The sequence below is a fragment of the Myxocyprinus asiaticus genome, chromosome 29 (genome assembly GCF_019703515.2).
Source record: "Myxocyprinus asiaticus isolate MX2 ecotype Aquarium Trade chromosome 29, UBuf_Myxa_2, whole genome shotgun sequence".
In the NCBI taxonomy this organism is placed as follows: Eukaryota; Metazoa; Chordata; class Actinopteri; order Cypriniformes; family Catostomidae; genus Myxocyprinus; species Myxocyprinus asiaticus.
The window spans coordinates 28,063,333-28,207,511 of record NC_059372.1 but is presented as its reverse complement, the minus strand read 5'-3'; the positions used below and the strand labels follow the sequence as shown (position 1 = coordinate 28,207,511).

Below are 144,179 nucleotides of genomic sequence, written 5' to 3'. Positions count from 1 at the left end.
ATCCAATATTACTCCAGTTGTTAAATCCATGTCTTCAGAAGCGATATGATATCCAAGTCTTATTCAAGATCAATTTTCAAGTCTTTTTATTTATTTATTTATTTTTTTTACTATAAATGTCCACTTTCACTTCCAGATTCTTTTGTTTTTTAGTGATTCACATTCTTCATGCATATTGCCATCTGGGCAGGACTGAACATTTATAGTAAAAAAGGAGTATCTCTAGTATCTCACCCATACCTATCATATCGCTTCTGAAGACATTGATTTAACTACTGGAGTCATATGGATTACTTTTATGGTGCCTTTATGTGCTTTTTGGAGCTTCAAAGTTCTGGCCACCATTCACTTGCATTGAATGGACCTCCAGAGCTGAAGTAGTCTTCTAAAAATCTTTGTTTGTGTACAGCAGAGTAAAGGAAGTCATAGAAATCTGGGATGGCATAAATGATGAGATCATTTTCATTTTTGGACGAATTATACCTTTAACCTTAAATTACGTTGGTGCTATATCGTCGGGTAGATCGTAAATCGCGGGCAGCCAATATTTACTTACAATATTTACTTTTTTTTTATTTCTTTTTTTTAAGGTAAAGGATGTGTGGAATTTAAAACTGAATGACCAGAGTTTATATTCAATCAAGTTTCCAATCAATCATTTCATCTCCACTTTTACATTCTCATATGCATGGGAGTTCTTTAAGTTTACACATTCAATTTACAACCTGTCAAATGCATGCCATAAGTTAAACGACCGGATCAAGACAGATTTTACACTTTGATGTGAAGTAACATCTGTGCAATGAAAAGCTGTGAATATCCTGAAAAATGTTCTGATGTAAACTACATGCTTTCTTAGCTGTCTTCTTGTGATGTCCCTAGGGAGTAGTATATCATACAGGTTAGCTCAAAAGAAACAATTAAAGAGTCAATAACTGTCAATTAAGCTGATCATTAATGACTAAATCTACAGTATGCTGGGTGTGGCAGGGTTGCTTATTGTGACGTGTATTTACAGCATTTATTAATCTTGGTTAAAGTATTGTTCATTTGTTAGTTCTTGTTAACTAATGTTGTTAAGTGATGTTAACAAATGGAACCTTATTGTAAAGTGTCACGGCTCTGGTGAGTTTGCCGGTTTGTTTTGTATGTTTTATTATTTTCTCTCCCTCATGTCTCGCAGGAGTGGCCGGCATGCATGATCGGCGTTTCTATGGGAACGCTGATCATGCCACTGATTAACGTGCTGAGCAACACCTGTTCTCCTCTAATTCACTCCCTTCTTAAGCCCTTCATGTTCTCAGTATCTTTGCTAGATTGTTGTTTGGTGTGAAGTAACTAACCTCACTTTCTCTGCCTAGTTGGTCTTGTCTCGTCTATCTGTTGGTTGCCCGCGTGTCGGGTGTGTGGTTGCCTTCCAGTTCACTGCGTGTCAGCTGGGATTCCACGGAGGATAATTCGTCTTTGCCCAAGTGTCGGGAGCTAGATTGCCCTACCCTGCTGGCCGTCATTCTGCACCTCACTAAGCTTCATCGGAGGATTCCATGAATCTATTCCTGACTTCCACACTCATTCTACAAAGAAGCCGGTGCCGGGATCCTTGACATCCACAGTGACTGCTCATATTTATTGTAAATAAATCCTTTGAACTGTTCATCTGCATTTGGGTCTGTTTGTCTTGCTATCATGTATTACAGAATAATCTAGCCAAGTATGGACCCAACGGAGGAATCCATTCTTTGCTCTGCCCTGTCTCAGCAGGGAACCTTGCTGGGACATCAGCAGGATTAAATCTCCATGTCTAACCGGGCTCTGGAGATGATGGCTTCGCAGCTCACTGAGCTCACCTCTGTCATGCAGCAGCTCCGCCTACCTCCCGATGCTGGCCCCTCTCAGGAAGCATCCTTACCGGCGGTCCCCCTGGTTTCTGGACGCTTTGAAGCCCGCATTCTCCCTCCAGCCCTGTATTCAGGTGAGGCTGAATCCTGTAGCGCATTCTTTTCGCAATGTTCCCTGTTCTTCATGTTACCTCTACTTTCGCATTGGATACGGTGAAGGTGGCTTGTGTAATCACTATGCAATCCACATGGCTGGCGAATGGGGCAATGGCATGTGGGACAACAGACATCCTGTTGCGCTTCCTATCATGCCTTTTCCACGGAGCTCTGTTGAGTGTTTGATAACTCGGCTCAAGGTTGGAAGGCAGCGAGGGTCTTATCTGAACTGTCTCAAGGAGATCGACGTGTCTCAGATTATGTGATTGAATTTCGCACCCTGGCTGCTGCTTGTGAGTGGAATGATGACGCCATGTAGGATCGATTTCTGCATGGGCTTTCCAACGAGATTTACTCTTTGGATTTGCCTCTGTGCTTCGATGACTTGGTGGATCTGGCTATCCAAGTCGATCAATGCCTAACCCTACACCGTCGCCACCATCGATGCCACTTTCCACCTACCCAGACACCTGATCCTCCTACTCTGTCTGCTTCTTCAGCCAACTCACCAGTATCACGGCCTGATACTGAGCTGATGCAAGTTGGAAAAACCCAAATCTCATGTAGGGAGAAATAGCAACATCTCGTTAATGGACTATGTTTTCATTGTGCTAGTTCTGATCATCTCTCTGCTTCCTCTCTGGTAAAATACACTGCTCATCAGTAGGAAAGGGGTTACTGGTGAGCGCAACACCATCGGACAAAACCCCTGGACTTCTGACACTTTTCCCGGCCCGGCTGCAGTATGGATTTGCCTGTCACATGGTTTCTGCCTTGGTTGATTCCGGAACTGAAGGAAACTTTATGGATTTTGACTTGGCTTCTAAATGCCTGTTTCCTATGGTCCAGTTTGTTAAACCCATCACCGCCCACACCCTCAGTGGCACCTTCCTCTCTGGTAATCTTACGGAATAGTTGTCCTTCTATCTGATCCAGACTGGTCAACCAACTCTGTTCTTGCTTGGAGTCCTTATTGTTTGTCACACTGTCTTAACTCTGCTGTTTCCCCTGTCCAGTCTTGTTTTGTTGCAGGATGAACCAGCGGACTTTTCTGGAGTACCGTTGACATACCATGACTTGGGGGCGTTGTTCAGCCGGTCTTGTGCCGTAACCCTTCCTCCTCATCGCCCGTATGACTGTGCGATTGAACTGCTTCCTGGCACCTCGCTGACTCTGGGATGGCTGTATTCGCTCTCGGCTCCTGAGAGGGTATATCAATGATTCTCTGGCAGCCGGTCTCATCCGCCCTTCCTCGTCGCCAGCAAGTGCGGGGTTCTTCTTTGTGGAGAAGGAGGATGGCTTGCTTAGACCCTGTATAGATTATCGTGGGCTGAATGACATCATGGTGAAGAATCTCTATCCTTTGCTGTTGATGTCCTCAGCCTTCGAACTGTTGCAGGGAGAGTCCATGTTTATGAAGCTGGACTTACGCAACGCTTATCACCTTGTCCGGATTAGGAAGGGGGATGAGTGGAAGATGGCTTTTAACACCCATAGGGGGCACTTTGAATATTTTGTTATGCCTTTCGGATTGGTCAATGCCCCCACCATCTTCCAGGGGCTCGTATATGACATGCTTAGAGACATGGTCGATCATTTTGCGTTTATCTGTCTTGATGATATTCTGATTTTCTCCGAGAATATCCAGGACCATGTTAGGCACGTCAGGCAGGTGCTTCAGCGACTTCTAGAGAATCGGCTGTTTGTCAGGGTGGAGAAGGGCACTTTTCATGCACAGTCGGTTCCGTTCCTGGGGTTCATAGTTTTGTCAAAGGGAGTTTGTAAGGTTAAGAGCTGTCTCCGATTGGCCAACCTCAGATTCTTGCAAGGCATTGCAGAGGTTTCTGGGGTTCGCAAATTTTTATCAGAGGTTTATTAGGAACTACAGCCAACTTGCAGCACCTCTGACAGACCTCGCCTCCACACGCACTGACTTTAGTTGGTCCCCGCAAGCTGAGCAGTGTTATTTATTTATTTTTTTTTATCCCCTTTTCTCCCCAATTTGGAATGCCCAATTCCCACTACTTAGTAGGTCCTCGTGGTGGTGTGGTTACTCACCTCAATCCGGGTGGTGGAGGACAAGTTTCAGTTGCCTCTGCTTCTAAGACAGCCAATCCGTGCATCTTATCACGTGGCTCGTTGTGCATGACACCGCAGAGACTCCCAGCATGTGGAGGCTCAGGCTACCCTCCGTGATCCATGCACAACTTACCACGCGCCCCATTGAGAGCGAGAACCACTAATTGCGACCACAAGGAGGTTACCCCATGTGACTCTACCCTCCCTGGCAACCGGGCCAATTTGGTTACTTAGGAGACCTGGCTTGAGTCACTCAGCACACCCTGGATTCGAACTCACGACTCCAGGGGTGGTAGTCAGCATCAGTACTCACTGAGCTACCCAGGCCCCCCAAGGCCATGTTTTCTAAATTTAAGGAGTGGTTTTCTATCACACCATCCTTGTAACTCCCGACCCTGAAAGTCACTTCGTGGTTGAGGTGGATGCGTCTGAGGTTGGTGTCGGAGCGGTCCTGTTGCAGCGCTCTTCCTCGGACGGAAAGATGCATCCGTGTGCCTTTTTTTTCACACCGCTTAACAGCTGAACGGAATTATGATGTTGGCAAACTTGGGTGAGTGGCGTCATTGGTTAGGGGTTTCGGAGGTACCTTTCGTGGTCTGGACAGATCATGAGAACCTAGAGTATATTCGTAGTGCCATACGCCTCAACTCAAGACAGGCTTGCTGGGCACTATTTTTACGCAATTTAATTTCATCCTGTCTTATTGCCCGGGCTCTAAAAACGTCAAGCCTGACTCCCTATTGTGATGTTTTGAGGTCGAGACCTCCACCACCCCTCCGGATACCATTCTACCCGCCACTTGCGTGGTGGGCATGGTATCCTGGGAGGTGGAGGCTAAAGTTCGTGCTGCGCTATGAAACACCACGCCTCCCGCTATGTGCCTAGTGGGATGGTTATTTGTTCCGCGATCTGTTCGGACACACGTCCTACAGTGGGGTCACTCATCCAACGTCGCTTGCCATCCAGGGGCAACTCTCACCCAGACGCTCATTAGACAACAATTCTGGTGGCCATCACAAGTGCAGGACGTCAATTCGTAGCCGCTTGCCCTGTTTGTGCGACTAATAAGATGTCCTGTGAACTCCCAGCCGGGCTCCTCCAACCACTGCCTGTCCCTTCAAGACCCTGGTCGCACATAGCTATGGATTTCGTAACTGGTCTACCCCCCCCCCCCCCATGGTAACACAGTCATTTGACTGTAGTGGACTGGTTCTTGAAGGTGGCTCATTTAATTCCCCTCCTCAAATTGCCTTCAGCAAGGGAGACAGTGGAAGCAGTCAATAACCACGTCTTCCGCGTTCATTGCCTCCCGGTCGATGTGGTTTCTGACAGAGGCCCCCAATTTGTGACACATTTTTGGGCAGAATTCTGTCGACAGCTGGGGGCTACGGTGAGTTTGTCCTCTGGGTTTCATCCCCAGACAAACGGGCAAGCGGAGCGGGCGAATCAGGAGCTGGAAAAGGCCCTGCGCTGTGTGGCCTCCCGTGATCCATCTTCTTGGAGCTATCATTTGAGTAGAGTATGCCCACAACTCCTTGCAGTCGTCGTCTATGGGGTTATCACCCTTCCAGTGCAGCCTCGTTTATCAGCCCTCTCTGTTCCCCGCACAAGAACCCAACTTATAGGTTCCGTCCGCCCATGCCTTTAGCCAGAGGTGGCGATACACCTGGAAAGCCACCAGAGAAGCCCTCATATGGACTGGCGCTCACGTTAAGAGGTCGTGGAACGGCACCAGTCTAAGGCCCAAGCTTACATGTGTAGGCAGAAAGTTTGGCTGTCCTCTAAGAACATCATGCTCCAACTCTCCTTTTAATGTATTCACCCCGTTTTCCACGTCTCCAAAATCAAACCTGTTTTACGTTCTGAGTTACAACCCGCCACACCCGTCCCACCTCCTCTGCATCTCCGGCGTACATGGCCAGGAGACTGATTGAAGTCAGGTAGAGGGGCAGAGGATTCCAGTACTTGGTTGACTGGGAAGGTTATGGACCTGAGGAGAGATGTTGGGTCCCGGCTCGGGACATCCTGGACTGTGCCCTCATAGATCAGTTTCACGGATTGTTCCTGGGGGAACATTGATCATGCCACTGATTAGCATGCCAACCAACACCTGTTCTCCTCTAATTCACTCCCTTCTTAAGCCTTTTGTGTTCTCAGTATCTTTGCTAGATTGTTGTTTGGTGTGAAGTAACTAACCTCACTCTCTCTGCCTAGTTGGTCCTGTCTCGTGTATCTGTTCATTGCCATTGTGTCAGTTGTTTGGTTGCCTTCCAGTTCGCTGTGTGTCAGCTGGGTTTCCACGGAGGATACTTCATTTTTGCCCGCTTGTCGGGAGCTAGATTGCCCTATGCTGCTGGCCGTCATTCTGCACCTCACTAAGCTTCAATGGAGGGTTCCACAAATCTATTTCTGACTTCCACAATGCTTCTCTGTCATCTCTCCCCGCTGCTGCAGCTGGTGCTGGGATCCTTGACATCCACAGTGACTGCTCACATTTATTGTAAATAAATCCTTTGAACTGTTCCTCTGCATTTTGGTCTGTTTGTCTCTCTACCGCGTATTACAGTAAAGTGTTACAGTATTTGTTTTACTTTCCATAATTAAAAATACTTCTGTCAAATGTAATGGACACCATGCATTAAAGGGAATATTTGGTCATTGTGTATTTCAGTGGTAATTTTCATTCAGCTGCACTATGACTGTTTATAATAATAATGATGCAGCTTTAAATATGTGTAAATACTGAATTAAAAATTATGCATAATTATATTATTTACATATTGTCAATTTTAAATGTGCATAGCAGTTTGCAAATTAATGGTTTGGGGGGAAAAAGGGCACATTCTTTGCTTACTGCCATTGCAACCACTAATGTGTGGTGTCCACTGCACACAGATGCTGAATGCTTCTACTGTATATAGTGTAATTCATTGTCACAAATGCTCCATATAAAAAGGTTCAAGGACACTAGGTGATTAATGTTTTTTAAAACAGTGTTTTGAATAAATGATCTCACACATTGTGGGTTTTAGCACATTTATGGAAGATTTTTTTGCTGTGAACCCAGATCATCATCTGGGTTCACAGCAAATGGCCATTATATTTTAATATGTATTTATTTATATTCTATTATGTATTCTTGTCTTGCTTCTATTTGCAAAGTCATTTGATCATTCAAAGCTTAAAATCTCAAATTAATTGTAGTGTTGTGTACATCCATGCGATGGCGCCAGAATATTAGAAAATTTATGGTGTCTATTCCTCTATACTCACAAATCCCTCACTTCTCTCACTGTCTTTCTGTCAATCTAAAAGGTCGATCTGAAGCTCATCCGGGTACATGTGAAGTGGTGGCAGCTCATCGTTGCTGTAATAAGAATAAAATAGAGGAGAGATCTCAGATGGTCAAGTGCTCCTGTCTGCCTAGATAGGTTGCTGGGACGACCCACACCCAATCCTGGTGTGTGGACGGTATGTCCGGTTCCTTCTTAACCAAAAAATGAGGTTTAGGTGAGATTAATTTTAGACCATCAGTGATCAGTCAGTGGATTTAAAGGTGCAATAGTATATACACTACCGGTCAAAAAACACACTTTATTTTTTTTTATTTTTTTTTTTTTCACATTTTAGAATAATAGTAAAGTCATCAAAACTATGGAATAACATAAATGGAACTATAGGAATTATGTTGTGACTAAACAAAATCCAAAATAAATCAAAACTGTTATATTTTAGCATCTTCTAAGTAGTCACCATTTGCCTAGAATTTGCAGACATGTACTCTTGATATTTTCTCAACCAACTTCTGGAGGTATCACCCTGGGATGCTTTTTAAACAGTATTGAAGGAATTCCCATCTATGTTTGGAACTTATTGGCTGCTTTTCTTTATTATTTGGTCCAAGTCATCAATTTCAAAAACTTTTTTTTAATTACATTTTAGTTTTTTAATTAAATTAATTAATATGGTTGCACAAATATATTTTTGTCTACAAAACTAATTTCAAACATTCAAGCATACGCCTTCAGATCAAAAGATTTTTAAGATTATGAGAATCATTTCAGTCAAGTGTTTCAAAACTTTTGACGTGTGTGTGTGTGTGTGTGTGTGTGTGTGTGTGTGTATATATATAATATATACATACACACACACAGTAGTGGCCAAAAATATTGGCACACTTGGTAAATATGATCAAAGAAGGCTGTGAAAAAACAAATCTGCATTGTTTATCCTTTTCATCATTCATTCAAAAAATTCACAAAAATCTAACCTTTTCTTGAAAGTGGGAAATATCTCATTTCATATTTTTCTCCAAAACACGTTGGCCACAATTATTGGCACCCCTAGAATTTCTTATGAGTAAAATATATATGAAGTATATTCCCATTTATATTTTAATTTTTTTTGTACGTCTGGGTGACTAGGAACATGAAATTTTTCAGCCATGACTTCTTGTTTCACAGGGGTATAAATATGAGGTAACACACAGGCCAAATTTCCTTAATCATCAATCACAGTGGGTTAGACTAAAGAATATAGTTCTGATGTTCTGTAAAAGGTTGTTGAGGTTCACAAAATGGGAAGTGGCTATAAGAAAATAGCCAAAGCATTGAAAATGCCCATTTCCACCATCAGGGCAATAATTAACAAGTTCCAATCAACTGGAGATCTTAAGAATCGGCTTGGAAAAGGCACAGTGAGGAGGATGGTTCAAGTGGCCAAAGAATCTCCAAGGATCACAGCTGGAGAATTGCAGAAATTAGTTGGGTCTTGGGGTCAGAACTTCTAAAAAAAAAATATATCAGACTTCACCTACATCACCACAAGTTGTTTGGGAGGCTTTCAAGAAAAAAAGCCTCTGCTCTCATCCAACAACAAACTCAAGTTTCTTCAGTTTGCCAGACACTACTGGAACTTCAAATGCAACCGGGTTTTATGGTCAGATGAAACAAAAAAAGAGCTTTTTGACAGCAAACACCAGAGATGAGTTTGGCGTACACAGAGATGAAGTACCACCCAATGCCCACAGTTAAATGTGGTGCTGGATCTTGAATGTTGTGGGGCTGTTTTTCTGCCAGAGGTCCTGATATCTTGTTTGGATACATGGCATCATGGACTCTATCCAATACCAACAGGTAAAAAATCAAAACCTGACTGCCTCTGCCAGAAAGCTTATAATGGGCCCTGGTTGGATCTTCCAGCAGGACAAAGATCCAAAACAAACATCAAAATCAACACAAAAATGGTTCACTGACCACAAAATCAAGGTTCTGCCATGACAATCCCAGTCCCCTGACTTGAACCCCATAGAAAATTTGTGGGGTGAACTGACTTCTATAATCCACACAGAACCATACAGACCCATCGCCCTTAGGCACCAGAACAACCGGGCTGGACCAGTCACTGTGGGATTCCTCTATTACTCCCATATCGAGCATTGCATCCAATTCTTCCCGAGCTATTTTTTTTTATGTTCGGGCAATCGGTAGGGACGGGTACGTACCACCACCCCCAGCTCGGTCTCGATGTGGTCTTGGATGAGGTTTGTGCGACCCGGTAGAGGGGAAAACACATCTGCGAATTCTTGTTGTAGTTTGGCAACCTCTGCGAGTTGGTATGGTGAGAGGTGGTCTCCGCAAGTGTGTAACGTGATTGTGTTTTGTGTTTACCTCCGGCTCGAGCTCCTTCCTCTCCGGAACTACCATAGCCAACATCCCTCCACAATTTCAGGAGGTTAAGGTGATAAATTTGACGTGTGCCCCCTCTATCAGTTCACTTTACCTCATAATCGAGATCCTCCACTCGTCGTGTAACCTCAAAGGTCCTTGCCACTTGGCGAGTAATTTGGAGCTCGATGTGGGGAGTAATATGAGTACCTTATCTCCCGGTGCAAATTCCCTTAGCCGAGTTCCCCTGTTGTACAGTCGGCTCTGTCGTTCTTGAGCTTGGAGGAAATTGTCCTGTGTTAGTTGCCGAAAGGTGTAGAGTTTTGCTCTAAAATCAAGAACATATTGAATTTCATTCTTACCGGCTGAAGGTCCTTCCTCCCAAGTTTCGTGTATGACATCAAGCACGCTGTGCGGGCACCGCCCATACAGCAGTTCGAATGGGGAAAACCTAGTGGAGGCTTGCGGGACCTCTTGTACTGCAAATAACAGGGGATCGAGACATTTGTCCCAATTTATATCATCCTCATGCACGAATTAACGAAACATGTTTTTCAAATCATCTGTTCGTGGATGGTAAACGCTGGTGCGAATTGACTTAATGCCCAATAATTCATAAAGCTTGCGTAGTGTCCGTGACATAAAGGTTGTGCCCTGATCGGTGAGGATCGATCACTCTCACTTGCCGTCGATCACTCTCACTTGGTCGAAGGCGTGCTTGAGGGTTTCGTCTCGTGACTGCTCCAAAGGGAAATCCCCTTCGGGAAATCCCCCGAGGATGGGAGGGGCTGCAGCCTCTCCCCCTCACGTCATCCTGACGTGGAGCTGACGAAGATGGCCCCGGCTCCGCCTCCCCTGCCAGAGCATCGCACATTTCACATCTTGTCGCTTTTGTACAGGACCCATCCGCGCATATTGCCTTTAATACGTTTCTGAATTCAAGCCAGTTAGTCACCAGAATCAGAGGTTGGGTGAGGCGGGAACTAACCGCGGCCTCCACTCTATGCTTTGTTCCCCGAAATTTAATAACGAGGGTCACCACAGGGTAATTGTGAATATCCCCATGTACATATTTCACCCTCACACTTTTAGTTGTGCCCAAAGCCTCGTGTTGATCCAAGCATTGGTGGATAGTGGTCTGGTTACAACCCGTGTCCACCAAGGCTTGGTGTGTACTCCCCTTGATTCTTACCGGTATCCTTTACCCTACAGCTTGATCGGGGGCAGCCTGTGGTGCGTCGGGGATCCGGACTACAGTTCCCAGCTCCATCACAGGACACTGATCCCGGAAGTGTTCCAGATCCCCGCAGTGCCAGCAGGCCAGCCCAGGCTCTACACTTGCACTTGTGGGGGCGGGTACATCCGCCTGAGGGGGAGAGTGGGTAGACCCTGAAGTCGCCGGGAAAGGGATTAACCAGCGCATGCGAGGAGCTGGCTTCGGCGGCGGGTTTCCATGCCTCCGGGGTGCAGGAACAGGGCCTGGAGAGAGGACAGAGTGAGAGGGGAGTGGAAAGAGATGAGGGAAAACAAGGGGAGGGGAGAGAGTTAGGGCTCCTCTGTGCTTGGGCGTGCCGCCATATGGTCCTCCGCCAGCTGGACCGCTTCCTCCGTCGACGCCGGGCGATGGCACTGGACCCACTCCACTGTCCCTTCTGGAAGCCGGCGGATCAGCTGTTCCAGCACCACTTGGTCGACCACTCCCTCGACGTCGCAGTCCCCCGCCCGCAGCCATTTCCGGCAGGCATCCTGGAGCCGCTGAGAAAAGGCAAACGGGTGACTGGCCCCTTCAAACTTCGTGCAGTCTTCAAATCAGATCCTGGGTTTCGGCACCAGTGTAACAAGGACGGACACCGGGAACTGGATTCTTCAAACACAGGTAGGGAAGTTTTAATTGACCACTTCTCTGGTTTACAGCTTTGCAATAATTCATCAGCTTCACAGTAAAGTTCTCGACCCAGTCTCTCTCTCTCTCTCTCTCGATCTGGCGCTGGCATGGTACTTTTATGCTGCCTGCCCCAATCTCACTACAATTAGAGACAGGTGTTAGTCATAATTTGGCTCGGGTGTATGCACCCTTACTGCTCTCGCTCTCGACGGATGCTCGACCACGCCCCTGCTGCCACAACAATGATTGACTGACGAGTTTCTAGAGAAAGCTGTTTCTTTTTTGCCATTTGACCTAATATTGATCTTAAGACATGCCAGTCTATTGCATACTGTGGCAACTCAAAAGCAAACACAAAGACAATGTTAAGCTTCATTTAACGAACCAAATAGCTTTCAACTATGTTTGATATAATGGCAAGTGATTTTCTAGTACAAATTAGCAATTTAGCATGATTATTCAAGGATAAGGTGTTGGAGTGATGGCTGCTGGAAATGGGGCCTGTCTAGATTTGATCAAAAATGGCTTTTTCCAAATAGTGATGGTGGTGTTTTTTACATCAGTAATGTCTATACTTTGTGATCAGTTGAATGCCACGTTGGTGAATTAAAGTACCAATTTCCTTCTGAAACAGCAAAATCTGTACATTATTCCAAACGTTTGGCTGCCTGTGTGTGTGTGTGTGTGTGTGTGTGTGTGTGTGTGTGTGTGTGTGTGTATATATATATATATATATATATATATATATATAGTATAACAGTTTTACAAATCTGTTTAAGATTTATGAGATTCCAGTAATATCAGTGTGGCCTTGAAAATACTATAATAATTTATTAAGGGTGGTCCCCCATGGTTGACACCATGCTGCGATAACATTGCCAGTCGAAAATTGCTCACTTTATTTTGGTAATCCCCTACATTTCGTTGTGGAACAAATTAATCATTGGTGACAGCATCGGTCATCAAAAACTTTAACTTTTGTCTGAAATTCTGTCAAGGCCAGTAAGTGTAAATACAAGGTCCACAAAGTCATTACAGGACCACTGTCATATTGGCCAGCAAAACAAACAAACAAACAAATAAATAAATAAAATACTCAATGCACCTAAAGGAGCTTTGAACTGAGAAAATGGCCAGTGAACGGTCGGTGATTATTCTTTACTACTTGGTTTAGGATCCAGAACAAATCCTCTAAATTATAAGAAACCATGCAAATTTTCAGTCAGAATTCATTCTTAGAGATAAAATGGCAAGAAATTTGTTTTGAATAGAATATTCATATGCAATAATACACTTTCACATATTTATTCTCATATATTCAATAGCATTATTACATATTGCCCCTAATACACATCTATTGTGCTATGCAGAATATTATCTTTACACTAGTTCAAAAGAAGCTGCTGAGTGTGAAGGAATGTTACATCAGTTTAAAAAAACAAAACAATACCTAGTCAAAAAGACCTGCATAGACCAGCATACCTTTCCATGATTGCTTAGGCTGGTTAATGCTGTTTTGTTACTGGTCTAGCCTGTGGTCCAGCATAGTTTTCTGGTAAAGCTGGTTGAGTGATGAAATTTTGCTGGTTAAAGTAGTTAAAGGTGAAGTGTGTAATTTCTGTGCCATTAGCTTCACCTGACAACTATGCTTGTCTTCCATTGGACCAGTAACAAACAGATATTCCCGCCCCATAATCAGGCCATTGGTTGTGCCAATGTTGCTAAATTGGGCTTGTCAGGATGCGCAAACTAACAGAGCAATGTTTTGATAGTGCCACAGAGCCACACTGTGTACATTTTCCTGGGGGAATGAACCTATAAAAAGGATCACTTACTGTATATTTATCTCATATTTAGCTGGGATAAGAGTAAGTATTTTGACATTGGAAAAAAATTACACATTTAAAAAGCCTAATGGGGAAACTAGCACACCAGCATAACATGCTGGGGACCAGCATCCAAACACATACAGTGTCCAACCATGCTGTTTTTTTCAACAGGTTAGTTTTGTCAGGAGCTTTTCAGTCCAAATAAAAAAGGAGCAATCAGCCATAGCTCATGTCTTTTACTGAATGTAGTTATGGCTTTCTACTTCCTCTGTCTGTTTTTGAGTATGGTTTTATGTACATCTAAGCAAAGCAGGGAGCAGGTTTATGCCTTCACACAGCAGCAGAGTACAGTTGCCAGTCCTGTTGGGTGTGTAAAATATAGTTCCGTTCGTACACAGTTTCGTTTATAAGATTTTGACAATGGCATTCTATAACCAAAGTGTATCCCTTAAATTTTCAGGACACGCAACCCAATTTTGCGAGTGCGTTCAGTTCATAGGTGCGAAATGAAACACAGTTGACAACTAGTTGTCTGTCATGTCATTGACAAACATGCATACAGGCGCGTGCTTTGTGGGTTATTATTTTCTGTCAATCACTAATGTTAGACCTGTCAATGTCTCAGCATAGAAAAACTGATAGAAAATATGGAAAAAATGAAAATTCTGTTATTTACTCACCCTCCTGTCGTTCCAAACCCATATGACTTGCTTTCTTCCGTGGAACACAAAAGGAGAGGTTAGGTAGAATGTTAGCTTCAGTCACCATTCATTTTCATTGCATCTTTTTTCCATACAATGAAAGTGAATGACGACTAAAAACCGTTGTTCTGTAACATTCTGCCAAACAACTCCTTTTGTATTGCCCAGAAGAGAGAAAGTCAGATGGGTTTGGAATGGTTTGAGGTGACAATATAATTTTTTTTGGGTGAACTACCCTTTTAATTGTTTGGATAGAAGAGAAAGAAATAAGTTAACTGGACAGAAGCATAGAGTTTTAGCAGTATTAGAGGATGAAAGCAGCAGGAGCTGCCCAAAATAGCTTAGAACGTATAAAATCCTTAAAGACTTAATACAAATCCTTATATTTATTATTGTTAACTATCACTATAGTTAGGGATTACTCAAGACCATTGCTAGTTAGAGACGAGACTGACTGGTTACCTGTTCATACAGATATTATCCACTCCTGTCTGCTGTTGTATGTACAAGACAATTTTGCAGTCACAACTGAAACTAAATATGGTTGTCAATCCCAAACACTGTGTGAATGTAGTCAATGTGGTTGTTAGAGAGTTTTTTTCAAAGGGTCTGGGTTAGAAACTTAAAGGGTTATTTCACCCAAAAATGAAAATTCTGACATTGATTACTTAGCCTCATGTCATTGTAAACCAGTTAGATTATTATTTTTTTTTTCTTCTGTAGAATGCAAAAGGCACAATGTTTGGGACTGTCGACACCCTCAGTAACCATTCACTTCAATTGTGTGGAAAAAAAGAGGCAAATATAAGTGAAAGAGAATTTAAATTTTTGGGTGAACCATCCCTTTAAGAAGACCTTAAAGAGAGAGTTCACCCAAAAATGATAATTATCTCACTATTTACTCACCCTAATGCCATCCCAGATGTGTATGATTTTCTTTCTTCTGCTAAACACGAAGAAAGATTTTTAGATGAATATCTCAACTCTGTAGGTCATTTGCAAGTACATTTTGAAGCTCCAAAAAGCACATAAAGGCAGCATAAATGTAACACATAAGACTACATTGGTTAAATATATATCTTCAGAAGCAATACGGTAGGTGTGGGTGAGATTTTTTTACTATAATTTCTCATCCCTGCCCAGTAGGTGGCGATATGCAAAAAGAATGTGAATTGCAAAAAAAACAAAAGAAGAATGTGAAAATTAGATTTATTGTAAAAAAAGGACTTAAATATTGACCTATTTCTCATCCGCTCCTTTCAAATAGCTTCTGAAGACATGGATTTAACCACTGGAGTCATATGGATTACTTTTATGCTGCCTATATGTGCTTTTGGAACTTCAAAATTTTGGTACCCATTTACTTGAATTGTGAGGACCTACAGAGCTGAGATATTCTTTTAAAAATCTTCATTTGTGTTCTGCAGAAGAAAGTAAGTCATACACATCTGGGATGGCACGAGGGTGAGTAAATGAGTTTTCTCTCTGTTCAATCCTTTTCAGTTACTGATGATTTACACATCCATATATCTCTACTGAGCCTTCTGAAAAAACAGGATTCATTCATTTCTTGACTGTGTTATAGTGGAAATATAAATGTGCTCTGTTCCTCAGTCACTCACTCTCTCACTCTTTCTCTCACTCCCCGTTTTCATTTCATCCCCTCTCAGCTTTTATCATACGAATGAAATGGTGGTGTCAAATGGAGCCATGCCTGAATGGTGAAGAGTGTAAGGTGTTGCCTGACCTCACTGGCTGGTCCTGCAGTTCTGGGAACAAAATCAAAACCACCAAGGTGAGTTTTAAGACCCAGTCTATGGAGGGAGTCCTCTGTTAACCTAAAATCTAGTAGCAGTTTGACTGTTTCTGTAGAGTACACACTGTAGAGTCAGAGTTGATGCAACAGATTCACTGCCAGATGTTCTGGGCTGAATGTCCCAGCAGTAATGTTTGTTTCGCTGTCCGTACTGTTAATGCATGTTTTTTTTGTTTGGTTTTTTTTACTATTTAATGAATGCTAATTATATCTGTCACATGCAATATCATCTAAGGGTGCTTTCACATTGGCAGTTTAGTTAGAAACAGAGCACGGTTCACATGAAAAATTGGTAAAGTGAAAGCTGTCATGCGGACCGGGGAGTGCACCACGGTACCGAACCCGAGACTACCTGTAGGAGGTGGTCTGAATTCGGTTGCAATGGAACTGTAGCGCGATTCGCGAGAATGTGAAAGCAACTCGGACTCGTGTGCGCACTCGTTCAGGAAGTAAAGTAACCTGCGCATGCGTTTTAGCTGATGACAACATCATTAGTTTCGACAACACACGAGGATCCACACATTCCTGAAAGTCCCAAAAAAAGAATGACACCACAATGACATACAAGTACAATCAACACTATAAATACTGTCTGTCTGTCTATCTACCTATACACCTTATAAATACTATATACAAATACTATTATAGGTTATAAATATAGGGTATAATAGGAGATGACAGTGGTGATAACTTCACCTTGGACACGAGCGTAAGCGTACAGTGTAAACAAAGATGCAAATGAATTCCTTGCAATCAGCTGTCTCCTCAAAAAATGCTGTTTGCGAGTAGCAGCAAGCCACCTTCCCATGGACATCTGATGAGTTACGCCATGAAGCGTACATATACGCAGTTGTTGCTCACTCTGCTGTGCATAATGGCACCAAAATAAAAATTTAAATAAAAAAGTATGAGTCGCGTTGTGTTCTCCATGCATGTTTGTGATGACCGGGGTTCGATAGAATCAAGTGAGTGTGAAACCAGACCAACGCTGCGGGGGGCACCGGGAACAATCGCACTTGGAATCGATCCGCAGCAAACGTGCCCAGTGTAAGCCCCCTAAGATGCATTGGCTCTTTTTCTCTGCTTAGGTTACAAGGTAGATAAACACTTCACACTGCAGAGGTTGTGGACATGAGATGACAGCTTACAATTTTACAGGAGCATATGTTAAAATCAGACTGCAACTGTCAACAAAAAGGCACACACAAGCAGAAACATGCAAACTGAGAACTAACAATGTGAGAAGAGTCCAAATGATGCAAGGCATTGGATTCACAAATAAAAAATAAATAAATAAAAAAAAGCCAGTTAGTTTAGTATCCGAGAGTCAGTTATGGCTGGTTCTGAATTTACTTTGATTTTATTTCAGATAAATTTATTTGCTTAAAGGTGAGGTGTGTAAACTTTCTCCTATTCCAGTTTAATATGCAGAGTAGACTGTAAGTATAAGCCATTTGTAGGTTTAATTAGAAACACTGTGACTGTGTGGCACTATCAGAACATTGCTCTGTTTGTTTGAGCATCCCAACCAGGCCAATACAGCAACATAGACTCAACCAATGGCGTACGATTGGTGCGGGACTATTAGTTTGAACGACCAGTGGAAGCCGGTGGAGTCATTATATTTGCAATTCTGTTTGGTTCCACTAGTGGCACAGAAGTTACACATCACTTTTAAATATCAAATCAAATGTATGTTTTTTTTTTTTGCTCTCACCCTCTTGATTAAAACATGTTGTAAAATACTGTGAAGCACCTCTGTTGTTCCCTGGGTTGTGAACAAGTTAACTCTGATGCTAGAGATGTTGTGGTTTTGCACAGCAAAACTTGTGTTGCCTGTCTGATTTAGACAAATATTAAAATAATGCCTCTACGGCTCTGCCAACACACTGACATTCTCTCACACACACATACACAAACGAACACACTCCTTGCCTCTTCATTTACATCTGACTGACTTGACACAGCACCTGCAAGTGGAGGCAAGTAAACATGGAAATTCGGAGCAAAACAATGTTTGATATGGAAATAGAACAGAGGAGTGTGAGTGTGTGTGTGTTTGTCTGTACATGTGAGAAAGAAAGATAGATGGGAGAAACAGACTGAATCCCTTGTTGTAGGTCGCAGGTCTCATACATGAAATCATATCTTAGTTCCCTAAAAACATGCATGTGGATTAAGGTTCATTGTGTTCCAGCCCAGTTCCCATTGGTTTGTTATTAATTCACACCAGAGTAACCACTGACTGTTTTGAATGATTTATCATGAGTCTTATTAATCTTAAAACACTTTCCTGAATTAATTCGGTGGTTCCAAATGTAAAAATTTTCACTGTTAATGCATAAACATTCATTTTTAAGATGCCTCCCTCATTTTTTAACCATGAGGAACATTGTCTTAAATTCAAAATGATTTTTTATTTTTTTTTCACCATTTCACCCTGTGATACCCACAAAATGATACCTGACGATTTAAGTGGCAAGTGAAGATGAATTTGAATATATTTGAAATAAACACATTTCAATTTTTTTGACATAGAACTCTCTTGGAAAGAGTAATTGTTCTGTGTGGAGATTCAGAAAACAGTTTATTACTTATGCATGCCGTGCATGGTATCAGTCCCCGGGGGAAGGCCAGCACACTCCCGTAGAGTTTTCAAAAGAGCTGAGGACAGTGGCTTTGAGTATTCCTGCTTAAATTTAAATGATGTTGACATCATCTTCATTCTCATTGTTCAAGTTTGCATTTTATTATTAACAATATGGACAGGAAAATAAGAAACGCTTGCCTTTGCCATGCCAGCTTGCTATGCCAATACGATACATCTAACAGTGAGAAGCAGAGGAAATTGTTTGGCACAGTAGGAAATAAGAAATTACAATTATGAACTATGTTACACTGGCAATCTAGCATTACCAGGCAGTTCATTCTTTTTGTGGGAGCAAATTGGCAAAAATAGATCTGTGTGCAGGCCCCTCAAATTCTATTTCTTCTCCAAAATGTGTTCATGGTCAGTTAATAGTCCCTTACTTAAATAATACTCAATATAGTTGGGTATAGAGAAAGGAGAAGAGAACACATCACAAGATGTCAATGTGCTATGTTTTTTTTTTTTTTTTTTTTTTTGAGAATTGTGCAATTAATGAATACACATGGTTACTTGTAAAGATATTTGGCAGAAGTAGGTGACCAATGATGTGTTCCATTTGTTCTGGGGTTTGTATGTGAGGATGAAATTGTCCCCAAACCTACCATTGGGGATATTTAGGGATGCAAAAACAATTTAAAAATGTAAAAATGCGAAATAATTTAATATATTTTTTTTCACTAGGGTTAAAGTGTGGGTTACAGTCAGGGTTGGGGAGTAACGGAATACAGGTAACGGGAATACATATTTAAAATACAAAATATAAGTAACTGTATTCCACTACAGTTACAGTTTAAATAATTGGTAATTAGAATACAGTTACATTCAAAAAGTATTTTGATTACTGAAGAGATTACTTTGCATTTTATTGTCATTTGTTTAATTGAATATTTAGTCCTTTTAGATGGAAAACATGCATGTTCCCAGGCACGATCATATTTTTTATCAAGAAAATTCACGTTGGATCATAATTTCTTTTTTTCTCTAGTAAGTCCTTTGATATTAGGGCAAAAATCTTATTCTTGATAATAATTTTTGTATTGTTTTCCTGTAAAAATATCTAAAAATCCTTAAAACAAGATCAATTAGATTTATCTTGTTTGAGAAACAACACTGCATAAGATATTTAGGTTTTTCAGAGAATGAATTTTTAACATGTGTATTTTGTCTTACTGTACTGGCAGAGTTTTTATAGTCAAAACAAGTGAAAAAATCTACCAGTTCTGAAGAAGTAATCCAAAGTATTTAGAATATGTTACTGTCCTTGAGTAATCTAATGGAGTACGTTACAAATTACATTTTACAGCATGTATTCTGTAATCTGTAGTGGAATACATTTCAAAAGTAACTCTCCCAACCCTGGTTACAGTAAGTCTTTATTTATTATAATTAGCTTTTTATATATAAAAAACAAAAAAAATAGTATGTCCCCATTTAGAAATAACTCAGCCACAGTTATAAATAACTGTATATACATATAAGATATATAGATAGAAGTAAATCCAGAGTCCAGAATACATGCCATGGGCAATAACAGTCTGGTGGTGGATCATTTTGTGCACATTGTGTTTTATCTAATTTCTTGTACTTGATTGGTTTTAAAATGGATTTGTATGTATCTTGTATTTTCTTTATCATTTTTATGTAAAGCACTTTGAATAAACTTGTTTTATAATATGGGAAGATTAAGTTGTTGTGTTCTGATGTGGCTTGACCAAATAAATAGGCTTAAGTAGATTTACATAGGATTTGAGAATGCTTCTTATATTACAGTGTGTATTTATTTTAGACCTATAATAGACCTATAAATCATGAAAAGTCATTTGTAATGCTAGATGTCACTGTACTCTGATGAAATTTAAGTTGATTTTTATTGGCTATACTTGGTAGTTTAGTAACCTATTGTACTAAATTGGCAGTTCCAACCACAAGTGAATTTAGTGTCTCATCACCCAGTTGTTTTTAGTTGATTCAACCAATTTGATCACAAGGGAAATCCACATCTTTTTCCACCCAAAGTGCTGAATTCCAGACAAGCGGCAATAGGTGGTGAATGTTCATGCCACGAAAATCGCCCGTGCTTTGCCTTTGACATCAAATCCCTTCAAATCCAGCTAGCGAGATTCTACATTTGCATAGAAGTAAGTGAAAGAACGTTTAGGTCTCAGTACTGTTTTGGTTTAGAGTATATTCATAAAAATGACTACTCAAATGTTTCTGAATCTGAAAATTGGGCTCTGTGCCTTTCCCATCACATCCATTCAAATAAGTGAAAGAATGCTGTTTTTGTCTCAGTACTGTTTTGAATGCACACAACTGTACTTCAAGCTTCGGTCAGTGCATAGAGGCGTTATGACCAGAATTGAACAAGTGCTTTAAAATTTGCAGACAAATCAGAAATGTTCCGTTTTGATCATTTATGAAAAATTTTGCACTGGACATTTTATTGTAATCAGTAAAAACATCAAACTAATCAATTAGCCATGTGTCATATTTTGTTTGGAAGCTCTCCAAGAGTATAATATAACCAGCCTATTTGTTTTACTCACAGACAAAAATATAGCACGTAATAGCTAAGTACATGTCTTTGAATAAAAATGAACAGAACATAAAATATCATACCATTACTTAGAGGAGGCGATTATCTTTCAAGTGAGCCCACACACAAGGTAATCGGATGCATAGATCATTAGATAATTCACACGAAGCACAATGTGCACAGTGCACACAGCATCTGACTGAAAACATGTTAGCTTTCCTGGATCAGATGACATTATTGGGATGTTGTAGCATCATGGAATGTTAAACCAATTGGATTTGGTTCAGATCGGTTCAAAAAGTCATCCATATTTGGGCAGAGAGACATGTGATTGGTGACTGCTACATATGGCCACCAGGAGATGATGCCAAGTACATGACAGACTCGATGGCCCCGTTTCCACCTTGTATTAAGATGTGTTTCGGTCATCCAATCACATGTGGTCAGCCTTAAATACAGGTCTAAATGGGGTCTGAAAGGCTTTGTGATCAGACCACAAAAACCACATAGGAATGTGTTCAAAAAAGCATGTGACCAGATCACATTTGAGGTGTAAACGCTAATCCGTCCTGTATGTGTCCCGGCAGCAGCGAAGCACCGCTCCTCACCTGTCAATCAACTGCTGCGCTAAAACAACATTTAAACTTTGCCATTACGAGCGGCTTTAAAAGGAAATAACCCTCCAATTGGAAAAATTTAAAAAGTGGATACATACAAAATCACGAGAGCTTCACGGATCTTCTTCAGTGTGTCTGATATCAATACAAATGACAAGCACAAACACCTGAAGTCAGGGCCGGTCAACCCATTAGACGACATAGGCGAGCGCTTAGGGTGGCATCGCTTCGGGGGCGCCGATCTACCGAGCCAATAATTAGTGTTCAATCTGTGTCAGACAAAATGCGCCCTGTGTTCCGATGACGCATTGTGCCGCCCCCATGGAACAAATTGACCGTGTACTAAAAGCCTTACTAACATACTACTCCTACTATTTCTGTTATATCTGTGTTTGGCAAAAACAGTGAGTGTAATATAGATAGTATGCCATTGTGAACACGGCCATAGACTCATGAGCCGTGAATCAAAGTGATACCCAATGCGTGAATTAATCAGTCTTTTGAGTCGATTCTTCTCAAGTAATTTGTCTAACGGGCCGGCTGAATCATTTGAACCTCTTTGTCACGCAGTAAAATAGTAACGGGATGCTTTAGAAGACAGAGAACAAAAAACAACACTGAATGAAGTGAATATTTACTTACAATTCATTGAAACAAAACCTGCAGCTTGTATTCAATCGTTTGCCAGAGATGAAGATCATGTGCGTGTGCAGCCTGTGAATGATTGTCTACTGCAGGTAAAGATACTTTCTAAATAAAAGTGTATCAAAACACATTACATGAAAGCGCTTAAAAGTACCAAAACCAAACCAATACTATGTTTTTTGGACATGTTCTTTGGAGTAGCCTTCCATATAAATACCATGATATAGGCCTATTGTATTATAAAAATACCAAGGTTTTAACATACTGTACCATGATTCTGCCACAGCAGGCTTTTGAGTAAGGTAACTTTGATAAACCATCTTGTGCTGTATAATGTGAAATTAATGCTACACAATATACTGTGTATAGATAGGCTACTAAAGATAATGATGCTCCTAAAATCACCAGAAATGAATGCTTTGGTGCTGTTTTTGCAAAATGAATAAATAAAATAAATAATTTGAAACCCCCCTACAACATCATAGTACAATAGATTGTGTACTTGATGGGCCCCAGACTCCCCAGTAATAATAAAAGCCTATAAATGTGCCTGCTGTGAAATATACTGTACAATGTGAATAGATCTTTAGGGCAGTGTGCCTTTTTTTTTGTTTTTTTGTTTTTTTTTACATCTTAGACCACTTGACTTGGTTTACGTGCACTTATTCACTTATATAGTTAAGTTATTCCTATATACAGTGATACTCATTTATGATGCCTACTTAAGAAGCCATAACATGCACTTGCATACTTCTTTCCAACATTGTTATAATTAATGTTTTGCTAGTTTGGGTTTACACACATTAGGATGTATTATGTGTTAATTTGTACTTTTTGTGTAAAAAGTAATACATAGCTCTATAATAATTTTAGTGGGGGGAGGGTCTCACCTAGGGTGCCTGAAGTTCCTTTAACACAGGTAATCCACTAAAATAACGGATAATTCTGCTTGACACGTTTCGTTTGTACTTAGATTACATTTCAGCCGCATCTGGGAGAAACAGCGCGCCATTTTTCCATGCTTGCTTTGTCTTCTGAATTTGCTGTGCTTTAATATCATGTACACTGCAATATATATATATATATATATATATATATATATATATATATATATATAAAATATTTTTCAAGACAAGTTTTTTTTGTCTTGTTTTCCTGTAAAATTATCTAAACATTCTTAAAACATGATTTATTTACTTGTCAAGCAAAATGGGATAAGATATTAAGACTTGTTTTAAGATAAATCTGACAAAATTTTGTGAACTTTAGACTCAAAACAAGAAAAGAAATCTACCAATGGGGTAAGCAAAATAAACTTGTTTTCTCTTTGAATTAAGTTTATTTTTCTTACTCCATTTGCAAACAGTTTTTTCTTGTTTTAATCATAAATCTCACTAAATTTGATTCGATTTCTCTTTGGACACTAGGAAAAATTTATTTTGTAATGCTTTAACTTTTGATTTTGATTCAACTTGTTGAATCAACACACAATTTTACTCACAGTTGACATGATTGGGAACAAAACAAAAGCAGTTTTTCAGAGCCACCTTTTTAACACCCAGAGATATATAATGTCAAATCACAAAAATAATTTAAAAAAAATAAATAAATGTTTTTTTGTGATTGTTCAGCAGTTTCTTAAGCTGAGAGTATGAGAATTTATCATAATCTATATAATTAAAAAACTGGAAAAGTTTTCTTTAAAATTATACCAAACACTTGACCCTACTTTGCCACTAAAATAGGAAATCTTTAAAAACACCCTCAGAGCCAAAAGCCATCAAGATTGCTTTTGGGTGACTTTTTTGACGTTCTCTTTTGCAGTGTTTTTGGCAGCTTCTTCACCTTATCATGTGTTTGTTCGAGATCTCTGTCTTGTTTGTGTAACAGGATGTGAGAGGAAGCTGAGAATTGAGAAGTGATGTGAGAAGGTGAAAATGAAAGGTGAGAGCAAGTCTTGGGTTAACAGAGTCAATCAGCACAGCCTGTGCTGTTCCGATCTTCAGGTACCCTTGTTTGAAGCAGAATAACTGTGGCTGATATTAAAATGTTATTCTTAGAGCTTTGAATGTGTTGGTCATCATGTCCAGCTTAAAGGGACAGTTTACCCAAAACTGAAAATTCTATCATTATTTTCTCACCCTTGTGTTGCTCCAACCCATATGACATTCTTTGTTCCATGGAACACAAAAGGTGATGTTGGGCAGAATATTAGTTTCAGGCTAACATTCTGCCTTTTGTGATCCGTGAAGGAAAGAAAGTCAAACAGGTTTGAATCAACATGATTTGGAACAACAGTTTTGGTGAGCGATTCCTTTGACTGTTGTGCACATGTCTCTTTCCTGTTTTCTAAGAAGCTCCTGATGTCACCTTAAACTGTAGTCAGAGAGAGGGGCTTAACCAAGAAAACAGCAGTTTGGGGTTCATTGGTTATCTGTTGTGATCAGCATTAGATCCACTGCTGAAAATAATAGCGGTCATTACAGTTACATCTACACGTTACAGTACTTAAGAGCAGCCACTGTGCTATTGTAAATTGTTTTAATCTGTTCATTTTCCATTTGAGTTTGTAAATATTTTACTTAGTGCACCCAAGTTTTAAATCGGCCAATACGACATTGGTCTTGGACTTTATACTGACAATGATCTGTGTGGATGCAGCATTATGCAAAAGCAAAACTTTTTAGTTACCAATTCATAGAAATGCACTATTCTGAGGCATATTTCTCAGCCATAATTAATTTATTCTACAAATGTAAGTGTCTGATAATAAGGGGGTTACTGTGAAAAAGTGAGTAGTATTTGGCTGGTTATGTGATGTCAACATGTTAGTCACCATGAGGGGAACATACTTGTGTAGATTAAGCTTTCATGGACCCTTCAACATTTCTGGGTTTTGAATGTGGATGCAAATTATAGCAAGGTTAACCTTAATAGTGGTAAATGCAGCCTGAGCTCATGAAAATTACACGAATGTGGCAACATTATTGTTAAATAATATGACGTGGTTCATTATAGGCCTTCATTAATAAAAATTCCCCATAAAATCCTTCATAAAAGAGTTCTAAGACATGAAACAAACCAACCAGCTCCGAGGTGAATCACAACATTACAAACAAAGCAAAAAAGCATTTCAAAATCTGACAAAAAGACAAAGGGACAAGACTGAGTACTTACTAGTGCACGAACTACAAACCCATGAAGCATTGCAAATGACATAATCGAATAAAAAACAATGTAAGTATATAAAACTATTGATTTTAGGTTGATTATAAGTATTAATATGTTTTTAAGTTTACTGCAAAATATTCAGATATATACAAATATATACAGTATGTAGTTTTAGGATTTAGGGAGACCGACTTGATTGCATCATTCACAATGCATCATGGAAGTGGGTGGTTGCTGCTGGACTTGCTTGGCAGGCTTTGTTTGCCATGGTTCACTGATTGGTGGATCTTTCTCTCTCCTGGACAATGTGTAGCTATGCACCAGGAATTCTGATATTAAACACGATTTTAAAAAAAATGTTGAAAGTTGAAATAATGTTGACCGATGGCTTCAACATAGGCATATATCATCGATGAACAATCTCGGAGCTCATGGTATGTCTGTCTTTAAAGGTTTATAAGGTAACGTTGAAAATCAAGAAGAATCAGCTGGTAAATACTATAGATGAAAATGTGTCGTGAAAATAACTACACAAGGAATAATACCCATAACCATATCAATTCTAATGAAGCACAAGCCACAAACAATGCATAAACATACCTAAACTTATTGGAGAGATTATAATCGGACTGCGTACATGTAAAGTACTTGTGCATAAATCAACATGCATGAATGCTGAATGCTCATTTCCAAATGCAGGAGTATACTTAGTTGGGCATGCAAACACTGTTATAAACAGATGAGCAATATGAACCTATATTTGGCTCACCACTGTGGCATGGCCAAACAAGTGACAGTGCAAATCTAGCGCAACTGTTTGCTTGGAAAAGCGAAGGCATTGCATGTGTCGTGATTGTTTTTTTCTCACATGCGAGTGAGTGAAAACAAATGGTGGCATAAAGAAGCGATGCAGGACAGCTGTGCAGAGCTTATTAAGCATAGGCTGGATTATGATTGGATGAGATGCCCAGTGGCGGTCCGTGATGCAATTTAATTATTTATTGACTTTAAGGAGACAATAAATGTAGTTTACTAATGAGAGGAGGCTTTATGCTGTCAGCCACCTCTGGCATTCATACCGATTCATACAGTAATTTTTTCCATTTAAGGCATCTTAGTTTAAAACAACATTCATTTTGAATATATTTTTGAGGAGGCTCAGCCTCCTTTGCCTCCTCTGACCAGCCACCGCTGGAGATGTCTTAATTTAATGAATGAAGTAGCGCTTACTACTATTCTGCCTGATAGAACTTTCGCTTAGTCTTCTATTTCTTTTGTTGCAATACTTTTTACAGTGAAAAAAAGTTACTTACTGCACCTTTTAAAATTTTAAATCAAAGCTTTAGTTTCATATATCAGAATTTCATTTTATGTCTTTAATATTTCATTTAAACCTGTCAGGAAAATGTACCAATCAGTTGTTTTTAAACGGATCCAATTTGCTATCTCATTTGCCTTCCCTTTTAAAGTGTTTTATCAATGCCTTTTATGTAATGACATTGAGACTTGCACAGCAGACAGAGAGCCTCATAGGAGCATTTCAGACTTTCCAGACCTGGAATCCTCTCTCAGAGCAAATATCAGTGCAGTGAACTCTGTGGCAGGGAGGAGGACATAACCGCTTTTATCCTTTAAAGCTCCAGTAGATTCATTGTATCAGAAACTGCTTTGAATCCTTAATAGCCTCATTTGCTGGACCTCAAAGAGCTCAACAAGCCACCATCAAAATCTGTGATGTTTTTTTTTTCTACACATTTTCTATAGAGAACTCACACTGCATATAAATCTATCTTTGCCCTTCTAAATAACACTGGAGGTTGTAATTGGTAAGAATATGATAGATGAGAGTCTTTTTAAACATGATGGGAAAATATGTTTGTAAAGTATAGGAGGAACAACAGTGCAACATATGCATTTGGGTAGTTGACAGACAATATATGAAACTATTTTAAACAGCATTTTGCTAATTATTTTAAATTGATCATGCAAGTAGTTTTTTTATGATCTCATATTAATTGAGATAATATATTGAATGTGTGCCCTTCAAAAATGCATTTGTCATCGGACCATTTAAAATTAGCTTGTGTGAAGGCGGGAAAAAAAAAAAGTGATTACAAATATTTAAAAAATTAAAAGAAAACAGTTATATATTAAGAATTTTATTTTCTTCCCTGAGGTCCACTGATCATGTTAGTAAAGGTTCGTTTGCACCAAAACAGTAATAATTTAGTAATATATGATAATTTTATACCCTGTCTCTGACCCTCTATCTGAAATGCTCGATTTTGGCCTCAGCGCCTCCTTTAAACGTCAACGTTAACGCCCACTGTTATGATTGGCTAACGTTGTGCAGCCCCTTGAATACAGCAATGTTTGAAACTCAGTCAGAAAAGAATGAACAAGCTCCGCAGCATTATAAAACTAAATTTCAGGGTTTACACATAATGTACTTTTCAGTCTTTTAAAAGTGGGCTGATGACAATGGTCCAATACATCTGTCTAGTGCATGTTTTATAAAACAATAATTCAAAGTAGTCCAGATGGGTCCCCTCTGGTGTTCAGGAATATTTAGTAGGCCAAACTAGGCCTGTCAGTCCTGCTCTCTCCCTCTGTTTCCGAACTGAGTGCCAGTGGGAAGGGCCAAGGTTGCAATGATGTAAAGTAGACATTGATGTTGTAGCTGTAGAGGCAGTCATGAATTAATGGCCTCCAAGTGACGTAGGGAAGTCGCGGAAGTAGAGAATGAGGTGTTTTTGCAGCTTGGTTTCAGTAAATGCTTTTATTGGATTGGGGATTAAGTTTTGAGTTCTGAAATTTACAGTATATTTTTATAGTAGAATGACCTCATATGTCAAAATTTCAAGGAAAATTTGATTCCACATGACATGACCCCTTTAAAAGAAAAGAAAGATTTAAACTTCATCTGACTGCTCCCACATACATATAGATTTAAAAATGTTCACAGTATGTTTGTTCAATTATTGTTTGCAGGTAAGCTGGTTTCACTGCAACATGCTACAAGAGTTTTATCTGAAACCCTCCTCCTCCCCAGCAGCACAGGTCTAGATCTGCTTCAAGGGGCTTGTATGCATGTCTGATTGTGCAGCAGCAGTATGTCATAGATGCTCAACCAATTAAGTCCAACAAGATCAAACCTACCAACTTGTCATATCCATTATAACACCTTAAATTTATTCCAAGAGTTGTCATGACTGAAATTACATTATTTTTGACAAAATGTTGAGTCCAAATGGATAGAAATGTCACATTTTAGTTTCAGATGTATATTAATATGGCTGTAAAGTTTGATATGCTCATTTCCTTCATTTATGTCTAATTAAAGTAGGACTGTTTATAAATTCTCAGATTTTCTGAGAAAAACACAAAAGAACTGTTTCCATTTGCCAAATACAGAGTATGGATCAAAGACCTCTCCACCTGAAAGAGAACATGCTGATATTTGCTTAAGATTTCCGATTGTAGCAGGATAGGCAGCAGGGGCGGATCTACTGGGGTGGCATATGCCACCCTAAGAAAAAGCATTTCCACCCCAGCATAACTATCCAAATGTATTAAATATAAATGTAAGTATATTATCGTTGATTTTGACATTGTGTAGGGGTTTATTCATGTCAAACTCAAAAGTAACAGTCAGTATCTGGTATGGACACCAGCTGCATTAAGTACTGCAGTGAATCTCCTCCTCATTGACTGCACCAGATTTGCCAGTTCTTGCTGTGAGATGTTACCCCACTCTTCCACCAAGGCACTTGCAAGTTCCCGGACATTTCTGGGGGGAATGGTCCTTGCCCTCACCCTCCGATCCAACAGGTCCCTGACGTGCTCAGTGGGATTGAGATCCGAGCTCTTCGCTGGCCATGGCAGAACACTGACATTCCTGTCTTGCAGGAAATCATGCACAGAATGAGCAGTATGGTTGATGGCATTGTCATGCTGGAGGGTCATGTCAGGAGGAGCCTGCAGGAAGAGTATCACTTGAGGGAGGAGGATGTCTTCCATCACCCAACCATCCATCCATCACCCTTGGTGAGACAAAACCATGACTCATCAGTGAAGGGCACTTTTTGCCAGTCCTGTCTGGTCCAGCGAAGGTGGGTTTGTGCCCATAGGCAACGTTGTTGCCGGTGATGTCTGGTAAGACCTGCCTTACAACAGGCCTACAAGCTCTCAGTCCAGCCTCTCTCAGCCTATTGCGGACAGTCTGAGCACTGATGAAGGGATTGTGCATTCCTGGTGTAACTCGGGCAGTTGTTGTTGCCATCCTGTACCTGTCCCGCAGGTGTGATATTCGGATGTGCCGATCCTGTGCAGGTGTTGTTACATGTGGACTGCCACTGCGAGGATGATCAGCTGTCCTTCCTGTCTCCCTGTAGCACTTTCTTAGGCGTCTCATAGTACGGACATTGCAATTTATTGCCCTGGCCACATCTGCAGTCCTCATGCCTCCATGCAGCATGCCTAAGGCACGTTCACGCAGATGAGCAGGGACCCTGGGCATCTTTCTTTTGGTGTCAGTAGAAAGGTCTCTTTAGTGTCCTAAGTTTTTATAACTGTGACCTTAATTGCCTGTAAGCTGTTAAGTGTCTTAACAACCGTTCCACAGGTGCATGTTCATTAATTGTTTATGGTTCATTGAACAATCATGGAAAACATTGTTTAAAACCTTTACAATAAAGATCTGTAAAGTTATTTGGATTTTTACAAAATTATCTTTAAAATACAGTGTTCTGAAAATGGGATGTTTCTTTGCTGAGTTTGTGCCTATTTTACACAAAAAAAAAAAAAATGTTTGCCCTCAAATGCAACCAAAATATAATTTGAATACTTTATTGAGCTCTCTGAAAAGTGCAAATTTAGTATCCACATTGGGACATCCACAACAAAATAGTACTTCAGATGTTGGAAAAAAAATAAAAATACAGATAATAATATAAAAAATAACGTAACAAGTGATCAAGCGTTTGATTACAGCTTATTTTTCAGTTTAATCCAATTCAAAGTTCTTACATACCCATGACTTGTTTCCAACTATCTGTGCTATCTGTGGTTTTCTTGGTTACAACTTTCACAGTTGTAATGAAAAATTCTGTGTAGATGTGTAAAGTCTTATAACTGATGCTAGTGCCGAGCAGGTGATTTCTCTTTCCCTCGTTAGTGCTGTTCAGAGTGTTGGCATTGTCAAGACGTTTCACATGATGGTTGAACTGCTGCATGGTACTTTAAAATAGCAAATTCTCATGTAAAATTCAAATGGATTGCATGCACAACGATATCGATGGAAGCCCGAATTAACTGCGCATGTGAGCCGCTCTGCGTTTTTTACAAGAGTTCGCATTTTAAGAAGTGCCCAGTTGATGCGCTCGCACGGATTCTGACAACGGAGTAGTGATGGGTCGTTCATGAACAATTCGTTCATTTTGAATGAATCTTTTATGTGACTCACAAGAACGAGTAGTCTCAGAGAGTGATTCGTTCATTTTGTGTTGGCCACGCATGTGCATTGCGCAACCTCTGTTCGTCTGTAAGGCCAAGTGGAAAGAGGTAAAGGGTAGCGCTACCATAATAAGAACATGGCCATTAAAAGTGTGTGCACACAAATGAACTATCGAAGGGATCCCAATGCATTGGTGTTTTAGATCAAAGTAAGTGACAATTTACGTTAAATGCTGTATTGATGTTTGTATGAAAATAAGTTGTGTGTGGTAAAGAAATAAAAGGGTAAAATGGATAATCAAGTTAACGAGGTTGATATGTGTGAAAAGGCAGCATCTGGCATTGATCCGGTAGGAGTGCCCGCTGACACTGCCAGAAAACGATCAGTGAAACTTACAGCAAAGGCATTGCTTTCTAAAATAAGTGATTTAGAGAAACTAAGAAAATCTAAACTAAATAAAGCTGCCAACTTAAATATAGTTCAAGGGTTGATGTGCGAGCCTGGTTATGAAGCTGAAATAGCAACTTCAGCAAATATTGATTAATGACGCAAAGGATGCACATAATACTCTGATGCCTGTAGAAGAAAAGAAAAACATGAAATTTGGTTCAAGGCTAAACTTCTGGGTGTAAATGAATTTTTCCACAGTGTCAGCAAATGTTTGACGAGTACAAATGATGTTGCTGCTGAGAATGTTGACGTTAAGGGTGACAGTGAAATAAAACCAACGGACAGTGTGTCAGATGTTGGAACAGTGATATCAAACATTTCAATTAAAAGTCGCAGCAGTTCAAGATCAAGCCGTTCAAACAAAGCCTCGTTTGAAATTGCGCGTGTACAAGCCGAAGCAAAGAGAGCCGCGCTCCTGTCTCAAGCAGCATCGCTGAAAAGGAAGCATGCACTGGAGAAAGAGGCGGAATCATTACGCAAGAAAATGGAGCAAATGAAAATTGATGGCGAGATTGAAGCTTTAGATGCAGAACTAGCAGTTTTACAATCATTTTCAGATCAAGATGGAATGGAATCCTATTTTGAGAAGCAAAGACCAAAAGAAAGAAATGTCATTTCTGATGCAAAGCTCAAGGAATCCATAACACCAAAAGAAATGATAAACTTGCCTGTCACAAGAGTAGAAATGACTGAAAATGTTGCACATACAGTTGATAATTCTACACTACAGGTTCTACAAAGGCAAAATGAAATATCTGCATTGCTGTTACAATAACAAATGGCAAACCAACTTCCAAGAGAAATAGCTGTTTTTGAAGGACAACCTTTAAAATTCAATGTTTTCATGCAAGCCTTTAAACACTGTGTTGAAGAGAAAAGTGCAACTAAAGGGACTGCCTGTATTTTCTGGAACGATACACCAGAGGGCGTCCACGAGATCTTGTGCAAAGCTGTTTACACATGAGTGCGGAGAGAGGCTTTGAAACAGCCAAAGCCCTCATACAGGAGCATTTTTGCAATGAAACAGATCACAGCAGTTTATATGGAAAAAGTTCTCAACTGGCCTGCTGTTAAGGCTATAAATGTTTCCTTGCTCCAGGATTACACTTTATTCCTACGTGGATGTAACAACACACTGTCTGATTTGCAGGACATGAAAGGACTTGACATGTCTGCTAATCTCAAAGTTGTCATTTCAAAACTTCCTTTTAAACTGAGAGAATGATTCAGAAGCATTGCATGTGATATTTTTAAAAATCTAAAATGAAACCAAACTTCAATGATGTTGTACACTTTGTGGAACATGAACCTGAACCAACTGTAAACAACACACTTGTGTCAACTCAAGCCTTTGGATGCCAGACAGGGGCCGGTAGCAATGGAATGTTCCCAGTTCTTCCAGTTAAGTAGAAAGCAAGAAAAGGCAACAAAGTGATTCAGACATACGCGTTTCTAGACAATGGGTCAACCTCTACATTCTGCTCTGAAGCTCTGATGTGAAAGCTGAACCTGGCTGGGAAAAGTTCAAATATATGTTTGTTAACAATGAGCACAAAGACATCGGTGTCAACATACATTGTAAATGAACTAGAAATATCTAGCCGTAATGGAAAAGGGTACTACAGGCTTCCAAGTGTTTACACACAAAAAACGATGCTGGTGAGTATAGCAAAATCATCAAACCGGAAACCCTCAGAAAGTGTTCTTACCTTGATCACATTGACATCCCTTAAATCCATGCTGAAGTGGAGTTGTTAATTGGTACAAATGCTTCAAAGTTGCTGGAACCATGGGACGTTGTGAACAGCCAAGGTGAGGGACCCTTTGCCATTAAAACCCTACTGGGGTGGGTTGTCAATGGCTCGTGGGGATTGGAAAGGCAACCTTAATGATGACAGCTGTCATTTTGCAACTGTAAATAGAGAATCTGTTGAGTCACTTGAGCTGCTATTGGAGAAGCAGTACGAACATAATTTCAATGAAAGTGTTGCTGAGGACAAAGAAGAAAAGTCAAGAGAGAAACATAATTCATTGAAATTATGGAGCAGTCTGTGAAGTGGCATGATGGACATTATAGTTTAAAACTGTCATTCAAAAACAAAGAGGTGACAATGCCAAACAACCGTTGTATTGCTCAACAGTGCCTCATTGGAATACACAAGAAAATGGAAAGGAATGAAAATTTCCACCAAGAGTACACAGAATTTCTTGAGAATGTCATCAACAATGGTTACGCTGAAATGGTCCCACAGGATAAATTACATTGTGGTGAAAACGATGTGTTTTACATTCCTCCTCATGGGGTTTACCACCCACGCAAAGGCAAGTTGTGGGTCGTTTTTGACTGTGGAGCTAAGTTCAAAGGAACCTCCTTAAATGATCAACTTCTGCAGGGTCCGAACCTTACAAGTTCCTTAATAGGAGTGCTCTTAAGATTTGGACATGAACCTGTTGCCTTTATGTCAGATGTAAAATCCATGTTTTACCAAGTCAAAGTCGCGGAGGAAGAAAAGGACTTTCTTTGATTCCTATGGTGGCCCAATGGAAATATAACCAAGGAAGTTGAAGAATACAGGATGACTGTACACTTATTTGGAGCAGTGTCGTCTCCCAGCTGTGCATGCTACGCTTTGAGGAAGACTGCAGACGACCACCAGGGCAGCTTTACGGAGGAAGTGATTGACACTGTGCATAGACATTTTTATGTGGATGACTGCCTGAAAAGCTCACCATCTGTGGAGAAAGCAATACTGATTTTTAATGACCTTGGTGACCTTTGCCAGAAAGGAGGCTTTCATCTTACACAGTGGATCAGCAACAGTCGTGAAGTCCTGCAAGCAATTCCTGAGAAGGACCACTCTAAAAATGTGAGTGAGCTCAATTTAGACAGAGACCATCTCCCAATGGAAAGAGCCTTGGGGCTCCAATGGTGTATGGAAAGCAACACCTTCAACTTCCGCATGGACTGCAAAGAACGGATGCAAACTCACCGGGGGATTTTTACCAGTTGTCAGCTCAGTGTATGATCCCTTAGGGTACCTTGCAGCAGTTACTCTTCCAGCCAAGCACATTTTACAAGAGTTGTGCAGGAAGAATTATGGCTGGGATGAAGAAATTCCGCAAGGCCTAAGACAACAATGGATCAGTTGGTTGACTGACCTGAAAGGGCTTTCGAAGTTCTGAGGGAGTAAGTGCTTGAAACCACATGACTTTGGACCATCTGTCCATGCCCATTTGCACCACTTTGCTGATGCCAGTGAAGGAGGGTATGGCACAGTAACATACCTGAGGTTACAGAATGAACCAGGTGATGTACACTACCGGTCAAAATTTTGAAACACTTGCCTGAAATGTTTCTCATGATCTTAAAAATCTTTTGATCTGAAGGCGTATGCTTAAATGTTTGAAATTAGTTTTGTAGACAAAAATATTAATTTATTTCATTTATAAAACGAAAATGTAATAAAAAAAAGTTTTTGAAATTGATGACTTAGACCAAATAATAAAGAAAACCAGCCAATAAGTGCCCAACATAGATGGGAACTCCTTCAATACTGTTTAAAAAGCATTCCAGGGTGATACCTCAAGAAGTTGGTTGAGAAAATGTCAAGAGTACATGTCTGCAAATTCTAGGCAAAGGGTGACTACTTTGAAGATGCTAAAATATGATACAATTTTGATTTATTTTGGATTTTGTTTAATCACAACATAATTCCCATAGTTCCATTTATGTTATTCCATAGTTTTGATGACTTTACTATTATTCTAAAATGTGAAAAAAAAAATTGATTGTTTCAAAATTTTGACTGGCAGTGTACATGTTTGTTTCCTTCTTGGAAAAGCCAGAGTGGCACCACTTAAATCAGTAACCATCCCTCGTTTAGAACTCACTGCCGCTGTCTTGGCTGTTCGGGTAGACAAGATGGTAAAAGCAGAATTACAGCTTCAATTAGAAGAATCCTGTTTCTGGACTGACAGCAGCATAGTCTTGAAATACATCAACAATGAAAACAAGAATTTCTGTCATTAGGGAAGCATCAGACACAACACAATGGCAGTATATCCACACATCACACAATCCTGCAGATGATGCATCTAGAGGACTGATGGTCCACAAGCTTCAGGGCCAGAATTCTTGTGGAAAGCAAAGGAAACATGGATGCACTGCAAAGTAGAGTCCACTATTGATGAAGGTGATCCAGAGGTCAAAAAGGAGATCTCTGCAAATGTAGTAAGTGTACAGAACAGTAGTGCAACCAGTCAGCTCATCATTTATCACTCTGATTGGAAGAGACTGAAAACTGCAGTTGCGTGGATATTAAAAGTAAGGAAAGCTCTATTTAAATTGAGTAAAAAAAGGAAGCAACTTCTGTTGGATGCCCCTGTGGATCTCAATCGCATTGACCTGGAGATGTTGAAAGCCAGAGGCTCAGTGGGATAAGGTTTATCAACTGATGACCTGTCAATAGCAGAAAATGCTATTATCCAGTTCTGCCAAAAAGAAAGATTTAACAGCGAGATTTGTGCACTGTTGTCTGGAAAACTTGTGAAAAAGAGTAGTCCCATCTACAAGCTGAACCCTATTCTAGATGATGGATTGCTAAGAGTGGAATGCTGTCCAGGACGGCAATGCCAGAAGAGAGCAAGCACCCAGTCATCCTGTCAAAAGATCAGCACATCTCCATGTTAATTCTCAAACAAGTTCATAAACAGATAAGGCACGGTGGGAGAAACATTTTCTCAAGGTTGAGAGAAAAGTATTGGATCACTCATGCCAATGCAGCCGCAAGAACAATCTTGACAAGTTGTGCTTTTTGCAAGCGTCACAAAGGACAAATGCGTGATCAAAAGATGGCAGACCTCTCCAAAGAAAGAACAACTCCAGACTTACCTCCATTCACCAACGTGGGGGTGGATTACTTTGGGCCCATTGAGGTAAAGCAAGGACGTTCCTATGTGAAACGTTATGAAGTTATCTTTACATGTATGGCAAGCAGAGCAGTGCATTTAGAAGTGGCACATTCACTGGACACTGACTCTTGTATCAGTGCCATTTGTAGATTTGTGTGCCGCAGAGGACCCGTGTGTCACTTCCGCTCAGATAATGGCACAAACTTCACGGGAGCAGAGGAGGAGCTGAAAAGAGCAATTGCAGAATTGAACAATGGGACAATTGAGAAAGCTTTACTGCATGATGACATCAAGTGGAGTTTCAACCCACCAACAGCTTCACATCACGGCAGTGCTTGGGAAAGCATGATCAGGCTGGTTAGAAAGGTGCTGATATCTGTTTTACATCAACAAACCTTAACTGATGAAGCCTTGGCCACTGTCGTATTTGAAGCTGAGGCAATCTTGAACGACCGACCCATTACCAAGGTCTCAGAGGACCCTAACGACCTGGAACCTCTGACGCCAAACCATCTTCTCACATTGAAAACCGATTGTTCCTCCAGGCCTGTTGATTGAAAAGACCAATATGCAAGAAGATGATGGAAACAGTCAAAGTACATTTCAGATTTATTCTGGAAAAGATGGTCCAAAGAATACCATGCTGCATTACAAGAAAGGCAAAAGTGGAACGAAACAAAACTAAATTTTGCAACAGGTGACATCGTTTTGATCGCAGATGCCACTGCCCCACGAAATTCCTGGATGATCGGAAAAGTAATCACAACTTTCCCTGACAAAGCAGGCATGGTCGGATCTGTTCAAATCGAAACAAACACAAATATTATTGAAAAACCAGTGACAACTGTGTCTTTTTGGTAGAAAATGGTTAACTTGTCAGCATAAAAATTTGACTTGTTAATTAGGGGGAAAAAAGGGGGTTTATTTTTGTTATAAGGTAATTACATTTGAAAATAATGTCATTTAGTTGATTCTTAATTTTAATGTATATGGCTCCATGTGTAAACATAATTGTAATTGTTATGTCTTGTACAGCCATAAACAATTAGGGGCCGGTTGTGTTGGAGCCATTTTAATGGTGACTATTGGGGGCGCTCTGGGTAGCCACGGTAACCTATTTAAGTGTAGGACTGTTGGCTGTAACTGTAATTGAATGTTATGATAAGTGTTTGTTGCGGCTGTTATCAGTGTCATTTAGTGTCAGGAGTTTTGCCACAGTTCTCACTCTTTTCCATGTCCCTAATTGTGATGACCTTCTCGACCGTGTTTGTGTGTATGTAGTGTGTCTGTTTGTGTGTTGTCTTTCTCTTTCACCCCCTCTCTCTTAATCACGTTCAGGTGTGTGGTAACCAGGTGAGCTGATGGCTGATGTGTCCTCCCTATATAAACAGTGTTTCATGGCTGGGTTGTGTGATAGGAGACGGTTGTTCGTGAACTGTGTCATCTCGTTCACAGGCGCTCAGGCGCATTCTGAGTTACCGCTGCTGGAGTGGAGAGTTTGTGGTTGTCGCTGTCAGAATTTGAGTTTTGTAACACCCATCCACTGATGTACAGATGCAATCTTGTTTTATTAAAAAGTTATATTTAGGTGAATTAGAATCCAAAACCTCTAAAGGCAAAAAGTTACCATTAGTTCAGTCAGTCATGTTCTTAATCAAAGTGCTGATCTATGTATTCATCTACTGATTAACAAAATCCCAAGACTGATAGTGGCAGATGTTGAAATGAAATTACCATATTATGTGAAATATTTATTTGGGTGCTTGAATCAGTCATTAAGTATGACTTGATCAAAACAGGTAATTTAAAAGAATCTTTTACTGTGCATAACATAATATTCATGAGTTTTGCAGCACAGTCAGGATGCAGCCCAGTATCATTTTTTGTACAGTTTATTTTTATTTAGACCTAACTTTGTGTTAATCTTCGCTTTCAAATGATAATTCTTGCAGAATAACATGGGTTATGCATGCATTTTCCATCCACACTGAAAAACATTATTCCTTGCTTCAGCAAATATTGCTCATTAAAATAAACAGATTTTACTGAAAACGTAATGCTGTCAACTTTGCTTAATTATATGCTAATAATTCCCGCAGATTTTTCACCTGAGAGACAGTTCATCTTCAACTGCTGCTCAGGCGTCACTCACACGGCAGAAACTCAGCAGGCAACAGGTAAATCACTTTTCTACACGTTTCAATGCAAATGTCTCATTGAACCCCTTCGTCTTAAAGGGAAACCAATTTACATTAGCTGAGTGTTGGTTTATGTTCACTTTTAATCTTAATCAAATGATTTTAGTAGTTCATCCAAAAATGCTATTTCTCTTGTCGTTTGGCCTTCTCACCCCTTAGACCTTCTCAAACTCGTATGACTTTCTGTCTTCTGTGGAACTCAAACCAAAATTTCCACTCAAGTCATATGGAGGATTACATTGATGCTGCCTTTATGGATCTTGAAAGGTTTTAACCTCACTGACTTCCATTTATATGGACATACACACATCAGATATCCATCAAAAATCTTTGTTTGTGTTCCCCTGAAGAAAGTCAAATGAGTTTGACATGGCATAAGACTGCATAAATGATGCGAGAGTGATCATTTTTGGTTTGCCTAAAATAGACACCCAGATATCAACGTGTAAGTTGGTTTGTAAAAAAAAATCATATTATAAGTATAATACTGTTGCAACATGTAGCAGGGTTTGCAGCAGTTGAAAATTGTCTCGTCATGAATCTTAAATGTAAACTAGCCATACATGTTGCTTATCTGGTCAGTTACAATTATACTATTTATTTATTTATTTTTTGTCTTACAGGATAGGGTCATTTTAAATTATAGTCCTGGCAGGTCTACAACTATAACTGAAAGAAGAGTCATCAGAGGTTTTCAAGGCAAAAAAAAAAAAAAATGTAGGAAACACATTTGGATAACATTATTCATATTTATATAGCACCGTTTTAGCATATCCGCTGACATTCATATACATGTATGCATTTGGTACAGTGGTTGAATAGCTGTGTGCTTTAAATGAAAATTCTCATCATTTACTCACCCTCATGCCATCCCAGATGTGTATGACTTTCTTCTGCTGAACACAAAGATTTTTAGAAGAATATTTCAGCACTGTTGGTCCATACAATGCAAGTAAATGGTGTCCAGAACTTTTAAAGTACAAAAAGCACATAAAGGTAGCCTTAAAGATATGAATACGACTCCAGTGGTTTAATCCATGTCTTCAGAAGCGAAATTATAGGTGTGGGTGAGAAACAGATCAATATTTAAGTCATTTTTAACATGAATTTTCCTCCCTGCCCAGTAGGTGGTGAAATGCACAAAGAATGTGAATCCCCTAAAACAAGAGAAGACAAATATGAAAGTGAAAGTGGAGATTGATAGTAAAAAAGTACTTAAATATTGATCTGTTTCTCAACCACACTTATCATATCACTCCTGAAGACATGGATTCAACCACTGGAGTCATATGGATTAATTTATGTCACCTTAATGTGCTTTTTGACCACCATTCACTTGCATTGAATGTACCAACAGAGCTGAGATATTCTTCTAAAAATCTTTGTTCAACAGAAGAAAATCCTACACATCTGGGATGGCATGGTGGTGAGTAAATGAGAGAATTTTTATTTTTGGGTGAACTATCCCTTTTAAGCATCACTTTTCTTTTTACTCTGTAATTATTGATTTTGAGGATATTTAATTGTGCAAATAAATGCAATGGAAACTGTTAATATACATTTTGACAAAGATTATTTCTATGCATTTAGGAAGAGGAGCTTGACCAAGCACAGAATGGAGCAGATGCCATCAATGCTTTGGAGCAGGAATTGCGAAAGTTGCCTTTCAACCCACTGGATGTATTGATTGTCTTTGAAAATAAGCTGGGGACATTTGTCAAATCTTGGGTCAGTGCACTGACTTTTTGGGCTACTTTATGCCCTTCACATCAGCTACCCAAAGAAGCTTACACTTTTTCTTTCTTTTTTTTTTTTTTTTTTGAGGTCATACAGTAAATGGTGTTGCATCTTGATGATGGCAATGTCTGGCCAAGTTGAAAAGATCTTTTGAATGAATAGTTTCATTTATAAATACAAACTGTTTTTGGTGTTTTTGTTACAGTATTAATTCAGAGAGTTTTCTCCTACCTGCATATATTTCTGCAGTGTGCAGTGTTAAAATGCATTTTGAGTTGTGTTTTAGATTTACTTCAATTCTTTAAGTCATTGCATAACCCACTTCTTTTTATGTCTTTTGTTTATCGTCATGATTTTGTTACTATTTTTGTATTTGAGAATGTATTTTGGTTATAGGAGAGCATGAATATCTATGTTAGATTGTACATTTGTAAACAACAACAAAAACCTTTGACATTCACCAGAGGACCTCTCAAGCTCCATCAGGTTGGATGGGGAGCGTCGGTGCACAGCCATTTTCAGATCTCTCCAGAGATGTTCAATTGGGTTCTGGGCTCTGGGTGGGGCGTGTGGTGAATTGTGTATGGATGCCGTGGAGAATAGCGTGAGCCTCCACATGCCAGGTCAACTTGGTAATGCGCTCAACAAGCCACGTGATGAGATGTGCGGATTGACCATCTCAGAAGCAGAGGCAACTGAGATTCGTCCTCCGCCACCCGGATTGAGGACCACGAGGACCTAGAGCGCATTGGGAATTGGGCATGCCAGATTGGGGAGAAAAGGGGAGAAAATCCAAATAAAAAATAAAAATATTTTAAAAAATAAGCAGTTTGATAACTGCCATTTTAAAGTTTCTTGGGACATGTCCTAAGGACAGCAAGGAGTTAATAATATTAAGAAGAGGTTCTGAGATTACAGGGAATACCTCTTAAAAGAGCTTAGTTTTTATTGGCTCTAACATACATGTTGTAGCTTTTGATGTTTCGATAAGTTTTGTTAACTCTTCATTACCTATGACAGCAAAGGATTGAAATTGCTTGTGAGGAAAATTATGAGACACTGTTTTCTAAGGTACTGTGACAGATGATTGCATAATTCCAATTTGGTTATGATGATTTCAATTTTATCAGTAAAGAAATTCATGAAGTCGTTACTATTGTGCTGCAATGTAATATCTGGTTCAGTCGAGGCTTTATTCCTAACCTGTTTAGCCACAGTACTAAACAAACACCTAGGATTGTTGTGGTTATTTCTATGAGTTTGCTAAAATATGCCGACCTGGCAGCTTTTGGTGCCTGTCTGTAGCTACAGTCACTATCCTTCCATGCACCACGAAATACCTCTAACTTTGTATAGTTCCACTTGCACTCCATTTTCCGAGCTGCTCACTTGAGAGCACGAGTGTGATCATTGTACCGTGGTGTTGGGCTTTTTTTCTTTAATTGTCTGTAATCAAAGGGGGGCGACACTATCAAGCGTGCTAGAGAAGACTGTATTTATATTTTATCTTGTTACTTCAAGTTCTTCTAGACCTTTTGGCTTACTGAATATATGAGATAAATCTGGAAGATTATTAGTAAAGCTATCTTTAGTGGTCGAAAGAATAGTCCTACCTGAACGATAGCATGGTGTAGATTGAGTAACATTAGCTGATCGCAGCATGCAAGAGACAAGGTAATGATCTGAGATGTCATCTCTCTGCGGCAGAATTTCTATAGCATCAACATCAACTCCATATGACAGAATTAAATCTAGCATATGATTATGGCGATGAATTGGTCACATTTTGTCTGACTCCAAGAGAGTTGAGAATATCGATAAATGCTAATCCCAATGTGTCATTTTCATTAACTATGTGAATGAAGTCACCAACAATTAAAGCTCTATCCACAGTAACTACTTGATCTGATAGAAAATTAGCAAATTCACCAAGTAAATTGCAGAGATTACATCTGCTCTGTATTACCACTCAATCTTGACCCGCTGCAGTTTGCATACCGCAACAACCGCTCCACTGATGATGCCATTGCATCTACAATACACACTGCTCTCTCCCACCTGGAAAAAAAAGACACTTATGTGAGAATGCTGTTTGTAGACTACAGCTCAGCATTCAACACCATAGTGCCCTCCAAGCTAGATGAGAAACTCCGGGCTCTGGGCTTAAACAGCTCGCTGTGCAGCTGGATCCTGGACTTCCTGTCAAGCAGATGCCAGGTGGTTAGAATAGGCAGCAACATCTCCTCATCACTGACCCTCAACACTGGAGCCCCGCAGGGCTGTGTTCTCAGCCCACTACTGTATTCCCTGTACACACATGACTGTGTGGCAACACATAACTCCAATGCCATCATTAAGTTTGCTGATGACACGACGGTGGTAGGTCTGATCACTGACAATGATGAAACAGCCTACAGAGAGGAGGTGCACATTCTGACACACTGGTGTCAGGAGCACAACCTCTCCCTCAACGTCAGTAAGACAAAGGAGCTTGTGGTGGACTTCAGAAGAAAAGACAGAGAACACAGTCCAATCACCATCAATGGAGCACCAGTGGAGAGAGTCAGCAGCTTCAAGTTCCTGGGTGTCCACATCACTGAGGAACTCACATGGTCCATCCACACTGAAGCCGTTGTGAAGAAGGCTCATCAGCGCCTCTTCTTCCTGAGACGGCTGAGGAAGTTTGGAATGAACCGCCACATCCTCACACGGTTCTACACCTGCACTGTGGAGAGCATCCTGACTAGCTGTATCTCCGCCTGGTACGGCAATAGCACCGCCCACAACCGCAAAGCACTGCAAAGGGTGGTGCGAACTGCCAAACACATCATCGGAGGTGAGCTTCCCTCCCTCCAGGAAATATATACAAGGCGGTGTGTGAAAAAAGCTCGGAGGATCATCAGAGACTCCAGCCACCCGAGCCATGGGCTGTTCTCACTGCTACCATCAGGTAGGCGGTATCGCAGCATCAGGACCCGCACCAGCTGACTCCATGATAGCTTCTTCCCCCAAGCAATCAGACTTCTGAACTCTTGATCTCCCACGATCAAAATACATCAGCCCTGCACTTTATTACTCTTTTATCTCACACCGGACTGTCATAAATTATATTACTGTTATTATATTATGTCTCTCTTAACAACTGACTATCAACCGACAGCCTGCATGTCAATACAGTACAATACTGTACATTCTATATATATATATGTATATATATATATATATATATACTTTTTTATATATATATACTTTTTTTATATATATTTTAATTTTTAATTTTTATTGAATAATGTGTATCTATATAGTATCTATATAGTAAAAAACAAAAAAACAAAAACAAAAACAGCATATTGTATACTGTACAGTGTATGTTATTATTTGTATATTGTTGAGTGTAATTGTGTATAACAGATGTTTAAATTGTGTTGTGTTAATTTGATGTTTTAAGTTGTGTAATTATGTATAACAGATGTTTAAATTGTGTTGTGTTAATTTGATGTTTTAAGTTGAGTGTAATTATGTGTATAACAGATGCTTAAATTGTGTTAATTTGATGTTATTGTAAATTGGTATATGTCTCATCACTGTCACGACTGCTATGTTGATCGGAACTGCACCCAAGAATTTCACACACCATTGCACTTGTGTATATGGCTGTGTGACAATAAAGTGATTTGATTTGATTTGATTTGATTAAATCAGAATATGGCCTGGGTAATCTATATACTGTAACCAGTGTTGGGTGTAACACGTTACTGTAATCTAACTACATTTCAAGGTATCACAGTAATGTAATTCTTTTAAAATTAAGTAACTGATTACTGTTACAGCCATGAAAAAAATTACGTTACTTGGATTACACATTTATTGCTAAGACAAAAATATTAAGTAGAATGCATTTTAAAATGTATTACATTCCTATGTTAGTACTTTTACTTGTTCCTGCATCAGCTAATGAGCATATGCTTTAACAAACCACCATGGCATAGAGGACATGTATCGTAGCGATGGCAGATGAGTGAGTGACGTTACTATGGACACAGTGGAGTGTAGTTGTTTACTCAAATTTAAAAAGAAAGCGAAGTGTTTCAAGTTTTCATGCGCTCACAATCGATCTCAGCGAGCGCTGTGTCAGCATGCTCACAGCCCTGGCTGGAAGAGGGAGATACGCAAGGCTGGGCTGGCGACAAATCCTCCTCACTTCTCCACGCTCGCCTCCCTCGTATGTCCCTCTGCAGCTGTCATGGGAGGAGAGGGGATCGGCTTCGGCCATACTGTATATGGAAAACAGTCCACGTTCACGTCTGACAGAGGGATATATCGCTCACAAGGTGGAAACATTTGCGGAACGGCGTATTGAAAAAGACTTCACTAAGCAAATGGCTCTTTTATGTTCTTTATGTACTGTACACAATAAAAACAAATACAGTGCAATAGCATTACAGATGCGCAAGTGATAAAGGATACTCAATACTTCCAAGCACAAGCAGGGAGGTAGAAATAATCCACTTGCTGTAAAATTGTGTAAACACACATATGCTGCACATGTACACACACAAACAGACATACTGTACATGCACACATACATATGCATGATGCAACACACAAGCAAACCTGTATATGCACACCGAAAAGAAACAACAAGCATTCAAATACACAATGGTTTTACTATCAAAGCTGTTTGCAAATGTGTTTTCAGAAATGTTTTCAGTTCATTAGTGATCTTTTTCTGTCTTTCACACCAACACAAACACAGGTAAACAAGTGTAGGTTCTACTGGTTGTTTAGATCAGTGTTACTATCAGAAATAATAATTATTTATTTAGTTAATTAATATTTAAATTAAATAATAGAATCTAACTCATTAAAGCCTCATACGGGGCACCAGTAAATGTAGTGCGCTACGTTCAGGAGCGGGTTTGGTTATTAGCAATAATTAATAATTATCAAAGATAATGATCAATTATTAAAATCAATAGAACATTGATTTGAATCAATGTTAGCTCTTTTAATCCTTCACATCAACAATCAAAGATAACCATCAAATTCAATAGAATATTAATTATCGTCAAAGATAATCATTAATTTTTAAAATCAATGGAACTTTTTTTTTTTCTCCCAATTTGGAATGCCCACTTCCCAGTGCGCTTTTTAAGTCCTCATGGTCGTGTAGTGATTCGCCTCAATCCGGGTGGCAGAGGACGAATCCCAGTTGCCTCCGCCACTGAGACATCAACCCGCGCATCTTATCACGTGGCTTGTTGAGCACGTTGCCACGGAGACATAGCGCCCCATGTGACTCTACCCTCCCTAGCAACCGGGCCAATTTGGTTGCTTAGGAGACCTGGCTGGAGTAAAATCAATGGAACATTGATTAGAATTAACACTAGCTTATTGATCCATCAAATTCAACAATCATCAAAGATAATTATCAATTATCAAAATCAATAGAATATTAATAAGGATTAATATCGCAGGGGCACTACCCTGGAATCAGGGACTAATAACCAGACAGTATAACAGTCTCAATATTAGATTGTTCTCTTAAGAAAATCGACATTCAAAAGGAAACAATGAAAGCTTGAATCCGAGCACTGACATCCCCTGCCTGCATTTGACACAGGTGTATGCAAACCAAACCAAAACATTTCTCTTTGAAATTATAACAAAGTTTATTTATGCAATAATATCAATTAATAATCAATACAATGCAGTCAATAAACTTCCGACTTACAACTACAAACTAAACAGTGGCATGATTAGATATGGTAACCAAAATAATCCTATAACACATGAGAGGAAGGTAGGTGTGTGTGTGTGTGTGTGTGTGTGTGTGTGTGTGTGTGTGTGTGTGTGTGTGTAAGGTGTGATGTGCAAAAAATGGCGGACGTTACTCACGTGGAGAGTACGTCATGCGAGAATGTGGGCGGAGAGAAGCCGGTTAATGGCGTCTGCCCGTTTACCGCATGTCTCCGCTTGTACGATAACTTAGGGACAAAGCTGAGCTTTATCACGAAGTTATCTACTAGCCAAAAGTGTGTGCGAGAATGTTTGTGAAGGGTCACGTGTGTGTGTGTGTGGTTAGTATGAGAGAGAGAGTATAAAGTGGCGGCACCAAAGCCGGTTTCGCGATCGTGGGAGTGAAAGCATCTTTAACTCCGACTCGGTTCCTCGAGGCTCGGGTGATGACGGGAGGCCGTTTCCTCACTCTGTTGGCGGGCGGTACGGCTGCTGATTCTCAGTGGGCTGGCGGAGAAATCAGCGACGTCGACTTGATTGAAGAGGGAAGAGAAATCTTTTTCTCTTCACTTCTGCAGGCAAACGGATGAAGATGCGGACTGCTCGGCAGTCTCCTTCAGATCCGTTAGAGTGTTCGGTGGAACACAGAGTAATCTCAACTCATCCAGCGTGATGGAGATTGTATGGCCACAGTTTCAAGTCTGATGTTACTTCCTTGTGCCACAAGGCTACACCTGAGAGCAGCAATGAGCTGCGTCTACACACGGCGAGCAAAGTTGCTGGAAGCAAATGCCCGGAAGGATCTCAGAGTTATTTCTACTCCCGAAGATGTCATGGTTGAGGTTGAGGGGCGTTCTGTTGTGTTCCTCATCCAATAGGAGTTGAGAGTTTGATCCTTTAGTGAGCAAGGCTTCATGGGATTTGTAGTCTGTTTTGGACTCCCTGTGTTTGATTTTGGCGTGGTTTTTATCAGTACGATTTATGACTGTGTGTGGGCCTCAGTCAGGTTTTACGACTGTGTTAGGCCTGCTTTTGTCTTTTATCTGAATACATGAGGCCCAACACAAGCAAACTCTGCACATACATGCCACGCACAGCTAAGAAGGTTGTAGATAGTGGACACACACACAACTGAAGATACTACTACAGCATATTTGAGATAAGAAAGTTGCATTTTTATAAATGCATTGGATCTCTTTAGCCAAGTTGCTGTCTTTGTCATGTTGCTGTCATTTTGTTTTTGTTTTCAGTCAATATTAAAGTACTAAAAGAGCTATTAGTGTTATTTTTCGCAGGTTTGATTGGTTTTAAGAAAGTAGCTTCAAAGTAAAGTAATTATGTAAATGATTACTTTTACTATGAAGTAATCAGTATAGTATTCTGATTATAATTATAGAGATGTAATCAGTAGTGGATTACTTTTTGAAAGTAACTTACCCAACACTGACTGTAGCAAGGGCAAAAGACTAGATTTTTTTATTTGTATCTGATGGTGTCACATTAAGCATTATTAGTTCAAAAGACTTAAACTTATATCCTGTCCTCTGAGTAACACCAAAAACTTAACTGTAAATTGTAGCAACATCTCCTCCTTGACCCTTCAGACTAGGCTCATATTTATCAACAATAACTATAACAACAATAATATTAACAATATCCTGGGGGAGTAAATTCATTTAAACCAATATAAACCAGACTAAATTACACCAACTCTCTGTTGCCATGTCTATCTGTCAGTGGATTACTAGCTTCCTGACAGACAGGCAGCAGCTTGTGAGATGGGAAATTCACTTCCAGCACCTGTACAATCAGCACTGGTGCCTCCCAGGGATGTGTGCTCTCCCCACTACCCTTCTCCCTCTACACCAATGACTGCATCACCGAGGACCCCTCTATCAAGCTCCTGAAGTTTGTAGACGACACCACTGTCATCGGCCTCATCCGAGATGATGATGAGTCTGCATACAGAAGGGAGATTAAACAGCTGGCTGTCTGTTGCAGTCAAAACAACCTGGAGCTGAACACGCTCAAAAGGGTGGAGATGATTGTGGACTTTAGGAGGAACACCCCAACACTGACCCCCCCTCACCATTCTAAACAGCACCGTGGCAGCAGTGGAGTCATTCAGGTTCCTGGGCACTACCATCTCACAGGACCTGAAGTGGGAGACCCACATTGACTCCACTGTGAAAAAGGCCCAGCAGAGGTTGTACTTCCTTCGCCAGTTGAGGAAGTTCAACCTGCCACAGGCACTGCTGATACAGTTCTACTCAGCAGTCATTGAGTCTGTCCTCTGCACTTCAGTAACTGTCTGGTTTGGTTCAGCAACGAAATCGGATATCAGAAGACTACAAAGGACAGTTCGGACTACTGAGAGGATTATTTGGTTGCCCCCTGCCCTCCCTTCAAAAACTGTACACTTCCAGAGTGAGGAAAAAGGCTGAAAAAATCACTCTGGACCCCACTCACCCTGCCCACTACCTTTCTGAACTGTTGCCTTTTGGCCAACGCGTCAGAGCTCTGAGCACCAGAACCGTCAGGCACCAGAACAGTTTTTTCCCTCAGGCTATCATCTCATGAACAGTTAAAACTGTCCCATTGAGCAATAATTATGTGCAATTCACAGTCTAGTCTTTTATATTTATCCAACACATACAGCCTCTTCTGCTATTACATTCCCTTGCACTGTATAACAGATTTGTATTTAGATTTGCACTACGTATGTGTGTGTGTGTATATGTGTGTGTGTGTATATATATATATATAGGTGCATTTCAATAAATTAGAATGTCATGGAAAAGTTCATTTATTTCAGTAATTCAACTCAAATTGTGAAACTCGTGTATTAAATAAATTCAATGCACACAGACTGAAGTAGTTTAAGTCTTTGGTTCTTTTAATTGTGATGATTTTGGCTCACATTTAACAAAAACCCACCAATTCACTATCTCAAAAAATTAGAATATGGTGGCATGCCAATCAGCTAATCAACTCAAAACACCTGCAAAGGTTTCCTGAGCCTTCAAAATGGTCTCTCAGTTTGGTTCACTAGGCTACACAATCATGGGGAAGACTGCTGATCTGACAGTTGTCCAGAAGACAATCACTGACACCCTTCACAAGGAGGGTAAGCCACAAACATTCATTGCCAAAGAAGCTGGCTGTTCACAGAGTGCTGTATCCAAGCATGTTAACAGAAAGTTGAGTGGAAGGAAAAAGTGTGGAAGAAAAAGATGCACAACCAACCGAGAGAACCGCAGCCTTATGAGGATTGTCAAGCAAAATCGATTCAAGAATTTGGGTGAATTTCACAAGGAATGGACTGAGGCTGGAGTCAAGGCATCAAGAGCCACCACACACAGACGTGTCAAGGAATTTGGCTACAGTTGTCGTATTCCTCTTGTTAAGCCACTCCTGAACCACAGACAACGTCAGAGGTGTCTTACCTGGGCTAAGGAGAAGAAGAACTGGACTGTTGCCCAGTGGTCCAAAGTCCTCTTTTCAGATGAGAGCAAGTTTTGTATTTCATTTGGAAACCAAGGTCCTAGAGTCTGGAGGAAGGGTGGAGAAGCTCATAGCCCAAGTTGCTTGAAGTCCACTGTTAAGTTTCCACAGTCTGTGATGATTTGGGGTGCAATGTCATCTGCTGGTGTTGGTCCATTGTGTTTTTTGAAAACCAAAGTCACTGCACCCATTTACCAAGAAATTTTGGAGCACTTCATGCTTCCTTCTGCTGACCAGCTTTTTAAAGATGCTGATTTCATTTTCCAGCAGGATTTGGCACCTGCCCACACTGCCAAAAGCACCAAAAGTTGGTTAAATGACCATGGTGTTGGTGTGCTTGACTGGCCAGCAAACTCACCAGATCTGAACCCCATAGAGAATCTATGGGGTATTGTCAAGAGGAAAATGAGAAACGAGAGACCAAAAAATGCAGATGAGCTGAAGGCCACTGTCAAAGAAACCTGGGCTTCCATACCACCTCAGCAGTGCCACAAACTGAACACCTCCATGCCACGCCGAATTGAGGCAGTAATTAAAGCAAAAGGAGCCCCTACCAAGTATTGAGTACATATACAGTAAATGAACATACTTTCCAGAAGGCCAACAATTCACTAAAAATGTTTTTTTTATTGGTCTTATGATGTATTCTAATTTTTTGAGATAGTGAATTGGTGGGTTTTTGTTAAATGTGAGCCAAAATCATCACAATTAAAAGAACCAAAGACTTAAACTACTTCAGTCTGTGTGCATTGAATTTATTTAATACACGAGTTTCACAATTTGAGTTGAATTACTGAAATAAATGAACTTTTCCACGACATTCTAATTTATTGAGATGCACCTGTATATATATACATACAGTATATGTATGTGTACTGTGTGTGTGTGTATATACACTATATGGCCAAAAGTTTGTGGACACCCCCTTCTAATTAACGAATTTGGTTACTCCATTAAATCCAGTAAAGAAAATCTTAATGTTTCTTTATGTAATGGCTTGGGCTTTGTGTGCTTCCAAATTTGTGGCAACTGTTTGGGGATAGCCCTTTTCTGTTCCAGCATGACAATACCCCTGTGAACAAAGTGAGGTCCATAAAGAAATGGTTTACTGTGTCTGGCGTGGAAGAAATTGACTGGCCTGCACAAAGCCCAGACCTGAACCCCACTGATCATATTTGGGGTGAACTGGAACAGCAACTGTAAGTCAGGCCCAATCGACCAACATCAGTTCCTGACCTCACTGATAGCCTTGTGTCTGAATGAGAGCAAATCCCTGCAGCCATGTTACTACATACAGTATAGTGGAAAGTCTTCCCAAAAGAGTGGAAGGTCTTTGTACAGCAAAGGGGGAAATTGATGCCTAAGGTTTTGAAACCAAATGTTCATCAAGCACACATGGTGTCCACAAACTTTTGGCCATATAGTGTGTGTGTGTGTGTGTGTGTGTGTGTGTGTGTAATATATATATATATATATATTAGTCTTATTGTGTATTCTATATATACTTTATTTTCTATTCAATTTTTTATTTATTTTTATTCATTTTTAAATTATTTTTTATTATTACCTATGTCTTGTTGCTGTTTTGTATTGTTGTGCACTGGAAGCTCCTGTCACCAAGACAAATTCCTTGTATGTGTAAGCATACTTGGCAATAAAGCTGATTCTGACTTGTCCCCCGCCACCTTGATTGAGGTGAGTAACTGCGCCACCACGAGGACCTAGTAAGCAGTGGGAATTGGGCATGCCAAATTGGGGAGAAAAGGGGATAATTATTATTTTTTTTTTATCTCTAGTGATCTCTGACTGGCGAAACCAGACATCGTTAGTGGCGACATGAATAACAATTTGAGAAAATCTACGTTTAGCATTAGCCAGCACTTGTAAATTTGATCTGATGTCAGACACCCGAGCCACCGAAATGCATTTAACAATTGTGGCTGGAGTCTCTTATTTCCACGTTCCTTACAATAGAATCTCCTATAACAAGGGCGCTTTCAACATGATTCTCAGTGGGTGCATCACTGAGTGAGGAGAATCGATTGGAAACCCTAACAGGAATGGGAGAGTGGTGTCGCTTTGCTGAGCGAGTATGCCGCCGAGACGTCACCCAAACGCCTTGGTGTGGGGGCTCTACAACCAGAACCAAAGTGTGTGTGTTGCTCACTGTTCTACCCGCATCTGAAACAGTATCTACCGGCTTCTCTTTCTCACTGACCTCCACTAGCATTCGGATGCGTGTCTCTAACTCATTAACCTTCTCCGTCAGCCTGACTAATTCTTTACATTTATCACATGTAATCTCTCACTGCTGACGGAAATAGCTGTAGTAAACATGTGGCATGTAATGCAGGAAGCAATGTGTGTCTGTGTGTCTGCCTGCCTGTCCAGTACCGAATGGTGTGTGTGTTGCAAGCAGATGGAGGTGGACTCAGGCTGTGCTGCTGTTTTGTTATGATTTTATTGCTTTTATTTGTCATCTTTTTCTTTGTTTTGTGATTTATTCTTTATTTGGTTTATTTGCTCTATAATTCTCTTATTTCTCTTGTTTATGGGTGAAGTTCTTGTGGGAACTTCAGTGTTAAGTGTAATTATTTTGATGAATTTGGGTTTTGTGAATTGTTTTTGGTGTCCTATGTTGGCCCAAGCAAGTATTTTTCACTTCATTGCTTTTGGCACTGACATATTTTTTCCATTGCTACGGTCGCTTGTTTGTCTAATATTACTATTTACCGTGTCTAGGAAGTGCTGCAGCCTGCCCTGGGAAGCTGGTTGCTGGATATTTTGGCCCTCCTTCTCAGTTTAAGGTGATAGCTATCACAGTTACACGGGTTTATTGAATTATGTAGTGTGCACACAAGTGTGTGTGTGGTAAGTGGTGTGTTGGGCCCATGCTGATGCAGTTTCTCTTCCCTGGTGGTCAGCCCCAGCTCTCTTTTAGAAGCTTTTTAAAGGAAAAGTATTGACTTTGTCCTATGTGGTATTTAAAAGGTTTGTGATCATCTATAAAGTGACTCCAGTTTGTTTTGTTTAAAAAATATATATATAAACAGTAAATCATTGCGCAGGGGGGCGGGGGCGCAATGCATGGTCTCATCCTTCACTGGGTACAACAAACCTGTGTCCTCTATCGAGGTTGTTTTTCTTGTGTCAAGTAAGCTTTAAATCCTTGGGTGAGTCCCAAGGTTGTGTAGTTGGCTATATTTTTAAATATATCTTCATTGAACTTAACTACTGCAGCCCTCTAGCCCCCGCTTGCCACAATCTGGCGTAGTCGGCAGGGTGTACCCAGTGAAGTCAAGACGTGTTTAGTTTTTGGTTTTCAACAAAACAGCAGTAGACTCCATTAGGCGGAGTACCAGTTATTTATTAATTAATTTTTTCCCCTCTTGTTTTTTTGTGTTCAGCACTCACCATGGCTGAGGATGTACACCATTTGCAAGAGTTTGTAGCCCAGTTAGAGGCAGACAATGCACTGTTGTGTCAAGTAGCGGGCCCTGCAAGCAGTAGCTCTCCTGCTATCCCCACTTCCTCCCTCAGTGTACCCACTACTGCAAGGGTTGTATATGTCCCTAGAGAAAGTTGGTGTTTAATGTTTTAGGGGCCAGGGTGGTTCAAGTGTCCTGCTTGAAAAGATGCATTCACTTGCACCTACTACCCAGTGCAGATCTTCAATATTGTGACGGATGGGGTCAGGATTGGTGAAGACGTTAAGCAGTCAATGCCTTAGCTGTACCATAGTTTGAAAAGATGCATTCATTTGTGCCTACTATCCAGTGCAGATCTTCAATACTGGTGTGTGTGTGTGTGTGTTTGTTGCAAACAGATATGGACTCCGGCTGCGCTGCTGTTTTGTTCTGATTTTATTGCCATTATTTGTCATCTTTGTTTTGTGATTTTATTCTTTATTTGGTTTATTGCTCTACATTTCTCTTGTTTATGGGTGAAGTTCTTGTGGAAACTTCAGTGTTAAGTGTAATTATTTTGAATGTGGGTTTTGAGAGTTGTTTTTGGTGTCCTATGTTGGCCCAAGCAAGTATTTTTCTGGTGTCACTTCAGTGCTTCTGGCACTGACATATGTTTTTTTTTTTTTTTCATCTAATTTTACTGTTTGTTGTGTCTAGGAAGTGCTGTGGCTTGCCCCGCAGAAGCTGATTGCTGGATATTTTGGCCCACCTTCTCAGTTTGAGGTGATGGCTATCATGGTGACACTGGTGTGTGTGTGCGCGTCTGTGCGTCCGTCCATCCGCCCCCCATCCTGGTGCAGTTCGCTTTCCTGGCAGTCAGCCCCAGCTCTCTTTTACAAGGTTTTTTTTTTTTTTTTAAAGAAAAAGTATTGACTTTGTCCTATGTGGTATGTAAAAGATATGTGATTGTTTATATATTGACAATCTTTTTTATATTTTTGGGCAATGCATGGTCTCATCCTTCACTGGGTACAATGAACCTGTGTCCTCGATGAGGTTGTTTTTCTTGTTTCAAGTAAGCTTTAACTCCTTGGGTGAGTCCCAAGGTGGCGTAGTTGGCTACATTTTAATATCTCTTCATTGAACCTAACTACTGCAGCTTCTAGCCCCCGCTTGCCACACATATATACATTTTTCCACTCTGATACTCTGGTGTCGACTGTTTGAAATTCCGCTAAAGTGCTGCTGAAGGTGAGGGCTAAAGTTCATCCCCTGCTGTCCCATGTGGAGCCTCCTCTCTGCATGCTGACAGCAACACTGGGGCTCTCATCTTCCAGGCTCGCTGCTTAAAATGCTGCAGCTACATATTCAGAGCGAGTGTGTGCCTCGGCCCTCAGCTGCTCCGAGTGGAGGGGACTAGTTCTGAATGTAAACGACAGGTAAATGTCCCAGCGGGTGTCAGGATTTTCTCAGAGTGTCTGCATCCCTAAAATATTCAGCCAGTCCACTGGTGTCTTCATTTTAAACCAGTCCATTCAGAAGATCAGAATCCCCAAAATACAGACTGGTCTCATACTGTTTAATGAAGTTATTTTTGAACAAGGGGTAATTAATTTGATTCAGAGTATTTAAATGTCATGGTATTTTATGTGCACACACCAGCATATTTCAATCAAGCTTCATTAACTTCAGTAATAAATCCACAACTTATGTATATTGCTGTATAGCCAAAGTGATGGTCTATTAGTTTTTCATTAAACATGTTCATTTTCATAACACTTCAGTTAAGCATTGATTGCTAAATTTGTTAAAATATTACTGGAGCCCAACAAATAATAAAAAATAGCATCTTTAACCAATTGAAAAATTGCATTAAGAACAGTGGACAAGAATACATAAACACGCCTGTTCCTCTGCTGTAGTGCACTTTCTCATCCATTATTTTTTTTTTTTTTTTTTACATATTTAAACTATTGTTTGCAAGCACATACACTTGAATACAATTGTATCAGAATGTTCTGATTTCATTTTATTTATGTAAAACATTTCTTCCACCTAATTTGACAGCTTTCCACATTCTGAAATCATGCCAAGGACATTTGATTTTAGTATTACATCATAAAAATTCATTCAAAAGTCTTTCACTAGAGATAGAGTTCTGGGAAACAGAGAGCCATCTGTGGAAGGATTGGACAGGATCAGTCATTCCATGCACAAGACATGTCCTCTTCAGCATTCTGTTCTGTACAAAGTGTCTTCATTAATGTTGCTTCATGAAAGTCTCCCTTGGACAAATGTTGTGTGTACCATCCACATAAATAGGAAGCTAGTTTCACCACATACAGTAGGAGAATCAACTTGTTCAGCCACTTCTGGAGACAGAGGAACATCCAAGAACAATACAGATGAAGATTATTTCAGGCAAAGTAAAGCTGGTTTGAGTACACTCCACACAAAGGGATGATGTTTAATTACCCAGGGCAAAAACTAATATTTGACAGCTGTCAAACAATTAAAAATAATAAGGGAACCAGAAGTGTTTGTTGCCCACAAAGATGTTCTTTGAGAGTCTGGTGTTCATGATTCTCAGCGTCAGACACAGATGGACTTATAAGCAGAGGACTCATTGACACATGTCAAGTATTATACAAGAGATGGCTGATGTTTTAGAGTTGGAATAACTTTGATTCAGCTTCTTTCCTTGGATGTTTCCTGAAAAACAAGAAAGTAAATAATGAATGAGTAACTAGAAAACAATCTAAGAAGGATTTTCACATGGTTCCAACCCCTTGTGACCAATAAAATTCCATGACTTTTCCAGTCGTTCATGATTTATGGATGGATGGATGGATAGATAGATAGATACTTTTCCCAGTCTGCAAATAAAATGTTAACATTTACTTTATGTGGGGGTCTGGGTAGCTCAGCGAGTAAAGACGCTGACTACCACCCCTGGAGTTCGCAAGTTCGAATCCCAGGGTGTGCTGAGTGACTCCAGCCAGGTCTCCTAAGCAACCAAATTGGCCCGGTTGTTAGGGAGGGTAGTCACATGGGGTAACCTCCTCGTGGTCGCTATAATGTGGTTTGCTCTTGGTGGGGCGCATGGTGAGTTGTGCATGGATGCCGCGGTGGATGGCGTGAAGCCTCCACACATGCTATGTCTCCGCGGTAACGCGCTCAACAAGCCACGTGATAAGATCCGCGGATTTACAGTCTCAGACGAGAAGGCAACTGAGACTTGTCCTCTGCCACCCGGATTGAGGCGAGTCACTACGCCACCACAAGGACTTAGAATGCATTGGGAATTGGGCATTCCAAATTGGGGAGAAAAAGGGAGAAAAAAAAAACATTTACTTTATGCCTTCACAAAATCACCATGTCTAAGCAGTCAAAATGAGGGAATACAATAGCAAACCTTTGTCAAGTTTCACCGTCATGAGCTTTGCTACAAGGATGTGTATGGGTGGGTATTCTGGGAAAAAAGGAAGGCATTTCAGTTTAATAAATAAACAAACATGGAGCAAATACAAATAATGCACACTAATGCAATCACACTCTGCACCACAGAGAGTCATGTTTTGTTGAATAACTTGTGTAATGAATGTAATGTAAGAGTAATGCAAGCAGTGTTGGGTAAGTTACTCTAAAAACGTAATTATTTACTAACTACTAATTACATCTTCTACAGTGTAATTAGATTACTGTACTAATTACTCTGTCTGAAAAGTAATTGCATTACTTATTGCTATTAATTTCTAAAACCCTTACCAACCTCGACCACATTAAAAATATAAGGATAGACATGAAACTGTTCTTTTAATTCTTTCAAATAAATCATATAAAATCAAATAAATTATTCATGAACTGGCCAAAGAATTTAAGGGGGCTGCATTAAATTAGAAAACATACATTTTAACACTAGACGTTAAATTTCGATTTAATTGTTCTGTAGTCTATACAGTATTTAACACAATTACATCAGAAGTAACTAAATTACTGAAAAATTAAGAGTAATCCCTTTACTTTTTTTTTATTCAATGAAAAAGTAATTTAATTACTGTCATTAATTACTTAGTAATGCATTACACCCAACACTGAATGCAAGTAATGCTTTCAGATGCTCTTCCTCTTACCCTGGTGGTTTTGATCTTGTTCCCGGAGTAGCACATCCAGCCAGAGTTGTCTGGCAGGGTCTTGCACTCCTCTCCCTCGAGACAGGGCTCCATCTCACACCACCACTTCCCAATCACTATGGAGGCTGCAAGAAGAGCATAATTGGGTTTGACTCTTACTGGCCAATACTGCATCTGACCAAAATATAAATAATTTTTCAGTGAAATTTTTATATCTGTTGCACGTTCATGAATGCATAAGTGAAACTTATTCAGACTGATCTCACTGTGAATTCGGCGACAGTTGGTCAAAAGTTCTGCTGCTGAAATTGGTCTGTTCTTACGGAAATTGAAACCTCTGACCCAGTGGCCAAAGCTGGAAGTGTTGACCAGCTTCTGGGTGAAAATTCCAGAGTGGCGCCAAAAGCAAGTTGTATTTTTAGTTGTAAATGACGTTATACTGTCAACTCTAATGCATATTTTATTAACTCTACCCCCTAAACAAAAACCTTACCCTAAACCTAACCATCAGTGGAGTAAAAATTTCATATTAGAGCCAAAATTTTACCTCAGAATCTGATTACTTCCTGGTTTTCATGGGACCAGAACCTGTGTCTCTGACTCAGTAGCTCAGTAGAATTCATGTGAAAATGTCTGATGGGGGATGGTGCTTGTCACTAATTTGGGAGATGAGGGTTTTCACAAGATTTTCAATAAAAAAAAAAATGACTTAAATTTTGGATTGATTCTCACCACGGATTGATTCTCTTTTGTAAATTTGTGGACCAGCATTCAAAACACAACATATGCTGGTTAACAGCTATGTAGGTTTTTTCAGCAGGGTTAGTACCACTAGTACATGTCTACTCTGGTTGAGCAAATGTCTGCGGTCAGTAGAACCCTTCCACAAAGTGGCACTTCATGAAAAGCATTATTCTGAAATGAAATCCCATGCCAATTAATTCACTTAAATCAAGTTCATGCTGCTTACCCTTAGAAATGTTATATAGCCTATATGGTCTGTATTCTATGCATCTAATGAAGGTCAATTTACTGCCATTACAATGGAAAATGTTATGTACTGGCTTCAGTTCAGCTGCTTGGGAGAAAGCCTTTTAAAAGCTATACATTTTTCCCACTTTGCTAAAAGTATGATCATTTCTAAATGGAGAGAGAGCAGAGGAGATTAAGTGCAAATGCAAGAGAGAATGTACTGTTAAAGGTGGTATTCAGAAGTTTTAGAGCATCTTATCTTTGCAACACTATGATAATGTAAGAATATGATATGGATGCATTAATGCATGACTCATATATGACATGTCCAGTACAGCCTTTGTAATGCTGTCTATCATCATACGCCAAATGTTTAAGGAGAGGAAGAGTGTTACAGCATGTCTACCACTTATAATCTATCAATATTCTAATAAAAGTTGGAAGCATTTACAGAGGAGGCGGTGAGCTTGTTCCAGGTATTTAGTTGTTTCTGTTTGCAAGCTCTTTAGATGTTAGTGACTTATTCCAATTCTGTGATAACGGCACTAAACTAAAAACAAATACAATAAGAATACAGCTCGGATTCATTAATACTGAAAATCCTAACAGCACTCAACAATTCTCCTTGTGAATATCCTGAAAAATGACTTTATTTTCTTTAAACTTTAATTTGGCTTTGTGTGAATGCTTTCTCCATGTATATATCAAAAGGTGAACAAATATGAATGTTTATAGACTTTGCTCACATATACTATAGTAGTCAAATCTCTTGTCAGACAAATCTAATGCTACCCTTCCATTTTTTTGCCATTTCAACATTGCCAAGGCCACAGAGCAAAAAAAAAAAAAAAAAAAAAAAAATCCATGGCAACATAACCTCAGGCAAGAGTGTCTTGTTTTGATTTAAAAAAAAAATTTTAAAAAATACATTTACTTTACTGTGGTCTCTTATCCTCCAAAAAGTAAAAAAGAAATTAATTTCATGTAAAGTGGGAGAGAGTGTGCCTTCAGTCTGATACTCTAGAATAGCAATATTTCTCCTCTCATTTTTTTGTCTGGAAGGAGAACAGTTTTAATGGGCACCAGTGAAATCTCCGGAGATTATAAATTACAACAGAATTAGATCACAAAATTTCCCATTTCAAATATATTTCCACTAAAATATAATTGTTTACTATAAATAGAGTTACTGCAACAAAACCATAATAAATCAATGTGGTATCTCCTTAAAAATGTGTAAAAAGCTTTCAGAATCTTTCTAAAGCTAAAATCTAAATTTGTTTAAATCATAGTGGTATCTACCCTGCAATAAATAAATAAATAAATAACAGCCTAATCTGATTTGCTGGTCTTAGCTGGTTTCTCAGAGGTGTTTTATGCACTTGTCAGCTGGCCAAGCTAGGAGATCAGCTAGACAATCCTAAACCATCTAAGACCAGCAAACCAGCTTAGGCTGGTAAATGTTATTATTTTTTTAATTTATTTTTTAAGTAGGGTATAGTTTTTGTTTTTGACAATGCTGATGTGATGCAGAATAATTCTGTTTTGATAACTTTTATGTGCTTTGGAAAGTCCATTGTGTCATGGACCCCAAACACAGTTTATTATAAAATATTTAACATAGAATCATAATCACAAAAGCTATTTAGTTATAAACGAAGATCATTCAAAGGGTGCTGTTTTTTAAAGATCAGGTTAAATATTAATTTTAGATTAAATGAGCATGCAAATTTGCATTCTTCTGTTTGCGATGCTGATGATGTTATTGGGAGGCACAACAAACAAAAAGGAAATAAGTTAAGAAATTTTTTAAACCATGACGCTGACCTACTTGATCACATTTAAAGCTGAAGTGTGTAAGTTCTTCACCTATTTTAATATCTGAAAAAATACATACTTTTTGAGGGATAAGAGATCTCAGTAAAGTAATTTTTTTTTTTTTATCAAAACAAGACACTCTTGCCTGAGGTTGCCATTGATTTTTGTGGCCTTGGCCATGTTGAACATGGCAAAAAATGGAAGAGTAGCATTTGATTTGTCTGAATAAGAGATTTGACTACTGTAGTATATGTGAGCAAAGTCTAGAAACATTAATATTTGTTCACCTTTTGATATATATATATGGAGAAAGCATATTAAGCCACTGTAATAATAAAAAGTTGAATAAATGTTAAAAAATAATGCAACCAGCTGCAAAGCATTTGTAAGTTTACTCAACTTCAGGCAAATTAGTCATACCAACTTAACAATTCAAGTTCGTTTGTTACTTCCATGAACTCAATACAATAAGTTCATCAAACTCAAAATTTATATGATGTTTGATATTTACAAGTAAAGCAAAGTCCAATAAACCTGCATTTTGAAGTACAGCTGACCATAAATTATTTTAACAATATTCTTAATATAGAAGTTGGACTGACTTATTAAGTTGTATAGGTAACAATTACTTTAAACTTTTAGAAATTAAGTCAACTTAATGACTGAAGATACTTCACCAAAGCAAACACTAATGACCCTGAAGGTGACTTCAAACAAAACATAACTTTTTACAGCAAAACGTCATTAAATGTACACATTAATTCAATTATTTACATATTATTTACATGCAGGGCCGTAACCACCATAGACATTGAGGGGGATATGTCCCCCCAATATTCATAATAGTGGTCTACTGAAATGGGTTTTTTCCATGGTTGATTATTAAATTATTACATTTAAAATTGTAGTTTCTGTTTCACAGAAGTTCACAGTGTTTCCACAGAAAATCTACTAAATGGACAATCCTAAGCAGTTATTTAGCAAAAAATACATGTTGTCATCTAGTAATGTCAATATAGGTAAGGTCAATCTATAAGAATAAACGATCCAACATCCTGACGAAAACAATTGCTTATCAATATTTACATATCTTAAATACATTATACATTAAATAAAAAAATATAGATTCATTGTCAAACACTCTAGTGGTAATGATGAGCAGGGATGGGGGGATGCCCCAAATGACCTCCTTAGGACTGAGCATCAGCATCAAACCGAACATGCTCAAAAGCCTGTAAGTTCTGCATTCACCACCAAACATGGCATTGTATGTGTTCATTGTTTAAAATTTTAAGTTGCTTTTACTTAAATGGCATGAAAGTTGACTTTGTTGATTGTTTTAAGTACTATTAACTTTTAAAATGGAGTTTATTTGACAAAATTGAAGTTGGATTTTTGACAGTGAGCATAAAAGAATTACATCATTCATTTTTTTTTCTATTATGCTTATTCCCTTATCACATATGTTGAGCCAAAATGGTTTTGCCACATGACAATTTCATTAAGAAAAGAATGCTAATGAACCTGAGATGGGGGAAAGGTTGGATGCTCCTCTGTGAGATACAGTCAAAGTTAATGTTCTTTGATTATCTTGGGGTGCGTTGCGTGTGAGATATTCTCCCAGAAGTGTTGGTATACAGCAGCTCATTTGTCATAAGAACAGAGCATTAATAATGAAAAGCCCTGAGGATCTGAGCTTTTCTAGGGCAGGGACACTGCAAAAGCGACCCTGAACACTGCTTGCTCAAACACACCACACCTTAAAAAAGCTGCTCAGTTTTTCTAAGCACCTTCCCGCACAGCTGCACTGTGTAAGCTTATTCGAACATTGCACAGCTGCATTAAGCTGGTTTAAAACAGTCAAGCATCTGCCAAGAGCCTGTTTACATATCACGCAACATAGCACAGAGTCGGCTACACACACTTAAAGGAATAATTCACCCACAAATTACAATTCTGTCATTATTTATTCACTCTCATTTCATTCCAAACCCCTATGCTGTTATTTTTTCTGTTAAACACAAAATGATTTTTTTATGCAGCTCTTTTCCATAAAGCCAGTTCCAAGCCATATGATAGTTTTGTGTGAGAAACAGACCGAAACTGAAATCATTATTCACTGAAAGTCTTCCCCTCCACTGTAGCTTCCAAATCTGCTACACTATCTTTTATCTAAACTTGATTACGATTGAAATTTCAGAGCTTTGGCGGAGAAGATTATCAGTGAATAACAAACTTAGATTTTAGTCTGTTCCACACACAAAACTATTGTATGGCTTCAGAAGACTTGGTATATAGCACAATTTCACTACTTTCATGTTGCTTTTTGTCCTTTTTGGGGCTTGACAGCCGTAGACACTATGAACTGTTGCTGTATAGAAAAGAGCTTAAAAAATTATCCTTTTGTGTTTCACAGAAAGCATGGTTTCAACAGCATAAGGGTTTGGAATGGCATGAGGGTGAGTAAATAATGGCATACATTTTTTTTTTTTTACATTTTTGGTGGAATTATTCCTTTAAAGTCCATGTGAAGTGCCTTGACAAGCGCAGTTCAATTTGGTGTTTGGACAAATTTCCTAAAAAAATAGGACATGTTGAACAACTCATCCCATTAAAAAAAATAGCCAATAGACTTTTGTTTACAGCCACACACACACATACTCCTTTCCACCTTGCTGCTCATGTCAGAGTCTTACCGGGGAAACTCGAGAAGCTCAATACCAACAGCTTTTACAAAGACTTGAGAACCGAACGATGATCTAACGGACAACATTAATCCATAACCAGCCCACAAATGCTCTCGCGTTGGTGCGTCCCATTCAGAAGTGATCATCCCTATGCCTTATTCCCTTCGAAAACAAATACCCTTCACTGAGCTTCTGATGGCTGAAAGGTGATAAGGGTCAGTTAGTCCTCACTTTTTAAGCGATTCTTATTGCAAAATCTGTTTGAAACGACCCTACAACATGGATTGTGCCCCCTTCGAAGTGCCCTGGTAATGCATGATCAGCGCCATTTAAACACAGCCAGATGCGCTGAACAGTTGCATGGGGAGGGTTCGTTATCTCTCTAGAAAGCATTTGATTGGACAAGGTTTCTCAACCTCTATGTGACATCATGGATGTTCCTGTTTCTTTTTAGCTTGAAGAGAGAAACTGCAGATTTTTAATGCTTATTTCTTCTGAAAACAAATTTTAACAATGTTTAGAAGTACACTAGCATGTAGATGACCTTAAAGCTAATAAATATGGACTAAAAGCAGCAGAACATTCATTTTGATTTCACAGGGTCTTTAAGACACAACAGGCATACTTATTATAAGATCTTTTCCATGGTTGTTATTAGACCACATGTGTAATTTATCTTAACCTACCATCAACACAGGAGGGTTTATTCCTGGTGGTTCCTGCCACTTTCCCCGGTAAACAGGAGCACTTCACTGTCTGAGATCTCTCTTCAATCTTGTTCTTGTTACAGCACCTGTGTGCCGCGATGACTTCGCATGTCCCGCCTTCTGTCGAAAGATAAAGTCATCAGTAAACAAAACAAAAACTCCTGGCTCACCACGCAAGTCTACATTTACAATCATTATCTTGTGCATGTCATCTTTCATGGTCCACTTATATTGCCACATAATTCATCATATATTTCAAAGTAGACACTCCAGATGCTCCTTAGGGAGGATGAGGTAGTGCTTAAGGAGCAGCCGATAAAAGAGAGGAGAGAAAGAGAAAAGGCTCAGAGGATAAAGGGAAAGGTAAGAGGTTTGGGTGACTGCTGCAATTTGCACATTAATGGTGAGTGGAAGTATGAGAGCCTGTAGGTTCCTACACGGGAAGTGAGTTAACAAACGCTCTGCTTATTCAGCCTTAAGATCCAAAGGCACAGAGGTTAGAGTAGAGGAAGAAAATCTTCAGTTCATTAGCAGATCGGACTTATTAGGAGTTAATGGTAACCTGAATAGATTTTGTTTTATTTAACAAAGTTATGCAGACTGTTCACTGCAGTAGCAAGACGACTCATAGCTGAGTCACAGCAGTTATGTAGATTATGTGTCAGAGACCAGGTAAATCAAATGACTTTTCTAACAAAACTACATGAGCCATCTCGAGAGAACATTATAACTAATTGTTATATACAATTCTTTATAATTGAACGCTTTCACTCACAGTATGAAATATTTGTTGACTGCGAATTTTACAATGTCATTGTTTTTTACATTTTACAATGACAATAACTGCGTACTTACAACATAAACACAAATTTTACTAAATGCACATTTAAGGAGATGTCAGCACCATTCTCTTCACTTAAAAAAAAAAAAAGATAAAGCAGGAGTGGCAGTGCTTTGATTTCCGTCTAGAGGAAAGTTTGGTTAGGAGGATTCAAACAGACAAACAGCATTGTGGAAAGCAGATAACGTTAATCTTCCAGAACTGTGTGGATTGTTGAGTAGGACTTATTTGTACTTCTTTAATTATGAAAAATACTCTGTGTCTCAAGGGGCTTCAGTCAGAAGGCACAGGGGTTGGTTTTTCTTTAATGTGTAGTCTTAATTACATAAGACAGACACAGTTTTTGCCTTGATCTATCAAGAGAGCGAAAAAATGCAGGAACTCCTGACTAAAATATCTCCCCTCCTCAATGAGTGTAAACAGAGCAATCGGCCTCTCATTTGGGGATTTGAAAAGAGGGGGAAAGAAAAGATTAAAAAAAAATTAAACGCACTTTCAAAAATCAATAAAAATGTAAATTGCTTCTCCATCTCCAGCTTACTTGGGCTCTCATTACCACTAGATTGAAGTTAGTCAAAACAGAAGGGAAGAGAGAGAAAGAGAGACAGGAACAGAGCACTGCCTGTTGACTGTTTTAAAAGCATATAAGAATGTTTCAGAGCAGTTCTGAATATTTAAGCAGGTGACAGTGGACAGCAAGTATCCATGCAGAGAGGTGATTGCTTTTTGTATTCTGTCATTTTGTGTGCCTCACTAGAAATGAATTGCTGAACCTCAGGGGCTTAACGTTATCTCATAGAGGTCTCCGTGTGGCTCCTGCCAACTCAATATATTAAACAGAGGGTGAGAGCACTTTTAAAGCTGCGGTAATGCACTGTTGAGCAACTTGCATTAACTGGACCTAATGCAAGTGTGTACATATACCATGGCACGGCCGGATGTAGGCATAGGCTGGGGTGGGCTGAGCCCACCCAAACGTAAGTTTTGCCCACACATTCAAACATTAGGCAATTTTTTACGAATTGTGAACTGGTTAAAAGCAGTTTGAGGGTGGGCTGTGTGTTGCAAACTTTGAGGGTGGGCTGTAGACTGCCCCAAACAATCACAAAATAGCACCAGACATTTGTAGTATTTTTCTGTATTTGTCATTGGCGAAAGCAAGGAGAGATTCTACATTCAAGAACTTCATTCTGTTGCAAACCAGAGAGTCAGAGACAGTTACGCTAGCGAGAACGTAATAAGAGGTATTTTTGTACAAGACATAGGTTTTTGGTGCCCATAAATAAGCCTGGTGATGCTTCTAGCATATGGCTGCTCTTAATGTACCACAGGCTCCCTCTTCCCCAGCTCATTCTCATCAAATTTCTCCCTCCACCTCTGCTCCCTAAAATCATGCTGTGAGTGCTAGCGAAATACTGGACCTGAATTCTAATGCACCATCCCAGCCAGTATTAGCTAGCTACCCTAAACATGCATTAGGGGAATATGCCGATCATTTGACCCTGGATGATTTTGTTCGTGACCATGGCTTGATAGAGTATTTTGCTGGACGCACGCTTCTGTTTCCACTGTTGTAAGTTCTGTGTCGCTGAAAGATGCTGGCTTCAACTCGTGTCTTACATCTGTTTTATTTACATCTTTTTACAGTACTGTGATAGTTTGTTGTTTTTTGTTTGTCATTGCACTTTAAACTACTCTGTTTTTGACATGAAAATAACCTGTGTTGCTGACATGGCATTAAAAATCAATCAATCATTCAGTCAGTCAGTCAGTCAGTCAGTCCATCCGTCCATCCATCATTGCTGTATATTTACCTACAGTTGTAAAACATGGAGAGAAAAAAAACAAAACTAATCTATATCTTCATATTCTATAATGCATCTCCTCTCCAGACATGAAAATACGTAGTTTTAGTAGTGTGGGATACCAGCTAAACCAGCTTAAACCATGAAAGACCAATCTGTTACTTGAGCAGGGGAACAATACTTTTTAACATTCTGCCATTTTTGGTTATGTTTCATTAAATCAAATTTATATCTGAAATTATATCCAGTATCCATCTGAACCCAAGAAGCCAGAACCAGTCTAATAATTTTCACCAACCTTCACTGGAACAGCTAATAATCCTGAACAATCTTGCATTTTATTCCACCAAATATTAATGACAATGCAATCTTTGTGCCTTAAATATTTAAGAAAGCCAACAGATAATCTCTGAATGGATCCGAATTTCAATTTTTTCAAAAGACATAACATAAGGTCACCCTGAGGGGGATGCACCCAATGGATGCACTGATAGCTGCTGTGGTAGGGAATCCTGCATTATGCTGCCTACAACAAGGGCTATTTTAGGCACTTATTCAGTTTAATAGATATGAGACCAGGCAACCAGGGACTAATAAAGGCTCATTTTCCTGTAGCAGCCAGGGTGTGGAGGGAGAAAAATAGACAGTGTATTACACACACGGGCTATAACTTTGACTCTTCTGCTGTCTAATTAGCCAGCTGGAGTGTGTGTGTGTGTGTGTGTGTGTGTGTGTGTGTGTGTCTGGAGAAAGCATGTTGCATACATTCGGTCTCAATTGTTCCATTCACTCACAGCCATCTGCGTGTAAGTTTTTTTTTTTTTTTTTTTGTCTGACAGGCAGTTCATATCACAAGCTATCAACAGAAAACAAACATGCTCTCAGAGGACAAACAAACAGCGACAAACGAGCAGGCACAATGCGGTTCTGCCTACGTATGAGCCTGAACAAGGAATATTTCAGTCACATGCACTGGAAAAAGAGCTGGAGGAGAAAAGGCATGATAGGCAGAGGAGACCCAGATCAGATGCTGCACACTAGTGCAACCAAACAATATGCTGACAAAACCCTGCTGAAAAAGCTTAAACCAGTTTAGTGGTGAGTTGGTCTCCCAGCCTGGCCAAGCTACAGTAGTTAGGCTAGTCTGTTTTAATGGTTTTAGAGGGTTTTTATAAAGACTTCACTCCTTTCCCTTTACTGCTTCCTTATAGATATTGTCTGTCACTACTACTTTTATATTAATCAATGTGTCACCCTAAACAAGGTCTGTCTAAATCAAACCTGCCAATGAGAATGTTTCAAAGCACAAAACCAGAATGCTAAAAAGTTTAGATTTTTGCTAAAATGCTAAAAGTTTAGAAATTTCCTTGATAGAATACAAGTTCTAGACATAGACTCTGACAGTGCTGTCAATAGTAGTTGATGAGAGTGCAGACTGATCACAAACTGAAGTGCTATTACACACTGGCCAGTGTTGTTTACTCCTTTGGGGCATTACTTCACAGAATGCTGTCACTCTTTTGGGAAAAGCTGAAACTGGTGGGTAGCATTCACTGATGAATTGCTTTATCCTTTGCAACCCTGAAAGCCAATTTGTTACTGATAGAAAAAACATATAACCAATCCTACTTCCACCAGCGCAAAGAATGAACTCCGAGGCTTTAAGAAGAGGTTATCTATTCCAATACATATTAAACGCTTCCCTCCCAGTGTGTTTTTTACTCAGTGGAATAAAGGCTAGTAGGGGTTTGCTGCAAAAGAAATACATCTACCACCAGAGCAAAAGTATTACCCTGTGAAGGAAATCAAAGATAAATGGAAAACCCTGTAACATGACACTTTTGCTTGTGTAGTGTCAATAAATTCAAGCAATTTTGGGAGCAACAACGTGTCGACTTTTATGTACTTTTCATTGTTATTTTGGTAGAACAACTGTATGATTACATATTACTTTTTTTATTTACTTCCGTAAATTTTGTAAACAAGAGTTTGAGTAAAATAGGATATTTAGCAAATAAAGAAAATGTAGGGTGGGACTTAATTTTAGCCACCTGGAAATGACTGGATTGCAAAAAGTAGGCGGTACAAACTAGAATGGAGCCAGGTGGTTGGAGGAGAGGGGTTAATAAAAGAAGAACGATTCGAGATGTCAGTTGAAGTAGTTTCAGAGGAAGTGCAAATTACTGCATTTTTATTAAAGATTGAGGAAGCCAAACATTTTATATTTTATTTGGAATAACATGCACCAATGACTTGTTTACAACAAGTCTAGCAATGTGCATTAAGCAGACTGATCTCATAGTAAATTCAGAAAAAGTAGGTTGACTTTTCTTGAGCTAAACTTGGTCTGTGCTTACTGGAATTTGAAGCACTGCCCCCAGTGGCCTAAGCTGGCAGTGTTGTTGAATATATGGGCATGTCTGAGCTCCAGTTTCCGGTAAAATGCCCACAGAGGGGTGTCAAAAGAGAGTTGTAAAGCGAGATTTTTTATTTTTTTATTTTTTTATTTATTTTTTGCCGTAAAGGATGTAATACCGTGAAGAAAATGTATACTTGCTTATAAATGTATACTTACTACCCCCTAACCCAATATTAGTAAAAATCTATATTAGAGGACTAATTTAACCTCCATATCACGCTTGTCACTGATTATGCGAACGCAATTACTTCCTGGTTTCACCGTGGGACGAGCACCTAGCATGGATGACGCAACGCACTTCTGGTCCACACAGGAAAAGGTACTGTAAACACACTTGAACAGATGTAAAAATGTCTGATGAAAGATGCCACTTGTCAATAACTCGGCAGAATGAGGTTGATGTCAGGGTACTGGAACATTCGGAAGTAACATGTTGACTTCCCGTGTGATCATGCTGCATTAAGAAAGTAAATTGTGTCTAGTTTGCATGTCGAGTTATATGCGGGTAAGCATTCTACAATAATTTTAAAGTCACTCTACAGATGTGGCATTTGACTGGGCCACCCCAAGACATTAAACAAACTATAGTGTGGCTTTTGTTATATGTTTTGTGTCTTCCTGTAGGAAGATAATCATCTTCCAAGTCCCAGAGTTCCTTGCTGATTTTATACTTTTCTTTCTATTTTGTACTTAGTGCTCTCCATCTTTCTTTTTGTACTTATGTGTTTTTCAGTCCATGCCACAGAGAATCATGCCTAAAGCATGATGCTGCTTCACAGTAGGGATGCAGTTCTTGTTGTGATGTGCTGTGTTAGATTTGTCCCAGTATTGCACTTCGTATTAAGGCCTGAGATTTTAAATCTGGTCTGACTACAGAATCATCTCCCAAATTGTGTCTCTCTCACATGCCTTTTGGCATCCTGCCGAGATGTGATATGATGCTTTTTCAAGAAAGGCTTTTTGGTTACCATCCATCCATACCAGCCAGATTTATAAACTGTGCTTGCTATTGTTGTCTCACACACAGTTTCTTTCATCTCGGTCACAGAGGACTGTAACTCAGTTAGTGTTGCCGTAGGCCCCTTGATGGCCTCTGTTTCTTGCTCAGACACACAGTTTTGGAGTACAGCCAGTTCTGAGCTGATTCTTAGTTCTTCCACATGTCCAAATCTTTTTAATGATGGCTATCCCTCTGCTCTGAGGTATTCTGTTCCTTGGATTGCCTTCCCTTGATTAGTATTTTTTAAGAATATTGTCCAATGTTCCTTGAACTTTACAGTGCATTGTTTCCTGAGAAATGTTATATTTTAGTAGAGTGTTTTAAACATTTACAGACCCAAGTACCCCCAGTATTAACAATCTAGATTTTCTTGCTAACATTTTATAATAGCTTTCATTAAATAGATTACATTATACTGTATAATGATTAACACATTATTAGTTAGGAAATTAGTAATTAGTTAATAGTTAGAAATGTCATGAAAATTTAAGTTCTATAGATTGTATATATCTTCTCCATAGACCCTCTGGAATACCCTTTAGGGAGCCCTGACTGAAAACCCTGGATTTCAGTCCCTTATCAACTGCAAACAAATGGTCTCCTGTTAAGTAATTGTGTCATTTGGAACAGAATAAATAACTCTCATAATGGCCCTTTGTCAACCAAATGGGTGGATATTAATTAATGTATTTATTATTTATTAAAAAACTTGTGTATTATTAATTTTTTTATTCTTATTTTGTTTAATTAAAAATTACTTAATTAAAATAGAATTAATTGAATGAATGTAAAATTAATGTAAAAATTCTAAGAAAAAATAAATTAATACAAAACCCATATTTATTTTTCACTTTAACATTTAAGAGTACTTTGAGTTGGCACAAATTCTTAATTTATTCTTAATATGCTATGGTTCCATGCTGTAAATGTGAAAATCCAAAGGGGAGTGAAAAAAAATTATAGGCTCTCATACAATGCAAAACATACACTGCACTTAGAATATTAGAGAATTCTTTTGGAATTTTCTTTAAAATGTTCTATTTCTCTGCCTTTCAGACTCTCCCTGTCTTTCAGACTCTCCCTGTCTTTCCGCTGCTGCTACTGGCATGATGCCAGTCTGATCATGTAGCCATCCTGTTCAGAGCTTTGAGATGATTCTGATTCACATTGAGAGATTTCATATTTCATTCAAAGTGCACGCTCCTTTAAAAGCAAAACCAGGTAACCTTAAATGCACTGCAAACAATCATATCCTTAACAAGTATTATTGTCTTGTTTCCCAGTAAAAATGTCTAAACATCCTTAAATCAAAACAAATTCACCTCATAAGCAAAAGTGTGTAAGATATTAAAGGGTTAGTTCACCCAAGAATTAAAATCCTCTAATGATTAACTTACCTTTAAGCCATCCCAGATGTGTATGGCTTTCCTTCTTCAGCAGAACCGAAGTGAAGATTTTTATAAACAGTTTTCAGCTCAGTTTGTCCATGCAATGCAAGGAAATATTTAGGCAGCATAAAAGTAATCCACATGACTCCAGTCAATCAATTAATGTCTTCTGAAGCAAACCGATAGGTTTGTGTAAGAAACAAATAGATAATTAAAATGTTTTTTAACTTTAAATTGTTGCTTAGCTGCCCAGCGCTGTATTTGTGTTTGAAATTACCTAACTCTCATATGATGTTCTTTCCTCTGTTGTATCCACCTTTTTCCTGAACACATAAGTGTTGCACGATTCGACTGTTTTTAATTTCCGGTCCCCTGTGTTTTTACTCGCATCGGCGTATATTCTTGGTGGGTAATGTAATGTTTAAGGTACTACATTTGTAAAAAATTGTCAAAAAACATGCAGATACTTCACAGAGTACAGATAACCTGTACTTTTTTTTTATAGACAGTGCCACACCTGAGTGTGTAGATGACATGAAGAGATGGTCCGAGGTTAGTTACGTTGATATCATTAATTATTCTGAGTTATGACTGCCAACAACTGCACAAGTTGAGCCTGAAATTCATGTTTACACTAAGCAACACTTAACTGGTTGTGGTTCTCCATCTGAATCGCCTGTTTTGGCAGTTTTCACTTGGCGTCTCGAGACCAGAAATACAAAACAGGCCATTAGAATCATCATGGCGCCGCCCAGTGGTTGCTCAGGAAAACTGTGGATACAAAGCGCATGCTTCCTACTTCTCGTGTGAACGCGTCATCGCGCATATGTCATGCGACAGCTTCGTGATGCGTCGACTGCTGGCAGGATTTTTAATAAGTTAATTAAGTTTTAATTATCAATTTATTTTTTAAACAAACCTATCAATTTGCTTCAGAAGACATTAATTGATCGACTGGAGTCATGTGGATTACTTTTAGCTGCCTAAATATCCCTTTTGGACCGTCAAACAGCCAGGAGACTGATGGCACTCATTTCCTTGCATTGTAAGATGCTGAAATCTGTTTATAAAAATCTTAACTTTGGTTCTGCTGAAGAAGGAAAGTCATACACATCTGGGATGGCTTAAAGGTAAGTAAATCATGAGACGATTTTCATTTTTGTGTGAACTAACCATTTAAGGCTTATTTTCAGAGTGTATATTAAATATCAATCAAAACTTGAAGGGCATTTTGTTTTGTGGCATTTTTCCACTTGTTTATGCTTAAAGTAAGTGCATTTTTTGACAAATTCACTCAATAAGCAAAGCAGTATAAGATATTAGTGCGTATTGTTGGAGAATGTATGTTGAAAACGATCTGGTTAGGACTGTACCGTTGGTTCCCTGAAGGGAGGGAACGAAATGCTGTGTCAGTAGCTGACCCTGTGGGAAAGTCCTCCTGGGAGTGACAATCTCTGAAGCACTTTAAAATCATGCCAATTTATTAGCAGATTGTGCCTGATGCTCTGCCCCTGATGCTTGCGTCATTGCGAGCATATAAACCCGAGCACAGCGCCATTTCATCAGGATATTTTAACTGAAGGGAAGAGACTGCATCTCTAGTTCCCTTAACTTCACAGTTGTGGCAGCAGCTGCAGCAGCCATCAACCCAAAGGCCTGCTTAAGCTACTTCAGCAGAAATGCCCTCCCCAGCTTGAAACTCATCAAGTATTGTAGACTGAGTGTATTCATTGGTCAGACGTGCAAACATGGTCACTGAGTCGAGTTTCATTCCCATGAAGGAAACTTGCTGACTGTGCACCAGCACATTCTTCACCCAATTGACTTTGAGGCCCAAACACACCAAATGTGCAAGCAACACATCCCTGTGATCGCACACTTGCTCCTCTGACTGTGCTAAAAGCAACCAGTTGTCGAGGTAGTTCAAAACACGGACAGCCTCAGCAGAGCATGCACCACATTTCATGAAATGGTGGGAAGCTAGAGACAAGCCGAAGGGTAGGAATTTTAACTGGTATTTAGTCCCCTCAAAGGCGAATCTCAAGAATGGCTTGTGATGAGGGGCTATGTGCACATGAAAGTATGCATCTTTCAAATCGATCAACAGTAACCATCTTGAACAGAGACTTCACGGGTGTCAGGTTCAAGCATCTCAAATCCAGTATGGGCCACAGCCCACTGTCCTTCTTGGCAACCTGGTCTGGTGCAAACAACCAGAACATAATGGCTGAAGAAGCCGTCTTGTGCATCGCATGCTGGCACTTTCTCTATTGCATCCTTTGCAAGGAGACATTGTACCTCTGAGCGTAACACCGGTGCATTCCGCACTGACATGGTGGAGGACAGAACATAGTTGAAATAAGGCAGCCGCCTTGCAAACTGAAGCATGTAGCGGTGTTCAGCTTTGCTCAGTACCCAACTAAAAATGCCCAAAAGACCATGCCAAGCATTCGTGTAAAAGAACAGAGGACACAGCGGCTCAGTTGTGCCCACTGGAGTCTGAATGTGCCATGGCCACTAGAGCCTTTTTCTTGGGAGCAGCAAGGACACTGAGCTTCGCAGGGCGCTGCCCCAAGGAAGAGCATGAGTGTGTCAGTTGCACCACAGAGCCACCTTACCTCGGCAAGATGTGCTTATACGCTTGCCACTGTTTCTTAGCTGCTTGGAACCGCTCAGTGAAGGCACTCATGGTGTCACCGAAGAGGCCCTGCTGCGACACCAGGGCATCGAGTAACACAGATTTGTCCTTATTGTGTATCTCTGACAAACTGAGCCAGAGATGATGCTCTATGGACACAAGGCTACCCATAGACCTGCCAATGGCTTGGATGGATATTTTAGTAGCCCAGAGGGCCAGATCAGTGTCACGATGCAGCTCTTTAAATGACTTGGGGTGTACAGTACCATGTTTCTGATGAGAACTATCCAGACAGCCAAACACCATTCTTTCAATGGTCCATTCGACTACTGAAAGCATCTGTTTTACCAGGCGATTCCACGTCAGTCAGAGTCAAGTGCACATCACAGATCATCTTTATTTGAATGTTGTCTTTTACCTCAGAATGTGATTTCTGTAATAGAACACATTTCCAAGCAGATGGCCTTTGGGAATCAAAAATATCACAATCCAAATCCTCGCTGTCATTAAAAGTAAGTTATCACCATAGGATGCCAAGGTAAAGTCTACTAAAAACAGTGCATCCATTACCAGTATTTCCAGTACTTTTAACGTATGTTAATTGTGGGTCGCAGATCGTCACACGCAAGCTCAACAAATGAAGATGCTTGAAATGGTGACGGGGAGCATGCAAGGTTTGGGCCGGCAACAAATCCTCCTCAACAAAATTCTCAGCGCTCTACATGCTGGCCTCTTACGCCTTCCTCATGCGGTCCTTCAGGAGCCAGAGCACAAACATGGAGGTGGAAAAAAATCCACTTGCTGTTAAGGTGTGCAGTTTCAACAGTGTAGTGAAGATTCGGGCATCCAGAGCACAAGAGATTCAATCATGACCCTGAAGAGAAAAATTCTGATGAAATGGCTCTGTGCTCCCTGTGCATCGGGAGCGGAGTGTACAGCACCATCTGCTAACAAATTGGCGTGATTTAAAAGGGCTTCAGAGATCGTCACTCCTGGGAGGAGTGAAAATTCTAAAATGAAAATTCTCTCATCATTTACTCACCCTCATGTCATCCCAGATGTGTATGACTTTCTTTCTTCTGCTGAATACAAATTAAGATCTTTAGAAGAATATTCCAGTTGTGTAGGTCCATATGATACAAGTGGATGGTGATTAGCAATTTAAAGCTCCAAAATGCACCAACAATTGTAGTAAAAGCAATCCATATGACTCCAGTGGTTAAATTAGCTCGATTTGTTTACAAGAAAAATGCTGTTCACAAGCTTCATTGGTTTTGCTTTCAATTGAACATGCCAGCACGCTTACGTCACGCGAGAGGTGGATGGAACCGAGTGCCGTTGTGGACAGGCATTGGAGAGCGACAATTATAGTGAAAAGGACTAAAATACTGATCTTTTTCTCACCCAAAGTGATTGTATCGCTTTAGAAGACATTAATTTAACCACTGAAGTCGTATGGATTGCTTTTACAACAATTGTTTGTGTTTTTTTTTGCTTTAAAGTGCTAATCACCTTCCACATTGTATGGACTTACAGAGCTGAGATATTCTTCTGAAAATCTTTGTTTTTGTTCTGCTGAAAAAAGAAAGTCATACACATCTGGGATGGTATGAGGGTGAGTAAATGATGAGAGAATTTTCATTTTTGGGTGAACTATCCTTTTAAGTCATTTTCATTCAGCCAACACAGTTTAGTTAAGTTAGCTTAAATCATCAATGTACTATAGTAGTTTTAACTCAACTTCGTTAAGTTAGTCAAACTCAATTTAAGAACTTTTAATTTAATACATTTTCTCATGTTGGTCCAACTTACTTTATTTTATTAATCATTAGTATATGCCAGGAGAGCAAGTGTAAGACATTGCAACTGTTGCACTGTCAATTTAATTGCAACTGCTTGTAGAGCTAAGCAGCACTCAAATCAAACCACTTAAAAATGAAAGTCCATCCTCAACCTAAGCACAAGCGCCAATCTTCTTCACCACAAAGGTAACCCCCAAAACTCCAGCCAAACATTCACTCTTTTTAAATACAAATATAACTAAACATTAAACATTAACACATCTCCTCCTATTCTCATTTTGCTCAAAAATGCATAAAATAACCCTTAATTTCAACATTTATTCACTCCATCCAGTCCCATGCAAAGCATGCTGGGAAATGGAAATCCCCTGCCCAGTTTCATCAATGCTACAAAAGTATTTATGAACCTGTAGTCTCAACTCAAAAACGTACGTTTTACAAATTGAATTGGATAAAATGTATTGAAATCAAGTTGTGACAAAATGTTCTAGAATTGTGTTGCTTTAGTTCATTTTAATTAAGTAAATTGAACAACCTGCAAAAATCAGTTTTTTGACTGTAGTGTCAGCTATGATGCAGCACCGAAGTGGCCGACTTGAAAGGGAACAAGTGTATTTTGCATATATTTTCCCACTTGTTTAGAACACGTGAAAAATAAGTCTTGTTTTTGTCTTGTCTTGTTTGTTATAAATCCTAGAAACAAGATAAAAATACTCCTTAAGAAGTAATGCAGTGTGAGGCACTTGTGTGTCTCAAACTAAAAAATAATAAAGAAAAAAACATTCTGAAAGGTTGTAATTTGATCTAATATTTGTTCTTCAAAAAACAAATGTGAGATGTATTCTGCTCAGGCATCTGCTGTCCTCCCTTCACCTTTGCCCTGAATGTAGTGCAGCACTGAGGCAGAGCAAGAATGTTCACTGACCCCTACTACTTCAAAATAAAACATTTGAGCACTTATCTTGACTGAATAGCACCTAATGCATTTTCTCACCTGTGCTGCATAGAATAGCATCTCTGTAAGTAACTCATGTATGAATATTTTATATACTGTTTATTTTTTTCACTCATACCAGTAGCCACCGGACATGGTTATATATCACTGGTAAAATTATGCAACTTTTGAATGGGCACTGAAATGGGTGTATTCCATTTATTATCTCTGTCATAGATAAATTTTTCCAAAACAATGCCCTTTCAAATAGCATATTACCATTTTTACAACAAGTGTATTTTACACATGGGTGATGCAAATATCAGTAGCGGTACTGAGAGCACGAGTCACAGAAGACAAATGAAAGCTGGTGGTTTATAAAACTACACATGCCTTCGAGCACCACTGTCCAAGCACAGAGTGAAAAACAGCCTGCCAAGGGAGGCCTGTATAAAACCGCCGATGTTTTATTAAAATGCCGAGCAACTACAAAAGGGGAGTGCTGATGTTGTTTTTAGATGAATGAGAATGGCATGAAAGGGGAGTAAAGACAGAGCGGATTGAAGAAGAGAAGAGAAGCGAGGAGAAGGAGGAGAAGGAGAGGGGAAAAAAGGATTGGGGGGGGGGGGTGGAATCTATCCATATCAGTATGCGTTTCCTCAAAGGCCATCAGCGGGCTGTCATATTCAGAGGACGCTGTAGCTTCAGACAGTGGATTTGATCTGGGGCATGAAATCATATTCTGACTCTACTAAAGGACCTTAAGAGAAGCCGGCCACCAAAATATAATGTGGGTGCTCCATTTGTGCACTAAATACACCAGCGTACCAGCACATGCATCTCCCCTCCACCAACACTAGTGCACACCAATCCAGTGTAAAACACATACTGTATTTGGAAGAGACTTTAACTACAAAGAAGAGTAAGAAAGTTACACTAAAGTACACTACTTGGCAAAAAGTGTTTGGGCTGTGCACCCCAACAACAAACCCATATGAGCTTGATGAAACTCAAAACCATAGGCATTAATAGAGTGCAACAGTCTGGTTCAGGAAAAACTTTAAAAAAATCATGTTTCATAGTGACATTCCTGGTGAAGAACTACACTACCCATGATATTGATGAGAAACAATTCACCAATCATAGAATTGCGGCAAACAAATCATGGCAAAGAGCTGAACAACAACCATCCACTTCTATGACTCAATCGAATCGGTCCCCCTACACTCTTAAACTACATTATTTGCATCTCTGAATATTTCGCAATAAATTTAATACATATTGTTTCTATACTTATAATCAACAACTTTAAATGAACAGTTTTATATTTTTCCATAATTTTGTATTCGATTACATCATTCAAAATGCTTCATGCAATTGTAGTACATTCCCTCGTTATGTATACAGACTTTCAACTGGGAAAGTCATGGAAATGAATTGGGCCAAAAAATGTGGGAACCTTGGGAGTTATCATCCCTTTGCTGCTTCAGTAGCTTCCACTCTTCAAGGAAGGCTTTCCACTAGATGAACTTTGATGTAAGGATTTTCTCCCATTCAGACAAAGGAGTATACGTGAGGTCAGGCACTGATGTTGCGTGATGGAGCCTGACTCGCAGTTGGCGTTCCAATTTACCTCAAGGCATTCTGTGAAGTTTATGTCTGGGCTGACCTAGTCACACGTAGCCAGAACTTTGACTAAAACAGCAAAGGTCTGGGATCTATAGCAGCTTCAATTGGCCAAGAACCACCCACTTAGACAGGAAAAGCCCTCTAACTGACATGTAAAGCGATCAATCACAGTCAGTTTTGTCATTACTTGCCTTTTAGGGGTGGAGTTTTCCGAGATATGTCATAACATAATAAAAGGCAGAAATTGGTAAATCGTGAGTTCATGGCAAATTGGCCACAAATTTGCTGCAATTTCTCCACTGTTCATTTTCATATGCCAATGGGCTTTGTGGAAAACTTGTGGCAAATTGTCTATTGTTGCCAAATGTTTGCTGCAGGTTCACCACTATTGGGGAAGAGCTGCAAATATTTGCGGCAAGTTCAAGTGCATGTTAAAATAATGAGAAGCAAGTTTGCAGCTAGTTTGTCAGAACTAGGTTTTTTATAAGGGAAATAATTTATATTATGGTTCTGCAGTCTCTACAAGCAATTGCAGCACACAAAACCAAATCAAAGTGTATTTCACAGACATAACTAAGTAAACAAAGTAGAATATGCTCGTGGATATCCGCTTCACTTTCTGCTACATGCCTCAAATGAACTCTGAATATATTTAAAAGATTTAATGTCACTATCCTAGCAAACTTGGACAAATCTGGTAATTACTTTGTCCTCAAAAGCACTCATTGTCTCAACGCGGAACCTTGTAAACATGACTCATGTTCTCAGGCAGACTGAAAAAAATCCTGTGTGCTTCTACACGCGGAGGTTCCATCAAACCAGCCGGTCAGATCTGTGCTGACTTGATCAAGAAAGCGTTTTCCAGTTTTGTGTGCTATGTGCATCAGACGGTTATTGTACGGACTGTGGGCGTGCTGTCTGAGGCTGAGACTAGGGCTGACCAGACTCAGTAAACCATTTCTGGACCTCTCTTTGTATGTTGCAGATCAATGAGCTCTGTTGTACACCCCATTCTACTGTAAATGTCTACATTCAGGCATTTAGCAGACACTTTTATCTAAACCAGCTTGCAGTGCATTTAAGGTTCATATTTTATCAGTATGTGTCAGGACCATTATGTTTACATGGCTGTATGCTTGATTTTGTGCACCTATTTAAAGAGGGTCCACATTTGTTTGGTTATGTAGTGTATAGCATTCAGAAATGTGTGTGTGAGTTATTCCCTCTCCTCTTCCTAATCTGTTCCTCTCTATGGTCCTCCAGTCTCCATGCAGGGGTTGAACAGAGCTCATTTCATCTTCAGAAGAGGCATATGCTGGAGAATTCAGCCCTGTCTCGTGTTCATATAGGGCCTTTAGGTGCTCAGCTGTAATCACCAATGCCTGAGCATCAGCATAATACTGTATACCTAAAGAGAGAGCTCTGTGGCCTGGGTAATTTTCCTGTTAATGTTGTGAAGAAGTGTTTCAGATAAACACAATTACAAAATGAGATTGTCTGCCCACATGCATGAATAACCAAGAGATGAGAGCTGAACCGGTAGAACCAAATTAAGTCTCTCTTGGTTTTGTTGTACTAGGTGTATTCAAGCACATAAGTATTATCAGCTCTTCTTCTAAAAATACACAGCCACTGATCCCTGTTGAATACCTGTCTTTATGGACACAGCAATCTTTTTGCTGTATTGCCACATTGATCAAAGCATCCCACTCGAGCTGTTTAAATGCGACAGGTTTGAATTGTCCAAGGTTAACGGCATCTAACACACTGTCTATCCATTTCATCCTTATGCCATTTACACCTCAAACAACCTCTGTCTAATCCCTGTATCCAATCATAATGAGAAAAATGAACTCAGGATGCAATGACGGACTCAGAACTTGATGAAGGTAAGCCAAGTTGTGAATGAGGGGTGTGGGTGCTAACACACACACACACATGGTACTGCATAACGAATTGTGCCGCTAATCATGTACGAAACTCCAGATTGGGTTCCTCATTATCTTGCTAATTTATGAAGTTACCCTCCCTTTGGAATTTATTTCAAGCTCAAGTTGCATTTTTGGAAATAATAGGATAATTAAATATATATGAAACAATGGTAATTAAGTTTGCAATGTATCCCAGAAGAAATCTCACAGAAAGACTGCAGACTCTGTTAAAATGCATATATAGAATAGTTCCTTTTTCCTTTTTTTTTTTTTTTTTGCTTTCATGTGGTTTTGGATTTCAGCTGGAGTTTCCCAGTGGACTTGGTTTGGAAAATAACCAAACATAAAATAAGAACCAAAAAATGACATAGTTTACCACATATTTTGTCTTAAAATCCCTTGACATTCAGCTTTAATGAGTCTGTGGCAGCAGGGGCATGGTCGAGCGTTCATTTGGGGAGAGAGAAAGCGGTAAGGGTACACACCTGAGTGCTATAATATAAAGAAACACATGTTTCTGTTTGCAGTAAGCACTGGGGAGAGCGATAAAAGGAGGGACCATGCCAAAGATGGGGAGAGAGCCTAGCTTCAGAGCTGTGTTTGTGTTGAAACGAGTGTTCCGCTGAAAAGCACATTGTATGAGTGTACAAATAAATTTACTGTTTTTAAGTTTGAGATTCCCCGTCCTCCACTTCCTCCTCCTGTGCAAGAGATCCTTTCCACTGGTGCCGGAACCCGGTAGTTTGGAGGAAGAATACGCCGGTATGGAGTTCTCACCGTTGGCGGAAGTCATCCAGTCCGTCGCCAGCATGCATCATTCCCAACATTAGGCCCTGCTTGAGCTGTGCAAGGATCAGGATTGCCTGTTCCAGAGGGTGCTCCAGGCCCAAGCAGAGGACCGGCAGGTGATCAGGAGCTTACTGCACCGGGATAAAGCCCCGGCTGTGACCCCAGACACAGCAGCCCCCATGCCTCCAGTCGCCCTCATGAAAATCCGGAGACATTCGTGGACCTATTTGAAAGAACAGCCGAGATCTGGAGTCTGGCAGCCCAGATGCCCAGTGGGCTGCCAGACTTATTCCACTGTTGTCCAGGGAAGCAACACTTCACAGGTTGCCCCTGACTGAGCCGGAGCATACAGAATACCGGTGAGTGTCAAGGGGAGTACACATCAAGCCTTGGTGGATACTGGCTGCAATCAGACCACTATACACCAATGTTTGGTTCAAGACGAGGCTTTGGGCACAGGTAAGGTGAAGTGTGTGCATGGGGATATTCAAAATTATCCTGTAGTGGCACTCATTATTTAATTTTGGGCACAAAAGCATAGAGTGGAGGTTGCGGTTAGTTCCCGCCTCACCCATCCACTAATTTTGGGAACTAATTGGCCAGAATTTAAAACTGTATTAAAGGGAATATATGTAGATGGGTCCTGTGAGAAAATTATTAGATGTGAAATGTGCGATGCCATGGCGGAGGAGACAGTGCTGGGGCGGTCTTTGTCAGCTCCACGTCAGGATGATGTAAGGGAGGGGGAGGCTTCAGGATTTCCCTTTGGAGCAGTCGTGAGATGAAACCCTTAGGCATGCCTTTGACCAAGTGAAAGTTATTGTTGAGCTACAGCTCCAGCCAAACATTGCACTTTCATTTCCGTATTTTTCAATTATCAAGGCTCGGTTGTATAGAATGACGCAGGATGCTCAGACAAAAGAGGATACAACCCAATTGGCAGGTCATTTAGGGCAAGAAAAGACACTGAACTGACTAATGGCCCATTTCTATTGGCCGGGCATTCGCGGGGATGTTCGCAGGTGGTGTGCGGCATGCCATTAATGTCAGCTGGTGAATCCGCCGGCTACCCTAAGCGCACCATTGCGCCACCTTCCGTTAATCGAGGTCCCCTTCGAAAGAATTGGCATGGAACTTGTCGGGCCATTGGAGCAGACGGCACGCAGACATCGCTTTGTAATGGTTCTGGTGGACTATGCGATATCCAGAAGCAGTGCCTCTGCGCAACATCTCAGCACATAGTGTTGCAGAGGCACAATTCAGAATAATCTCCTGAGTGGGGATTCAGAAAGAAATCCTCACTAATCAGGATGTGAATCATGTCACGGACCCTACATGAACTATAAGAATTGCTGGGTATTAAATCGATTTGCACCCACCGACAGATGGGTTGGTGGAACGATTTAATAAAACCCTGCTAAATATGATTCGTAAGTTCGTTCACGAGAGTGCTAGGAATTGGGACAAGTGGCTCAATTCCCTGTCATTTGCAGTTCGAGAGGTCCTGCAAGCCTCCACAGGGTTTTCCCCATTTGAGCTTCTGTATGGCCATTGACCGCATTGTGTGCTCAACATCCTGTGGGACGTCAAAGCCAACTGTATGTCAGTGGCCAACATTGAGCTCTAAATTACTTGCCAAGTGTCCTTTGAGGTCACGCAATGTGTGGGAGATCTCAATTATTTACATTTACGCATTTAGCAGACACTTTTATCCAAAGCAACTTACAGTGCCCCTATTACAGGGACAATCCCCTGGAGCAAACTGGAGTTAAGTGCCTTGCTCAAGGACACAATGGTGGTGGCTGTGGGGACTGAACCAACAACCTTTTGCTTACCAGTTCAGTGCTTTAGTCCACTACGCCACCACCACTCCATTATGAATTATGAGGGAAGGCGAACAGATAGAGGTGACGCACATCAAATATACCATCTCAACCTCCTGAAATTATGGACTGAGGCGGTCCCTGTGACACTGGTGACTGTCGTTCCGGAGAGGGAGGAGCTGTGGTCAGGCCAGAAATGGGGGTGGAGTGGTGGTCAGGCCGGATGACGCCCTGGCCTGAGATGGGCGGTGGGAGTATTTGGCAGCAGTGGGCGTGGACGAGCATTCATCCGGAGAGAGAGAAAGCGGTAAGGGTACACACATGAGCACTATAATATCTAACACCTGTTTCTGTTTGCAGTAAGCACTGGGGAGAGTAATAAAAGGAGGGACCATGGCAGAGATGGGGAGAGAGAGCCGAGTTTCAGAGCTGTGTTTGTGTTGACAAGTGTTCCGCTGAAAAGCACGTTGTTTGAGTGTACAAATAAATTTACCGTTTTTGAGTTTGCAATTCCCCGTCCTCCGCTTCCTCCTTTTAAGAGTGCAAGAGATCCTTTACAAAGTCATACATCAACTTTTGGCATGAATAAGGAAAAGGGAAAAAAAACCTGATGAAAACTATTTTCTTATGCAAAAATGTAATGTGCCTGTGGGCAGGAGATTTTGGCCATAAACCATCAACATGTATTAGGCTATTAACAAGCTAATAATCTTGCATCTGAGAAACACTGAGAAAAGAGTAGGTAAATTTCCCTTGCATGGCATGCAAAACCAAACTGAATCACAATGGGTCTTTTAAAATCTCATTACAAATATTCACATGGCCTGGGGGGAAGACGACTGAATTGACGTCATAATTCAAATGCAGCTATTTCATGACTCTGCTTGATTCCTATTATATCTTTTTCTTAGCATAATGGACATTTGTAGTGAAACTGACCTGCTTTTTCTGGTGATTTCTTGGTCTTCTGGTTTCTTCCCTCACTGTGGCAATATTTTTTAACATGGAGGAAGTTCACTAATAATTAATTACCCCTGCTGATAGCGGTATTTACGATATTTACACACATTGGTTTAGCACCCAATTCATTAAAGGAATTTTGCAAATCGGGTAACATAGCAAACAACTCCAAAAATATCAGTGCTGAATTGAATTTTCATGATGTAATAATTTGCTGGAACATACAGTATCTTGCTGGAACATATATTAGCCAAAAGTGTGCGTGCGTCAGGATATTTGTCCGGTTATAATGCTCTTTTGCATCATATGATGAATAATTGCTGCCAGTATCACTAGTTATTACACAGTTCTCTGGAATATTCGATTTTGATTTGTGAATGGTGCCATTTAGCGGTCTGATTTCTCAATAACAACCACATATCCAGGTATCATACCACTCATCCGGGTATTGTGAGCCATCTTTCCTGCTTTTTGGATCACCGTGAGATCTCTACAAGTAAGCTAATCAAATTATTTCAACCCAAATCAATGTTTCATGTGCATTTTTTTATTTATTAGGCAAGTAATCTTGTAATAAGATGCACAATAAGCAGTCAGACATTCATTAATCACAAAATAAACACTAACAGAACTTCAATGGGATTTTAAGCTGTTTAGTGATTTAATTCTTCTCACATAATTACATAATTTCAACGCAAATCAATGTTTCATATCCATTTATTTGTTTATTTGGCAAGTCTTGTAATAGGCTGAATAATGAGGAGTGAGCAGAGATGGGTAGTAACATGCTGCATTTACTCCATTACATTTACTTGAGTAACTTTTTGGAAAAAATATGTTTTATGGTCGGTACTTTTCACTCTTACTCATGTAAATTTCTGATTCAATTTTGTAACTTTTACTTTGTTACACTGGGTAGCGTTCCTGTCATTACATTACTGGTTTTAATTTAATAATTGTTAATAAATGCATAATTTATTGAGATTTTTGAATGGGACTCTTATGACAGCGGAACTTCACAGCTTCATGCTGTCACTCAAGTTGCATTCAACACTACAGCAGCAAGCACGCAAACCAAAAATGTTTTCATTCCACACAATGCCTTCATGTTACACCGAGACAAGCAACTCCAACTTAAGAAAACACAGTGAGGTAAGTTTTAGAGATTGTAATAATGTGGGCTTGTCTGTATCATGGTGATAATCATTTATTTTCAGCGTGAATCTGTAACTGTGGGCTCTTATGACCTCAGTTTCTAAGTTTACATTTTTATATCAGTGCTGCAACATATCAGTGCCTTCTGTATAAATCCTTGTGAACATCCGCGTTAAGTGCAAATGTTTTGCCCTGCCTATCACAGTGCTGGAGCTACACTGAACTAAATTCACGCAGGACGTAAAAAGCTGTGAAATAATGACAGAAGGCATGAATAACGCATGATCTTGCTTCAGTGTATAATTAAACATTATTTTATAATTTGGGACTGGGTGACACTGTTCACGTTTTTCATCGTAATAATTACTAGAGAAAGGTTTCCAAACTTCTCTTCTAATTGACAGATTCGTCCAAATCTAAGAAGCATCCATAAAGTGATAGTTCAGCCTTTAATTAATATTATATCATAATTTCCCTGCCCTCATTTTCTTCCAATCCCGTGAAATTTCTGTATTCTGTGGAACCCAAAAGATGTTAGACAGAATGTTAGGGACTGACAGTCTCAGTCACTATTCCCTTTTGAAATATGAAGGGGGAAAGAAACATGCAGTGAAAGTAAATGATAATTAAGCCTAGCATTCTGTCTAACATCTCCTTAAAGGAATAATTTTCCCAAAATTGAAAATTCTCGCATCATTTACTCATCCTAATTCCATCCCAGATGTGTGTTTTTTTTTTTTCTTCTGCTGAACACAAAGATTTTTAGAAGAATATCTCAACTCTATTGGTTCACAGAATGCAAGTGAATGGTGAACAAAACCTTGAAGCTCAGAAAGCACATACAGGCAGCATTAAAGGAATTCAAATGACACTGGTTCAGTCTATGTCTTCAGAAGGGATCTGATAAGTGTGGGTGAGAAACAGATCAATATTTAAATCCTTTTTACTAATAATCTCCACTTTCACATTCTTCTTCTTGTATTTCTGGTGACATCTAATGGGCAGGGAGGAGAATTAATTTAAAAAAAGGACTTTATATGATAAAGTTAGAGATATTTATATGTTTCTCATTCACATCTATCATATTGCTTCTGAAATCACTGGAGTCGTATGAATTACATTTATGCTGCCTCTATGTGCTTTCTGGAGCTTCAAAGTTCTGGTCACCATTCACTTGCATTGAATGGACTAACATAGAAAGAAAGTCATACTCATCTGTGATGGCACCAGGGTGAGAAAATGAGAGCATTTAAAGTTTTTTTGGTGAACTTTCCCTTTAATTTGATGTATGGAAGAAAGAAGTCATATGGGTTTGGAACAACATGGTGGTGAATTATGACAGTTTCCATTATTAACAATAATATTAATAATAGTTTTATTATTATTATTATTATTATTAATATTTCTGTAATGCATGTTAAATGTGTAACATGTACTGGAATATATATGAGAGCAAACATCCATTATGTTATATGTGAAAGTAACTGGTTGCTCACTACTTGAATATTTATTTGATACTTTCTTACTCGTACTCGAGTCATGTTTAACATTATTACTTATACTTGAGTAATTCTTTTTTAAAGTAATTGTACTTGTACTTGAGTAAAGTTTTTGGCTACTCTACCCACCTCTGGGAGTAAGACGGTCATTTTCACAAAATAAACACCAACAGGAAGTGGATTTTAGTGGTTCAGCGATTTCTTTCTTCTCTCATAATTACATAATTTCAATGCAAATCAATATTTTATGTCCATGTATTTATTTATGTGGTTAGTAGCCATGTAATAAGCCAAATAATATACAGTCAGCCGGTTGTTATCGCAAAATAAACCCCTTCAGGGTGATACAAGACCCCTCCACTCCGTGTTGGGGACCTGCTCACCCTGTCAGGGTTTATTTTGCAATAACAACCGGCTGACTGTACATTTTCCCTTACAAATTGTACACAAAAAGATTTCCTTGAAGTAAAATTCCATTTACCAACTGCTTTATGTGGGCGATAATAGTGTGGCATAAAGCTAGCCAAATAGAACTATGTTTTGTGAAAAAAAGCGTAATCTACTGTATAATGACCCTAATTTACTTAGAAAGGAGGTGTGTTTGAGCTGAAAGAACAATACTTAATTTAAATACATATTTCAACACATTTAGCACTTTAACTAGATTGCAGATGGATGGCGCAAGGTTTTGATGGCTAAATACTGCAAGCAAAGCTGGCAGAACTGTTTGTGAATTCACCCCTAAAAATGTAAACTGCACCCTCTACAAACTGTTTTGTCATTCCACAGCTGTCACATGCAAATAGCACGGTAATGTTCTGCCCACTCCCACTGTATATTTTAAAATTAATTACCTCACATTGAATTCTTGAGAGTGGCGTCCAGACAACAGAAATGTCCTGTCCTTGGTGAAGTGAGTCATTGCACGTGTAAATGAGTTTAGAATGGCTCAATGTCAGGAGAATTGACCCAAAACCTGCAAGTACTAAGGCACTCTCTCAGGCACTCTATGCTCAGCTGAAGTGCCCTTAGTGTGTTCAGATGTCTGCTTAAGAGTGATGTCCTCTATGCTACAGCACTGAAGAAGGACAGTGGAACAGCCCGCAGCTTTAAACACTTCTGCAACTGCTTTTCTCTCTCACTGTAAGAATGTACATAAATGAGCAAAGAGAAGTTCCAGCTGAAAAAAATCTTTTCATGCTGGTCTAGGCTGGTTTAGTGCTAATTTAGCTGCTGGACCAATTCTGGATAACCAATAAAGTCTTGCTGGGTAAGCTAGTCAAAAAGCCTTGTTGGAACACCAGCACACCAGTATCCCGTGTTGCCGACACGGGATAACAGTAAACAGATAACAGCAAGGGACAAACCAGCATGGCACATTTGAATTGGTTTAGGATTTGTCTTAGCCAGTTTTACTTGAACTATACAAGTACCTTGGATTTACATGTTGTTCATAGTCCTTATTATGTCTGACACAAAGAAGGGGTTAGATATGCTAAAGCACCACAGACAAAGATTAAGTGGCCAGCTCAGTAGCATGATGCTAGCACTGTCTGCAAAGTGTCTATGTGGGATTTGAACTGGCAGTTTTCCAATTTATTCACAACATCCAAATCATACTCATGCAATACCTTACACATAAATATGGAATAATCCCACATAACAGGGGATGTTCCAACAACTAATCACGTTAAGAAAACTGAACAGATTCCACAACCACAATGTAACGTTTGGAAAATTGTTAACTGATAATACACGGTTGTAGCTATGGGCCCTACTTTTTATAAAATATATTTTGGACAGGAACGTGGACTGGTGGAATTCTGACATGATACGTGGTAGTGTTTTGTGTGGGCGATCAGAATTTTAATTACACTTGATCCCACCAATATTACAATATAATAATTATAATTCAGTCAGGACCACTTCCGTAACATGAATACTTCACTTGAATACTTGAATGAACACTTTGTTCACTTATAGAAAATTGAAGCAATTGTTGGTTGTAACAGTATAAAGGATGGGCAAGGAGGAGGCGGGAACCGGCTGAACAGTAAACAAACTTTAATGGTAAACTTAAAACCAATATAAACAAACATGCGTCTTGCCGCCCCTTTATCTCGCTCTCCCGCTGATCAGCTGATTCAGTGCTGGCCGTGCTCCATCATGGCCCGGCCACGCCCTCCTCGTCACACTCCTCCCCCGTCCGATTCAGGCCGGGGTGCTACCGGTCTGACTAACTCCCCCCCCATCTCTGGGGGGAGACACTGCCCTTCCAGCCGTTCTGTCAGCCGGTGGCCCACCCCAACTCCTGTGAACCTGGGGGGAGAGACGAGGGGAGGCATGGGGAGAGGGAGAGGGAAAGGGTGAGCGGAGACACACAGAGAGAGAGAGGAGAGAGGAACTTGCTCGCCGGCTCCCAGACGCGCTGTCGCCCGGTCCTCAACCGCTCCTCCCCCAGCTGACGGCAGTGAGTCCTCCGGCCCCTGGCGGACGGAACGGCTCCTCCCCTTCTCGGCAGACGGCCGCGGTTCCTCCAGCTCTTGGCGGCCGGCAGCGACCCCTATGTCCCCAGGCAGACAGCCGTAGCTGCTCCCCTGGTGGATGGCAGCGGCGAAGACTCCGCGACAGCGAATCCCTCCTCCCTCCAGGATTTTGGCACCACTGTAACAGTTCAAGGATGGGCAAGGAGGAGGCGGGAACTGGCTGAACAGTAAACATAAACTTTAATGGTAAACTTAAAACCAACATAAACAAATGTGCATCGCGGCCGCGTGCGTCTCTCTCTCTCGAACCAGCGACTCCGGCCACCCCTTTATCTCACTCTCCCATTGATCAGCTGATTCAGCGCCAGCCGTGCTCAATTATGGCCCGGCCACGCCCTCCTCCCCGTCACATTGGTGTTGGCAGTATGATTCTGTTCTGAGCAACTCTCAAAATGTTTTAAACATTCTGAAAGTGAAAAATTGTACTGTACAATCCTTCAATGCATAATAGATTAAATGAACACTTAATTGTTGGTAAATCAAGAACAAGGCACAATAACACATTGAATATAGGAATTACAACTGGCGAACAATTGTAGTCTTAGAGCACAGAATAACGAGACAGGTTTAGAGGAAAAACTAAAAGGCAGAGCTTCCATATTAGATGTGGAGCTGGGGTGGAGAAGGCTGTTTTGGAAAGGCTGCTAAGGCAATGAATAAATAGAGGACTTAAATAGGACTGCTCTGATAAGCGTCTGAATTGTATTGGTAGACATCATGATCAGCTGAGTGTCAGCTGACTGCAGCTTGATAAACGTGACCTGCCTGAACTGACGCTACACTTGATATATAATTATAAAATAATACTTGATATCAATCCTACTGGATCCCGTGCACCTATGGGTCCCTGCAATCTTTTCCACCTTTTACCCTATCAGCTACCACCCTGCTGATACAACCACATTACTGGAAATTTGAGCTACAAGCTATGTTAAAACAGCTTAAAATTCATTGTGAGAGATTTTTCTTTCTCTGAATGTGATTTTCATTTTCCTGGCTGCACGACATGCTTTTGAATGATTACTTCTCTGCATGGCTGATGGCTGCATCTTTCACATGCAAAACAATTAACTTGCCTACCCACCTCTACTGCTTCAGGTAGAAAGAGGGATGGGGGACTGAAAGAGAGTGAAAGAGAGATACAGAGAGATGGCATGTTTATTACTGCTTGGGGATCCTCTTGTTGGGTCTTTGTGGCTGTAAGCAACATGAGAGGACAAAGTGTAGTGTAATTAATTAAGCTGTAGGCGACCAAAATCCATTTTTCACAACCACCGCCTGTATGCTTTCAATTACTCCTGCTGTTTAAACAATTACACACACACACATTCATGATACACCTTCTGAATTATTCATCAACTCCAAAAGAGAATTTTGACTCACGGACATTTACAATAGTTGTATACGTTAATGTAGGTAACGCAATCATTAACATAAACTTACTTTTACTGCCTTTATTCTCATTTATATCCTGGTTAATGTTAATTTCTACATAAACAAATATATTTTTTATATTAAAGCTTAATTCTAAAAGTAAATCATACAGTACATTAACACTAGTTGAACTAATATGAACTTATATAAACAATTGTGTATTTAAAAATGTATATTAACATGGGGACCTGGGTAGCTCAGCAAGTATTGATGCTGACTACCACCACTTGAGTCACAAGTTCAAATCCAGGGTGTGCTGAGCAACTCCAGCCAGGTCTCCTAAGCAACTAAATTGGCCCGGTTGCTAGGGAGGGTAGAGTCACATGGAGTAAACTCCTCGTGGTCACAATGAATGGTTCTCGCTCTCAATGGGGTGCGTGGTAATTTGTGTGTGGATCACAGAGGGTAGCATGAGCCTCCACATGCTGAGAGTCTCTGCAGTGTCATGCACAACAAGCCACATAATAAGATGCACGGACTGACTGTCTCAGAAGAGGAGGCAACTGAGACCTGTCCACTGCCACCCAGATTGAGGTGAGTCACCACAAGGACACGCCACCACGAGGACCTACTAAGTAGTGGTAAATGGGAATTCCAAATTGGGAGAAGAAAAAAAAAGGGGGGGATAATTTTTAGATTTAAGATTAATTAATGCTGTAAAAGATATTACTAATTGTTAGTTCATGATACCTAATGCATTAAGTAATGTTAACATACTCTACTGTATATAACCTTATTGTAATGTGTTATGTTTTTTTTTCTGTTCTTTCTTTTTTGTTTGTATATGTTTCTAGTTCATGCGACAACAATATTTTACAAATCTTTCCAGCTACACAAAGCAGCAACACCAATATTTTCTCCACATATTCTGACCACTATGGACTCATTAGCTATTCGTAAAATATTATTCACAGATGGGTTTTTCCTTACACACAAATTATGCAGTGAATTTCCATTGTGAGAGAGAAGTATAAGTAAGACAGTACCACACTGTCCTCCACACTCACGCTGCTGCTATGTCGACATTTGTTCTAATTCTGGAACTGTCAACATTTGTTTCAAAGATAGAATACATTTAAAACTATAATAAAAAACAATAAGGGTGCTTTTTGGCTATGCATCATCAGCTCAGTTTCTCTTCCTCCCTGCTGAATTTCCAAGCATCTGCCTGAACTAATCTGCAATATAGATTTCTCACTTGCACACTGAAAATTGTTTGTTTCGAAACTGATGGCACAAACAAGCCTATTAAACTTCTGCCTTTTGTGAGAAATGAAATCAATTAGAGGAGATTAATGGACAGGTGAGATAACTGTTTTATTGTGGCTCTGAAATCTTTGATTACCACAACAAATCCCCCATGAAACCACAAATCATCAAACATAGAACGCAGGACCACATCATCAGTGTACTGTAGCCACGGCAACATCAGCGATATGTCACCTTAAATTCCACGCTTATTGTAACATGCAAGAGCTGGAGAGCATTATACACAGTCAACCAGAATGAAATGCTAAAGAGATGCTTGATAAAGCATGGAGTGGTGGTGGTGTAGTGGACTAAAGCACTGAACTGGTAAAGCAGAAGGTTGTTGGTTCAATCCCCACAGCCATCACAATTGTGTCCTTGTGCAAGGCACTTAACTCTAGGTTGCTCCAGGGGGATTGTCCCTGTAATAAGGGCACTGTAATTCACTGTAACATCTACCAAATGCATAAATGTAAATAAAGTCAGGTAAGAGAAGACATACATATGTAAAGTAGAAATGCTCACACTTCACTTGAATTATGTTGGTTCTTTGGTTGCTTCAGGACAGATTTAATGCAACACTGGTATAGGAAAGAATTGTTTGAAGTGTCATTTAAATATATTTTATGGTTTGATTAATTATTTATTTTTAAAGTGAAATGTGTAATTTCTGTGCAATTAGCATCACCCAACCCGGTTTCATGACAAGTTGTTATAATAGTATTAGATAGCAAAATCGTAAGAACTTGGCTTGTGCACCTTTTACCAGACTGACACAGTAAATTCAGAAACAGTAGGTTTACTTTTCTTAAAGGGATCATGAAGTGCTATTTTTTATCATTTTATTATCTTCCCTGGGGTCCACTGATAATGTTCTAAAAGTTTTGTTGCACCATAATTGCAACAGTCATAATTTAGAAATAAATGATCATTTTCCATCCTCTTTTTGGCCCTCTGTCTGAAACATTCGGTTTTGGCCTAAGCATTTCCTTAAAACTTGAGCGTAAACGCCCACTTTTATGATTGGCTAACATCATGCAGCCCCTCAGATTCAGACATATTTAAAACTCAATCGGAAGAATGGACAGAGTGAACAAGCCCCTCAACATTATAAAACAAAATAGCAGGGTTTACACACAACGCACATACTACACATTGCGTGTGAATACATTAAACTGTTCATTTCAAGCACAGCTGTTAACACTCAGCACCATAAACTATCAAACAGTCATGACATTTAAAATATTCATGAATGAAAATGTTTACTTACATTTTTGATTGGGTCCAAGTGTTTTTATCTGCCCATCCTTCAATATAAGTTCCTTGGCAAAGCTTGAATCATATTATGTCTGTTCACAAGTAATCCATGCTGATATGAGCCAAAAAAAAAAAAAACGCACACACATAGTCTAAAGCATGGTGAAATGATGCACACAAATACTGTAGGCGTACTGAGGTGCACATCACTAAAAACACATCGAAGTGATCAAAGACGTCCATCTAGTTTATGTTTACATACTCCAACAATTAAAAATAGTGCAGATGGGCGAAAAAATGCATCCATGATGCGTTTGTTCTCAATACAACAGCAGAGCAGCTGAATGAAAGAGAATTGCTTCTCCTTTTCAGAGTTGTAACTCAACACTGCATCTTTTAAAATGAGATGCATGGCAGCGGTCAGAGTCTGTGTAGTTCATGTTTATATACAAAATAATTCAAAATAGTCCAGATGGGTCCCCTTTGGAGTTCAGGAATAATTAGCCACACAATCAGCCTGCTTTCTTGACTTGAACTGCGCACCAGTGTGTGGGGTCAAGGGTGCGATGACGCACGTTGTGGGACATGTAAATACAAATGAACAATTTCTCGTGATGTCATGAACAGACAGATTTCAAAATGAGGTGTTTCAGCAGTGTGGCTATAAATTCTCTTTTTAGACTGGAGAGGAAGTTTTGAGATCTGAAATTTACAGTTTGTTTTTATTGTAGTTACCTCTTATATGTCTAAATATCAAGGAAAATTTGATTCTCCATTTCATGACCCCTTTAACATAAAATCAGTCTGTGTTTGCCGAAATTCGAGGTATTGCCCCAGTGGCCAAAGCGGGAAGTGATTTTGAATATAAGGGCATGTCTGAGCTCCAGTTTCCGGGTGAAATTCCCGTAGAGGGTTGCCAAAAATGAGTTGTAATAAATAGTTGTTTTTATCTGTAAAGAATGTAATACAGTGAAGAGGAATGCATATTTTATAAATTCTACCCCCAAACTCCAACCCTTAACCTAACCGTCAGTGGAGTAAAAATGTAATCTTAGAAGGACAATAGAACCTCCAAATCATACTCGTCATGGATTATGCGAACGCAGTCACTGCCAGGTTTTAATGCAGGATGAGAATTCAGGAGAGTAGAAGGTAAACGTTTTAACTGATGCAAAAATGTGGGAGATGCCGCTTGTCTGTAACTCCCCTTACAAAAATCGAGAGTTCGTGGCAAACTTGCGGCATATTGTCCATTGTTGCCAAAGGTTTGCTGCAGGTTCATCACTACCAGTGAAGAGCTGCAAACCTCTGGAAAATATTTGCAGCGAATCACACGTTCATTTGCATGTGAAAATAATGAGTGGCATATAGGGGCAAGTTTGTGGCAATTTGCCATGAACCCTCAATTTTTGTAAGGGTCGGCATAATGGGGCTGATATCAGGGTACTGGAACATTCAGAAACAACATATTGACCTTCCATATGATCATGTTGCTTTTACTCCCATAGAGAAAAATAAACAAACCAACAAATGGTTATTACGATTTTTTACGAAGTTTAACCCCAACTCAAACCTACCCATAAAGTGTAACCCCTTAACCATAACCTAAACCTTACCATGATTTTAATAGGAAAATAACTTTTGTGTACCACAGAAGAAAGAAAACATAGGGGGTTTTGAAAGAAACAAAAAGCATATTACAGGTTATTGATATACATCAGTGATTTGTATTGCATAAATAAATATGGAATTAGTTACAAAATGTGTTCTGTGTTGACAGACATTTTCTTTCTTAAAAGTAAAGTGTTGGATAAGAGGCTAGCTAAAATTTGATCCCTGTATTTTATCGATTTGAAATTCTGTTTGATGATTGGTTGGTCTCTGTGGGGATTAAATTCGTACCTTAAAGTTGTGCATTACCAAACTGAATTGCAAAAATAAGGTTCATTGCCATTGGTTAGCCTGACAGTTAGTCCCGCCTCATGTTGGGATGGTTGGTTTGGTCAGGATGCTCAAACAAACAGAGCAATTTTTGATAGTGCCATAGTGTTTCCGTGGAAATCAATGGCTTACTTAAAGTTGTCTCTGCACAATCATCTAAAATGTTAACATCGAAAACATTAAAGACCTGCACATAGTGAGTTTGGAGATTGATTTTAGATGAAGAGAGCAAAAAATGCATGGTGCAGTTTATGTGTTTAAAGAAATTAAAGTGTCAGGAAAAGGGGCTGAGATCTGTTGCTCAGAAGATCTCATAAGACTGATATAATAATGTAGATATAAGACTTCCTCCATGCAAGGGCAAAATTCAGAGCTAATATTTGGTTGGTTGGTTGGTTGGTTGGTTGGTTGGCTGTGTCTGGTGGCTTCAGGTATTGTGTGGTCAGATTGGCATTCATAGAAATACTGTCTGAAGCAGAGAAAGAGAGAGAGAGAGAGAGAGAGAGAGAGAGAGAGAGAGTGATTGTGAATGAAAGTGTGACATAGAGCAGATGGAGGAAAGCCCAGGGGCTAAGTCTGTACAACTCTCCCATTGTTCTTACAGGCGAGCTGGCACTGTCAGGAAGATTGGATGGGAGCGGGAGAGATGGACGGAACGTCTCTGCTAAAATAATGTGCCTTCAGGAGCTGCATTATATAAGGTTATTAAACTGTCAGTGTGTGTTGGAGTACATGTGGGAAGATAACCTTTGTTTTCCAGCAGATGAAAAATGCATTCCATGTTTGTTTTGGTGTAGATTCATACTTAGACAGCTCTCTTCTCTCTTATGCCACTGTTAAGATATATTTAATTCAAAGAAGGACAAGCAGGATGCCATACTGCAGTCAAGCCCTGATTATGTCACATGTACTTTGTAAGGAAGTCTTCGGGCTGTTCAGCAGCCCGGAGCTGCAGACGGAGAACCAGCATCCGGTGTCGTCCCCGTTATTGAGCTTTATTGAGCCCTCCTGGAGGTTTTCTCTAGAGGAACTCTAATGGGAGCGCAGAAACAAGATGGCACTTTAATTCAAAGAGATCCGAGCATGTCCTTGTGAGAGCCTGCAGATGCTGGAAAATATTGGCAAGTGTTGCCAGATCTCGCAAGGAAATTAAACTCAGGCTCCCATACTGAGTGAATTAAGCTGTCAACAAAACAGCTACAACCAAAAAGTATTTTAATATGTGCTGATGAGTCTTCCTTCCCAACATTAAAGTACTACAACCACCTTTTTTACCGAAACAAACCTTAGCAGTACTGATTTGCAGTATTTAATTTACAATAAAGTTTAAATACTGGATGATCCAAAAGTTTCAATATGAGCAAAGATAATAGCTTTAATTTTCTCTCTTCTTTCTTCCTTCCTACCTATTTGCATATACATTTTACCAGCAAAATGAACCTGATAAAAGCAGCTGTATGTACTAAGCTGAGTGTCATGCATTCCTATGATCAGGTGCTGCCTCAATAGTCAGTAATGCTGAACATCATTTGCTCATTCAACCAGCACTTACTAGCTGCACTAAAAAGCAATTTAATATTAATAGAAAAAGAGTTTTTATTTTTAATAGCTATTTAATCGGCACTGACAGGAGATGCTTTTAACAATAAAGTCTGGGGAATAAACACATTCTAGAATCTTGAAGAATACAAGAGGTTAAATTCACAGACTGGATGAACTACATAGACAGCTAGACTTGTATGAGAAAAGTCATCCAACCATTACTGTGTGAAAGTAAGGCTTGTGAAAGAGAAGTGCAGTCTTCTCAAGGACACCAACCTGATAAAGGACCCTGCAGAAATGAAAAAATAAATAAATAAATAAAACATATTATCTCACTGCTGCTTCAAGCCTCCGCTAACACTGATGAATGGAGATGTGTCGTGAGGTTCGACTGACACCTTATATGACCATGTCTTGGTGTATCTTGATACATACAGGTGAATGCCATACTTTTTCACAGATCCATGTCCAGGAAGAGCCACATTGATCAAGGAGTTAACAAGTAAAAGTGAACCTGACAGACAATCTATATTTCCCAGAAACCCGAACTGATTGATATGATATCTGCCCTCTAAAACCACAGTGAGAGACTCATAAGTCATGGTCATGTTGCTGCTAGAGTAAAGAGGCAGCAGGACCACAGTTATTGGATTAGCCCACTGTTATTTTCAACATAATACAGTTAGCTGCCAGTCTACTATTAACACTTGCTTGCACTTTAAATCTTTGATCCAACCCAGGTCGATTCCTATGTGGTTGGTTTTATAATAGCCTACTTGTTCTTAGACTACGTGAAAGTTTCCCAGGGGCCCAAGAGACTGCATGCGTGTTTGTTTGCATGGTTTCTGTAGTGTATATACCACAAAAGATGCATTTAAATGACTGGCAGAAATTAAGATTCTCTCATCATTTACTCATTTTCATGACATCCCAGATGTGAATGATTTTCTGTGTTCTGCTGAACGCAAATGAAGGTTTTTAGAAGTATATCTCAGCTCTGTAGGTCCATACAATGTAAGTGAATGGTGACCAACATTTTGAAGCTCCAAAAAGCACATGAAGGCAGCATATAAGTAATCCATATGACTCCAGTGGTTTAATATATGTCTTCTGAAGTGATGCAATCACTCTGAGTGAGAAACAGATCAAAATGTAAGTCCTTTTTTTACTATAAATCTCCCATTTTCATTTTCAGAATATGATAGAATGTGAAAGTGGAGGTTTATGGTAAAAAGGACTTCAATATTGATCTTTTTTTTCAACCATACCTATTACATTGCTTGGGAAGACATAGATTTAACCACTGATGTTTTATGGATTACTTTTATGCTGCCTTTATGTGCTTTTTGGAGCTCGAAATGTCTGGTCAACATTCATTTACATTGTATGAACCTACAGACCTAAAATATTCTTCTAAAAATCTTCGTTTGTGTTCTGCAGAAGAAAGAAAGTCATACACATCTGGGATGGCATGAGAGTGAGTAAATGATGGGAGAAAGTTCATTTTCCCTTTAAAAAAAAAAATTCACCCAAAAATAAAAACACTGTCATTATTTTCTCACCCTAATCGTCACTCCAAAGCCATATGTTCTTTTGTGGAACACAAAAGTTGCATTTTTAGGTCTTCACAGTGTTTATATGCCATAATGCAAGTGAATAGTGACTTCGGTCTGTCAACCTGGAAAGAAGACATACACAAATAAACAAAAAACAATGTAAAATCTTTTGGTCATGAGATGACGTAGCTGCCACATCTGATTTAAACATTTTATTACTGATTTGAATTGAAAGTGAAAGTGAAATTTTGTTCTGTTCATCACACAATGTATAGTGCATGAGTCGTATCAATTACTTTTACTGTGGTTTTATGGTTGTTGTTTTTGTGTGTGTGTGTGTGTGTGTGTGTGTGTGTGTGTTTGTGTGTTTTGTCCGAACTTAACAGACCAGAGTCACTATTCACTTGCATTATGGCAAATAAACCACGTGAAGACTTTTTTAAAAATTCACCTCTCATATTCCACAGAAGAAAGAAAGTCATACAGGTTTGGAGAGATATTAGGGTGACTAAATAAAGAGCATTTTTATGTTTCAGGTTGTTTGAAACCCATATGACTATCTTTCATGGAACACAAAATTAAATGTTATGTAGAATGTTAACCTCGGTCACCACTCACTTTTATTGAATGGAAAAAAGATGCGATGAAAGTGAAGCTTACTGATTCTATCATTCTGTCTAACATCTCCTTTAAAAGACAGTCATATGGGTTTGGAAGGAGGGTGAGAAAAAGATGACATCATTTTTATTTTGGGGAGAACAATCACTTTGACTTGGCTGTGAACACCTTAAGAACTTGGCTCTGTGACACCTTAAGAACGAGTTTGTAACGGGTTTATTCAGGTCATGGTTTGGTAAATGTGGTTTATTTTCTACATCTGGAGAGTTCAGTCTTATAACAGTACAACATGGCAGCTACACATGCATGACAAACAAAATTTGCTCAGTGCCGTTGCAGCTGTCAGCTCTGAATAAAGACCTGGTCTCATGAATCACCCACCCTCATCTGTCTGTCTGAGCCAGAAAGCAAGAACAGCCAGCAGCACATTTGTGAGAGAAGAGGTACATATTCCTCTGTCAGTCTGTCTCACTGTCTGTCTGTCTCTTTGTCTGTTTCTGCATTTCACTCTCTATTTCTCACCTCTCACCCACTTCTACTTTTAAAATACATATAATCATCAAATCTGGTCTTAGCCAGCAAAACCAGGACCCTGAGCCCACAGTGCTGCCAATATACACACATCACGTAGTAAGACCAAAAAAGATGCAATCCCATTCGCTATAGAGAATTATGCATTTCTTGTTGTTTCTGGGAGAATTTGGACAAGTCATGAGTTTCCATGCATGTAGCTACATTATTATAAATCCAGATTCCTATGTGTTTTAGAAAAACATTGAATGTAATATTTGTTTTAGACAGCCGTTTACTCATCTCTGTTCAGCCTTTAAAAGAAGCATTTCATTTCATGTGCCTTTGAAGTCCATACTACAAAAACATATGGGTAGTTGACATTAAATACTTTTTGCATAAGTTGGCATGTCCCGCGTCATGACATGTTATAGTATACTCCATCTAATATATTTTTTTCTAAAAATCAGTTTTTCTGCGCTGACTACCACTCCGGGAGTCACGAGTTGAGTGACTCCTGCCAGGTCTTCTAAGCAACCAAATTGGCCCGGTTGCTAGGGAGTGTAGAGTCACATGGGTTAACCTCCTCGTGGTCGCTTATAATGTGGTTCGCTCTCGGTGGGGCGCATGGTGAGTTGTGCGTGGATGCCGCGGAGAATAGCGTGAAGCCTCCACACATGCTATGTCTCCGTGGTAATGTGCTCAATAAGCCATGTGATAAGATGCGTGGGTTGCGGTCTCAGACGCGGAGGCAACTGAGATTCGTCCTCTGCCACTCTCCGCCGAGAGTCACTACACCACCACGAGGATTTAGAGCGCATTGGGAATTGGGCATTCCAAATTGGGGAGAAAAGGGGGAAAAAAAGGGGAGAATAAATAAATAAAAAATCAGTTCTTCTGTAATTATGTTGGTTCGACAAAGCCAACATACTGTTTAGGGTAAACTTTGTTTAGGGTTTTTTTCAAAATTTCTTTGAAATTTCTGACTGTAGCTCCTCCTAGTGCATATAAACTATATCTACCAAACTTGGCACAGACCTTCAGCCTGTTCTGGAATAGTGTGCTATATCTTTTCTAATTAGAAATATTAAAGATGGCAACATCCATAACACCAGCATGTTTTATCACAATTGATGCTGCGTTATTAAATAAACAAGTCCAAATGAGGCGCAAGTTCATTCATCAGATCATAATTAACCAACATTGGCTTTGAATGCTTTTTAACCGAGTGCAGAGTACAACATTTGTTGCGCGGCTCGCAATGGCGAGCAGTTTCGTTGAAAGAGCGGTTGGATCTTCGGATGCCACTCAGCTCATATCTCCTTCTCTAGTGAGTTAACAAAACCCCTCAAAACCTGGTTTTCACATTATATAACGTGACAGACAACTAGTTGTGCAATATGGTTCTGTTCACACAGCACAGGTTTGCCGAGAATGCAGTTGTGTTTCCTGAAAATTTGTGGGTGTCAATTCAGTTATAGAATGCGGTTGTCACTCGTCATACAAGTTATAACCGACTTGTTTGTAAACGTAAACGTATTAAAGGTACTGTAAGCGATTTAAGCCGTTCTCACTTCCACAAGACTGAGCCGTTGATTTAGCCATGTTCCCTCTTTCCAAAACACCGCAGCAACACTGTTGAGACCGACACAAGGTTGTGAAACACAACAGTAGCGAAATAACACCCTCAACAGACAAATTATAAATCAGAATATGGCAATAAGCCTAAGTAATTCGCTGCAACGACAACACTAACAACACTATGAGTACATGCAAAATGATTGACAGGCAGAAAGCCTCAGAGACCGCGACCCGTGGACACATATTTGTTTGCTGTTTACAAAGTCTAGAGCTGTCACAGAGACTGGTGAGATATCTCATGACACTTATTTCAGTGATATCTTTCAGGAAGTAGGATTTTTTTTGTTTTTTACATACCTTTCCATGAAAAAAATTGCTTACAGCACCTTTAAACACTCAAAACAGGACTGACAACCATATTCTGCTGCATGGCCTTACAGTTTCAGCACAGCAGACAATCAAAAATAGGAAAAATCCCATAGACATACATTGATGGAACGTTCAAATGGGCCACTGGAATGCTCGTTAATTCAAACTTCAACTGTCAGAAATTAAATGTAAACAAACGCACAAAAGACCTCTGCTTTAATCTGCTTTAATTTTGGCCCATTCCTCCATACAGAACTGGTGTAAAAGAGTCAGGTTTGTAGGCCTCCTTGCTCGCACACGCTTTTTCAGTTCTGCCCACAAATTTTCTATCGGATTGAGGTCAGGGCTTTGTGATGGCCACTCCAATACCTTGACTTTGTTGTCCTTAAGCCATTTTGCCACAACTTTGGAGGTATGCTTGGGGTCATTGTCCATTTGGAAGACCCATTTGTGACTGAGCTTTAACTTCCTGGCTGATGTCTTAAAGCTGTTGCTTTAATATATCCACATAATTATCCTTCCTCATGATGCCATATATTTTGTGAAGTTCGTCAGTCCCTCCTGCAGCAAAGCACCCCCACAACATGATGCTGCCACCCCCATGCTTCACGGTTGGGATGGTGTTCTTCACCTTGCAAGCCTCACCATTTTTCCTCCAAACATAATGATGGTCATTTTGGCCAAACAGTAAAATTTTTGTTTCATCAGACCAGAGGACATTTCTCCAAAAAGTAAGATCTTTGTCCCATGTGCACTTGCAAACTGTTGTCTGGCTTTTTTATGGTGGTTTTGGAGCAGTGGCTTCTTCCTTGCTGAGTAGCCTTTCAGGTTATATCGATATAGGACTCATTTAACTGTGGATATAGATACTTGTCTACCGGTTACCTCCAGCATCTTCACAAGGTCCTTTACTGTTGTTCTGGGATTGATTTGCACTTTTCGCACTAAACTATGTTCATCTCTAGAAGACAGAATGTGTCTCCTTCCTGAGCGGTATGATGGCTGTGTGGTCCCATGGTGTTTATACTTGCGTACTATTGTTTGTACAGATGAACGTGGTACCTTCAGGCGTTTGGAAATTGCTCCCAAGGATGAACCAGACTTGTGGAGGTCCACAATTTTTTTCTGATATCTTTTGATTTTCCCATGATATCAAGCAAAGAGGCACTGAGTTTGAAGGTAGGCCTTAAAATACATCCATAGGTACACCTCCATTTGACTCCAATTATCCAATTAGCCTATTACAAGCTAATTGGCTAATTGCCTAAAGGCTTGACATAATTTTCTGGAATTTTCCAAGCTGCTTAAAGGCACAGTTAACTTAGTGTATGTAAACTTCTGACCCACTGGAATTCTGATATAGTCAATTAAAAGTGAAAAACTCTGTCTGTAAACAGTTGTTGGAAAAATTACTTGTGTCAAGCACAAAGTAGATGTCCAAAACTACTTGCCAAAACGTCTTGGTTACTGATGTAACCTGTGTTCCCTGATGGAGGGAACGAGACGTTGTGTCAATGTAGTGACACTAGGGGTTCGATCTTGAGAGCCACAATAACCTTTGCTGAAAATAGGAAAGGCCAATGAAAATTGCAGAGTGGAATTTGCATGCCACTCTCCACCCCCGACATACGGGTATAAAAGGAGATGGCGTGGATCACTCATTCAGATTTATGCTGAGAGAGTCCCAGCCATGTCAGCGGCCGGTTCAGTGCCGCGGCAGGAGGGACACAATGTCTCGTTCCCTCCATCAGGGAACAGAGGTCACATCAGTAACCTAGACATTCCCTGTCTTTCACTCACTCTACACTAGGGGTTCCTATAGGAAACACCGCAGGCGCTGAACCGTGTCACGAGGCACAGAATAGTGGACACGGGCAAGCTGCTGCGTGCCTCGCAGCGAGCACTCAACCATGTCGTGACCTTCCAGCAAGTTAGGTAAGGGTCTCCCTAGTCCTGTTAAGGGGGAAGAAGGTACTTACCCAAGTAGGCTACCGGCGGTGCCTTTCTTAATTTGCTGTTAAGTAATCTCCCGCCGAGCACTTTCTAGAATAGCGCTGGGAAGTGCTCTTCCCTCTCCAGGAAGGAAAGCACTACGGAGACCACATCCTGCCTGGGGGAGGTTAACATGTGGAGCATACCTCACAGGGAGAAAAAACTGGGCATGTTTCTTTAATAGATGCAATTCATTTCAGTAGTTTCAGAACAATACTGTTTTCTACATTTTGTAATTTCTGTTTCCTGAAGCGATCTTGGTCACAAGTCATATTGATGATTTCATTGAAAGCACTGGTGCCCCCACAATTCATGACTTGTCAACCCTCATACTCAGGACAATCCACCAGCCTCAAAGCACTCGACACTTAAACAAATACCTCACTGTAACACAACACGCACATAAACACACTCCTACCCTCTCTAAAGCTACAATCTCACCCTGACTAAGGACTTTAAAAGCAATAAGGTTACACACAATATTGTCATAACACTGAAAAATGTCAACATAATCACACATGGTTTGAAACTAGAGCAGATGTTGTCAGTGTGGCTGACCTTTAAATGAACACTTGAGTTTTTTTTTCTTACATGATTGACAGTTGGGAAAAAACATTTGCTGAGCTCAAGGTTTTCCCAACATGCAAATGCATCCTGGAGGAGAGAGCTATTGCTGTTGGTTGCTGGTTATTTGTGTCTTTTCAGACAGGACAATGTGAAGTGATAAAAAGAAATGGCTTGTGAAGATATCATTTTTAAGCATATTTAAGTTCCTTCCTCTGTAAATCAAGTATGACAGAGAATATTATCCAGTCCATTCATTCTCTCCAGCACCCAAATGAGAAAATGTATACAACATCACAAAGCACATTAAAACTTAGTCTGTGCAGTTTGTTTATTTGCTTTAATATTCAGATTTAGGGATAGTGGAATCCACCAAGCACTCCGTCCGCTAGTCATAATAATTTATAGCCCTCCATTTAAGAAGAACATGTGATTGTTAAGAAATACCCTTGTGCTCTGGTATGCCTTTCAGTTAGAGCTCAATTGTTTAATAATTTCTAGCATTACCAGCATTGCTCATTTTAGATGACTTTGAAGTCGTATCAGATAGACCTACTGTAAAAAGCACTTGTCATCAATTAGTATGGAGCCAAAATTCCATAGACGTCAGAGAAATGAAAGACATTCTGCTTTGTATCAGTAATTGCATGTACCTCTATAATTGTTCTCTAGTCTGTCAAATAAAATCAATTCCAATTCAGGATCCAATCCCGTTAAAGTGCCTCTAGCAAGATTAGTTAAGGTAAGTGGTATGGTCTCCAATTGCTTTTAGCTCTCTCATTTGAAGGTGTGAGGTTACAAGCATTTGTGCTCTGTTTCAAATGAGGCAATCCTTAAAACTATCCCAGATCTTACAGAAATGAGATAAACAGGAAGGCATCTCTCATAACAAATGTATATCCTGATAATGCATCTGACCTCTTCTTTTCTTGATCTGCTTAAGGGAGATAGACCCTTTCAATTTTGTGATTCCAAAATTTTCCCATTGCAAGAGTCACTTTGTGATTTTGATGGGCAGAGTTTCTATCATGCGGCACAACTTCTCCCACTCTCCCATTCCTTCTTACAGTTCTCTATGAGCACTAATAAAAATGATTTGTTAAGTACAAACTTAATTTGTACTTATCACTCTAAATTGGTTAACTGGTTGGCAAGCTGAAGAATCTATTATTGGGTATACAGTGCAGGTACTGTATATTTGCCACTATTTGCTAATTTACAAAACTTCTCTCACACCCCCACATTTGTACCAGCCTGATGTTGGTCAGACCAAACAGCCAAACCCTCAAGCAATTCAACCTGTGTTTGTCTATAGCAGGCTACCCAAAAAACAACCCCTAAAATGTCATGGTTACTTGCGTAACCTCCATTCCCTGATGGAGGGAACGAGACATTGTGTCGATGTAGTGACACTAGGGGTCACTCTTGGGAGCCCGAAACACCTCTGGTCTTTGATAAAAGGCCAATGAAAATTGGCGAATGGTATTTGCATGCCACTCTCCCGGACATACGGGTATAAAAGGAGCTGGTATGCAACCACTCATTCAGGTTTTATGCTGAGGAGCCGAGGCAAGGTCCAGTCATTTCAGTGGGTAGTTCAGCATTGTGGCAGGAGGGACACAACGTCTCGTTCCCTCCATCAGGGAACAGAGGTTACGCAAGTAACCATGATGTTCCCTATCTGTCACTCACTCGACGTTGTGTCGATGTAGTGACACTAGGGGTCCCTATACGAAATGCCACAACTGGCTGAACTGTGTTACGTGAACTGGCGGTGTGTGATGGGCAGACCACTGTGTGCCTTGTAACCAGCGCACCAGGCCGACACATAATCTCCCCCAACATAGTTATGAGTGTCGAAAGGTCCTTTGGGGACAAGTCAACTACCCAAAAGATAGAGACAGGCTAACCCAGTTGTGGCCTCTTTTCCCCTTCTTTTTTTCCACTCACTAAAAAAGAAGGGGGATTATCTGACTGGGCCACCAGGTCTAGTCGGGGGGTGTCCCTCCCAGGGGAGGACCCGCGGACACCACACCTCGCCCAAAGAGAGGGGGGAATATTTAAGTGGAAAAAATACGTCACATGGTCTTGCCGACCATGTGGAGAGTCTCATGGTAGATCCTACCCAACGGGGGAGGAGTTACTACAAACATGGAGATTGTGGCAGAGGGGCTCTGCCCAAGGAAGACGCAGTTTGCCAACAGGGAAATGAATTAGCAGAAGATATATATCGCATGGGGTTACCTTACAGGGAACCACCACATGCGGAGCATTGTGAACATTACTGGGAATTAATGGCGCACATCTTCAGCTCAGAGGAGGTGAAAGGCGCTATGTGCAAGCGATACACCTGGCCGGCTATCCCAGGTTTATCCGCTTGTATTGCGTGCCACTACCTGGGATGAAACCGGTTCCACCCGGAGGTTGTAGAACCTTGCAAATGTGTTGGGTGTTGCCCAGCCTGCTGCTCAGCAAATGTCTGTTAGAGAGGCACCCCTGGCCAGGGCCCAGGAGGCCGCTACACCCCTGGTAGAATGGGCTCGTAGCCCTACCAGGGGTGGCACGTCCTGGGCGTGATATGCCATAGCTATGGCATCAATGAGCCAGTGGGCAATCGTCTGCTTGGAGACAGCGCGTCCTTTCCGCTGTGCACCAAAGCAGACAAAGAGCTGCTCAGAGATCCTAAAGTTCTGCGTACGATCCAAATAGATGCGTAAAGCACGCACCGGACACAGCAACGACAGGGCTGGGTCTGCCTCCTCCTGGGGCAGCGCTCACAGGTTCACCACCTGGTCCCTAAAAGGGGTCATGGGAACCTTGGGCACATAGCCCGGTCAGGGTCTCAGGATCACGTGAGAGTAGCCCGGACCGAACTCCAGGCATGTTTCGCTGACAGAGAACACTTGCAGGTCTCCTACCCTCTTTATGGAAGTGAGTGCAGTCAGGAGGGCAGTCTCCAAAGAGAGTGCCTTAAGCTCAGCTGACTGCAAAGGCTCAAAGGGGGCTCTCTGTAGACCCTGAAGAACTACAGAGAGGTCCCATGAGGGAACGAGGCACGGTCTGGAGAGATTCAGCCTCCTGGCGCCTCTCAGGAACCTGATGATCAGGTCGTACTTCCCTAAGGACTTACCATTGACTGTGTCGTGGTGTGCTGCTATAGCAGCAACATACACCTTCAAGGTGGAAGGGGACAGCTCCAACCTATCCTGCAGGAAGAAAAGCACCGATCCGACTGCGCATCTCTGGGGGTCTTCCCGTCGGGAAGAACACCACTTAGTGAACAGACGCCACTTAAAGGCATAAAGGCACCTTGTAGAGGGGGCCCTAGCCTGAGTGATCATGTCTACCACTGCGGGTGGTAGAACGCTTAGGTCTTCCACGTCCCATCCAGGGGCCAGACATGGAGATTTCAGAGGTCTGTTTGCAGGTGCCAGAGGGTGCCCTGTCCCTGAGAAAGAAGGTCCTTCCTCAGGGGAATTCACCGGGGGGGTGGGGGGCTGTCACGAGGAGCGTGAGGTCCGAGAACCATGTCTGGGTGGGCCAGTAGGGTGCTACCAGGATGACCTGCCCCTCGTCCTCCCTGACCTTGCACAGAGTCTGTGCAAGTAGGCTCACTGGGGGAAACGCATATTTGCGTAGGCCAGGAGGCCAGCTGTGTGCCAGCGCGTCTATGCCGAGGGGTGCCTCAGTCAGGGCATACCAGAGCGGGCAGTAGGCAGATTCTCGGGAGGCGAACAGGTCCACCTGTGCCTGTCTGAATCGACTCCAAGTCAGCTGGACCACCTGAGCGTGGAGTCTCCACTCTCCCCTGAGAGTAACCTGCCGTGACACCACGTCCGCTGTAGTGTTGAGGTCGCCGGGGATGTGAGTGGCTCGCAGTGACTTGAAGTACTGCTGACTCCAGAGGAGGAGACAGCGGGCGAGTTGTGACATACAACGAGAGCGCAGACCGCCTTGGCAGTTGACATGTGCTACCATTGCCGTGTTGTCTGTCCGAATTAACATTTGCTTGCCCTGGATCAATGACCGAAACCTCAGCAGGGCGAGCAGAATTGCCAACAACTCGAGGCAGTTGATATGCAAATGCAGTCGCGGGCCCATCCACAAGCCGGCGGTTGCGTGCCTGTTGCAAACAGCGCCCTAGCCCCTTTTGGAGGCATCTGTCGTGACCACGATGCACCTGGAGACCTGCTCTAGGGGAACACCTGCCCGTAGAAATGAGAGGTCGGTCCAAGGGCTGAAGAGACGGTGACAGACCGGCTTCATGACCACGCGATGTGTCCCGAGGCACCATGCCCATCTCGGGACTCGAGTCTGAAGCCAGTGCTGAAGCGGTCTCGTATGCATCAACCCGAGCGGGGTGGCCACCGCTGAGGATGCCATATGCCCCAGGAGCCTCTGAAAGAGTTTCAGTGGAACCGCTGTTTTCTGTTTGAACACCTTCAAACAGGCCAGCACTGACTGTGCGCGCTCGTTCGTGAGGCGCGCTGTCAAAGAGGCCGAGTCCAACTCCAACCTGAGGAAAGAGATGCTCTGAACTGGAAGGAGCTTGCTCTTTTCCCAGTTGACCCGAAGCCCTAGTCGGCTGAGGTGTGAGAGCACCAAGTCCCTGTGTGCACACAACATATCCCGAGAGTGAGCTAGGATTAGCCAATCGTCGAGATAGTTGAGAATGCGAATGCCCACTTCCCTTAACGGGGCAAGGGCTGCCTCTGCGACTTTCGTGAAGACGCAAGGAGACAAGGACAGGCCGAAAGGGAGGACCTTGTACTGATACGCCTGACCCTCGAATGCAAACCGCAGGAAGGGTCTGTGTCGAGGTTGAATCGAGACGTGGAAGTACGTGTCTTTCAGGTCTACCACCGCGAAATCTTGATGCCGGACACTCGCCAGAATGCGTTTTTGCATCAGCATCTTGAACGGGAGTCTGTGTAAAGCCCGGTTCAGTACTCGCAGGTCCAAGATTGGCCGCAACCCACTGCCTTTTTCGGTACGATGAAGTAGGGGCTGTAAAACCCCTTCTTCATCTCGGCTGGAGGGACAGGTTCTATCGCACCCTTCCATAGGAGGGTAGCGATCTCCGCGCGCAAGGTAGCAGCGTTTTTGTCCTTCACCAAGGTGAAGTGGATACCGCTGAACCTGGGCGGACGCCTGGCGAACTGAATCACGAGTCAGACGGTCCGGACCAGTCATCGCGACGGATTGGAAAGTGCAAGCCACGCATCCAAGTTCCGTGCAAGGGGGAGCAAAGGGACAACATCGTCGGACATACCGGCAGGTGGAGCCTCGTGGCGGGGCAGAGCTCAAGGTGCCACACCATGTCATGGCCGTGCTGAGTCTAGGGACATCGAAGCACTTACATGGCTCCTTGTGACCACCCCTGGAACAGCCTGGGATAGCGCCTTATCCACAGGGGGAATCACCGTATTGGCTGCCCTGCCATCAAGGGTAGTAAGGGCAGGGGAACTGAGGAATCGGGACCGGGCAGTAAAAGTTGCCTCCCATGATTTCGTCATCTCCTCATGCACTTCTGGGAAGAAAGGCACTGGAGCAGGGCATGGCTGCTTTGAGCGGCGCCGCGAGCCCAGGAACCAATCATCGAGCCGCGAGGTTCAGGAGGGTTCCACTCTAGCCCGACGCTCGCGGCCACCCGGGAAAGCATGGCCGTCATCTCTGCATCAGCCTGTGACTGGGAAATCGTCCCCGAAGGGGGGAGCGCAGCTGAGGCTTTTGCGTCCGACTGGACAAGCCCGCTCTCCGATGCTGCGCTCGAGAGCTCATCAGCTTTGCCGGCTCCGAACAAGAGGCCAAACTCGCTGTGAGACGAGCCGGAGGACTCATCCGGAAGCCCGATTGGGGGAGACGAGCGTGCTGGGGAATGGGAGGTCCATGGGGGGATACCCTTGCTTTTTTTACGAAAGCAAGCCATGACCGCAACATTGCCATGGTCATGTTCTCGCAATGAGAACATGAATCATCCACGAACGCTGCCTCTGTGTGGGTCGCGCCCAGACACAAAAGACAGCGATCATGACCATCTGAAGTTGAGAAGTATCGACCGCAACCAGGAATAACACGCAATCGGAAAGGCATCTTTAAAAAGACACGTCTTTAAAAAGACATTCCATGTGTGCCGCTCTTTTAGAGAAATATACTCTTTTAAAATATACTCTCTTTTTTCTGCCGAAGCACCCAGGGGCGTTCTCTGCAGCGCACCAGTGCAGAGGAGGGAGAAGCCGCTGAAATGCGCTGTCAGATCCAGCAGAGGTGAATGAACAGTGAGAATTCAGCTCAATGAGCATGACCGTTCGGCTCCGAAGAGAAAATCTGAATGAGTGGTTGCATACCAGCTCCTTTTATACCCGTATGTCTGGGGGAGTGGCATGCAAATATCACTCGCCAATTTTCATTGGCCTTTTATCAAAGACCAGAGGTGTTTCAGGCTCCCAAGAGTGACCCCTAATGTCACTACATCGACACAACGTTGAATGAGTGACAGATAGGGAACTGAGTTGTGTTATTAAGAATTACATTTTTTGTGTAACTTTGTTGTGTTGTACCACTTAAAAATACACTGCTTAACAAATAAGTGATTAAATAATTCACATAAATTAAATTTCCATTGTTTGTTGTGAAGGATTTACCAAAAGGACAGGTAAAGGAGGAATTCAAAAATGTAAATACTGTTATACTGTTGTTAGTAGCTGGCTACATCATGGGCATAATAGGCCAGTCATTCACACTGAGAAAATGTGTGTATGCAGTTCAAACTTTCATAAGTGTTTAAAAAAGTATTATTTAATATAAATGAATATATAATTATTTTTTAACATATCGCTAGCATCATTTATACATATATCTATAATAAAATATATTTACAAATATTATTTAATATAAGAATGTTTACATTTATACAGTTATATATATATATATATATATATATATATATATATATATATATATATATATATATATATAATAGTATATTATAAATATTTATCTATTTTTATCTAATCTAATTACATATTCTTTGTTGAATCACTATCGCCATAAAAATTCTCAACGGTCTCTTAATTTCCTTGACAATGACGTGATGCTCAAATAACAATGACATGAAGCACTTGTTTGTTTGTTTGTTAGTTTTTTGTCTGGATCTACTTAGTTATAGAAAATAAAAAAACATTAAATATGCAATTAAAATCACTTTGATAGTGGTGCAACTGTCTGGTGACAGAAAATAAAAATAATTAAAAATAAATAAATAAAAGTAACGGCTAATTAAAATATTTGTTTATTAAAAGATAAAAGTAGTTTGGAATAATCTTTTCTCTAATTTTTTCTTAAACAAAATAAGCACTGAAAATTTTCATTTTAACATATTATTAATATTGGGAAAACTTTTGTCTACCAGATTTAAAGTGATGTGGTGTAACCAACATGCAGGTAGCCATTCTGTTGTCATGTATAAAACAATAAAATAAAATAAATAAAAAACATAAAACAGAGGGGACCCCTTTAAACCCTATTGTGTGAAGTTTTAAAAAAATCTGATAATTTGACCATTTTATATAATGCCACATTTTATTCAGGTCAAATGGAGTAACCCTAAGAAAAGATTTGATATATATTTATTTATATATATATATATATATATATATATATATATATATATATATATATATATATATATATATATATATATATATATATATATATATATATAAACATATATATATATATAATATATATATATATATATATATATATATATATAAACATATATATATATATATATATATATATATATATATATATATATATATACCGTTGTGCTCAAAAGTTTGCATACCCAGGCAGAAATTGTGAAATTTTAGCATTAATTTGGAAAATATGACTGATCATGCAAAAAAAACTGTCTCTTATTTAAGGATAGTGATCATATGAAGCCAGTTATTATCACATAGTTGTTTGGCTCCTTTTTAAATCATAATGGTAACAGAAATCACCCAAATGGCCCTGATCAAAAGTTTACATACCCTTGAATGTTTGGCCTTGTTACAGACACACAAGGTGCCACACACGTTTAAATGGCAATTAAAGGTTAATTTCCCACACCTGTGGCTTTTTAAATTGCAATTAGTGTCTGTGTATAAATAGCCAATGAGTTTGTTAGCTCTCACGTGGATGCACTGAGCAGGCTAGATACTGAGCCACGGGGAGCAGAACTGTCAAAAGAACTTTCAAAAGACCTGCGTAACAAGGTAATGGAACTTTATAAAGATGGAAAAGGATATAAAAAGATATCCAAAGCCTTGAAAATACCAGTCAGTACTGTTCACTCACTTATTAAGAAGTGGAAAATTCTGATATATCTTGATGCCAAGGTCAGGTAGACCAAGAAAGATTTCAGCCACAACTGCCAGAAGGATTGTTGAGGATTCAAAGAAAAACCCACAGGTAACCTCAGGAGAAATACAGGCTGCTCTGGAAAAAGATGGTGTGGTTGTTTCAAGGAGCACAGTACGACAATTCTTGAACAAAAATGAGCTGCATGGTCGAGTTGCCAGAAAGAAGCCAATGCCACAAAAAAGCCTGGTTACAATATGCCCGACAACACCTTGACATGCCTCACAGCTTCTGGCACACTGTAATTTGGAGTGACGAGTATTTTTTTCTTTGAAACAACCACACCATCTTTTTCCAGAGCAGCCTGTATTTCTCCTGAGGTTACCTGTGCATTTTTCTTTGTATCCCAAACAATTCTTCTGGCAGTTGTGGTGGAAATCTTTCTTGGTCTACCTGACCTTGGCTTGGCATCAAGAGATCCCCGAATTCTAGCCTGCTCAGTGCATCCACGTAAGAGCTAACAAACTCATTGACTATTTATACACAGACACTAATTGCAATTTTAAAAGCCACAGGTGCGGGAAATTAACTTTTAATTGCCATTTAAACCTGTGTGTGTCACCTTGTGTGTTTGTAACATGTCCAAACATTCAAAGGTATGTAAACTTTTGAGCAGGGCCATTTGGGTGATTTCTGTTATCATTATGATTTAAAAAGGAGCCAAACAACTATGTGATAATAAATGGCTTCATATGATCACTATCCTTAAATAAAAGATGATCAGTCATATTTTCAAAATTTCACAATATCTGCCAGGGTATGCAAACTTTTGAGCACAACTGTATATATATATATATATATATATATATATATATATATATATATATATATATATATATATATATATATATATATATATATATATATATATATATATATATATATATTATTATTATTATTATTATTATTATTATTATTACCTTGAAAAATGTCTGAAAACTTTTTTAAATCAATTATTAATTTGAGCACACTCACATGTACTCAAGGTGAAAGAAAAGTATTTTAATACCGTTTAATTGATGGTTTACACCACTTGACATTTTTAAAGTCATGAAATATTTTTGGTAGAAAATGCAATAAATGCTTTTTTCAAAATAATTATGAAACCAGCGTGGATACAAAGATTACATTTCTACAAACTTGCCACATGTGTTTTAAAGTTGTCTTATTTTGATCACCTCGTTCAACCTTATTTTAAAATGACCAAACTGTTCTGTTCTCAGTCCATCGAATATTTGTTTGCTATTTTGGAAACTTACACCTGCAAGATTAAAGGTGATCCCTAACTAAAATTGTAAGTAAAATTGAATAGAGTTTATAGTGACAGAGCAACTAGATTTACAATAGGTTTAATGTCAAACTAAAAATAAAGCATTAATTTAAATTATGGAGTAAAGTAATGGCATAAAAGTACCTTTTTCAAATGTAAGTTTCATAATTAGTAGATAAACCTTGATTTTATAAAACTTAATCCTTATTGTTGCAACCCACGCTTATAGATACATACTGTACCTTCTGGTGAAGATAAACCTAAAGAGATCAAACTGAGAAAAAAAGTTGGTGTCAGAATGGAAGATGAGGCTGAAGATGGACAAACGGAATGTTACTCACCGAGAATCTGTATGTTTGTTCCAGGCGGGGCCAGGTGCTGCTGTATGGTGTCATAAAACGTGGCCTCGCACATAAGCAGGACTGTCACACTGGCCCACACCCACACCAGCCACGACATCCCAATGCTCCTCTAAAGATAGAGTGAGAGAAAGCATAAGAGAGAGCTGTCAGTAACTGTTTTGTTAATTTATTTCACTCTTTTTTCACTTTCATCTCTTCTAGCTCACCCTCAGTCAAACATATCTAAACAGTATTTCAGTCTTTCTATTACTTCCTTTTGCATCCACTTACCACCTCTGTATAAGTTCGGAGCTTTTTGAGTGCTGTGCAGGGTGTGAGATGCATTCAGACCTGGAATTTCTAATTAAATCTGAAAATAAGTGAAATATTACAGTTTATGCGAGAGAAAATGAGTGAGAGAGAATTTGGCAGAGCTTCCTCGCAGAAATGATCTCACAGCTCCAATTCCTAATTTAGACTGATTTGCTTTCAAACTCTTAGTCTGTCAGTTAGGCCACATTTAGAGATGAAAGTGCCAATCAGTTATTTTTTTCTCAGTTCTTTCCCAATCAGCTTGCTGACAGCCTGCCTCCAACCTTATGTCTCCAACTGCCTATTCATATTCATAAATTAGAATTATGACTATGCAGTTTCTTCAAAAATCCACACAACGTGTGCTGAAATTGAATGTCAGACTATGAAAATGTCTAAAAAGAACTTATGAAAAGAGTCAGGCAATTACTTTCCAAGTTACTTTTGCATCCACTACATTTATACTTGACGTTCTGATACTTGACAAAGATGACTAAAGAAATTCATAATTGAAACAAAGGTTTTTCTACTGTACCTGTATCATTCAGGGACAACTGTGGGTGAACTCAACACTTTGTCCACAATCCATCCATTGTGAGGTTTCCAGATATCCCTGTGTCCTGGTATTGTTCTCTTGAAGAAATTCTCAAAGCTTTTTCTTTTGTCCTCCCAGTTTGAAGCCTGAAGCTGAAGTCAGGGACACGATAGGACAAAGATAGACCGAAAGAAAGAGAAATATAGCTTGAACTATATTTAAAGCACAGCAAACCCGCTCATCTAACACTAGAATCGCCCCTTCACTCCCCTGAGCCACGGAGATGATTTTCCGCTTCACATTTAAACACAAATGAAGGGCGGTCCTCTCTCTCTCTCTCTCTCTCTCTCTCTCTCTCTCTCTCTCTCTCTCTCTCTCTCTCTCTCTCCCCTTCCCTCCTTCTTTCTCTCTCTCTCTCTCTCTCTCTCTCCCCTTCCCTCTTTCTTTCTCTCTCACTCTCTCTTCACTCTCTCTCTTCACTCTCTCTCTTCACTCACCCATTTCATCTCTCTCCACCTCTCTCTTTCTCCCTGTCTCTCTCTCTTATTCCCTCATTCTATCTCTTGCTCTCCCTTGCATATAAGATTTCTTGCAATATGAGAGAGCTCCTAGCTTTAAGCTATATGTGATCTCTCGTCTAAAACCTGCCTTGATTTTGCAGTCGCTGGAAACTGGAAACTATGCAGGGCATTTGTATCTGAATATAACATTCAGATGGTTGGTGGCGAGTTGGCATTTATCAGAAACTATTTATAATCCAGAGCATCGCAAATCCCCCCTAGAGCAAACTAGGATTCAATATATTCGCTCAGCACACAGTGATTGTAGATTGTGTTTGTGATCTCAGTAAACGCAATTTTTATATTCCTCTGTCACCGCTCAGTTTGTAAATCAGCCCCAGACCTTGACAAACCTGTAGTCACTTGGTTATCAAGTACAATTTGTTTAGGTTTCAAGACCGAAACTCAAGACCACAGACAATAGACTTATTGTGTGATAAAATAAGAAAAACTTATATATGCAGGAAGAAGAAATAAAAATAAATAAATAAATAAATAAATAAATAAATAATAATATATATATATATATATATATATATATATATATATATATATATATATATATTATTATTATTATTATTATTATTATTATTATTATTTATTTATTTATTTATTTATTTATTTTTCTTCTTCTTCTTCTTCCTGCATATATAATACTGTCCAAAAGTCTTAGGCACATAAGATGTTTCACAAAAGCATTTGTCTTAAAATGCTTATTTATATCTTCAGCTTTAGTGTGTCAATAGGAAATATAAATGTTAGACTCCCAAACATTACTTTTGCAAATAGAAAAGATTAGAATAGAAGAACAGAGAGCCCTGCAACAGATGTCATGGCCTCCACAAAGCCCCCCACTGAACACTGTGTCAGTCTGAGATTACATGAAGAGACAGAAGCAACTGAGACAGCCGAAATAGATAGAAGAACTGTGGTGAATACTCCAAGAAACTTGGAACATCCTATCTGCCAACAACCAAGAAAAACTGTATCCAGGTGTACCTAGGAGAATTGGTGCTGTTTTTAAGGCAAAGGTGGTCACACTGAATATTGATTTAGATTTTTTATGTTTACTAGAATTTGTATGACATTAAGTGATAAATGAAAACTATTTATGTCATTATTTTTGAAGACATCCTATATATATATATATATACACACACTACCGGTCAAAAGTTACTTATTCATTCTTTATTATATATATATATATATATATATATTTATTTATTTTTTTTCACATTTAGAATAATAGTAAAGTCATCAAAACTATGGAATGTGTTCATGTGACGCCATGCAAGAAGCAGATGTGAGCGACGAGCTCTGCGCACTTTGCTAATTTGTAATTATTCTCATGTTATAATCTGGTGAAATTCGATACACCCAGTTACACATTTGCTCTTTGAGGTAAAACATGGCAAAGAAGTCAAAATCATCGGGTTCTGGAGACAATAAAAGACACTTACGTGTTCAGGATGAAAGCCCCGACAGGCCTACAGACTGGGGACTCAATTTAGATGGCGCGGCGGGAGAGGAGATCCAGCGTCAGTTGTTCAACATGTCGGTGATGCTGACGAAGGTTCTCACTGACTTGGAGGATCTCGCTGGTATACGTCGACCGATTACGGCGATGGAAATAAAATTCTCTGAAATAGTTACAAGAGTGACTGATGTTGAGAGACAAATCGATTATTTGGTGTCTTCGGAGAGGGAATCAACCGCTAATCTGCCCGCGACCAAAGTTAATTTGGAACATGTTCTTGAAAAGCTTGAAGATCTTGAGAATAGAAGCCGCAGGAATAACGTTCAAATAGTTGGAATTCCTGAGCATGAGGAGGGCAGAGATATGGTGAAATTCCTGGATGAGCTCTTCCCGAGTCTGCTCGACATAACAGGCCACAAGCTGGAAATCGAGCGAGCTCACAGAGTCCCTGCTCGCAGATCTGCTGAGGGAGACAGGCCCCGATCGATTCTGGCCAGATTTCTGAGATCATCCGATAAAGATCTTGTGTTGCGCCAGGCGAGGAGCAAAGGAAAGCTCTCTTGGAGGAATCATAATATTTTCTTGTTCCCGGACATTTTCTTGTTCTTTTTTCTGTTTGTTTTGTTCGGGGGGAAGTTCGGGGTTTGATTGTTTCACTAATGGGGAATGTGGTCTGTATAATTTTGTTTTTGACACACAATTTATTTTCTACTATATCAAAATGTCAGTTGTTAAAATGAGTGGATTGTCTCTCTCCACATGGAATATAAATGGGTTGGGGCACCTCATAAAAAGAAGGAAGGTTATCTTAAACGTAAGAAATATGATATAGTGTTTCTTTAAGAAACACATCTCTCCCCACAGGATGCTGAAAAATTTGGAAAGATATGAGGTGGACATATTTTCTTTAGTGCTGGCTCAAGTAAGAGAAGGGGAGTCATAATATTGGTAAATAAACATTTACAATTCAAATGTCTCAAACAGATTATAGATAATTAGGGAGAGTAATTATTGTTTTAGCTGAAATTCAGGGGCAAAGGTTGATTTTGGCTAATATTTACGCACCTAATGCCGATGATCAGAGCTTTTTTTTTAGATCTTGAAGGGATGTTGCAAGCCGCTGGCACCACTCATGATATAATATTGGGAGGAGACTTTAATCTATTGATGGATTCTGTCCTTGATCATAGTGAAGCTAAAGTGTGTAAGTCCCCTAGAGCAACAATGACGCTTCACAGGATGTGTAAAAATTTTGGTCTTACAGATATTTGGAGACTTTTGAACCCATCTGGTAGGGACTATAAATTTTTTTCATCAGTCCATATGATTTATTCTAGAATAGATTTTTTTTATATATATATATATCTAAGTCCCTCATTCCATCTGTTGTTGATTGCTCAATTGGAAACATCTTAGTCTCAGATCATGCCCTGGTGAGTTTAGAGGTGTTGCCACATATAGAGAAAAATAAATCATATAGTTGGCGCTTTAATGTGTCCCTTTTGCAAAATCCTGATTTCCAACAAATGTTAAAGACTGAAATCAATGTTTATATGGAGACCAACTGGTCCTCAGTATCCTCTGTGGGCGTGGCTTGGGAGGCACTTAAGGCGGTTCTTAGGGGTCGGATCATACAGTATGCCTCATTCATCAAAAAATCCAAAGCACGAGAACTCGTGGAGTTGGAAGGAAATATCAAGAGTGCAGAGGCAGAGCTGAAGCACCGTTTGTCGTCTGATGGCCTCAGAGAATTGACCCGATTGAAATATAGATATAATACTATTTTGTCGCGGAAAGTGGAGTTTTGGTTATTCAGGGCAAGACAGACATATTTTGAGTTGGGGGACAAAGCAGGAAAACTTTTGGCTAGATATATAAAGCAGAGAGAGTCTTTTTCTACCATTCTCTCAGTGAAATCTGCTGGTGGTGAAATATTTACCTCGTCCATTGATATTAATAATGCTTTTAAAGAATTCTACCTTGATCTCTATAGTTCCACGTCTTCGTCTACTGATGAAGATATTTGAAACTTTGTGGAACCATTAGAACTCCCTAAATTGACAACTGAGCAAAAAATTCTCTTGATTCTGAGATAACCTTGGAGGAGCTTGATGAGGTAATTAAGGCCCTGCCTACAGGCAAGGCTCCGGGGCCTGATGGTTTTGCCGCTGAGTTTTTCAAATCACATGCTACAGAACTGGCTCCACTTTTGTTAGAAGTTTATACGGAATCATTAAAGAATGGAAAGCTCCAGCCAATCATGACACAAGCCCGGATCAGTCTGATTCTTAAAAAGGACAAAGATCCAAGCGAGTGTAAAAGTTACCATCCAATTTCCCTGATCCAGTTAGATGTAAAAATTTTGTCAAAAATTCTGGCTAACTGATTAAGTAAAGTTATGACATCACTTATACATATAGATCAGGTGGGGTTTATTCAGGGCCGTAACTCTTCTGATAACATTAGGCGTTTCATCAATATCATGTGGTCAGTAGCGAATGATCAATCTCCGGTCGCTGCCATCTCACTTGACGCCATAAAGGCATTTGATATGGTAAAATGGGATTATCTTTTTAAGATTTTGGAAATGTATGGGTTTGGGAGTACTTTTATTGGTTGGATTAAGTTACTTTATAGACACCCTGTAGCAGCGGTACAATCAAATGGATTAATTTCAGATTATTTTACTCTGGATAGGGGCACTCAGCAGGGTTACCCTCATTCCCCATTATTGTTCTGTCTTGCCCTGGAAACATTAGCAGCCATGATAAGAAAGGAGGATGGTTTTTCCAGGGATGATTGCTTTACGCAGATTATATTTTATTATTCGTCTCCGACCCCACTAGATCTATGCCTTGCCTCCACAGAATTATTAATTCCTTTTCCAATTCTCAGGATATAAAGTCAATTGGTCTAAATCTGAAGCTTTGGCTTTGACAGCGTACTGTCCAGTAACGGCCTTCCAGCCGGGCGCCTTCCAGTGGCCCAAACAGGGTATTAAGTATTTGGGAATTTTATTCCCAGCAAATTTGTCTGATTTAGTCAAAGCTAATTTTGATCCCTTAATAAAAAGTTTTTCAAATGATGTGGACAGGTGGGCTTCATTACACTTATCGACAATTGGGAAGGTTAATGTAATTAAAATGAATTGTATTCCAAAATTCAACTACCTGTTACAATCTCTCCCTATAGATGTCCCCCTCTCTTATTTCAGGCAATTTGATAGCATAGTGAAGTCCTTCATTTGGAATGATAAACATCCCAGATTAATCAATAAGTTACATAAGTTACATAGGCCGACTGACAAAGGTGGGCTAGGCCTACCCAAGATTCTGTTTTATTATTATGCAATTGGTCTCAGACACTTGACACATTGGTTGCTTCCACCTGAAAGAGCCCCTCCCTGGTTTTGCATTGAACAAGAACTTCTTGCCACTATTTTGCCATTGCAAAGCCTTTCCATCAAACTAACCAGAGAAGTTAAATCACACCCCATTATTTCACATTTGCACTCAGTATGGACAAAAGTGTCCAGAGTGTTTAATTCAGATATTTATCTAAATGTTGCCTCAAGCCTATGGCTAAACCTCAAACTATGCATTAATAAGTCCCCTTTATGTTGGTCTGAGTGGATTGCGAGGGGGGTTAATACACTTTGTGATCTTTATGAGAGTGGTGTGATGAGATCCTTTGAAAATTTGGTTCAATATTTTGGTATCCCCAGATCTCAGCTTTTTAGATATCTTCAGCTATGACACTTGCTCTGTACTATTTTTGGGAATAGCATACACCCCCCTAGAGCGGCAGATACTCTGGGAGAGGCGATTTCTGCTTTTGGAAAAGGCCATGAGGCATCAGTGTATTACTCCTTATTAATTCAGAGTCTGGGGGAAGGAGTCTCAACCACTCTCAAAAGATTATGGGAGAGGGATTTAGACCTGGAATTGGAGGAGGGAGATCAGGTGATGGATTATAAAAAACATAAAAACTGCATCTAGAGATGCAAGGGTGTGCCTTATACAATTCAAGATTTTACATCGGTTCTGTTGGACCCCTTCTAAATTGTATAGGCTTGGTCTTAAAGACACACCCACCTGCTGGAGATGCCAATCAGAGAATGGAGATTTAACCCATGCCTTTTGGGGGTGTGTTGAAATTCAAAAGTTTTGGTTAAAGGTGCAGAGTCTGGTATGCGAGATGTTAGGTATTTAGGTATTATACTGCCCCAGACTCTGTATCTTGGGTGATGGGACGGTCATTGACATTGTAAGTAGACACATAAAGAATTGGGACTTAACCAGTGTCATGATCACCAGGCAGATCATTTTGAGGGGCTGGAGGTTGGCTGGAGGTTGGCTGGAGCACCCTCTTTTCAGGAGTGGGAAGGGTGGTGGCCTTTGAGGAAGTTACATTCAGAGGAACAGGGAGGTATAAAGTGTTTGTGGAGAAATGGGGCGGGTATTTGTCATTTGTGGATGTGTGATTATTGTTGTTGTGTTTTTTTTTATTTTTTTTTTTATTTATTTTTTTAATGTATTTTTTCATTGTTATGTGTGTGCATGTGTGTCTATGTCATTTAAGACCACTGTTATGTTGCTGGGGTTAGGGTGGGATTGTGAGGGGGAGGAGTAATAGTTGGGGTTAAGTTTGATTCTATGTATATATGTTTTGTTCTATGAGGTACATTTATGTGAATCAAAAAAAACTGTTAATCAGAAAAAAGAAAAAAACTATGGAATAACATAAATGAAACTATGGGAATTATGTTGTGACTAAACAAAATCCAAAATAAATCAAAACTGTGTTATATTTTAGCATCTTCAAAGTAGTCACCCTTTGCCTAGAATTTGCAGACATGTACTCTTGACATTTTCTCAACCAAATTCTTGAGTTATTACCCTGGGATGCTTTTTAAACAGTATTGAAGGAGTTCCCATCTATGTTGGGCACTTATTGGCTGCTTTTTTTATTATTATTATTTGGTCCAAGTCATCAATTTCAAAAACTTTTTTTTAAATTACATTTTAGTTTTATAATGAAATAAATTAATATGGTGGCACAATATTTTATTTTTGTCTACAAAACTAATTTCAAACATTTAAGCATACGCCTTCAGATCAAAAGATTTTTAAGATCATGAGAAACATTTCAGTCAAGTGTTTCAAAACTTTTGACCGGTAGTGTATATACACTCACTGAGCACTTTATTAGGAACACCTTTGCACATACTTATTCATGTGATTATCTAATCAGCCAATCGTGTGGCAGCAGTGCAATGAATAAAATCGTTCAGATATGGAACCTTCAGTTAATGTTCACATGAACCATCAGAATTGGGAAAATGTTTTATTTCAAACGTGGCATGATTGTTGGTGCCAGACGGGCTGGTTTGAGGATTTATGTAACTGCTGATCTCCTGGGATTTTCACGCACAACAGCCTCTAGAGTTTACTCAGAATGGTGCCTAAAACAAAAAACATCCAGTGAGCGGCAGTTCTGCAAACGGAAATGCTTTTTGATGAGAGAGGTCAACAGAGAATGGCCAGTCTGGTTTGAGCCAACAGAAAGGCTAAGGTAACTCAGATAACCACTCTGTACAACTGTAGTGAGCAGAATAGCATCTCAGAATGCACAGCATGTCAAAACTTGAGGATAGGCTACAACAGCAGTGGACCACGTCAGATAAGATTATAAGGACCATAGTGTTTCTAATAAAGTGCTAAGTGAGTGTACACATATAATTGGTAAGCAAAATGGTAGTTACAAATCAAACAAATGACTTTTACTTTTATGTGGTGCTGCATCCATGCCACTAAGTGTCAGTATAAATTCAAGATGTTCCACCCAGCGCAACATTTAAAAAATGTACTGATTTCTTAAAAATGAAAACTGGGGGGATATTGCTAGTTCAGTGGTAAATATATAATTGAAATTTCCATTAAAAAAGGCACTCAAATACTGACTGAACACAAAATAAAACATCATGGTTACTTGTGTAACCTCCGTTCCCTGATGGAGGGAATGAGACGTTGTGTCGATGTAGTGACACTAGGGGTCACTCTTGGGAGCCTGAGACACCTCTGGTCTTTGATAAAAGGCCAATGAAAATTGGCGAGTGGTATTTGCATGCCACTCCCCCGGACATACGGGTATAAAAGGAGCTGGTATGCAACCACTCATTCAGGTTTTATGCTGAGGAGCCGATATAAGGTCCGGCTATTTCAGCGGGTAGTTCAGCATTGTGGCAGGAGGGACACAACGTCTCGAGGTTATACAAGTAACCATGACATTCCCTATCTGTCACTCACTAGATGTTGTGTCGATGTAGTGACACTAGGGGTCCCTATACGAAACGCCACAACTGGCTGAACTGTGTTACGTGAACTGGCGGTGTGTGGTGGGCAGACTACTGTGTGCCTCATAGCCAGCACACCAGGTCGACACATAACCTCCCCCAACATAGTTATGAGTGTCGAACGGCCCTTTTTGGGGACAAGTTGACTACCCAAAAGATAGAGACAGGCTTAACCCAGTCGTGGCCTCTTTTCCCCTTCTTTTTTAGGGATTATCCGACTGGGCCGCCAGGTCTAGTCGGGGGGTGTCCCTCCCAAGGGGAAGACACAGCGGAGACCACACCTTGCCCAAAGAGAGGGGGGGATATTTAAGTGGAAGAATACGTCACATGGTCTTTCCAACCATGTGGAGAGTCTTCAAGGTAGATCCAGCCCAATGGGGGAGGAGTTACTACAAACATGGAGACTGGGGCAGAGGGGCTCTGCCCAAGGAAGACGTAGTTTGCCAACAGGGAAATGAACTAGTGGAAGATATATATCGCATGGGGTTAGCCTTACAGGGAACTGCCACATGCGGAGCACCTACCCCAGAACAGGACTCTTAATTAGCACGTGTACTGGGCCGGCAGCGAGTCTCTCGGAAAACTCGACTGCCACAGGGCTCGGAGGAAGTCAACCAGGGAACAAAGTTTGTGAACACTACTGGGAATTAATGGCGCACGTCTTCAGCTCTAAGGGAGGTGGAAGGTGCTATGTGCAAGCGATACACCCGGCTAGCTATCCCGGGCTTATCCGCTTGTGTTGCGTGCCACTACCTGGGACGAAACCGGTTCCACCCGGAGGTTGTAGAACCTTGCAAAGGTGTTGGGTGTTGCCCAGCCCGCTGCTCTGCAAATGTCTGTTAGAGAGGCACCTCTGGCCAGGACCCAGGAAGCCGCTACACCTCTGGTAGAATGGGCTTGTAGCCCTACTGGGGGCGGCATGTTCTGGGCGAGATATGCCATAGTTATGGCGCCTATGAGCCAGTGGGCGATCCTCTGCTTGGAGACAGCGCTTCCTTTCCGCTGTGCACCAAAGCAGACAAAGAGCTGCTCAGAGATTCTAAAGCTCTGCGTGCGATCCAAATAGATGCGTAAAGCGCGCACCGGACACAGCAACGACAGGGCTGGGTCTGCCTAATCCTGGGGCAGTGCTTGCAGGTTCACCACCTGGTCCCTAAAAGGGGTGGTGGGAACCTTGGGCACATAGCCCGGTCGGGGTCTCAGGATCACGTGAGAGTAACCCGGACCAAACTCCAGGCACGTTTCGCTGACAGAGAACGCTTGCAGGTCACCTACCCTCTTGACGGATGTGAGCGCAGTCAGGAGGACAGTCTTCAAGGAGAGTGCCTTAAGCTCGGCTGACTGCAAAGGCTCAAAGGGGGCTCTCTGTAGACCCTGAAGAACTATGGAGAGATCCCATGAGGTAACGAGGTGCGGTCTGGGGGAGCCTCCTGGCGCCTCTTAGGAAGCTGATGATCAGGTCGTGCTTCCCAAAGGACTTACCGTTGACTGCGTCGTGGTGTGCTGCTATGGTGACAACATACACCTTCAAGGTGGAAGGGGACAGCCTCCCTTCCAGCCTCTCCTGCAGGAAGGAAAGCACTGATCCGACTGCGCATCTCTGGGGGTCTTCGCGTCGGGAAGAACACCACTTAGCGAACAGACACCACTTAAAGGCATACAGGCACCTCTTAGCGGTCGTAGGGACGCGTCCCGTCCAGGGGCCAGACATGGAGATTCCAGAGGTCTGGGCGCGGGTGCCAGAGGGTGCCCTGTCCCTGAGAAAGAAGGTCCTTCCTCAGGGGAATTCGCCGGGGGGGTGGGGGGCTGTCGCGAGGAGCGTGAGGTCCGAGAACCATGTCTGGGTGGGCCAGTAGGGTGCTACCAGGACGACCTGCCCCTCGTCCTCCCTGACCTTGCACAGAGTCTGTGCAAGTAGGCTCACTGGGGGAAACACATATTTGCGTAGGCCAGGAGGCCAGCTGTGTGCCAGCGTGTCTATGCCGAGGGGTGCCTCAGTCAGGGTATACCAGAGCGGGCAGTAGGCGGATTCTCGGGAGGCGAACAGGTCCACCTGTGCCTGTCTGAATCGACTCCAAGTCAGCTGGACCACCTGAGCGTGGAGTCTCCACTCTCCCCTGAGAGTAACCTGCCGTGACACCACGTCCGCTGTAGTGTTGAGGTTGCCCGGGATGTGAGTGTCTCACAGCGATTTGAAGTGCTGCCAGGAGACCAGTTCTAGAGGAACACCTGCTTGTAGACCAGTTCTAGAGGAACACCTGCTTGTAGAAACGAGAGGTCGGTCCAAGGGCTGAAAAGACAGTGACAGACTGACGTGATGGCCACGCAATGTGTCCCGTGGTGCCATGCCCATCTCGGGACTCGAGTCTGGAGCCAGTGCTGAAGCGGCCTCATATGCATCAACCCAAGCGGGGTGGCCACTGCCGAGGATGCCATATGCCCCAGGAGCCTCTGAAAAAGTTTCAGTGGAACCGCTGTTCCCTGTTTGAATGCCTTCAAACAGGCCAGCACCGACTGGGTGCGCTCATTTGTAAGGCACGCCGTCAAGGAGACTGAGCCCAACTCCAATCCGAGAAAAGAGATACTCTGAACTGGGAGGAGCTTGCTCTTTTCCCAGTTGGCCCGAAGCCCAAGTCGGCTGAGGTGTGAGAGCACCAGGTCCCTGTGTGCGCACAACATGTCTCGAGAGTGAGCTAGGATTAGCCAGTCGTCGAGATAGTTGAGAATGTGAATGCCCACCTCCCTTAACGGGGCAAGGCAGCCTCTGCGATCTTCATAAAGACGCGAGGAGACAGGGACAGGCCGAAAGGGAGGACTTTGTACTGATACGCCTGACCCTTGAACGCGAACTGCAGGAAGGGTCTGTGTCAAGGAAGGATCGAGACGTGGAAGTATGCATCCTTCAGGTCTACCGCCGCGAACCAATCTTGATGCCGGACGCTCACCAGAATGCGTTTTTACATCAGCATCTTGAATGGGAGTCTGTGTAAAGCCCGGTTCAGTACTCGCAGGTCCAAGATTGGCCGCAACCCACCGCCTTTTTTCGGTACGATGAAGTAGGGGCTGTAAAACCCTTTCTTCATCTCGGCTGGAGGGACAGGTTCTATCGCGTCCTTCCGTAGGAGGATAGCAATCTCCGCGTGCAGGGTGGTAGCGTTTTCGCCCTTGACAAAGGTGAAGTGAATACCGCTGAACCTGGGCGGGCGCCTGGTGAACTGAATCGTGTAGCGAGTCGGACGGTCCGGATCAGCCATTGCGACGGATTGGAAAGCGCGAGCCACGCGTCCAAATTCCGCACGAGGGGGACCAAGAGGACAACGTCGTCGGACGTACCGGCAGGTGAGGCCTCGCTGCGGGGCGGAGCACGAGGTGCCACAGCACGTCGTGGCCATGCTGAGTCCAGGGACATCGAAGCACTTACCTGGCTCCTTGTGACCACCCCCGGAACAGCCTGGGACGGGGGAGGAAGAGGCCTGTCCTCGTAACCCGTGGAGACTGCCACATCGGTGGCGGCTGTGTGCCTCAGCTGGGCGCTCAGGGGCAGAAAGGGCACCGCTGGAGCGCCAATTCTGCAAGAAAAAGCCCGTGGACGGTAGTCGTGGTGACGACCGTATGCACCAGGTATGTGACCCAGGGAGGAAGGAAGCCGCTCTTTTGCTGAACTGTTGGGTACCACAGCCACTTGGGCGTGTGGCGAAATCCAACAAAAAGGCAGCAAAAGATTTTCCACCCGGCCCTCCACTGGGGGATGGAGTGGTCTTCCTACCAGCTCCACGTGAGTGGGTTCCCTCGTCCCTGGGTCGCCCGTCTCAGGGGCGCTTCGAGGACCTCTATGGGTTCTTCGGTGCCGGCTGTGAGACGGGTGGCGTCAGCTTCCTGCGGTGGGCTTCATGCCGGGGCCGGGCCGAAGGGGCGTGCTGCGGCAGAGCCGGTGCAGTCACCGCAGGGGAGAAATATATACTTTTTAGAGAAATATATACTCTTTTAGAGGGGAAAAAAGCTCTTTCAGAAAATATACTCTCTAGTTTTTCTGCCGAAGCGCCCAGGGGCGTACTCTGCAGTGCACCAGTGCAGAGGAGGTTGAAGCCGCTGAAATGCGCCGTCAGATCCAGCAGAGGTGAGTGAACAGTAGTATTCAGCTCAATGAGCATGACCGTTCGGCTCCGAAGAGAAAATCTGAATGAGTGATTACATACCAGCTCCTTTTATACCCGTATGTCCGGGGGAGTGGCATGCAAATACCACTCGCCAATTTTCATTCGCCTTTTATCAAAGACCAGAGGTGTCTCGGGCTCCCAAGAGTGACCCCTAGTGTCACTACATCGACACAACTTTGAGTGAGTGACAGATAGGGAACACAGGAACAGAAAATCTGTGTGTGCATTTGAGTGTATGAATCTCTTGATAAATTGCCAGTTGAGCTTAGAGCTTTGAAAAAGTATTATGTTCTCCATCGAAACCGTGCCCTTCAAACTTTAGTAGAAACGCAAACAGATGCACCAATTTTTTAAATTAATTTAACATAATAACATTTTATTCCTCAAGAAATGTATGTGTAAACCAAGTTATGCAATTGAAATAAAGTCAGTAACTGCAATCTGATTATAGGAATTTAAGATTCTTGTTTTTAAATGGCAAAACATGCGTGAGTAATTCGAGGAAGACAAACACGACTTGAAGCTGCGATAACATGCAGCACTTTCTGTTGGTCAAAACAAACACCTTCAGAATGATTTACAAGGTAACCTGTACAGGGACGTGACAATGTAGACTCTGCTGCTGCTACAGTAGGTATTTCTTGCCACATTAGCCAAGTGTATCCTTCTAGTAAAAACGGGGAGATTTCCGCAGACAGGCTACCAAAAACGAATGCCAAATTTCTAGCATTACATGACCAGCTGAATATTACCCGCTTAATCTCAGTAACTGCCCTGTTATTGGACATATTCATTCATGGATTAAATTAATCCTGGTTTACTGTGCATAGTGAATATCTACAATGGCATTTGCAACTGAAAACTACTGCATTTGAATGATGCAGCATCCAGGCCACTAGGTGTCAGTGTAAGCCAATGTAAGCCACTTCGACATACTTCAAAAAATTACTGAGAACACCTTTAAAACTCTGGGGCTCATCTGTAGACAGTGATTATGATCAGTAAGGTGTAAATCAATTTTGGTCTTTCATAGTCTCAATAGGCCTACCTTAAGCCATGATCATTTTTTCTTTATAACGGTTATGGAAAAATCTTAATGTGAAACTTTGTATTTAGATTATAGGCTTGTAAATGATCAAATAAGGTGCAAACAAAATAACTCTGGTCTTCTAAGGATATTGTCTCAGTAAATTAAGCAAGGTTAAGCTTTAATGAGTGTCACACATTAAAAAATATCATCTTTCTTTTATATTATGGTGTTATTGTTTTGGCAATAAATAGTGCCTAAGGAAAGGAAAGTGTGAGAGAAATTAGGTTCCTCTTAGTCTTTTTCACGCTAGAATTTCCCTTACAGTACAGCTTTTCCACTTAAGGTAGCCTGTAATGGGGTTGGATACTTCTTTCTGAGTTTGTTAATCAGATCTTTAAGTCATGGTTTTGTGTAGTGAAATTGCTGCAATTCGAAATTTTGAATCTTACAGATGTCACAATGCTGGAAACCTGCACTACTATGGACAGCTCCCACTCAGACTGCCTACTGATTCCCTTCCTGGCCAGCTGCAAACCTGACATTCCTCCCACTAAAGATCAGTCACTGCATTCACATGACGTGGCTGCTTCTGAAAACAGGTATCTGGGTTTTTGACATTCTAAAAAATTCTGAACAATATCTATTTCAAACAGCATTTTGCTAATTCTTTTAAAATTGTTATGCATGCATCTTTTATGATGATAAAAAAATAAATAGTCACACTATAGGACCATTTAAAATAAAGGTGAAAAAAGAGATTATAAGATACAAGATATACATTTTCCCTTAAACATTCAAATACATTTTAAAATAAAAATTGTTATACTGATAAAAAACAAAAAAAGACCATGGACATATTATGTGTCAACAATCCAGCTAAAAAAAGATGTGTTTTGCTGAGTGGACAGTGTTTGTCTACACTCCAAGAGAGCAACAGATCTATATACACTCTCTCACTCCAAAGAGTTTATGCCATACAGGACTCCAGGACTTTTTTTTTTTTTTTTTTAAAGTCTGACTATAAATGTCTTTTGGACAAGCCAGAAAGCATAAGCATAACTTTGGCTGAAATTATAATGTTACTCACTCCTTTTTCAGCCAGTAGCACTTCACCCAGAAGAGTGGGTTTTAGATCTGTCTCTCAAATAGTTTTTGGTGTTTACCACCAATATTGTTCTTTTGTCCTGTCCCATTCATTCTTCCCTATTTCCTTCAGAACTTTAATTATTATAAACAGTACCTAAAATTTAAACCAAGTGACATTAAGGCTTGTAAACAGAAGTAGCCTATGATGCATGCACCATTCAATATCTATGTATCTTCTCTTTTATCTTTCTTCCTGGCCAATATATCACACTTTCCTCCTATAAATCCATTTTACACTCCAGTAGTTTTCAGTCCTCCAGTACTGTTCTGTGGCTTTAAGCTAAGCTCGCAGGCATAAACAGATTTGGGGACTTCTCTTTGACACCTCTACTCCTCAGACTCAATTTATTTCATGCCTCTTGAACCATCAAACTTAGGACTGTATCACAGTTCATTCCTTCTACTTCAACCAAATGTGTGACATGTCAGCATGCTTTTCAGTCTGACTGTTCGATGTCCTTTGTGCAAATGGATATAACCTCAATGTAAAAATATTCATCATGATTTAAAACCAAAGAAAGAGGAAATTTCTGTAAAGAGGATTTTGCTTTTAAAACTGTATGCCATTTTCTATAGTGTCTGAATCATTTTGAGAAAACACTTCAAAAAGAGTTTCTAAACAAAGTTCAGGAGGAGCGTAATTGTGAATGTCTATTTTATTACTAAACTAAACTAAACTAAACAAAACTCCATTATGGACAGCAAGCCAAATCTGTTTACCTTGACCTCTATTCAAGGATGACATTAACATGAGAACTAGTGAAATACATTCAAATTCTAACAATGACAGGCTACTGTCAATACTGGAGATCTTTTGTCTTATTTCAGCCCCATCACTAAGAGGTCTGATGAGATTGGTGGGAAAATTAAATTCCTTTGGTGAACTATTCTGAGAATCTTATACGGAATCATGTTTCTTAAAATAGTAAAAATTTGAAGTGAAAGAATGTTTGTGTTTTTATATTTATCATTGGCTCATTGATAATCAAGGATCTTTGTAATAACACACAGCTTGAGTTCTACAGTTTGTCACACCAAGTGTGTGTGTGTGTGTGTGTGTGTGTATGTGTGTGTGTGTGTGTGTGTGTGTGTGGGCAGGTTTAAGTGGTTTTACGAGGACTTTTTTTTAGGTTACAAACTGGCAATTGCAAGGGTATTATGCTATAAATGTGGTTTATGAGGACATTTCTAGTGTCCCCATAATTCAAATCACTTAAAAAAAAACATACTAAACAATGTTTTTTTGAAAATGTAAAAATGCAGAAAGTTTTTGTGAGGGTTAGGTTTAGGGGTAGGTATCTATAGTTTGTACAGTATAAAAATCATTATGTCTATGGAGAGTCCTCATAATGATAGCTGCACCAACATGTGTGTGTGTGTGTGTGTGTGTGTGTGTGTGTGTGTGTGTGTGTGTGTGTGTGTATTTGTTTGGCTGGATGTGTTGTTGGAGGTTGACAGGGAATTACTATGCAGTTACTAGGTATTCTCAGTCATTAAATGGTTGTTGTTAGACGGTTGCTAGGGTGCACTGGGTGGCTGTTAACTGGCCCAAATCAAAAGAGCCCAACTTCCTTGTCTCTATGATATAGGGCTGCAACAACTTATTCATAAAATAATGAACATAATCGACAATTAATGTAATTATTGATTAGTTAGATATGTGCAGCGTGCAGGGCAGAGCTCCGTCAGTGACGTTACTTTACAGTACAGACAAGTTGTCCAGCGAACTGGAGCACTTTATGTGAAAGGAATAGTTCACCCAAAAATGAAAATTCTCTCATCATTTACTCACCCTCATGCCATCCCAGATGTGTATGACTTTCTTTCTTCAGCAGAACACAAATGAAGATTTTTAGAAGAATATCTCCACTCTGTAGGTCCTTACAATGCAAGTGAATGGGTGCCAACATTTTTAAGCTCCAAAAAGTATATAAAGGCAGCATAAAAGTTATCCATATGACTCCAGTGGTGAAATCCATATCTTCAGAAGCGATATGATAGGTGTAGGTGAGAAACAGATTAACATTTACGTAAATATTTATTATAAATTCTCCTCCCTGATCAGTCAATCTCCACTTTAACTTTCACTTTCACATTCTTCTTCTTTTGTTTTTGGTGATTCACATTCTTCATGCATACACCCCTACTGGGTAGAAAGAAGAATTTCTAACAAAAGTGGACTTTCTTATAAAAATCTTCATTTGTGTTCTGCAGAAGAAAGAAAGTCATGCACATCTGGGATGTCATGAGAGTGAGTAAATGATGAGAGAATTTTCATTTTTGGGTGAACTATCCCTTTAAGCACTTCAAATAAGATCATAATAAGCATACAGTTTAATGTGGGCTGGTTGCTGCGTCAGGTGTGTTGACAGAGTACTTTTGCAGTTTGATGTGCATGAGAGTTTTTTTTCTCTCCAGTGCATAACTTACATTTTTACTGTTATTTTCTCTGTTTTATAATGTATACATTTTATGAATTCAAACTCAGGCATATTTTCATTTTGCAAAACTGTTTGTGTTTACCACAAGCGAATCCTCTGTTAAACTTCACTGAGATAGCGAGTGCGCATGCATACGCATTAATCGAACTGATCGCAACAGAGAAAGGGAGCACAACCATTTTGATTAAACTGTTTTTTGCGGTTTAGTAGTCGTGCAATATCATATCGTGATTTCAGTTTCAATATAATAATTTGTTCAGCCTTCATGGATATCAAATCGATGTCTCAGAGGTCAAAGTCTGCAGGTTTTAAAGCATTTTAGATGGCATGTTGTCAGCGCGAGAGAAACATTACCAGTGTTAAAAGCAAGAGATAAAATTTATATTAACTGTATTAAACGTCTGTATATAATGCATAATATACTGTAGGAAAGGAACTTCAATGTAAGTTTATGGGATTTTTTAACTTGCGTTATCTTCTGCCAGGTCAACATCTAAAGTCTTATCTCTTAGAAAATAACTCACCTCTCCTGAACAAGCTGCACAATTTTAGGTATCATTCATGTCCGTAGCACAAACCATGCAGGACAAGTTATGTGACAAACTATGAGTTTGTTCAAGTCCCTAACCCAAAGTACGAGCAATAGTACTATTAAGTACTGTAAGTAATAAGTAATATTGCTTTAGCAAGCACCACTAATCATATTTTAAAATCTCTCATCTCAGGATCCGCTCACTGGATTGCTAGTGATAGCTTTATGGACCTTGATTCTGAGAGTAGCACTTCAGTGACTTTAGGAAGTGAGCAAGATAAATACAGAGAAATAATACTGTATATCATCAGCTTCTCTCCTTATGTGTTAGGAGAGTGGAAGCTGAAAGATTTAGCTAAGGGAATAAGGAATCATGATATCATTCTTGGGGGATCGAGAATAGAGACATTTCAGCAAAACCAGCAGACCATGAAAGACAAAGACCAGATTTATCTAGCCAATATATACAGTTTTCCATATATATCTGTTTGGGTTTGAAGAACATGATGAAGAGTTCAGGGTAGCGAATTACATTAATCATCTCCTAACAAGGCCACATGTCAAGATCTGGGTAGATTAAATTGTAAGCGAACAATCAGTTCTCGTAGTCAATGTGTTGAATGCAGGCTCAAGGCTCATCGATGCGCGAGAGCAACGAATCCCATCTGGACCGAACCGACAAAAGGTCTACTGTGGCACAAGTCACAGAAAATTGTAATGATGGTTATGGGAGGAATGTGTAATAACACACAGTGCATCTCACCCTGCTGTGTATGGGGCTGTGTAGCTGCAGACCGGTCAGAGTGCCCATGATGACCCCTATCCACCGTCGAAAGCGCCTACAATGGGCACGCAAGCATCAGAACTGGACCTTGGAGCATTGGAAGAACTTTACTGTTTACCTGGGGAAGTGATGGCACCAGGATGCACTGTAGGAAGACGACAAGCCGATGGAGGGAGTGTGATGCTCTGGGTAATGTTCTGTTGGGAAACCCTGGGTCCGGCAATTCATGTGACATGTGCCAACTACCTAAACATTGTTGCAAACCAGGTACACACCTTCATGGCAATGGTATTCCCTGATGGCAGTAGCCTCTTTCAGCAGGATAATGCGCCCTGCCACACTGCACACATTGTTCGGGAATGGTTTGAAGAACATGATGAAGAGATAAAGGTGTTACCCTGTCCTCCAAATTCCCCATATCTCAATCCAATTGAGCATCTGTGGTATGTGCTGGACCAACAAATCTTATCCACGGCGGCTCCACCTCGCAACTTACAGGACTTGAAGGATCTGCTGCTAATGTCTTGGGGCCAAATACCATAGGACACCTTCAGGGGTCTTGTAGAGTCCATGCCTTGGCGGGTCGGCGCTGTTTTGGTGGCACATGGAGGACCAACAACATATTGGGCAGGTGGTCATAATGATTTGGTTCATCAGTGTATATATACACACACACACACATAGAGAGAGAGAGACAGAGAGCATAGGAATGATGTGTGTGTGCATGTGTGTATGTGTGTTTGTCTGAATATCCCTTCAGCTATTCAGGCACAAGGTGGAAAAAAATATCATTGTAATCTGGTCCTATAGTGCTGATATGGCAGGATTTTCATAATGAGTGCACTTTTTATCAGAATGATTTATGTGGATTTTAACAAAAGACAAATCAAAGTAAATGCATACATCAATACTTCTGCTTCTGGGAGAATTGAATGTCAGTTGTATGGAATTTTAGTATGGAATTAATTAAATTAGATTGTGCTCATTATCTCATGACCACAAATCTCTCTCCTCTGATTATTTCTAATGTCTGACAGTTACTTTTCACAGCATGCCTGCCAGGTACACTATCTCACTTCTAATTCAATCTGTCTCTCAGTCTGTTCCTCCAGCCACCCATCACTGACTTTTCCTACCTGCCCTGAAGAGATTACTAATGACAGCAGAGATCAGAAAAAAAATAAAAATAACAGCTTCTCTTTTCCCTCTAAATGTCCTTGCTGTGCATACACTCAATTAGTGTTTATATTTTCTATTGGTTTGCCAGGGATTTGCATTTTGTGTGCATTTGTATTTTGTTATCCGTGTCAACGTCACCCATCTGAATCCCATTCCCTGAATGGACTTGCATTTTTATATTCATTAGGGAAGTCAGTGGACGACAGGTGAATTTAAATGGGCAGTTTCAGTGTAGCAGTTTCTGATATGAGCCAGAGCAGAGAGTCACCAAAGGCAGTCGGCTATGATGAAAAGTCTAATTAAACATTTCATAGCTGCACGCCCTGTCTGACTTGGCATGCTTAAGGTCAAGAGGATATGGTTAAATAATTTAACACTTTTTAATATCTTGTCTAAGAGAGACGTGGCTCATGATTTTTCAGACCCATATATTAAAGGGATAGTTTACAGCTGGTGTGTGGTGAGCGTACTGGCGCACTTTGGCTGGCGTTGCATCATCCAGGTGGATGCTGCACACTGGTGGTGGGTGAGGAGAGTCCTCTGTTCAGTATGTAAAGTGCTTTGAGTGTAGTGTCAGAAAAGCGCTATATAAATATAATGTTCATTCATTCATTCATACCCAAAAGTGAAAATTATGTCATGATTGACACTGCATTTCATACAATACCCATTCTACAGGAGAAGTTTTGAAGAATGTTTAAAATGCTCTCTTACATGCAATGAAAGTGGATAGTCAGAAAATTGGACAAAAAAGCACCGTAAAAGCATAATAAAAGTAGTTCAAAAGACTCATACACTATATTCTAAGTCTGAAGCCATATGATAGCTTTGTGTGAAGAACAGACTGAAATTTAAGTTATTTACTAAAAATCTCGGCTTCAAAAACTTTCTTGAGAGCCATGGTCCCAGTTCACTTTTGCATCTTAGACATCCTGCTAGATATCTCTTATGTTCCACATTAGAGAGAACATCATGTGGCTTTGGAACAATATGCGGGTGAGTAAATGATGACAGAATTTTTATTTTTGGGTGAACTATCCCTTTAAGGCTGCCTTACACAATGTTGACTACCCATTGCTGAACTCAATGACAAATAATAAATTGTCATTTATCCTGAAGTCACCCTCATTTATTATATTCACATGTATACTTTTTTGCTGAACAGGAATGCGGTGTTCATGAACTTGGGACCTCTGTCGAACAGCATTATGAAAGATGTAAAGCAGCCCTGGGAAAACAGCTCACGCCACATGACGTGTCAGAGTAGAATTCTGTAACTCGACAAGAAAGGAGTGTAATGTGGATTGTGAAGGAGTTGTCGGAAGTAAGTGAGTTAACCAGAGATGTGTGGGCACTGAGGAGCTGAAGGTGAGTCGAAAGCATGATGTTCTTTTTTATGAGATTCAGGCATCTGGCACCTGCTCTGATATCTCAATGGAGAGATAGAAACCCCATGGGCCTGAGGACCAAACATGCACGCACACATTTCTCCACACATACTCATCTTACCGCGTAGTACATCTCACTGACAAGTGGTGTCTGAGAACGGATGAGAGGGACTGGATGTAGAGAGAGGGGAAGATGGAAAAGGGGGGAGGGGATGCAGGGTATGAGGACTTGTGAAGTGGTGATATGCCAAGGGCAAATATATGATAGATGATGGATGGGATGAGTTTTGGAGTGATTGTCAATGGCCATTTTAGGCAGTACTGGCTACACATATTCCTCAGCACCACGGACAGCGGCATCCTTGTACAGTCTGTTCAACACCACAAGTGAGTGGACAGCTACAGCATATGCCTGCGAGAAACAACAACAGTAGCCAATTATCTCTAATAGGTTATGGCTCATTTAAGGGGAGATAGCAAATGTGAGTACATGCAGTAAGCTAATAAAGCACTGTACTTTGTCCTTTGCTGGTATTCTCCAGGCAATGAATTGGAAAGAGTTGTATAGAAGAACTTGAGCAAACTTGAATTCAAACACTCACAATGCTGAGGGTAATGCTGTAGTATCTCACAACTTCTAAGCTCTTATCCAATCACTCTTTAGTGACCCCGTCACAAATGGACTGTTGTGAAATAAGGGGGCGCTCTTAAAGTTAAATTGACAATTGGGACACCCTATGGCAGGGCTATTCTAATAAGGTCCTGTATGGCCACCATCTTGCAGATTTGAGCAACAACCCTAATTAAACACACCTAAAAAACTGTATTAAGTCCTGCGTCTGAATATGCAAACTTCCCAACTGGACACTTTACTATCCCATAATGCCACGGAAATTAGGAGCCATCATATTCAAGATTAAAGAAATGGTGGAGAATGGCGAATCAGGCTGCTTTTTTCAACTGTAAGTGCTAAGACAGTTGTTCCTTGTGGTTAAAACGCTCTTGTTTAACAAAACCAGAGTAAATAATTTTGGTGTTTTTTTTTACAACGTCATACTTTTGGGTCATGGGATAAGCCCACGTTCCTGGATGAAGTATGTTTGTGAATGTATTCGTCACCAGTCCTACTCGACCCACCCAGAGTGGGATTTGAACCAGCGATCCCAGGCATGGGAATCGGACATGCTAGCAAGGAGGCTATAAAAGCCATGACCTCTAGCCTTTGTGGCTAGTGCATCTCTTAAGGCCAGGAGAGTGAGGTTTACACACTGCACAGCTATCACGTACCAGCTGGCAACCGTTACATATTCATACTACTCACCTGCATACTTAAAGAAAATACTTTTAATAAAGGGATAGTTCACCCAAAAATTACAATTCTCTTATAATTTACTCTCTTTAATGCCATCCCAGATGTGTATGACTTTCTTTCTTCTGCAGAACACAAATGAAGATTTTTAGAAGAATATCTCAGCTCTGTAGGTTCATACAATGCAATTGAATGGTAACCAGACCTTTGAAGCTCCAAAAAGGACATAAAGGCAGCATAAAAGTAATCGATATGACTTCAGTGATAAAATACATACATATATATATATATATATATATATATATATATATATATATATATATATATATATATATATATATGGATGGATTACTTTTATGCTGCCTTCATGTGATTTTTAGAGATCGAAAGGTCTGGTCACAATTCACTTGCATTGTGAGGATCTACAGAGCTGAGATATTCTTCTAAAAATCTTCATTTGTGTTCTGCAGAAGAAAGAAAGTCATACACATCTGGGATGGCATGAAGGTGAGTAAATGATGAGAGATTTTTTTTTTTTTTTTTTGGGTGAACTATTCCTTGGCAGAGAAGTATGCTCTTTATCAAATGCAGTACATATTTTAATAGTACGCAAATTAGGATGGTTATCTAAGGTCTTTAGGATTACTTACAGGCAGGTGCGTAAAGAGCAGGGTTGGAATTAAACTCTAAACTTTTTATAGTCCTCCCAGACTGGATTTGCGTAGCTTTGCCTGGTCTCATGCACTTCACAGACTACAAGTCCAAATCAAGTCCTCCATTTGGGACAGAGCATGTCTGTCTCCAGTCCTGTTACACATTGCTTCATCCATTCTCATTAAATCCCTTTATTACTCTCACTTTTGACTGGCCCAGATTATGTGCTTTAATGGGCAGTCTACAATGGATGCCCTTCTTTCAAAGCATTTGGATGCACCCAGCAGATTTAATGGACCAAGGTGCACCACTTCAAGCTGAAAGAGAGAAGTGGGCAGATGGAATCGCACATCACTAGAGGCTTTCACTCTAGAATGCTGATGAACATCTCCAGAGAGAGCATCTGATTTAGCTTCTGGCCCTTGATCTCTTCTAATGAACCTTAAATCAGATGTCATACCAGGCATTTTTTTTTTCTTCGTGGAATTTCGTGGACGGAATATGTTTATGAGACCAGATAGTTTTCCATTTAATGTTGGTAATGTGCAGACTCTGATAAGTACAAAGGAAGATAAGGCCAAGGTGTCAGTGAAAAAATTCCATCAGTGGAAGATACTCTGCTAGTCTTAGTGCTGCCTTTTCAAATGTCATGACATACTGAGGAGAGCTTTGAGAATCATATGATATATGCCTGTTCCACCATTTAATGTCCTTTGATGTTGAATCATGGGTTTGTACTCTCACTTGGACTACTAACCAAATGGATTTTCAGAGACCTGTGAAAGCAAGAGTCACAAAGTGATTTTGAGCATGTAAATGGTTTAGGCAACATTTTAAGATCAAATAGAGCGGGCAGGTACAGAAAAACACTAAAAAGGACAGTTAGACTTTGAAACAGTGACACTTTGCTGTTGACATATAGAGATGTTTGGATTATGTCATAAGACTGAAAGTGATGTTGTGCCTGAGATGGAAATGCACTCTCCAGCATCTTTATTATTAAAGCTGTGGGATTTATTTTAAGCCTCTGGCTCCAATGCACAAAAGTACATTTAATGTGCATTGATATTAGACTGTATCTAAGTTACTTAGATTGCTGTTAAGCCAGAATTGAGGGTTGTATCAATAGCTTTACTTTTCAACATTGCATAAGCTCCAAGTTACCTGATTAATTCAAACACATTCCTCTCTGTGGAAGCAGCACATAGATATTCTAACTGAAAATGTCAAGGTCATTCTGCTGTATAATAAAGCTTGAGTCAGTTTCTTTGACCTGTTGAAATGGCTGTGGATTTTGTGTCTGAGGCTTTTATTCTTGATACAAAGCACCAACCTGGACCAGACAGCACACTTATATCTCACATCAGTAAAATTCTTAAATAACACAAGTGTGCAGTGGTTGAAATGGTCTCTGCACCTCTGTATCAGAGTTCATTTTGTTTGACATGGAACAATTTTTCCCACAATTACATAGAACTGTTTGGATCTAATCATTGAGCAATTGAGCTTTGACTAAAACAGATATCTGTTTTATGTATGTGTGTTTGTCTATGAGATTGTGTGTCTTCTGGAATGAGAGGCGAAGGACATTTTGTGTATCAGCAAGAAAAGAAGCAGAGGAGCGTTGATGGACAGATCTTGCACTGGGCCTGTTACTGGAACATGCCTGCAGGGACACACTGATATTAAATGGCTCTAGACTCCTTTAACACACACCAATTTGCCAAACTCCATTTTGGGGAAGTCTCCTCCTAGCACAAACTAGAGTGCCAAAGATTAGACCAGAGTAGATGACTATTTTAGTTGGTCTCTATTGCATAGCGTAGAGTCTGGAATGTCAATAAAATGTTGCCCAACAGATGTGCTTCGTTTTAAAACTTCCTGCCACGTAAACCTGATAAAACTTGACATAGATTTGACAGTTGACAAGAAAATGGTTTGGCATCATGTACAGTTTGAATGTGGATCTAATTGGAATCTTGAAAGTCAATGTTAAAAGTGTATTGTGTAATTTTGTACAATACAGCAACGTTGGCTTAACCAATGGTGTGACTTTGTTTGTTAGCCCTAGTTGTCATTGTTCTTGTGATTTCATTGGATGACACTAGTGCTGCAGAAATTACACACTTGACTTTTTACTTTAGGAAAAACAAGTGCATAAATATTCTTTTAATAAAGGCTTGCTTAATGAAAACAAAATTCGTCTCTCTAAAATTTTTCTTCTTTCTGCTCACCAACAGTGATGATTAGATCTTGTATTCATAGACTGAAATGGATGGCTTGGATGGTCAAAAATAAGGATGGCCCGCTGGCCCAGAGTCAGTGTGAGAGCATTTTGGGCAGGTTGATGAAACTGTTACTATCGAGCCAGTGCTGCTAAATCTTAAATTCATTGATGTTGTAATTTTTGTTTTTATGCCTTGCAAATTCAAACATCTGGATTTCTATGATGTGTTAATAATTGCTGTTCTTAAAGGGATAGTTCACTCAAAAATGAAAATTTTCTCATAATTTACTCACCTCATGCCATCTCAAATGTGTATGACTTTCTTTTTTTTGCTGAATACAAACTAAGATTTATAAAAGAATATTTTAGCTTTTTTGGTCCACACAATGCAAGTGAATAGTGACCAGAACTTTGAAGGTCCAGCCTTTGAAAAGCATAAAAAGACAGCATAAAATAATCCATACGACTCCAGTGGTTATATCCATAACTTCAGAAGTGATATGATTGGTGTGGGTGAGAAACAGAACAATATTTAAGTCCTTTTTTACTATAAATTCTCCTCCCTGCTCAGTAGGTGGCAATATGCATGAAGAATGCAAATCGTTAAAAGCAAAAGAAGAAGAAACTGAAAGTGGAGATTTATAGTTAAAAAGGACTTAATTATTGATTTGTATCTCACCCAAACTTATATCATTTCTGAAGGCATGTATTTAACCACTGGAGTCATATGGATTACTTTTCTGTTGCCTTTATGTGCTTTTTGGGCCTTCAAAGTTCTGGCCACCATTCACTTGCATTGTATGGACTTACAGAGCTGAGATAGTCTTCTAAAAATCTTTGTCATACACATCTGGGATGAGGGTGAGTAAATTATGAGAGAAATTTCATTTTTGAGTGAACTATCCCTTTAATTCTGCTGATTTAAAAACATATCACCAAGGTAACATTACCTAGCTAACTAACACAGATGATGTTTTGTTAAAATTACAAGAATAACTTTTGATAGACTTGGAAACATAATTAAGATGGGTTGAAAATGACAAATCAGTCAATAATGTTTTGCATTGTATACTGACCAGGCCAGTAGAAAAAAATTGTTAACATTCAGATTTTGACCAAAAAGCTGAACATTGTCACTCCTAATAGGAGACATGTCTAGTGTGCAATTTTCTCACCTTATGTTATGTTTTAGCATAAATTCCTTCTTGCCTTATGTGAGTTACACAAAATTGGTGGATATGAGCCCTGAAATTGCATTCTCTTCATGTGATGAAAGGAGATTGCTCGCCGAGCATGCCAGTTGAAGAAAACCAGCATGCACGACAAACACAGTTGCCAGGGGAACATTTTTCATTCTCAACTAGGGGTGTGTAAGTCAGGTTTATTACTTTTGGGAAACAGGGTCCTTCCTTTATCTTCCTGAAAAGACTCATAATTATTGCCATTTAAATTTACAGCACATTTCTGCAGAAGGCAGAGCGCTGAGAGGCTGTCATTCCCCTGCCCCTGTAATGCCCCATTGATAGATATGTGCCATCATCATTCACTTGATACAGTAGGTCTGCAATTTTTCAGAGGAACTATATGGCAGAGGTCTTTTGAGAGACGTTTCTCTCTTTTGTACTTGGTGTTCACTTGTGGGTGTGAGAAATGTGTAAAAGCAATACAGCCTTCATGTTCAAAGTAAAAGCTGTGTTAGGTTCTCTGAAAGGTTCATTGAACCCCTAGGCAGGATCTTATTCATTTAGTTTGTTCTGATAACTACTTGCAATTGCCTAAAAAAACAAAAAGCAAAAAAAAAAAAAAAAAAGCACTTGTTTGTAATGCATTATTATACTGTATACTTGAGGCTAGTTTACTAAACCCCCTCCTTTCACAACTGATATTACAAACTCTATTTGGACTTTATTTTCAGTCCCACTACTAGGTGCAATAATTAAAGGAATAGTTCATCCAAAAATGAAATTCTGTGAATATTGACAACAGGAAGATGATGACTTCTCTAAACTGTACTTTGTTTTGAAACATCACAATTACATTAACGCTCAATAGAAAGATCCCCTTTATCTTAAATTAGTCCTTTAGTTGAGTGGATAATTCCATGGCCAGATTGTTCAGGGCTCGATTAGGATCTTTGCCAAGACATTAGCCCAAAATATGGATCTGCTTCACCTACTGACTTGGGTTCATTATCTGATAACTGCATCCAAGTTCCTTTTTCGATGCTGTTTTACAAACCATGAGCATGTTCTTCATCATTAAAACGTCATTAAATTCACTTCTGTCCAGCTTGCAGGGAAGCTGCCTTTCAAAGTGCAAGAGGACAGGCATTCATTTCATAGTTGAGCTCTCTGTGAGGGGTGATGGCTCTCTAGATGCATGCCTCTGTCTGAACATTGTCTACAATCAGTGTGAAAATATGTGAAGGAAAGTGTATATTTTAGGTGATGTTACCATTTCTTCACCATTTTAATCATCTTTTTGCCTTCACTAGTTTGTTTTACATGGTCCTGCTGTGTGACAAATTAATTTTTTAAAGCTACATGCATAATATTTATAAAAGAATTAGCAAATGTATGTTTAAAATAGTTTTAGATTTAGCATGCAACACCGCAGGAAATGTCAACTTTCCAAAAGTATTTAATGTCAGCTACCACATCCTATACATACCTGTACATACAGTACATACATTACCTACATACATACTAGTCCAAACATCCTACAAACAAGGCAAAATGACCTGAAATGTCATGTTGCAGAAATTAATAAAGCTGGAAAGTAAATACTTTTTGTGGCAATGCAACTAAATTATTTATTTAAGAGCCATGTATTACTGATAGAAAGTTTGATATACAAACTTTACCATATATACTTGTGATCCCATTATAAAACAATGCAACACTGGGTGATAAATGAGGTAATTTCAGATTGTGCATGATTTCCAACAAGGTGAGCCAATTTGACAGAGAAGTAATTCACAGCATAACTCTCTGAGATAGGAGAGCTAATCTGTTCCCTCTCTTCAAAATGATTCATTCCCTGAAGAACACTTGATAGGTGTAACAGTCATCCCATTTCCACAGAGCTATAGGGGTACAGTTTTACGTAATTTGGTCTGTTTCAGATATGTGCTACATGTAGAAGAACCCTTTTTACAACTGTGGGGATGGGGGCGTGGTCGTGTATCTGTTTGTGGGAGAGAGGGACTGGTGTGGCACATCAAGCTGGATGGCATCATTTCTAACAGCTGTTTCTCTTTACAGTGATGGCAGAGAGAGCCCTTAAAAGCCAAACATGCCAGAGAAGACAGAGAGAGAACGACACGAGAGTTCAGTGCTGGCGTGTCTTATGTATGCTTTATGTCTCTGAGTTTTGAGAACTTGATAATTTTGAGAAATGTATGTTTATTGAGAACCATAATGACAACATTAAGGGTTGAATTTCACATCCACCCATCCGTGCACCTGTACATACAATAACATTTAGTAACTACTGCATGTACTGTAATTCTACATGATTTTTTGTGTCTGTCACGCTGTTCCTAAGTATGCTGATGGCTGTTTTAAGGCTCGCTGGCATGTCCTGTATCAGATTCCATCTGACTCAAACTCTTTTGCATAATTGAGCTTCTGTTTGAATAGATTTCAATATATTAAAATTGATTGGACAAACAAGTGTTATAAACTAGAGCAAAAGTGTTTTATATTCAGCTGCAGGTTTTTGTGCCAGTCTCTAAGGTGATTATCAATGCCATCCAATATTATTACGAGTTTTGTTTAATTCGAGATGTGTTTAGGAGATGTGTGAATGCCTGTGGAATGCAGCATTCCAGAGAAAATGTGTGAGATGGATATATAGATGCATAGACAATGTAATTGATCTCTGAGGGTAAACCAAATCCTAAACAAAAGATACAACAGACACCAGCTGTAGTAAAGACACCTCCGCTTAAATCTCTGTGCTCTTAAAGGCACCTCCGCTTTAAAGGGCACCTTTACATTTGTGAAGGGCACCTTTAGATTTGTGAACCATTCTGTGCATGTCAGTGATGTACACCCTCTGTATTGTGTTCCACAACATAATACACATACAGCACATAATGTGTTGTGTGCACTGTGGTTACTGTCTTAAATTTAAAAATAACTTAATGTAAAAGTAGCACCAGAACCTAAGAGAAACATATTTTAATTCTTCCATACACTCAAAAAAATAGCTCTTTGGCTGAACTAGATGCAGTCATGGACAGTCCTTCCACATGTTCGAAATTAGTTTTTCTTTTTTTTTTATTAAATTTTGTATTGATTCGTAGATATATAACAAAGAAAAACACAACATATATACATTGAATCTACATTTAACATTTAACCCACACTATTACCCCTATTAGCAGGGAGTAATACACTGATGCCTCATGACCTTTTCCAAAAGCAGTAATCACCTCTCCCAGAGTATCTGCCGCTTTAGGGTTATGTGTGCTACTCCCAAAAACAGTACAGAGCAGGTGGTGCAGCTGTAAATACCTATAGAACTGAGATCTGGGAATCCCAAAATGTTGAACCAAATTTTCAAAAGATCTCTACACTCCAATCTCATATAAGTCACCGAGAGTAGTAACCCCCTTCACAATCCACTCTGACCAGCAGAAAGGGGACTTATTAATACATAATTTAGGGTTCAGCTATATGCTTGAGACAACATTTAAATAAACTCTGGACACTTTTGTCCATAACGAGTGCAAATGCGATATAACGGGGTGTAACTTAACTTCGCCAAATAGTTTGATAGAAAGGCTCTGCAATGATGAAATATGGGCAAGATCTTAATGTTAAATACAAAACCAGGGAGGGGCTCTCTCAGGTGGAAGCAACCAATGAGCCAAATGTCTGAGACCAAATGCATAATAATAAAACAAAATCTTAGGCCTAGCCCACCTTTGTCAATCGGCCTATGTAACTTATTAAAATGTAATTTAGTACACTTACCATTCCAAATGAAGGA

General features: G+C 40.2%; 1 protein-coding gene across 6 annotated transcripts; it reads right to left on the bottom strand.

Annotated features, from left to right (window-relative positions):
* Positions 1-54,883: 54,883 nt before the first annotated feature.
* On the bottom strand, positions 54,884-114,263 carry LOC127420118 (chemokine-like protein TAFA-1). Of its 6 annotated transcripts, none has more exons than XM_051662121.1 (7): positions 113,943-114,263; positions 113,387-113,465; positions 113,096-113,225; positions 63,287-63,427; positions 57,124-57,248; positions 56,406-56,462; positions 54,884-56,277 (listed from the first exon to the last, which is right to left on the bottom strand). In XM_051662121.1, exons 2-6 carry the CDS (start codon positions 113,438-113,440, stop codon positions 56,436-56,438), a joined length of 477 nt encoding a protein of 158 aa, XP_051518081.1. In that variant the 5' UTR covers positions 113,441-113,465; positions 113,943-114,263; the 3' UTR covers positions 54,884-56,277; positions 56,406-56,435. The 6 variants fall into 6 exon arrangements, with proteins under 6 accessions (XP_051518081.1, XP_051518080.1, XP_051518078.1 ...); XM_051662120.1 differs by having other exon boundaries at positions 54,884-55,702; XM_051662118.1 differs by having other exon boundaries at positions 54,884-56,462.
* Positions 114,264-144,179: the final 29,916 nt, after the last annotated feature.

Excerpts from the sequence above, each read along its gene's own strand:
- LOC127420118 (XM_051662118.1), bottom strand. The coding sequence starts at position 113,440 with ATGCATCTCACACCCTGCACAGCACTCAAAAAGCTCCGAACTTATACA. Across the intron at positions 63,428-113,095 it reads AACAAACATACAGATTCTCG|AAGGCGGGACATGCGAAGTC; the intron begins GTGAGTAACATT and ends ATCTTTCGACAG. Across the intron at positions 56,463-57,123 it reads ACAAGATCAAAACCACCAGG|AATACCCACCCATACACATC; the intron begins GTAAGAGGAAGA and ends CTTTTTTCCCAG.